Genomic DNA, 139652 nt, shown 5'->3' with positions numbered 1-139652 from the left:
CCGGGGAACGAGCTGTAAATTGCTCTCCGCCGGGCGGTTTGCCGATCCGCAAAGACAGTCGACAACCCAATCGTCATGTCAAATAATCCGGGCTAGTTATGTGTGATTTTCCGCTTCGAAGACTTTGAAACATCACTCGGTTCGGGTTAGCATATCGGCTAGCTGTCACGCCTCTTGGTTAGTTTACATTCTCCGAAGGAAGGGAAATGACATATGTCCGATTTAGGTGTCATAAAATATCGTTCGGGAGGTGCGACAGTAAAGGTGAAGTCGACAGTTTGGAGCTTTATGGAGTAATTTTGCCATGTCGTCCTGAATAAGTGCATTTTTATTATTTCATATTCCATTTAGCACAATACTGTCATATCTGTATGCCTTCTCAGTTGTTTTTTCTTTCCAGCATCTGATTCAGCTGGATGGGCGGGGCCGTGGCCGCACACCTGTGGCGCATTAGGAGCGCTCACTATTTAAGGATTCCTGTCACCGTCTGCGAGTGTCGGACTATTGCATATGCTTGTTCCTGCCTTGCTTACCGCTGTGTGCTCATCGTCATCCTCGGTGCCTTCCGACGTTCTTCGGTCGTGTTCTGGTTTGATCTTATTTACTTTTGTGCTCTTCTGGTTTTTTGTAGTTAGGATTTTGTACTCTGTTATATTCACGCCATCTTGGGTGCTCTTTTAGTTATACTTGTTATATCCGCGTTTTCTAGCGTGCTCCCTAAGTTGTACTTGTTATATCCGCGTTTTCTAGCGTGCGTCCTAAGTTGTACTTGTTATATCCGCGTTTTCTAGCGTGCGTCCTCAGTTGTACTTGTTATATCCGCGTTTTCTAGCGTGCGTCCTCAGTTGTACTTGTTATATCCGCGTTTTCTAGCGTGCGTCCTCAGTTGTACTTGTTATATCCGCGTTTTCTAGCGTGCGCCCTTTGTTATACTAATTAAACACAAACATTTGTTCTATTGATCTCCTGGTCTGTGTTTTTGGATCCACATTAACGGCTTGCCGTCATAACAGAATAGTCCAACCATGGATCCCACAGACTCTGAGGGTATTCGCCACGCGCTTGCCGGTCATGGTCATATGATCAGCAAGCATGAACAATCTTTAAATGAACTAGTGAACGTGATCACCGCGCTAACCACTAGAATTGAAAATATGGCCCCACCTGCACAGTCCGGTGGCGTAGGTAACGCTGCCGCGGCGCCCGGTCACTCCGCCCCGTCTCCGGTTGTTCCACCGGCTGCTTTCCGGGAGCCAGTGTTGCCACACCCCCATCGTTACGAGGGAGAACCCGGCGCATGTCGACAATTTCTGCACCAGTGCTCCCTTGTATTTGACCAGCAGCCATATACGTTCGCGAGTGACAGGTCCCGTGTAGCGTATACCATGAGTCTCCTCGCCGGTAAAGCGGCCACTTGGGCAATGGCGGTAAGCAACGCTAATCCCGCAATCCGTCAGTCATTCGAGACTTTTAAAACAGAGTTTGTGAGAGTGTTTGATCACCCGGTTAGAGGCAAGGAGGCAGGCAGCCGCCTGCTGGATTTTTTTCAAGGCGAGCTTAGCGTGGCGGACTACTCCATCCAATTCCGCATTTTGGCCGCGGAGTGCGGTTACGATGAGGCGGCGCTGTGTGGAATTTTTCGGAGGGGGCTGTCGTCTGCGGTGAAGGACGAGTTGGCGGCCCGGGAGGATTCTTCGGGCCTGGAAGACCTTATCTCCTTGTCCGTGAAGTTGGACAATCGACTGAAGGAGCGCGAGAGGGAACGAGCCTTGGAGCAGCGGGGCCGTCGTGGGTCGTCATCGCGGTACGGTCCGGCAACGTTACGTGCAGACGGCTTCGTCGAATCACCATCCACCTCTACGCCGACGCGGAGTCCGGTCCTGGCGGGGGAGGAGCCAATGCAACTCGGCAGCGGTCGTCTTTCTACGGAGGAGCGGCGGAGACGGATGAGGGCGGGCTTATGTCTTTACTGTGGCTTGCCGGGACACCACGTTGCCGCCTGTGACGCGATCTCTTCACGTCGTCCTGGATCTTCGGCCCCTGGGGTTCCTCTCGCCAGAGGGGGGACCAGGTTCGTACATTATGGCAATCAGTCTAATGATTTGCCTCGCAACGAGTCGATTGAACTAAAACAAACTCGAGGTGAAATGAGACTGCAATTGCCGGGAGAGGTTTCGCATGGGGGGGTTAATTTTAGGTTCACTGCTTTAGTAGATTCAGGGGCAGATGAATGTTTTATAGACCAGAGTGTTGTTGATGCTCTTAAATGCCCATTATTAAGACTCTCTACTCCTAAAAAGGTTCTAGATCTCGATGGGCGACCCCTGGCGGACGTAAGGTTTATAACGCCCCCGCTTAAAACAAAGCTGTCCGGGAACCATTTTGAGGTTCGTAGCTTCTTGGTTATGCCATGTAAATCGGCTTCGGTTGTGCTAGGGCTCCCCTGGCTAAAGATGCATAACCCTAATATTGACTGGACTAAAACACAAGTAGTGACTTGGAGTTCCTTCTGTTACGCGCACTGCTTACGCTCGGCGTGCCTGCTTCCGGATCAAGCCCAAACAGTTGCCGAGCCTGTAAATTTAGTAAATGTTCCTGCCGAGTACCATGATCTCGAACAGGTTTTTAGTATAGACCAGGCTAAGACCCTGCCTCCGCACCGCCCTTACGACTGCGCCATTGACTTGCAGCCCAATGCCCCACTACCTAGCTCGAGGTTATATCAAATTTCTAAACCTGAGCAGGAGGCTATGAGAGATTATATAACCTCTTCCTTGGCAACTGGCCTAATTCGCCCTTCGTCCTCACCGTTGGGAGCGGGGTTTTTTTTCGTTGGCAAAAAAGATGGGGGTCTTCGGCCGTGCATTGACTACCGGGGTCTTAATGAGATTACTGTTAAAAACAAATATCCGCTGCCATTATTAGATTCGGCCTTCGCACCGTTAAAGTCAGCCACCATATATACCAAGTTAGACTTGCGCAGCGCTTACCACTTGGTTAGGATTCGGGATGGAGATGAGTGGAAAACCGCTTTCAAAACCCCGCTCGGACATTTTGAATACCTAGTCATGCCTTTTGGTCTGACTAATGCACCCGCTGTTTTCCAGAGCCTCATAAATGATGTGCTTCGTGACATGCTAAATGTCTTCTGTTTTGTTTATTTAGATGACATCTTAATATTTTCTAGAAACTTGCAGGAACACCGCCAACATGTCCGCATGGTCCTCCAAAGGCTTCTGGAAAATAGGCTGTTTGTCAAGGCCGAGAAGTGCGAGTTCCACCGCGGGTCAATGCAATTTCTTGGTTTCATCGTCGAAAAAGGGCAATTACGGCCTGACCCAGCCAAAATTCAGGCAGTTGCAGATTGGCCAACCCCCACTTCACGTAAGCAGTTACAAAGGTTCCTCGGGTTTGCCAATTTTTATAGGCGTTTTATTCGGAACTATAGTATGAGGGCCGAGCCCCTTACCAGGTTGACCTCTAATAAACGCCCGTTTGTGTGGTCCTCTGTGGCGGAAGCCGCTTTTGTAGGTCTTAAAAGGGCATTCACTAGCTCACCTGTCCTTGTTCACCCTGACTCAGATCTTCCTTTTGTGGTCGAGGTTGATGCGTCGAGTTCCGGAGTGGGGGCCATCCTATCCCAGAGGTCTGCAGTCGACCAGAGACTACACCCCTGCGCATTCTACTCCCGCCGCCTCACCCCCGCGGAGGCAAATTATGACGTCGGCAACAGGGAGCTGCTCGCTATAGTTCAGGCTTTACAGGAATGGAGGCACTGGTTGGAGGGGACGGAGGTGCCGTTCCAAATACTCACCGACCATAAGAATTTGGAGTACCTCCGGGCTGCCAAGCGCCTCAACACACGCCAGGCCCGTTGGGCGCTGTTCCTGACACGTTTCAACTATGTGATTACTTACCGTCCGGGATCACGCAACGGGAAGCCCGATGCCTTGTCAAGAATTCATGAACCGGTGGAGGAAATGTCTTCAGAGGAGCCTGTTGTTCCAGAGAACCTGATCATCGGCGCACTCCGATGGGAGGTTGAGCGGCTAGTGGAAGACTCTCTACGGGGTGTTAGGGTGCCCGGAGGCTGCCCTGCTGGCAAACTTTTTGTTCCGGACGCTCAGCGTGCAGGTGTGCTAAAGTGGGGGCACACCTCGAAGTTTGCCTGCCACCCGGGTGTGTCCCGCACGTTCTTCCTCATTTCCCAGAGGTTTTGGTGGCCGGGTATGCGAAAGGACGTCATGGACTACATTTCTGCGTGTTCCATCTGCGCTCGGGGCAAATCGGCCCATCAAGCTCCAGCAGGACTTCTGCGTCCGTTGCCTGTTCCATCTCGTCCTTGGTCCCATGTTGCACTCGATTTTATTACTGGCCTTCCACGCTCAAGGGGATATTCCGTCATCTTGACAGTGATTGACCGATTCTCCAAGATGGCGCACTTCGTCGCTCTCCCCAAGTTGCCTTCAGCTCTGGAGACCGCTGACCTGCTGGTAACACACGTTTTTCGAACCCATGGCATTCCGTCTGACCTAGTTTCTGACAGGGGACCCCAGTTTGTGTCTCGGGTTTGGAGAGCATTCTGCAAAGCTCTGGGGGCCACGTCAAGTATGTCTTCCGGCTACCACCCACAGTCCAACGGACAGACAGAACGGGTCAACCAGGAGCTGGAGGCTGCCCTCCGTTGCGTTTGCCAACTGCATCCGGCCTCCTGGGCCTCACACCTGCCTTGGGTGGAATATGCCCACAACACCCTCATTAGCTCAGCCACTGGGAGGTCGCCTTTTATGTCGGCATACGGGTTCCAACCACCACTGTTCCCTTCTCAGGAAGCCGAGGTCGTCGTGCCGTCCGTCCAAGTGCACCTGCGGAGGGCCCATAGAGTCTGGAGGGACGCTAGGGCTGCACTAGTCCGCACTGCAGCCCGCAACCGCCTGATTGCTGACCGCCACAGAAGACCCGCTCCGGTCTATCGTCCGGGCCAGATGGTCTGGTTATCAACGCGGGATTTGAACCTTGCTGGGACTTCCAAGAAGTTGGGCCCTAGGTTCGTGGGCCCTTTTGCTGTGGACTCTGTGGTGAACCCCGTCGCGGTCAGGCTACAGCTTCCCGGTTCAATGAAGATCCACCCAGTCTTCCACGTGTCTCTGCTCAAGCCGGTCTCCACTAGCCCCCTGAACCCTCCACCAGTGCCTCCTCCTGCCCCTCGCGTGGTTGACGGTGGGCCGGTATATACGGTGCGTACTATTCTCGATTCTAGGAGGCGGGGAAGGGGGGTGCAGTACCTGGTCGACTGGGAAGGTTATGGCCCTGAGGAGCGCCAATGGGTCCCCCGCTCCTGGATCCTCGATCCATCGCTTTTGCGGGATTTCCACTCCCTTCATCCCTCTAAACCAGGTGGTCCGCCAGGGGGCGTCCGTTGAGGGGGGGGTTCTGTCATATCTGTATGCCTTCTCAGTTGTTTTTTCTTTCCAGCATCTGATTCAGCTGGATGGGCGGGGCCGTGGCCGCACACCTGTGGCGCATTAGGAGCGCTCACTATTTAAGGATTCCTGTCACCGTCTGCGAGTGTCGGACTATTGCATATGCTTGTTCCTGCCTTGCTTACCGCTGTGTGCTCATCGTCATCCTCGGTGCCTTCCGACGTTCTTCGGTCGTGTTCTGGTTTGATCTTATTTACTTTTGTGCTCTTCTGGTTTTTTGTAGTTAGGATTTTGTACTCTGTTATATTCACGCCATCTTGGGTGCTCTTTTAGTTATACTTGTTATATCCGCGTTTTCTAGCGTGCTCCCTAAGTTGTACTTGTTATATCCGCGTTTTCTAGCGTGCGTCCTAAGTTGTACTTGTTATATCCGCGTTTTCTAGCGTGCGTCCTCAGTTGTACTTGTTATATCCGCGTTTTCTAGCGTGCGTCCTCAGTTGTACTTGTTATATCCGCGTTTTCTAGCGTGCGTCCTCAGTTGTACTTGTTATATCCGCGTTTTCTAGCGTGCGCCCTTTGTTATACTAATTAAACACAAACATTTGTTCTATTGATCTCCTGGTCTGTGTTTTTGGATCCACATTAACGGCTTGCCGTCATAACAAATACTGTTATTTGTCATGACCATGCCATTTATTTAGCAAATGGGGGAAATACTTGGATAAAAATAATATCCTGTAAAAATACTGAAGTAAAGAGACAGAAACAATGACATTTTGCGTCTCTCTTCGTCGCGTTTTCCTCGTTGTCAATAGTTCCCCCTCGCCGGCTGACTGGTCCTTCTCAAGCCATTTATTTAGCTATTGGGGAAAAATATTTGGATAAAAAGAATATCCTGTAAAAGTATTGGCGTAGAGAGACTGAAACAATGACATTTTGCGGCTCTCTTCGTATCGTTTTCCTCGTTCTGAATAATTCCCCCTCAAGGTGCTGAATAGTAAAACCGATGAGCCCAGTCTCTCGCTGATGTCATCCACCTGTTGGGGACGTTAGAGCCCTATAATGGTAGGCATGGCTAACCGGCAGATTAAAAGACTAATTTTGGAAAAAAAAATTATGTTCTCCATATGACCAAAGTGGACATTCTGTACCAAGAGAACAAGTAGCATGAACCTCTAGTTCTGTTGCAGTGTATGCTTGTTAACTCATTATGCGCATAGCATAAAGCTTCACTGCGAAAGATTATAAAAACAAAACTATCTTACTATGACAGGTGTTACTTCAAAATAATATTACTCAAATAAAAGTAGTCATCCAAAAAATTTACTTCAGTACAAGTATTCAGTGAAAAGAATACTCACGTAATGAGTAACTGCTTACCATGTCTGTTTTTTTTTTTTTTTTTTAACAATAAACAATGGTTTAAAAAAAAATCTCAGTACTACATCATCTATATGAACTGTTATTATACTATTACCCGGGGGTCAAAAACCCGTGGCTCTTTAGCGCTGCCCCTAGTGGCTCCCTGGAGCTTTTTCAAAAATGTTTGGAAATGGAAAAAGATGGGGAAGGGAATTATATTCAGTATTTTGTTTTAATATGGTTTCTGTAGATGGAAAAACATGACGCAAACATTCTTCTAATTCATTAGTATTGTAAAGAAATTAAACTTGAGGCCGCATCGCAGCAGGATGCACTGCAAGGAAATTAAACATTTAATCATGAAGGCTCATTTGTATTGTATTTGTAGCTAACTTAGTCATTTTGATATTAGGCAAATATAGCTGAAATAGATGTGTTGCCTTCATTATATGGCTTATATAAGGCTTCCAATAATTTCCAGCTTCAGACATATTATTTTTTCGTATTTTTGGTTCGTAACCCCTGCTATAACCTATTACGTGACCATATTAGGACATAAAAATACACAGAAATCATCGAATTCCGATTATAAAAAAAAGAATTAAAGAAATGAAACATCGCCCGGTGGAGAAATCATATTTCTTACCATGAAATTAAAATGATCATATCCACTGTTTTCCTTGGTCTATCGGTGCCAAATAGAAACTGGGAGAGAGGTTTAAATCTGCACTTTCGAGAAATGTTGACGGTAGCACCTTATTTGAAAAACTTTTTTTTACGGCGCATTAAAAATACCACGTGATTTAACAGGCCGACGTGATCATAGGACTTCCGACTGCAAGCATGTGTGTGGTCATGTGACTATATCGTTGAGTGTTATTGGTATAATGGTGTAATGATTATTCTTGAGATGTCTCATTGGTGAAACTAATAGTATGCTACTGTTGGCATGTCTGGCAAAAATAAAGTAAAATCTAATAGGTAGAATAAAGAGGAAAAATGTCACGACTCTAGTGTAGCCCAAAGTAGCGTAGTAAGAGTCCAGTTTCTTATTCACATAAGTAAAACATATGGGATGGGAAAACTACTCTGAGAAGTAAATTTTTCTCAAAAAATTACTCGAGTAAATGTATCGGACTAAATGTAACGCGTTACTGCTCACCTCTGGTTACTACGCCTCCTCAAGGCCTCACTGTGTTTGTCCACTGTATTTGACTGTCTCACTTGCGTCGTGTTTAGCTGCATTGTTGTTGCATGCACTTCTTAACTTCCAGCGGGAATCATCACAGTTGGAAGAGATCTTGCGTAATCAAATCCTGAAACATAATTCCCCAAATTAGGAGAAGTGTCTCCAGACTTCAAGGGCTATTTATGCCAAAAGATTTTAGAAGAAACATATGATGTAATGTTTTGACAATTTAATAGAGTTCCCATGAGTCTTAATAAAAATTTCTCTGGCATCTTTCTGTCAAATTACACAAATTAGGCATTACAGCACACTTGGAAATTGTTTTTTAAGGGGAGCGGTTCTGCCCCGTATAGCATTCGTAACCATGATGAAGAGCTAAGTCATAACACTTTCGCAGACATAAATAGTGTATTGTTGCTTTATTTCTGCAACGGCTTAGCATGCAGCTCTACCACTTCGCATTTCATACACATAATATCGGCAATTATATGCATTTTTACATAGGGTGCCAATTGCTTGCATATTTTTTCATAGCAGTTATTGATTGGGGTTTAGAGATCAATCCCTAAACTGCAATTTTCCTGTGAATTATGGGTCTGTAAAGCCCTTTAAAGTGCATATGATATATGATACAAAAAAATCTTACAATACAAATAACATAATTATTGGAATTAAAATCATATTTTGAGACGATTCAACTATATACAACAATTTGGCAAAGTGCAGATGATGAGAAATGAGTCTTTAAATCCGCCATTTAGCTCCTCCTGTCATTATTGCGCTCTAGCGCTTCCATCTTGGTTGGTGATGTCAGACAATGAGCAATTTCAGTGGATTTAGCATTGAGCCCCATGGAGGAGGAAGCGTTTTTCAGCGATTCTGGTTCAAGTGTGGATTTTTCGAATGGTACTGTCGATCCAGAGGAAGTATGTGACATGCAGCCATACAGTATATCACAAAAGTGAGTACACCCCTCGCATTTCTGAAAATATTTAAGTATATCTTTTCATAGGACAACAATGACAAAATGACACTTTGACACAATGAAAAGTAGTCTGTGTGCAGCTTATATAGTAGAGTTCATTTATTTTCCCCTCAAAATAACTCAAAATATAGCCATTAATATCTAAACCCCAGGCAACAAAAGTGAGTACACCGCATGGGAACTACGTACATCCCTAAATGTCCAAATTGAGTACTGCTTGTCATTTCCTCTCCAAAATGTCATGTGACTCGTTACAGGAGTGCTGTCAGCATTGCTGCAGAGATTGAAGAGGTGGGGGATCAGCCTGTTAGTGCTCAGACCATACGCGGTACTCTACATCAAATTGGTGTGCATGGCTGTCACCCCAGGAGGAAGCCTCTTCTTAAGACGGTAAACTAGAAAGCCCGCGAACAGTTTGCTGAAGACATGTCAACAAAGCACATGGATTACTGGAACCATGTCCTATGGTCTGATGAGATGAAGATTAATTTGTTTGGTTCCGATGGTCTCAAGCATGTGTGGCGGTGACCAGGTGAAGAGTACAAAGATAAGTGTGTCATGCCTGCAGTCAAGCATGGAGGTGGGAATGCGGACTATTGGAGCTAGTCATTCCCCTACTGCGGCCCCAGTGTTCTGACAAATTTTGCACTCTAATCATAATTTGCAATCGAAGCTGTTGTAGCGTAGCCTGGTACTCCAGACTCACCGCTGTTCCAGCTATTGAGTCTGGCCACCATTAAGCGGATAAAATTTCCAGGGCGGAGCAAGCCACAGCAAACAGACAGCGGAGTGGACCAATCAGCGACGGGCGGGACGAGGGACTTGCGCGCGGAAGTAAACATACGAGGAGAGCGGAGTTTATTCAACATGGCTAGCGCAAGACAGAATGTTGTCAACGACTTGTGTTGGTGTGTTTTTGGTAATTTAAAACTGATTTTACCATGGATTGGAACATATTCTCGGCTCAGCTGTTCTGTGTTGTTGTGGAGACGACTTCCGACGCGGAAGAGTGACGTTGCTCGTTAAGAACACATCACACAAATAAACGAATCCGATTTGTCGATTGATTTTGTACTTGCTCGAGAGGCCGTTAATGGGCTGGGTCCCAGACTATACTCTCAGTGTTTGAAAAACACAGGGAGAACAGTCTGGCCGTGCCAGGCAAGTTGTAGCGGTGAATAAGCCCTCTTTTACATTCAGTTGGACTCTCAATGTTATCCCAAGGTGCTAAATAAACAGGTTAGATCATTAAAATATATGTGCTACATGAAAATGGCGTAAATTAATGCTTAATGACACGGCAAAGATGTTAACAGTGAGAGAGCAGCATGCAGTTGTTGTGTGCAGCTAACATGGCATGTTGTGTCCGAGGCGAACTTTTGTACATGTCTGTCCATGATCAAACGTAAGTAAATATTCCTTTCTCTAAAGAATGTTTGTAGTGTTTACTTTGGAGTCGCTGCATGCGCAGAACCGCAAAGTAATTGTATAAGAAAAAGTAGCAATTTCTGACGGGTTGCAAAATTTGGCAGAACACCGCGGGAGTGCTTGTCGCCAAGGACGTAGCAGAGGAATGAACGGAGAAAATGGCTCATTCTCGGCGGACAAACTGGCTGACATCATGCGGCTTGTCACACGCCATGGTCACCAGTCGATGAATGGAAGAGCCCCCTGCTTCACTGGCCGACGGCAAGCATTGTCACCCACAAAATACAAGTCACCTGCTTATTAAAACGTGTGCTATGATCCCAGTATTTGACATAATATAAAACACGTAGCTTACTCACTCACTCACTCACTCACTCACTCACTCACTCACTCACTCACTCACTCACTCACTCACTCACTCACTCACTCACTCACTCACTCACTCACTCACTCACTCACTCACTCACTCACTCACTCAAAAAGGCTCACACCACTCTTCCTGGTGTAACAACAAAAACATGCAACCCATTGGGCTGGCGTGATGCGAAAAATAAACGAATTAATCCGCAAAATCAGCTGAATCTGCAGTCCTTCTCCATACATTAGTATGGCTGTAGTGTGAATATGATCTCATTCGCTGATGTCACATCCGCCTTCTTCCTCAACCCTAGACTCATTTTCATGGCGCTGGATTTAAAAAGTTGAATGAATATATCGATCGCTTCCACACACATCCAAGCGGTCCATTTCATTCAGGAGCATGAAATACCGCGTGTAATATGAAATAAACATGCTTTCTGGTGTCATATGCACTTTAAGAATCTTTTGTGAGTAATGGCTGTATAAATAAATTTGACTTGACTCAAAAGGGTTCACTGGGTACGCAATTAAGGTAATTTTCCCTTTAAAAATCACATGATCAATTCTGAGCAAACATTTAGCTTTTAAAAATAAAGCTTCTGGTTTTCCACCTCATTTGTTAGCTCCGAGTCCACCGAGAAAATGGGTTATCTTTAAGAGCGAGATTTATCTTTGCGACGACGGACAGACCTCAACTCTGATCTCTTCCCAAAGCTCTCTTGACTTGCAAGTGATTTCCAGCGGGAGCCCCTTGCAGTGTTTGTTTATCATTTGGAGCTCATAGCAGCTCTTCTTTGGAGGAGTAACGTTAGATGTCTATTTGTGTAGTTTTCCCTCTGTGGTCATCAAAAGGTGATATTTTGGATGATTTAGGTTTAATTAGACATTAGTGATGTTTAATTGCCTCACTGGAGTTTTTGACACAGGATTGTGGTGATTAAAGTGGAAGGCTGTCCTGATCCTCCAGCCCATGTAGCCACCTCGCTGTCGTCAGGAGCGCCTTTGATTGGGGCTAATGTAAAACACAGGCTGCGAGCACCCGGGGGCTCTTCCAAATGAGATTAGAGACCCTCACATATGGCTCCTAATCCGCTTGATTTCAAGGGGGCCCGGTTAAAGCGTTTCCCATGTTCCCGCTTCCTGTCATCATAAAACCCCGTTACATGTGTCGGAGTCTTGATAAACTGGTTAAGCAATTCCTCTGGCATTTTGTTTTCAGGACCAAAAACACCACATTGATATTTTTTCATGCTGTGTTCAATGAAAAAAATCTAAATAATGTCACAATATATATATTAATGACATTTCGAAAGGGAATCTTTTTTTGACATACAAGTAAATTCAATTACCTGCTTGGTCATGGATTGCATTAAACTTATAAGTTAAGGAACCATTGAAAACTCAATTCAAAACGATTTTAAAAAGGCATCAATTACTTAGGCTTTTATTCCCCTCACTATGTTACTTGTTATAGGGATTTACTGCATGGTTGCGATAAAATCTAAGGAATATCAAATGCTTAGGCTGACTTAGGCAACAGCTCCCTGTACGATGAAATACAGTTGTTAACAAACAACACTGCCAATTACAAACATAATAACACAGGGGCGGCACTAGACCCAATACTAGAGATGTCCCGATCCGATATTTGGATCGGATCGAACGCAAAAAAATGCGCATCGGCTTGGATCGGCCGACACGGAAAAATTCCGATCAAGACTTCCGATCCAGTTTTTTTTAAGGTCGTCCGGTCCGGGCTTTTCAGCGCACCGATTTACATAATCCATTCAGGTTTTTGCTTCGGTTTCCCTAAAATCCGGTCCGCATTTTACGGCACACCTTCAACAAACTATATTACCGTCTCCCAATTTACCGAGAGACTTTATCGGTAGAAATGTCAGCAGTGTGGGATCATTTCACCTTAAAGGACGACAAAGATGAAGAGGCAGAGTGCAACATATGCCACAATAAAGTCAAGCGTGGTGGTAAAGCTGTAAGAAGTTTCAATACAACCAACCTAATCAAGCATTTAGCGAAATACCACCACAAACAATATATGGAGTATGTTAAGAAAACCGAAGACAAAAAGAAAGGTCCTACGCAACTAACACTGGCAGAAACTTTTGCTATGCGTGACAAACTGGCACTCGACAGTCCCAAAGCCCAGGGAATAACAAGAGTCATTGCCGAAGAATTCATTCTGGATGACAAGCAATTATCTCTCGTGAGTAAAGTCACACCATCCAACACTTAGAACCACTGTACAACATGCCCAGCCGTCATTACATCCTTGAGCGATTCGGCCGTTGAAGATTCGAGAACGATTTACAAACATCCAAATTCCGATTATTGAAATATGTCAAGTAAAGCGGAACTAATACACAGTGCGGTCTTCGGGACGCAATGAGAAACGGACCGCATTGCGTCCTGAGAGTAAACATCATGCTTGTCATAGACCCGGGTAATGCCAATGCTCAACTCACGGCTTTAGCTCAACTCATGCCGCTGGATAAAAAACACAAGAATACCTGACTGCTGCTGACAGCCGCTACAAACTACGTCAACGTCGTTTTACTGGAGATAATAGATATCATATGTATATAGAACTAGATGCAATACGACAGACTCGACTGCGTTAGCAACATTGAAGTATTGAAAACTGGATGCGTTAGTAAACAGCCGCCATCTTATAGCAGAAGACTTCCCTAGCAGGCTGTTGTGAATATTTCAAGCGAACCTAATTAACTTGTTATCTAAAATACTCCTAAATCGGCAAAATCATGACTTGAATTTATCTTCAAAACAGTTTTAAAACTTTCACATGTCGAAAGTAGACAGAAGGAAAATTATGGAATAACGGGAGCAATTTTAACTACTTTAACAGTTGATTTGCAAAATTAAATGAATTGAATGTAGTTTAAAGCTGTTGATACAGAATGGGGACTTGAGTATTTTATTTACTGTTTTAAAACGTTAACTTGATACTGAAATAGTCGTTTATTTAAACCTGAGAGGCTTTTTATACAATTATTGTAACTAATGCACGAAACATTAAAAGCATCTAATAGCTTGGGGGGTTTGTGGGCATGCTCAGATTGGCCGGTATCGGATCGGAAGTGCAAAACAATATTGGTATCAGATCGGAAGTGCAAAAACCTGGATTGGGACATCCCTACCCAATACAATACTGGGGCAAAGCAGGACACTGGCAAGCGAGCAAAATTTTGCTAGCACTAATCATAAAAAGTCATAAATACCATTTTAAACTATATTTTCAGTGGTATGAAAAAGTATTCGAACCTTTTGGAATTTCTCACATTTCTGCATAAAATCACCATCAAATATTTTATCTGATATTTGTCAAAATCACACAGACTAAAAAACCGTGTCTGCTTAAACTAAAACCACCCAAACATTTATAGGTTTTCATATTTTAAAGATGATAGTATGCAAACAATGACAGAAGGAGGAAAATTAAGTAAGTGAACCATCAAATTTAATAGTTCGTGCACCCCCTTTGGCAGCAATAACTTTAACCAGACGCTTCCTGAAGCTGCAGATCAGTCTGCCACATCGATCAGGACTAATCTTGGCCCATTCTTCTCTACAAAACTGCTGTAGTTCAGTCAGATTCTATGGATGTCTGGCATGAATCGCTGTCTTTAGGTCATGCCACAGCATCTCAAATGGGTTCAAGTCTGGACTTTGACTTGGCCACTCCAGATCATGTATTTTGTTCTTCTAAAACCATTCTGAAGTTGATTTACTTCTGTGTTTTGGAACATTGACATGTTGCAGCATCCATCCTTTTTTTAGCTTGACCTGTCTAACGGCCTCAGGTTTTCCTGCAAAACATCCTGATTAACTTTTGAATTCATTCTTCTATTAATGATTGTAAGTTGTCCAGGCCCTGAGGTAGCAAAACAGCCCCAAATCATGATGCTCCCCCACCATGCTTCACGGTGAGGATGAGGTGTTGATCTTGGCGAGTTGTTCCATTCTACCTCCACACATGACGGTATGTATCACTCCCAAACGATTCAACTTTGGTTTCATCACTCCACAAAATATTTTGCCAAAACTTCTGTGGAGTGTCCTAGTGCCTTTTTGCGAACATTAATCGAGCAACAATGTTTTTTTTAGCAGTGACTTCCTCCATGGAGTCCTCCCACGAAAACCATTCTTGGCCATAGTTTCATATGTAGTTGATGTGTGCTCAGAGAAATTGGACTGTGATTTCTGTGAGTCTTTAGCACTATAGGTTTATTTTTTTTTTTTTACCATTCTGAGTATTCTGCGCTAAACTCTTGGCGTCATCTTTGGTGGACGGCCACTCCTTGGGAGAGAAGGAACATTGCCAAACTCTCTCGATTTGTAGACAAATTTTCTGACTGTCGATTGATGAACATCAGGCCTTTTAAAGATGGTTTTGTATCCTTTCCCAGCTTTATACAAATCAACAATCCTTGATCGCAGGTCTTCAGACAGCTCTCTTGACCAAGCCATGATGCACATCAGACAATAATGAATGCTTCTCATTAAGACAATTCTTACCAGTTGTGTGTTTAATTGTGGGCAGGGCAGCTTTAAACCACTCAACAGTGATTGGGAACACATCTGACTTAAATTGTTTGGTAAAAATTGGTTTCAATTGCTCTTTAAGTCTCCTTAGGCAGAAAGATATATATATATATATATATATATATATATATATATATATATATATATATATATATATATATATATATATATATATATATATAAATATATATATACTGGGCCCCAGTGAAATATGTCATGTAATCAGATAAGAGCTTAAATAAATTAAACACAGGTCAATGAAAAGGTTCATTTTTTTTTTATTTTATACTGGACATTTACTATAATACTTAGTAAAAGCAAAAACTCCCTGGGTAACATGATATTTTATTATTTCTGTTTCTGACTCTGATCATGCACCTCCTACTTTACCTTTTCCAAACATTCCGTCTCTCAGTTCAGGTTTCCCATCCTGTCGTCATTCCAGCTGTCTCCAGTCTGACAGGCGTGCGTTTATCCAGTTGGGCCTCGTCTCCGCTAGGCGTGCAGTCCCCAGACTCTGACCTCAGCTCTCCTGGCGGGCCTGATTAGACCCTACGCAGGGGGTTTATGACTTTATGGGCAAGGGAGACAGAGGGTGGGCTGTCACATTGAAAAGTTGAAATAACACATCACTGGGAATGAGCCACCAGTGCTGGTGAAATAGCTGTTGGACTTGTGGACGTTACTGCTCAATATTTAAGGTGTGTATTTGTGTGCATGTTGAAAGTAAGGAGGAACAACCAGCTTGACTTTTGCCTTAGGGGAGTGTGGATCGGAAGTGAAAGGGTTGGCTGTGGGAATGTGGGGAATCCCAGACTTTTTTTTTAAGCGGCAGGAAGGGTATCCTAAAGCCTACAGATGGTATAAATGACGCCATTAACATGAGACGTTTGCTAGCTTTAAATCAAACTGGGAATTCTGGCTAAATAAACCTATTGGGGCCACTCTTCTCTCTTATAATCATTGGGAATCCTGTGGCAACGCTACGCTGTCGTTAGATCGTAACAAGCAGACATCAGGTGTTATGGTGCTTCCTGATGGGAATTCCCAGAAATGTCCTGAGGTGATAAGTGAATCATGCGAGTGAAGTTTTATTCCGCTACCCCGTCACGCTTGGAGTTAAACCTTTGATGCTCATTGAACTTGCGTCTGAACTTGTTTTTTGGGTGACTTTAAAGGCATGTTTTCTCTCAGATATGTCTTCAAATCCCAAATTGCATTACTAATTATAATACCTTAAATCCGGGGTCTCCAAACCGGTCCTCAAGGGCCGGTGTGGGTCCTGGTTTTTGTTCCTAATGACAGTTTGACCAATGAAGTCTCTGCTAAAACAAGCAGTGCCTGAATTGATGGGCATGCCTGTTATAAGTAGAAGAAATCACTGGAAGTCTAGACATTTTGTTTAGAAGTAGGCCTTTCTAAGGCTTCTTAGATTTTTCTTTTTTAATTTTAAATTCAGCCCCTAATAGGTAACAACATAAAATTTGGTAGGCTAGCCTAGGTAGTAGAGCTGCAGCTTTTAAGTAAACAATTAATCGAACAATCGAGTAATCAGATTACAAACATTGAATGCATTGCAGAATACATTTTTGGGGATGGAAAGTATTTATGTTTGCAATAACATTTATTCTGACTTGCCAAGGTAGCACTTTCAAAAGAGCATTAAATGCGAATACAAAATAAAATATCATAAAATATATTTAAAAAAAAAAAAAAAAATATATATATATATATATATATATATATATATATATATATATATATATATATATATATATATAAAATATACTGTATATCATAAAATATTTCTAAAATAAGTGTTTCTTTAAACGATGTAGAATTGCACTTTCATTTCACAAGAGCAATAACTTAATTGAATGAATGAATTAAAATAACTAATCTTAGCCTCAAACGGTATGTATGAAAAAATAACTAAATGTGCTTATAATTACAACAAAAGAACAATTGTCTGAATTGCAGAGCAAAAATACGCGAGCAGGTTTTCTATGGGGTTGAGATCTGGAGACTGGCTAGGCCACTCCAGGACCTTGAAATGCTTCTTACGAAGCCACTCCTTTTTAGCCCTGGCTGTGTGTTTGGGATCACTGTCATGCTGAAAGACCCAGCCATGTTTCATCTTCAATGCCCTTGCTGATGGAAGGAGATTTTCAGTCAAAATCTCTCGATACATGGCCCCATTCATTCTTTCCTTTACACAGATCAGTCGTCCTGGTCCCTTTGCAGAAAAACAGCCCCAAAGCATGATGTTTCCACTCCCATGCTTCACAGTGGGAATGGTGTTCTTCGGATGCAATTCAGTATTCTTTCTCCTCCAAACACAAGAACCTTTGTTTCTACCAAAAAGTTCCATTTTCGTTTCATCTGACTATAACACATTCTCCCAGTCCTCTTCTGGATCATCCAAATGCTCTCTAGCGAACCGCAGACGGGCCTGGACGTGTACTTTCTTCAGCAGGGGGACACGTCTGGCAGTGCAGGATTTGAGTCCCTGGCGGCGCATTGTGTTACTGATAGTAACCTTTGTTACTGTGGTCCCAGCTCTCTGTAAGTCATTCACTAGGTCCCCCAGTGTGGTTCTGGGATTTTTGCTCACCGTTCTTGTTATCATTTTGACGCCACAGGGTGAGATCTTGTATGGAGCCCCAGATCGAGGGAGATCATCAGTGGTCTTGAATGTCTTCCATTTTCTAATAATTGTTCCCACAGTTGATTTCTTTACACCAAGCGTTTTACCTATTGCAGATTCAGTCTTCCCAGCCTGGTGCAGTTCTAAAATTTTGTCTCTGGTGTCCTTCGACGGCTCTTTGGTCTTGGCCATAGTGGAGTTTGGAGTGTGACTGACTGAGCTTGTGGACAGGTGTCTTTTATACCGATAATTAGTTAAAACAGGTGCCATTAATACAGGTAATGACTGGAGCCTCGTTAGACCTCGTTAGAAGAAGTTAGACCTCTGTGACAGCCAGAAATCTTGCTTGTTTGTAGGTGACAAAATACTTATTTTCCACTCTAATTTGGAAATAAATTCTTTAAATATCAAACAATGTTATTTTCTGTTTTTTTTCTTCACATTCTGCCTCTTATGGTTTAGGTTTACCCATGTTGACAATCACAGGACTCTCCAATCTTTTCAAGTAGGAGAACTTGCACAACTGGTGGTTGACTAAATACTTATTTGCCCCACTGTAGATATATTTTTCAATACGCAGGTGAGGCTCTGAAACTCTTTTCTCTAGTTGTTTTGATTTTTAAAAAATCACACAAGGTTTTTGGATACGTCATTCAAGAAAAGTTTAGGGCAAGTGACTATTTTTGGTAATAAAAAACAAAAACAAATTATTATCATATTGTGGCATCTACAAGGACAACGCCCACATGGTGGTGATAATGCATACTGAACAGGAAAACAGTCCAATTCAAGTTCAGTTCAATTAATTGTACCCAACTGAACACCACGAACTGTACGTAAAAAAAAAAAAAAAAAAGTTGCCCGAGAGTTTAGGATGACGCTTGCCACGCTAAATTCTAATGCTAATGCTTGAGAGAACACTATGCTAACGTTCCGAGCCACCTAGCATTGCGTTTGCATTGGCATCACAACCCCCTTCCATCCTCCCCACTTCTGTTCCGCTCTCTCCATTTCACGGGATTTAACCATGTAGCAGTTGTATGTGAAAACAATTTCCCGGGTCGCGTCTTTAGGCCGAGTTATGCTTCCACATCAGACCCGCTTCAACAAAGACCCGATTTACGACCCTGCGCCGTAGCCTCTCTGGGTCCTTCTTTTTCTTCTGACTTCGCGTCACGTCAACGCGTGTGACGTGGTGGAAATGGACTATGATTGGTCCGCTCAGACTGTTGTTTCCGGTTCAGCGCGAAAACACCGCCATTCTCAAAAATTTTTCAACACACAAAAATGGACCAAGCTGACGAGAGTATCAACGAAGAGCAAGTACGACAACTTCTACAATGTTTCGTCAAGACATTATGAAGATTGCCAAATGGCAAGCAATTCGTGGGAGGAGATTGCTGAAAATACGGGGCTGGAGGTCAGCCAGCGACTGAATAAAAAAAATAATAAATGGAAGAACCACCGAGACAAGTACAGTATGTGTGTGTTCGGAATCGAATGGCCACTCGAAGCGGCGACCCAGTCGGCCAAAAACTGCCAGCTTTTTTATCACTTTATGTCATATTTTTGGTCGGTGCACTTTATCATTTATTGTGTACATATTTTTGCTGTGAATCTGTGACTTATTTACGTGTCACACTTCAAATATATGAAGAATAAAGCACATGTATGGTGTTAAAAGAGTTGTTTTGATGTTTCATTTTCAACAACAGACAGTTCACACACGATACATCATCACTGATTGAGAATGCCTCGGTGCTTTTATGATAACGTTAACATCAAGGCTTCCAACGCAGTTTGGGAAATTCCATATACGCCAGAAATCCGCTATGGCTTCCCACTGGGTGTTTGCAGGACACGGCAAACAAATCGGGCTGGAGGGCTTTGCAGACCTCAGACAAAACGCTGGACGCAGTGCTCGACGCCAGTTTGAAGCTAGCTGCTACAGCTAACTGGTTTTCACCCGAGGCTAGGACTCTAGGCGGCATCAAAAGTTGGACAGACAGCCTCAAAACCGTCTTCTGCGTCGCCTACGCCTCAACATTTGTATGATCAACATTTATTCAATGTTTATGAGCTGAAGATCCACATTCAAGCATTCCATCTTGCATTGTTTATTTTTTTTCTCCGTTAAACTAGACAAGAGGAAGTCAACAAGCATGCCCCAAAACCGTACAAACATAACGCCACAACCCTCTAGTGGCTTGGCGGTGAATTACAGAGCAACGCGTCACATGGAAAGAGAACCATCGAATCTCAAATGACACCGTAGCCGCTGCGCTGTCACCGCAACGCGGGAGCATAACTCAGGCTTTAGTATAATGTCCCGGTCTTTCCCCGTAAGTGGTGTGTGTGAAAGCAGCCGTTGAATTCCCGGCTCACAGCACAATGCCTGGTGAGTTAAATATCATGGCAGGCCGATTGTCGCTTCCTCTCTATCCACAGCAGCACGAAAAGCGCTAAACAAACATCGCAATTATCATTATAGCTAGCTGGAAATAGCTAAATTAAACTGAAAACATAATGAAATTCAATTGCTACAGGTTCGTAGAGCCGAGGAAGAGAGTCCATCGTCCATCTTTGGAAATGTGTGGTTTATTTTGTTGCTGATGTTAGGGTCCGCTACTGTGCTAACAAGGTTGTACTTCAAGGCAGAAGACAACGGAGGAAAGCGCTCAAGAGTTTATTATATACAAACAAAAATACATGCGATCACGGGAAAGGGGGAATAACACAATGGGTCCATGACAGTAGAGCCGAGTCCATCGTCCATCTTTGGAAATGTGTGGTTTATTTTGTTGCCGATGTTAGGGTCCGCTATTGTGGAAACAAGATTGTACTTCAGTGCCGAAAACAAAGGAGGGATGCGTTCAAGGGTTTATTGAATATAGTCAAAAATACATGCGATCGCAAGAAAAGGGGGAATTACACAATAACAGTAACGGCTTTACAAAGATGGGAAAAGTAATTATATTACTCACTAATGAAAAAAATAATGCCGTTATTAACAACTCCTGCACCCCTTGCAACCCTTGTGAGGATAAACCGTAGAGAAAATAATATAGAGTACTAGTCAAATGACAGAAGAAGATGAAAACTACACTTTGAAGTGATTCATCGAATCATATCCCCCACAAGCTGGCAGAAAATGTCCTAACGCAATAACACGTCGATCTTAAAGCTGCTCGCCACTTTAATTAGAGCTCATGAGCATAATTAATCAATCATGTAGATACAACATTAACAACACTTAACCAGACGTAACTGTCATTTTCTAACGACACCGTTAAGCTGTCAGTCCTCCTAAGTCCTTACGAAAGCTTCAATGTGCCGTTCGTCCTTGCTCTTATGAGGCCACCTAGCTCGCTCATCTCCATCTTGGCGCCAGCGCCGCCCATAACGCACGACGTGCACTTGCCGGCAGTAAATGAGTAATAGAGTAATGAATCGGGGCACACTCGGGTTGTGTGGCTTTCCTCAGATGGACGCACTGACTATTATTATCTGCTACAAGATCCTGAGGCATGAGACGCCAATTACTGAGCACGCAATCCTCCAACCCATTGGCCAGGAAAGAAAACCGATTGTACGGGTGTGTGAAATTGACACAAAACAATCCCAGCCTTCTGTCAAATCAAATAGGAACATGCTTGCCATTTCACACAGTGTAGGCAGTATTATATGGCGCACTTGCTGCAGGCAAAGTTAAAATGTGGCGTCTTACCATTGTGGATCTGAACAAAAACAATCTGGAGAATGCCTCATTTTATGGCCTTTATACACAGCTAGTTACCAATCCTTGTATTTATTATTCTTAGCACCATTTAATCCAATTTAGCTTCTATGATCACATCAGTTTGGAATTATAGATCTGATGCAAGATGTTTGACGTACTTGGTTGATTCGGCCATCACTTGATGTACCGTAACGACTAATGACACTTGAATGAATTGAGATTGGCTGGCGGCCAGTCGAGGGTGTACTTGCCAAAAGTCAGCCAGAATAAGCTTCAACTGACCCGCGGCCGTAATGAGGATAAGTGGTATGGATAATGAATGGATGCATGATTTAACAGTATAGCCGTTTATACGTTCGTATCGATATGTGGCTCCAAAAATGTCTGCGTTCTGCCCCCGCCGTCTGACCCTCTAAATGTGGACAAGCTGTCGCTACGTTCCACCCGTGTGGATTCCATAATTCTCCCTCCACAGATCCCTATCATTCTGACATCCATCCTTTCATTTAAAACACCTCCTTGCCACCTTTTTGTCTTTGAACCCCAACACTCTTTGATTTAGCCCAGCCACCACGAGTGTTTCCACCCCCCTCTACCACCACGAGCGAGTAACTCTAGTCCACTTGTTGCCGTCATCCTTGTCTGCACTTGTCCATCAAAGCCTTGCTGATTTCTCTAGCACATTCCGCTGCACTCCCAGAAGATCCCGGAATGCCGTTTTCATGCAAAAATATGATTTTGAGGAAAAAGGGGAAAATATGCAGCATAGAACAAGAAATGATGATTACCTTATTCGAAAGAATTATTTTTGCACATAATGGTTTTTTTCCCATCCCAGATTGGGTGTTTGGGTAGTTTTTGGTCAATAGCGGGGGTTGAAAATAAATGTAACTTAAAGTGCCTGTGACAGCATAACAAAATCTTAAATACCATTATTATGTGAATTTGAATCAGATTTTGAGACAATTAGACAATACTGTATACAACAATTTGGCAAAGCGCTGATAATGAGAAATTAGTCTTTTAATCTGCTGTTTAGCCACCGCCTGTCATTATAGCGCTCTAGCGTCCCCAGTTGGATAATGACGTCGGCAGAGTAACGATTTCATCTCATTTAGAATTCAGCCCATTGAGGGGGAAGATTCATAATGAGAAAAAGGCCACAGAGAGCTTCAAAATGTCATGATTGCTTCAATCTCTCTATTCCAATATTTTTACAAGATTTTGTTTTTATCTAAGCATTTTTCCATAATTGCTAAATAAATGGTATGGTCATAATAAATAACAGTCATGTGCTAAATGGAATATGAAATATTATAAATCATCGCGACAGGGCAAAATTACTGCGTAATAGTCAAAACTGCCGACTTCTTCCTATCCTGAACGGCATTTTATGCCACCGGAGTTAGTCCGGCTTTTGTTATTTCCCTGCCCCGGCTTCGGAGACGGAGGAAAAAGCGTAAACAAAACAAGTCGCTTGACAGCTAGCCGACAGGCTAACCAGAACCGAGCAGCCTTTCCAAGTCTCATTCTTGCTTTTCGAAAACGGAAAAATCACACCAAACTCCCCCGACTCATGTCACACACGGCGGCGGGGTTGATTGTCTTCACTGCTCTGCCAGCCCCCGGCGGCGAGCAAGTCACATCTCGTGTTCTGTTGCGGCTCCGGCGGGCAGGCAGAGAGGTGACAGAGGGGAATGAATGCCAAAATAGCACATTTTCGGTGGACAAACCGGCCGACGTCAGAGCGGGGGGCTGCCTGAGCCCACCCGAGGATAGTGGTCTAGTAGCGGCCACACGAGGAAGAAGAGGACTGAGGGGGTGAAAGTGTGGAAGTTGTGTGACAAGCCGACGGTCATCGGCCAAGTGGCCTCCTCGGAGAAGAGGGAGCATTGTCACCCACAAAGTGCAAGCCAATTCCTTATTAAAACGTGTGCCATGATCCCAGTTTTTGGCATAATAGTATAAAACAAGTAGCTTACTCACTTCCTCGTCCGTCCAATGGTCCCTCGATTGTCGAACTTGTTTTGTTCGTGAAAAGGATCTTTTGGAAAGCCAAAAAGGCTCACACCACTCTCCCTGGTGCAGCAACAAAAGCCTGCAGCACATTGGGCTGGTGTGATGCGAAAAATAAATGAAATAATACACAAAATCATCTGAATCCGCAGTTGTTCTGCATACTGTAGATGATTAGCCTGCTGACGTCACATTCTTCGTCAATCCAGGAAATAAACATCCATTTTGCTGTCATAGGTCATTTGAACTGACTTAAGAAATGTATACAGCGAGTCCTCGAGTTACCAGCTAGTTGTGTTTCTTCCACATAAGTCGGATTTGACCGTTAAAGTCAAAATACTTCCTATATAAAAGTTTACTAAGCGAAACATGGGCGGCGCCATGTTTGACATTTTCTGCTACGGACTTCCAGTTTGGACAAAACATGAAGTGTGGTTGAAGTAAGCAGTGTGTAGACAAAGTTAAAATTACAAAATCAAACCAGAGGAACCCACGGAATCTCCAAAAATTGATTCAGCACCATGTAGATGAAGCTCCAGGACTTCTAGAGTTGTGCGTTTGTTCTCATCACTTCGTTGATCATTTGTGTACAAAATTCTAACAAGCTGTGCAACCTGTGGTAGCATTAGGTGTAGATTGATACGCCGGCCACTTGAGTGACCAAAATGAGGCAGAATTATAAATAATACTACAGTTGTCGAATGCAGAAAGGCTGACACAGATTTTGTTGTTACAAGGAAATACTACAAGGTATTGTTCATCTGTTTAGATTATTATGAGCTCATCACACATGTACATTTAAACACAAATAGTATGTCATTCTTTTTTATTGCAGATGTTGATCGCAATAAAACTTTTGGACAACATGATTCCATTCCTTGTTTTATTTAAAACGATTGGTGCATGTGCAAAACAGGTCAATAAATCACAAATTATATAAAATTATTAGAAAAATATTACGAAGGTGGAGCATAAATTGAGCCTTCCATCATCAAGGTAGAATGCACAAAGTCTCGATATACTGTATGTCCATCAAAGTACATGTTGTTGTGGGGAACATCAAGTTGTTTTCCCTGTCCTAACAGCGTTTTCCACCTGTTAACAAACGAACAAAAAATGTGTAACGCTTGAATTTATGCATATAGGGTAAAAAGCCCATGTATGACTTGGAGTAGATGACTGTTTTTTTCCATTTCTTTATCGTTGAAGCTAATGCAAAGCTAAGGACGTCTCAGCTGTGACGCAACACACAGTACTGAAGTCAAATTGAGCATAAATTTACCTGTTATTGCTTTGTGGTGACACTGTCTTGGTTCATGATCTGCCTTCATAAACACAAAATTCCCATATTCATGTATTAAGTCACATTCAGCAGGATGCTTCGGAGATTTTCAGGTCACTGATTACGTTTACATCCACTGCCATTAAATCAATAAAATACAAATCTATTTTGGTTGTGGCAACTCTTAGCCATTTCTTCATGTTGTCCTCCCATGTCGTGATGATGGTAGACGGATGCGACATTTCCAAATCGTCTTTTTTGAGGGATTTTGACGAGTAATGCCACTCCAGCTCCAATGTTGTTTATTTGGCGGTAGTGTAAAACAGAAGTCGCAAGCAGAAATGCGGAAGTACCTAGGAAGCTTGTCAATAAAAATAAAAAAAAACACTAAAATACTGGAACAATTCAGGTTGAGAGAGCAAAGGGTGAAAGGCTGTAGTTTTGTTTTCATTTTTGATGCTGTCGGTTAGGCTTACAGTAGTCGTGTCCCGTGCTTTTGGTTGCACTTAAATAATTGAAAACTAATGAAGTTATCGTTCACCTTGTAGATGCTAGAGTACATTAAAATATTTTTTTTTTTAGATGCTGTACTTGAATTTACTGCTGAGGGATGGATGGAGAAGAAGGGGGAGCTATTGTTGAGGAAGTATGACCAGACCACAGACTGTTGGCGACGTAAGGTCTGTGTCAATACAAAACTGCTTTTGGCAAGATGTTTTCGCGCAATGGTTTTTCTTTGATCTGACTGCAGCGTATCTTTACCGATATGTGTCGGTGTCATTCCTTTCTTCGATCTTTTTATGTATTTTCGTTTCCATGGTAATTGCTTTTCTTAAGGCTGAACCAGCTTTGCTAGAAGACTCAGATTACTTCCTTGGGGCAATAACCTTAAAAATGGTGTCGTTAATTTGAAACGTCATAGGTCAAGGACATCGTAACCCGAGGACTCCCTGTATTTTGAGAAATTTAACATACCAGTTTCTCACAATATTACTAAATACTTGAATATTCTTTTCACCAAATACTTTTTTACTTGTATTTGAGTACATTTTTTGAATGACTACCAAGGGCGTAGGTTTGCATACGGACGGGAGGGACATAACACTAGCAACTATTCAGGATGCTCAAATTGTCCCCACCAACTTTTAGGCAATGTTATTTGCATTATATAATGACTTCAGTTATATAGGTCATTTAGATTGTCTCTTTCCATATGTTGTAAGGATAGAATTGACCCAACCATTTTAAGTTTTTCCATTATGTTTAGACTCACGTTTACCAATTTTCACTTGCTGAAGGTGCCAGTCCATTTTTTTCTTCTCAAACGCTTGATTGGCTGATGACTTGCATTTATCTAAAATGTATTTATTAATTTTCTACATTAGTTATTTGAAAAAATATTTTTATTTGCAGCCTACGCAGACATTTTTCAGATAAACATACATTAATCATAGTCGAGGTAAAACGTTAACTTTTTTTTTTTTTTTTTTTTTTTTTTTTTTGAGATTTGCTCCGCATGAGGACAAGGGCCTGTTTTACCTGAAGGAAAACTCAATTTTTATCTATTTTTGCTATGCTCTGACGAAGTTTTTTCAGTTATATTGAATTTATTTATTTAGACAGAGATGTTGAGTGCTCTGAAGACGAATGTTTTTTTTTTTTTTTTGCATTCCCAGATAGTTAAGAGATTCTTAACAAGTTTGTGTATGTTAACAGAATTTATGTTCAAAATTTGCAATGTAAATTTGCTCATAAAATCCAGACATTTATTTTGGAAGTTTTCAAAGTGTTTGTTTAGTAATTTTGGAAAACAAAGGTTTGAATCGAACGGTGTATCACCTGATCAAATACACAAGAAAGTTAGTACAAGTCAATACAGATTTATTTTGTATTCATCATTTAGCATACTGTATCAATCAATTAGGTTCATATTCGTGAAAAATGTAGCCCTGACCCCAGTTCACACAATCACAAGTAAAATGTTACTCTACCCACCTCTTCATATACAGTAAAAAAGCACCATGCTATCACGATAGACAGCAATTTCCTTCCACTGAGCTGTCATACTTAGGCTACGTCTACACTAGAACGGATAATGGCCTTAAACGTGTAATTAGTTGGACTATACGGCATGTCGGCTACACTAGTATGCCTATTATCCAGATTAGTTGTTAAACGGATAATGAAGGCGGGTAATATTACCCACTGCTTAATATGGATTGCTGTCTCCGTACAATATTTGGATACTAAAGAAGTGACGTCATGCTGTCGCAGTTTTTAGTGCAGCATGACGGTATCGTAAACAATGGAGGCTGATGATCACGCGTGGCACTCCTGCTTCTCTTTTTTTTTCCCGTACATTTTTCTTGAACCTTCAAACTACGTCTCAATAATATGCTTCAATCCAGTGCTCATTTCTGGTCCTCCCATTGCAGATGACGTGGAGATGAGCGTGTTTTTACAGAGCACGTAAACCGTGTTGTCTCCGATTAGCCAAATGAGGGGCTGGGCATTCCCAACTCAATGCCGACTGAACATAAGTACATAAAAATGCGTTGAGGAAAATTAAACCCCGAAAAGTGACCTGCGTGGTACCACCAGTCAAAGAGGCGCGCAATCAGTTTTATTCCATGACATTTCTGCCTGTCAAAACTGTCGCCACTTCCAGGATCGCCACTGTTATGCACAAGCACTCCTGGTTGCGGCGTCCAGGAAATATACGCAGCGCCACACCGTATGCTTCTATTTGTTATTTTCCAAGTGGTTAGAGCGCAACTGAGCATCGATTACAACATCCCAAGAAACTATGTCAAGCTTTCATTGTTTTCTAAAGATTTATTTCAATCACAACTCGGCGACTGCTCGTAAAAGCCGAACGTGCTCTGCCATCACTCTCGCTCTTGCGTGATGCGTTCACGAAAAAAAACAGTAATCACAAAATAATGACAGTCTAGAAGGTGTAGTAATTTCAAAATTTGCCACCGGTGAGTAATGAGTTTCCAGCTCGATGACGTAACATATGAGGCTGCTCCTTTCTACACATGCGTAGTTTGCGCAAATGCAGGTGTGCCTTGCAGAAGCGTGGGAGCACCTTAAACGCACCGTTAACGTAAGTGTAGACAGGTAAAAAAAACAGTCAGCAAAATACCCTGAAGAAAATTATCTGTCCTAGTGTAGATTAGCCTAAAAAACAAAGACAAAATGTCACTCAGTAATTCAGCAAATCAGACTCAGCTATGGTGAGCTACTGTCTTTGATTGACGCCATGCTGTTAGTATAAGCAATTCATGCCAGTAGTGACATGCTTTGAGCTGACCATTTTTAAATCTATGTCAAGAAAAGAACTGCCCTTACAAAAAAAAAAAAAAAAAACTACTCAAACTCATCGTTGACATAAATTAATTCCACACTACTACATCAAAGGATCAATAACATCACAACAACTGGGTAATGAGACCGAGCTCTTTACACACAAAATGGCGGACTTTATTGACCAGGTGTATTTGCTTTCACCTGATCCATTTATTCCTCCCTATGTGTGGCAGACGTCGGCGGTGGCGGGATCTCTCTCCCGTCTAAATCATTGATGAGCGTTCAGGCCGCCGGCGTAATCCCGACCGACACTAAAAGTCTGTCTAGATTTAGCATCATCAAATTTTCATCGGTGAAAGAGCAACGCCAGTGCTTACTCTCTCCTCTCCTAAAATGCACTCTGGCTTTTACCAAATTCCACTCTCTTGATGCATGGTATGTGCTAACTAAGGTGAGGTGGCTAAAATATTAGAAGCAGCTGTCATAAGATTATTTTCCTGTAATATTATATGTTTACTATGAAAAAAAGAGGATGTGGGGAAATATTATAACCATGCTCTCATTTGATGACTGACTTGGATTCTGTAATATTACATCTTCCTCAAGAAAAACAAATTTTAAAATAAATCCTAAAGGAGTTCTAAATCATCTAATTGGATTGATTTAAAAAAACATATTTTCAAATTTTTCTGAAGAGAGAATCTGGGTTTAAAAAAAAACAAACAGAAAAAACATACGGTGCTGTCCAAAAGTATTGGCACCCCTGCAATTCCGACAGATAATGCTCAATTTCTCCCAGAAAATGATTGCAATTACAAATGCGTGAGTAGTAATATCTTACATCTTATTTTGCTTGCAATGAAAAAACTCAAAAGAGAATGGAAAAAAAATTAAATCATTATCATTTTACACAAAACTTATTAGCACCCTTTGAAAAAAATCACGTGATGCTTCTCAAATTTGTGTAATTAACAGAAACTGTTACTTACCTGTGGCACATAATAAGTGGTGGCAATAGCTAAATCACTCTTGCAGCCAGTTAAAATGGATTAAAGTTGACTCAACCTGTGCCCTGTGTCCTTATGTGTACCACATTGAGCATGGAGAAAAGAAGACCAAAGAACTGTCTGAGTACTTGAGAATCAAAATTTTGAGGAAGCATGGGCAATCTCAAGACTACAAGTCCATCTCCAAAGACCTGAATGTTCCTGTGTCATCAATAAGTGTAAAGCCCATGGTGCTGTGGCTAAACTCCCTAGATGTGGACGGAAAAGAAAAATTGACGAGATTTCAACGAAAGGTTGTGCGGATGGTGGATACAGAACCTCGACCAACATCCAAACAAGTTCAAGCTGTCCTGCAGTCCGAGAGTACAACAGTGTCAACCCGTACTATCCGTCGGCGCCTGAATGAAAAGGGACTCTTTGGTAGGATACCCAGGAAGACCCGACTTCTGACACAGAGACATAAAAAAAGCTGGAGTTTGCTAAAACTGACCTGAGAAAGCCAAAAATGTTTTGGAAGAATATTCTCTGGTCAGACGAGACAAAAGTAGAGCTTTCTGGGAAAAGGCATCAACGTAGAGTTTACAGGAATAGAAAAATGAGGCCTTCAAAGAAAAGAACATGGTCCCCACAGTCAAACATGGCGGAGGTTCCCTAATGTTTTGGGTTTGCTTTGCTGCCTCTGGCACTGGACTGCTTGACCGTGTGCATGGCATTATGAAGTCTGAAGCCTACCAACAAATTTTGCAGCATGCAGCTTGGTGTCAAAATGATAACAAGAACGGTGAGCAAAAATCCCAGAACCACACAGGGGGACCTAGTTAATGACCTACAGATAGCTGGGACCACAGTAACAAAAGCTACTTTCAGTAACACAATGCTCCGCCAGGGACTCAAATCCTGCACTGCCAGACGTGTCCCCCTGCTGAAGAAAGTACACATCCAGGCTCGTCTGCGGTTCGCTAGAGAGCATTTGGATGATCCCGAAGAGGACTGGGAGAATGTGTTATGGTCAGATGAAACCAAAATAGAATTGTTTTGGTAGAAAGACGGGTTCTCGTGTTTGGAGGAGAAAGAATACTGAATTGCATTCGAAGAATACCATACACATTTTGAAGCATAGGGGTGGAAACATCATGCTTTGGGGCTGTTTTTCTGCAAAGGGACCAGGACGACTGATCTGTGCAAAGGAAAGAATGAATGGGGCCATGTATCGAGAGATTTTGAGTGAAAATCTCCTTCCATCAGCAAGGGCATTGAAGATGAGACTTGGCTGGGTCTTTCAGCATAACAGTTATCCCAAACACACAGCCAGGGCAACAAAGGAGTGGCTTCGTAAGAAGCATTTCAAGTTCCTGGAGTGGCCTAGCCAGTCTCCAGATGTCAACCCCATAGAAAATCTGCAGAGGGAGTTGAAAGTCTGTGTTGCCCCAAAACATCACTGCTCTAGAGGAGATCTGCATGGAGGAATGGGCCAAAATACCAGCAACAGTGTGTGAAAAGCTTGTGAAGAGTTACAGAAACCGTTTGGCCTCCGTTATTGCCAACAAAGGGTACATAGCAAAGTATTTAGATGAACTTTTGGTATTGACCAAATACTTATTTTCCACCATGATTTGCAAATAAATTCTTTAAAAATCAAACAATCTGATTTTTTTCCACATTCTGTCTCTCATGGACGAGGTTTACCCATGTTGACAATTACAGGCCTCTCTAATATTTTCAAGTGGGAGAACTTGCACAATTAGTGGTTGACTTAATACTTATTTGCCCCACTGTATAAATAGTTGGGGGATCATGCTACTTTGTTCTTTAATGGTTATGATTTTTTTCTCACCTTTGAAGAAGCTTGGGTAAAAAATGTTGGTGAATAGTAGCTAACACAAAGAGGCTGACAACATTAGGCCTTTCATCAGACAGGCCATTAAATGGTTAGTGGGGTGCAACTTGTCAGCATCAAAAGAACAGCGTGGTGGGAGCGACGGGCAGATAACCCCCCGACATAGCGCTAATATTTCTAATTACCACCCACTTGTGTCGCTGTCTCTTCCATTCCATTCTCTACAATCCCATCCCCCACGGGCACTCACACTAATGGACAGACTGCGCCCGAGTTGTGCTGCCGATTCCCTCGTCCTCTGCCTAGCACTAAACTCTTCTTTTCGTTCTTTAACCAACCACTTTTATTCACTGCCGAGACGAAGGACAGGTGGCAGCCTCTTCTCGGCCACTTGCACCTTGTAAGAGCGCTATGGTGTAAAATATGCATGATGACACATTTTCATGCATCCCGCTGACTCCTAGCTAACTTTTTTTTTTTTTTTTTTTTTTTTTTTAAGTTTAACTACAAAGCTATGACTTTTAACCTGCAGGAGGAGAATAAGACGGTGCAGCCATTTTAGCATTTGATCAAATCTCATTGGATGACAAATTCAGGGCTCGATGTTAAATCCTGGTCTACCTAAGCCAGGGGTCAGCAACCACCTCTTTGAACTCTCTGAAGCGGCTCAATTTTGTATTAAATATGTGTAATATGAATCTATAAATGAACATTAGATTAAAGTTTATACTGACACTTGCAAGATTTAACAAAGTTTAACTTCCCTTTAGTAGGTAGATCTCAGTCAGGGTCACTGTTTTGTGTGTTGGCTAAATGAACACCTACACAGGTCATAAATTCACCAACTATGTAAAGTTATGGTTATACTTGGGTTGTTAGTTGTACCCACTAGTATTTCTGCCATAGAATGGAGTAGCACCCATGAATTTACATAGTCCACTCACACATGTCATGAATTTACCAAGTATGTAATGTCATGGTAGCCACTTTTAAGGAGTACCCGTTGCAACTTTGACTTTACTTAGATGGTGAATTTACGACCTGCATGAGTGTGATGTCAATAAAAGTGTGTTAAATTGAGCTCTACTAAGGAAAAGAAGGCTTAACTCCTTTCTCAAGTTAAATATGAACCTGGAATACACATATACACACATATATTTATATATCTATATATATATATGTATATATATACAGTATATATACATATATATAATTATTAGGGCTGTCAAATTTATCGCGTTAACGGGCGGTAATTAATTTTTTAAATTAATCACGTTAAAATATTTAACGCAATTAACGCATGCGCGGAACGACCCAACAGCCTACAATGGCGCTGTTCTATTTATATACAGTGTTAACCCTTAGATGCACAAGTTACTGGACCCCACATTCTTCCATGAGTGGGTCAAAAATGACCCATATTAGAACCAATGTGTTTTTATGCCATTTTGGTGAAGAATAATCACTTGTATATTAATTACTACGATATTTAGGGCCACACAAGAATGATTTCATGCTTGAAATATCTTTGATTCAATTAACATTCCTTGAAAAAAAAACCAGAACAGCAACAGACTTAATCCTTCCTTGTATTTTATCATCAATGATGAAGAGCTCCCATGCATCTTTTTGGTGAGACAGCGGTGCTCAGCCCTTGTGGAGGCACTGACCGATTTCTGAGGATATTGTGGCTCTTTGTTCTGCCCTGGGTGGGTGGTAATTCTCTCTAGTAAGAGCCCTACCAACTCATTCTGTTGGACATGATTTGGACACTTTTTTCTTCAGAGGACACGTAAGTGGAATATTATGAGTCAGATTGATCCTGTTCAGTTGGATCTCCAGGTGGACAACTGCCACTGCCACCTGGACAATTGTTTGGGTCCTCATAATCAGAAATTTCCGACACTTGAGTCCAACCCCGTCACTGCCGGTCACATCTGTCGGACCATTTCACCTGTCAATCTAGCACAAATTCAATTTTTTCATGTGGTTCTGACTCGACTGAACGGAAAAAGTTTTTCAAATTCGATCCAGGTCACTTTCGTATGTGGTTAAAATCCCATCCGGGCCACATTTTTCCAGAATGTGGCTGCGGTCCGAACTGTCAAGTCCCCCAAATTGGAATTCATGCTGCAATTAACATCAGCAAAGAGCGAGAGAGACTTGGTGCTACGGTAGCGGTGCAGCTGTGCATTACCGTTAGCGCCTAGCTTGAATGTGGCTTTTGGGGAAGGAGCGGGGTTGACAACAGTCATAAAAAAAGTAATATGGGTTGAGAATAAGCCTGACAATGCTCGGTTTTCTTTCTGCTCCAATGCTCCTGCGCATGCGGGCCAGTTTGCTCAGCGCATCTCGGACTGCGAATTAGAGCGCATGTGTGATACTTGAACAGGCTCAAAGGACAAAGGCAGTCTGAACGGGTACGCCAAAAGAACAGATATGACAAAAAAATTGTAATAGTGCATTAGGACCTGCGGTATGAACCTAGCCTTAGTTAGCTAGCTAATTATGAAGTAGGTTAATTTGTTGATAAATAATAATAAAGAGTCATGAAAGACACACACAAAATACTATATGGACATAACACATACAGTACACGTATCAGCTCTTGCTGTGTAAAATAATCTTCTTATGGGATGCCACTTTTTACATACCTAGTCTGTGTGGTCCACGGTAAATTTATTCCTGACAGCCAAAGTTGATAAGAATGAAAGATTCCCATTGGATTCCATAGAAAATGCATGTGGGTCATTTTTGACCCACTTGTGGAAGCTTAGAGTAGTAATACAAAAATGACAATGTCTTCAAATGTATAAAAAGTTCATCAGAAATGTGAATGGCATTATATCAAAAACATGGTTTTTGAGGAATACCTGGAATATGAATTGATAACAATTTTTCATTCTGAAGATATTTCAAGAAAACAACTTCACCGCATCATTTTTGACCCACTTATGCATCTAAGGGTTAAGAGGCAGCGTTATGTGATGAGTGGAATAGATACAAGTATTCATTGGGGCCGTGCTTTTAATTGGCAAAAGCTTTGACATCTCTCCCAAAACAACTATAAAAATCTTTTTCTTAACACCTTGTATTGTACCCAACGTAGAGAAGATATAACATTTGCAGCCACCACATACAGTCATGGTTGCACCACTTCCCATCATGCATTTGGGCAGAACAGTTAAGTCGCTACAGTATCATTTACTGAAAGCTCAACAAATACACTAGATGGCAATATTTAGTCACAATATACAAACTCACATTTTTCCTTTAAGAATTACAAGTCTTTCTATCCGTGAATCCCTTTCACAGAAAGAATGTTAATAATTGTAATGCCATCTTGTGGATTTATTGTTATAATAAACAAATACATTACTTATGTACAGTATGTTGAATATTTATATCGGTCTTATCTTTCCATTCCAACAATAATTTACAGAATAATATGGCATATTTTAGAGATGGTTTGAATTGCGATTAATTACGGTTAATTAATTTTTAAGCTGTGATTAACTCGATTAAAAATTTTAATCGAGTTAGTCATCAGCCAATCAAATGTGCGTTTTAGGAGTAGAAAAAATGGACCTGCACGTTCAGCAAGTGAAAAGAGGCACATGTTAGTCTGAGAGTAATTATAATAATTCAGTTAATAATAGTGGGGTCAATTGCAAAAATTAAAACATATGAGAAGACAATCAAATTGAACTATATAACGGAAGTCATTATATAATCAAATAAGGTTGCTCAGCGCCCTGAAAAGTTGGTAGTGTTTTGTCCCTATCGTCCCTATGCACACCTATTCCCATGTATATAACACTATTTGAAGTTGCTGTGTTTATCTGATTCAATGTGAACTTCTACATAAGTAAAAATCACTGTTACTAACTGCGTTAGTCTCCAAGCTGATGCTCATGTGGTGTCCTGCTAGCAGGCTAGAGTTTTACTCTTCCTTCTCTTTTTCATCCGAGAGGAAATTGCTGCCATCAGTCTACAGATACGGGAGCCTCCGGCAGACCCGATGATTCCCCCCGATGATGGCCGTGGCCGGATGCTCTCGCCGCGTGCATTATTGATGGTCACACGCCGTCACCATTTTAGTGCCTCAGCAGGGGAGCAGCGGGAGGGTGTTTCAGATAGCGAGTGCCATGAATCAAGGCCATCAAGGAACATTTAAAGTGGCACTTGCATGTAAACAAACAAACACACCCGAGGATTACGTGGGAAGGTTTACTGTCAAACTCTTACGCAAGCATTAGCAATTTTCAAGATGATATTCTATTTTGCAGCATTTCACTCCTTTGTGCAATTCATTTATAAACAGTGGTGGTTTGTAGCAGCTGTAACGCAATAAACATCTGTCTGCCATCTTAAACGTATTCTCTTTCATCCATGGCACACCTGTCGGCGACCTTTGGGCAATGTGCCGGATTTACGAGAGCGAGGGGAGTGTGAAATACACTCGTCACATGTGGTGAATTAGTAGAATTCTTATCTTTTCTAGGAACAAAGACATACCAGTCAATCAATCTTGAATAAATGTTTCAAGCTACAGCTGACACTAAAGTACTACACATGGCTTTGTACTGAGCTCAAACGTAGACGTACCTTTTCCATCTCCGTTGGGGTACTGGTATGTTTTGAGGTGGAGAAACCTAACAGTACTCGCCAAGAAACCACATACATTAGAGTGTGCACCTTTTTCACATCCAAAGAAAAAAGTCAAGGGTGAAAAAGTAGAACCATCTTAGGTACTTCCCTGGTACTCCTATCGAGACTACACATTCAAAAGAAGAATGCAATTTCTATCCTTCAATGTTCAGTTTACACTACAGTATTGTATAAAGGATTATTGGACTCAAAAGTAACTGTTTGTGGGCAGATATGGTATGTTTGAAGTAGTTGAAGCTAAATGAAAAAGGACCGAAGGACCAAGCAAGGACCAAAAAAAAAAAGTACGGCTGAATTGCAGCTGTTCTAACTTCCACCTTATTACAACTGATGATGGGGCTGTGTTTAGAATTCTCAAATCACCTTCAAACTTCTGCTAAATGTGAGTCAGCACATACAGTACCTTCTGCCATTCAGAGTGCCACTAATTTCCCTCAAGTACAGGTAATCTCTGGCTAGGCCGGAGTGGAACTCATCTTCACCTACCGCACCACCGACCTACCGTATTGAAATATTATGTTAGGTATCGTGCTGTCAAGCGATTAAAATGTTTAATCGTGATAATCGCTTGCTGTCAAAAGTAAACTTGTGATTACCGGCATTTTTGTAATGCAAAAATTATTTATGTATTTTAAACCTGTCCTGTTCAGCTGTTTGACACGGAGGATGGAAGTCTAAGGGCCCAAGTACACCAGATGCATGATCGTTGCGGTTCCGGTCCGACTCCGGTAAAAAACAGCGCCGGAGCCAATCCGTTCCCATCATATCTTATTGTTTAACGTATACCGGCCGCGTCAGTGCTCCGGAGTGCCGGAGCTCGCCGGTTGGTATAGGCTATTTTCTATTTTTGCCGGACACGCATCCGACAAAATGGGCAGAGCTGGGCCTGGACGTAACAGCCCAGTTGCTTATTCACGGTTTAAAAACCAGCAAACATGGACGAAGAACGTTTCATCATGTAGGTGGAACATCACAAAGTGATTTACGATGCAGCAGATCGTTATTATAAGGACAGCATTAAAAGCGAAGCTGCAAGGTGTCCTATTATGTGTGTTTTTCTGGCAATGATATCAAACACACGACGTGCAAACAACTTTGAGCGGGAAAAAAAAAAAAAAGCAGCGTATCCGGAAATGGTTCCACCGCAGAAATTCTTGTGCCCGGCGCACACACAATGTCGGTTTGTATACAGAGTCGAGGGGGAAAAGTACGAAAGAGAATAAAGAGACACCCACAAGTTTCGACCTGGTGGTCTATTCAAGACGTTTCTCTTTCTTTCCTACATTTTACTTGACTTTTCATGGAAAAACCAACAGTTTGCGCTGGGCACAGGAATCTGCAGTGTTGAGACACCAATTCCAAGTACGCAGATTTTTAGTTCGTGTAGTATATAATTCGCTATCCATTTTATAAATATTACAGATTATTTAACAGTTGTTTATAACAGATCTATGAGATGTTATGTGCCATAAATTCTAAATGTGCACAAAGATATAAACCCTCCGACACAACCAAGGGCATAATAGGGCCCCGCCCCCCTTCCCCATACACACGGAGCCCTGATCTCAACATGATGCAGTCAATCTGGAATTAAGAGACAGACATAACTAAAATATCAATATGCAAAGAAAAAAATGTGCTCTATCTCTTCTCTGATGAGTACAGACTCCGTGTGTTTTTCGTTGTTTTAAATGGCACATTATAGCGCGCGATCACGCAAGCGCTCACGAGGGAACGGAGTTGGCGGACCGCAGCCGTGCGCAGCCGGTATGATTTGCCTGTTTTTGACGTACTGCGTGGCACGCAGTCAACACTGAACCGGATCATGCATCTGGTGTACTTGGGCCCTAAGTGTCCGGTTGGTCTGAACAGTTTTAATGTTTCACATTGAGAATATGACTTACTCCCATTGTGATCATTCAACATATCTCGTTTATTATGACAAAGCAGCAAACAGGAAGGTGTTATGGGGGAACAAAAGAAAAGAAACACAAACGACAACAAGAAATACATTGAACGCCTACACTGACTATTAATATTCTGGTGTTATTGTCAGATAGATGTATTTCCGGTTGACACCATGTGGGGGGCTTGTTGACCAAGGTAAGAAGGGGAAGGGGGTGGGGAAGTCTATAAGCTAAGTGACTGGGAGGGGTAGAGTTTACAAAACTCAGCTCTCTGATCTAGAACCCAGTAATCGTGTGAATCCCTTGTGAGTGTTAGCCCGTTGGCAACCGACCCTAAGCCGCTCCACCGTCAGTCCCGGCACCGGGACCCCCCACCCAACCGCGCCTAATCACATTCAGCCGCACGCGACCCCACCAAACATCCGACAGCCCCACAGACGAGCGGAGACATCGCGCAGGTGCAAATGCTCAAGCACAGGTTCTGTGTGGAGTTACCATTTTATTTTTGGGGTACAATGTATAATTTTAACTTATATACTGTGTTGGACTGACTTTTTAACGGCTCATGAACCTTTTGCAGGTGTTTTTAATTACACATGTAGGAACTGTGTACAAAACCGAAGCTTTTCATTGTATTCATTTTTTTCCCCATTTTTTAAAGTTATTGGTGTTATAAGCTAAAAAAAATCTTCAGTAACCTCTCAAGGTGAGCCATTACATGCGAACTGACATATACAATTTTGTTGGTTTAATCTTTTATGTTAAATCGCCAAAATGAAACAACTTTTACTTTATATTCAAATTTTCGGGGGAGTACAGTGTATACTTTAAAGTAATATATCATTGGTTATCAGTGGTTTCATAATATTTAGGACATAAAATTACCCCCAAAATTAATTGTAAAGGATAAAATGATTGAACTCACCAAAACAGCTGCCTCCCAAAACACTTATACAGTTCGAAAACAACCATAATGGGTCACACCAACAGCCAGACGGGTTCACGCTCGTCACACTGCTTCAACGTGGCTCATTTCGGCCATTAAAACCCGAAGTTCAAGTCAACAGGATGATACTTTCTCCCAGAGCTGGCAGCATTGGGAGCGCGTCGTTGGGTCTTGAATTACAAACTACGCGATGTTAGAAGGGCCATAATTTATCGCGCAAAGGGGGTTGCATAAATGCCGTTATTAACGAGTTTAACTGACAGCTTCATTAGAACTGTGTATGACGGCCGGCCCAAACGTCAGGCCGACCCACCGGGAAGTGTCCCGGTCCTCCTGATTAGCCACTTCGGGCCTGGTCCCCTGGTTAGGACGACTTCCGTTCCTACACTAGCGACCTAACCCGAATTTCCGCGAAAGTCTGAATTCACCCTTTAAGTACCCCCAATTACCCCCTACTTCTCAAAATAACAAAAGACAAAAAAAAACACGTATTATACGTCATTGTACTGTCCTCACTAAGACATTGGAGCTAAGTCCTAGCTAGACAGCGAGCTAAGCTCCGACATGACGATGTCAGACGTCCGTGTGGTTTGCTGACTTGATTCAGCTGCTCATGACATCAACACTTGCAGAATGAACTTAAATAAAAATGAAATTAAATCAGTTTCATCTTCAATAACAGTAATTCAAAGTTGCATTTTTAACTAGCTGCTGGTACAGCAATAACAATCCGCACAAACAATTAGCATGTATCAGTTACCGTCCGCATCTCATCAAATATAATCACATAAACTCGCCCCAAGTATTTGACCACAATTAATTTGACCACAAGCAACAAATGTGCGCGCAGGCTTGCAGTTGTAATCCTTCCTCTCTCTCTTTCTCATTCGGCTGTGCGACTTCTTTATGGGAGCAAATGCACTCTTCTTCGTGTGTGCAAGAATGTTCTTCTTCATGAGTACATGCGCTCTTTCTCGTGTGAGGAAGTAATACCTGCTCTACGTTTCCTGCCCCAAAACAAAAGCATGCATCACAGTACGGGAGATCGACAGGCAGATCGGTGCAGCATCTCCAGTGATGCGGACTCTGCACCGGTCCGTAATGATGAAGAAGGAGCTGAGGCAAAAAGTGAAGCTCTCGATTTACCAGTCAACCTATGTTCCTACCCTCACCTATGGTCACGAGCTGTGGGTCGTGACCAAAAGGACAACATCCCGGATACCATCGGCAGAAATAAGTTTCCTTCGCAGGGTGTCCGGGCTCTCCCTTAGAGGTAGGGTAAGAAACTCAGTCATCCGTGAGGGCTGCTCCTCTGTGTTGAGAGGAGCCAGTTGAAGTGGCTCAGGCATCCGGTTCTGGCCTCCTGGACAACTCCCTGGAGAAGTGTTCCAGGCATGTGCCACTGGCGGGAGGCCCCAGGGATGACCCAGGACACGCTGGAGAGACTAAGTATCTCGGCCGGCCTTGGAACGCCTTGGGATCCTGGCGAAGGAGCTGGTTGAAGTGGCTAGGGAGAGGGAAGTCTGTGCTTCCCTGCTAAAGCTGCTGCCTCTGCGACCCGACTAAACGGTAGATGATGGATGGATGGATGGATGGATGGATGGATGGATGGATGGATGGATGGATGGATGGATGGATGGATGGATGGATGGATGGATGGATGGATGGATGGATGGATGGATGGATGGATGGATGGATGGATGGATGGATGGCATCACAAAACAAAAGTCAACACTATAAACAAAAAAAAAAACAACGAAACAAACTGGAGACAAAATGGCGGACAAGACTCCGGCGTCGTAGAGTCGAAATCACATAAATTAGGTATGTTGTAACCCAGGGACTACCTGTATTCTAGCTTCAGTTGTTCTAGTTGGCCTATCCTGGCATTTGTTTTTATTTTATAGAAGCCTGAAGTTTTTGTGCTCAATAAATTTACAGTAATTAGTATTTTTTAGGGCTGTCAAAATTAATGCGTTAACGGGCGGTAATTTTTTTTTTTTTTTTTAATTAATCACGTTAAAATATTTGACGCAATTTATGCAAACGCCCTGCTCAAACAGATTAAAATGACAGCACAGTGTCATGTCCACTTCTTACTTGTGTTTTTTAGTGTTTTGTCGCCCTCTGCTGGTGCTTGGGTGCGACTGATTTTATGGGTTTCAGCACCATGAGCATTGTGTAATTATTGACATCAACAATGGCAAGCTACTAGTTTATTTTTTTATTGAAAATTTTACAATTTTTTTTTTTAAACAAAAAAATTAAGACGGGTTTTAATATAACATTTCTATAACTTGTACTAACATTTATCTTTTAAGAACTACAAGTCTTTCTATCCATGGATCGCTTTAACAGAATGTTAATGTTAATGCCATCTTGTTGATTTATTGTTATAATAAACAAATACAGTACTTATGTACAGTATGTTGAATGTATATATCGGTCTTGTGTCTTACCTTTCCATTCCAACAATAATTTACAGAAAAAATATGGCATATTTTATAGATGGTTTGAATTGCGATTAATAACGATTAATTACGATTCATTAATTTTTAAGCTGTGATTAACTCGATTAAAAATTTTGATCGTTTGACAGACCTAGTAGTTTTTTAACATAATATACAGTGCTCGAAAATATATTCAACTGATTGCTTGACTTCAAGTTCATTGTTTTTCCTTTTTTGGGTGCGTCAAGTGAAGGTCGAAGCTCCCCATGTGGAACATAAACATGTCAGGAGTGTATGGGATTAAACAACAACCCAAAGTAACCACTATTGATCTTTCTTGGCTATTTAGTCATCTGAACGGGCTTGCGTGTATATTGCCTCCGCGATTCTAAGACGCAAGTAGGCGGCTAAATTATTAAAGCCCTCCACTACCCGCCCCACCCCCGAAAACAGCCCCCTCACCCTACAGCTCCTCTGCCATGTTTGCCACCATTACAACTAGTGAATGTTGTGCAATTTTGCATGGCAGGAGCTTGAAGCTAATGCGATCAAACGCACCACATAGTGAGCTGCTCCACAGAGACACAAGGGCTGAGGGGGTTGACTTGTGAATTGCTGGGCTTGCGTGCCAAGCGATGCCAGGTGTCTGTTCCTGTTCCTGAAGTGCTTGTATCCATAACAGCCCGGGAGGCATGCCGGATGACAGCGCGTCGTCACCTGCAGACGCCGCACTTTGTCATTGTGTGCTGTCGCCATGTTTTTTGTTTTGCTGGCGAAAATCGTTTCCAGCCATCGCTTGGCGGCATGCCCAGGCCCACTTTGCTGCCCTATCTGTTGAATCAAGTGGTGGGTTGATCGGGTTAACCAGCAGTTAGCACAGGTGCAAGTCGAGTGCTTTTTGTTTGTCTTCCTTGCATCTTTCAGCGCTCCAGCTGAGCAATTATCCTGACTTGTGCACATCCATGATGGTTTCTGATGACAGTTACCCCCCACCACCAAATTGTAACGCGTTGTTTACTTTGTCCTGTTGTGTTTTCTCTATTATCAATGTTCCACATATGCACCTAGCAGTTTGTAAAGTAGCTTCATAGTTGAACAATTTAGGGTTTCATCACTGGGTGAAAGGGTGCTTAGGCTTCATGTAGGGCTTTACGATTGTGCCTAAAAAAAAAAAAAAAAAAATCATGATTATTTTCAGAGGTGGGTAGTAACACGTTACATTTATTCTGTTACATTTACTTGAGTAACCTTATGAGAAAAATGCACTTCTTAGAGCTCTAAGTTAGAGGAGAGAAGAAACGCTACTCCTACGCTACTACTTAGGGCTACACTAGAGTCCTTACACGAGTCCCTAGACAAGTGAGAAAGAGAGGGAAAGATTACAGCTGCAAGCCTGCGCGCACATTTGTTGCTTGTGAAGCATCCACAAAGGTAACAGATGTATATAACCTGTTTTGTACTGCTTACTGTGCATTTTCAATTGTGGTCGAATACATGGGGGGAGTTGATGTGATTGTTTTTGATAATGTGCGGATGTTAACTGATACATGCTAATCATTTGTGCAGCTGAATAAAGTCAGCAAGCCACATGGTCAGGGCCGGCGCTAGCTATAGGTCGCAGAAGGCATCAAAACCCTAACCACTTTTTCCACCCCATGGGATGCGGAAGGCACCAGGTCGTGGAAGGAAGCGAATGGAAGGTGAGAACTGCAGGCCCCAGCTGGACCTACTTGGATTTTTGGGGGTTTAATTTGGCCTAATGTAGTCATATAATAGGTTATAATCATAATTAGATGAAAAATAATACAGTGGTACATCTACCTACGAATAATTAATTGGTTCTGGAGGTAGTTTAGTGACTTAAAAATTCTGTAAGTAGGGACGCGTTTTCCATGTAAATGCTGTGATCCATTCCAAGCCCCACAAAGTTCAGACATAAATCTTTTACAATGCATAAAAATGCATCAAAACGTGCAACAAATACATGTTACTATTAGATTATTGCACGATAAACATAAAATCAGAGTTGTGCATAATGTAGAAAAAAGAAGAAGAATGAATAAAAGCATAGACTTCATAACTTATTGACATGACACGGGAAATGGGGCCGATTCGTAGGGGGCCCAGTTTCAAAAACTTCAAATTCAAATATTTACAAAACCGAACCTGCCACCGACCTAAAACCAAAACAGGCACCTACCTTAGCCATATATGAGTCTCCATGAGCAGCGGCATCAAAAAATTCAAAGATGTTCCCTTATGAAATCCCGATTAATTATTTTTTATATAAGTATAACACAACTTAAAATGGCTATTAAAGTCTCAGATTTTACACTAGATGCACAAAAATCACCAAATGCAGAGATAATCACCTATCTTTACAGCATCAATAGCAATATTTAACATATATGTTTTCGACCAAAATAGCAACTTATTTTTTTATCAGTTTTCAACAGCTAATAAATCACTTAATTTAACAGTAGAAACTCAATACTTGAGGAAAAAATGCAGAATCAATCATAAATAATATGTAAATAGATAATTAATAAATTGTATATACAATCACAATGTATTATACTAGTAGAATAGAATATCCCTGTATTATCATTATACACTACATACTATTAGCAAATGAGGCTAGCGGCTGCTTGGCGTAAACAGAGCTTTTCTGGTGAAAATTCTTGTGAATAAATGCTTAAATCCCCGAATTCTTCATAGATATGGACGTAAAACAGTCTCGATTCTTGGTTAAAAGCAAAGAACCCGTACAGTTAGCGCTTATTTTACGTATATTGAGGAAGTACCATGCTACTATGTTAGCGAATGAGGCTAGCAGCAGCCTAGCGTAAAAGGAGTTTTTCTAGCGAAAATTCTTGTGAACAAATGCTTAAATCCCTGAATTCTTCATAGATATGGACGTAAAACAGTCTTGATTCTTGGTTAAAAGCAAATAAACCGTGCAGGTAGCATTTATTTTGCCTAAATATTGCCAACTATGAGGCTAGTCAGCCACCATGTGTAAACAAAGAAGAAAATTCCTGCGACTAAATGCTTCAATCACGCATGCATGGTACGAAAAATATAATATTTACCTTGAATCCTCGAACAAATCACTCCTGAGACAATCCCTCCTGTTTGTATGCGGTACAGCTTTCGTAGTTAAGTCCAATCGTAAGTAAATCCAAGCTTAAATCCGACATGAGAGTGTGCCGTCTTCGGCTATTACTAAATGAAGCTCGGCTCCCTCTGATAAGGCGTGACGCAAAGAATGACGAAGTGTCAGGTAAATAGATTTTTAGAAGTCTATGATAAAAGTTAGTACACTCAGAACACGAGGGGCAAATGAAGAGGACGCTGGGATATACTAGTACACATACAGTAGAGGTCCCGCCTAACCTCGTCACGTCTCATCCTGTCTTTCCTGCTCATTTTGGGTTTGCTGCTCGTTCCAAATATCTACAGTGCTGTCATGCTCATTTATGTTCCTCTTGGGTTCAAACTGAAATGGTTGAAAAGATGACATGTTTATATCGCTAGAGTCCTACCCGGCAGCTTAACTATGTGACGTCACCGCCCTGCGACATCCATAGTTATAGTATAGTCATCTATAGTTAAACAAATTTTACAAATTGTATAAAATGAGGGGTTCCAATACCAAATTATTTTAACTCGTAATAATTTTTATTTTTTAAAAACTACAAGTCTTTCTATCCATAGATCCCCTTAACCTGAAAATTCTGTATGAAGAGACGTTCGTAAGTAGAGGTACTGCTGTATACCATTCTTAAAAGCAAAACAAAAAAAGAAAAAGAAAAGAAAAACCGATGCCATAAGCAGTAATTCGCTACTTGAGTCCTTGAGTATTACTTACTTGATTACTTGATATATGTATATATACTGTATTTATATATACTACATTTAGTATATACTTGAGTACTTTACTTGTACTTTAACAACTTTTTGGATGAATAGTTTTACTCAAGTAATATTAGTTTGAAGTAACGCTCTTAGATGAGTACAATATTTAGCTACACTACCTACCTCTGATTATATTTGATATTGATATATTTGAAAAATTGGGGTTTGTGTTCAAATTGCTACTGGTTACAATTTCAAATGAGTTTGAACTCAAATCTTTTTAGCCATTTAAAAAACTAAATGGTCCTTCTTGTTCCTGCACAGAGGTGTTTGAGAACCTTGTAAACACAACAGGTGAGCTGCTTCTGCTGCTCTGTCTCATTATGGAAACATTGGTGGCTTTTACAAGAAAAACATTCCTAAACAGCTGCAGGGCACCTAAAGCCACCCGCACTGCTTCCGTTATGGCTTTGCTGCATCAGACCAGAACAGGAAGGAAGTATCAAACCACCCATCCATTTTCTATTCTGCTATTCTAATATCACGAGTAAGCCAAAGTCTATCTCAGTTGACTGGGCGCGAGAGGCGGGGTCAATATGATGTGGTCAATAGTCGCTCGCAGGCACAAACAAACAAGCATTCATATTCACCTCCATACCCAACAGCAATTAAGAGTTTTCCATTATCCTAACAAACATATTTTGAGATGTGTGTACAGGGAAAATGCACACAGGACAACTGGAGCCCGTATTCAACCAAATAGGCTATATGAGGAGCAGACTTTGATTCATTCATTGTCCATTTTGCGTCATTGAAACGATAAAAATTTTTCTGTCTCGAAAAAATATGACATCGTCCTTGTGTTCTCGCCCTTCTGGGCAAACTTTACTGCTCAAAATCTTAATTTTTTTTACATGCTATTTACTGACCTCATTACAAGAGTGGCTACATTTTGTAGTAAGGTAATGGCTGTATGTAAGAGTACATTTTGATAAAAGTTCATTTACAACGTTTTTGCTTGTTTTTAATAGATGTAGCTTTAGTAAATTAAACCATTTCATGAAATAGTAATGTTCATAATGAAACAGTTACAAATACATGTATGAGAACTGTTTTTATCCAATGTATAAGTGTACAATATACAGTATTGTGAAGTCATCCTGGAATTACTGTTCTGCACCCGTTTTGCAGTATGCTGCATTCACGAGTTACCGTAATTTTCGCACTATAAGGCGCACCTGACTATAAGCCGCAGCTGTCCTCACTGTATTATGGGATAGTTACACCAAAAGATATTAACCGGTAACACTTTATTTGACAGCCTTTATACGACTGTCATGAGACCAAATGAACCACCATGAAGCTTTGAACTAATCGACTGCAAAGCTTAACTCCCTCAGAAGCTTAATTCAGCCATCACTTCTCCATTGGGGGAGACAGTCAACATCCGCTGCCACCTGTTGTCAACACTGTTGTCGTCCAACATGCCTCCTAGCATGCATTGCAGCAGTACAGATGTAAATGACAATCAAAATTCATGTTATGTGCTAATTTTTTCTTCAGTTACTGTTCCAGTTGTTTAATTAATTGCTAGTTATGGTATTTGGTAACACTTTATTTGACAGTGATACCACAAGACTGTCATTTGACAATCATAATTATGACATGACACTGCAATGAGCATTAATGAATGCTTATAACAGATGTCATTTGGTGTCATCCTGCAAATTATCTTACTTTTGAATAGATGTAAGATATCCGAGCTGGACATAAATGGAGTTAGTGACATAATTTGCTGGATGACACTTAATGACATCTGTTATAAGCATTTATTAATGCTCATTGCAGTGTCATGTCATAATTATGATTGTCTTTTGACAATCTTATGATGCCGGCTGCCAAATAAAGTGTTATCTATTAAGTCCCACCACAAAATCACCAAATAAGCCGCACTGGACCATAAACCACAGGATTCAAAACGAAGGAAAAAAGTAGCAGCTTATTGTCCAAAAATTACGGAATTTCGATCATTAATATTAAAATAGCATCCTTCATTTGTACATAAAAGTCAAGGAGACAGCACAATATTTTGGTAAAATATATACTTATTTATTTCTTCATACAAAGAAATATTATGAATGTTTAGTAATTGTCTAGAAACAGCCATTGAATTTTGCTCTTTGCATGGTGAGTAAAATTCACACACCAATAAAGATAAGTCTTTAGAGTCACTGTGTCACACATGTCAATGTAGTAAGACAAGATAGGTTGAATAAAACTCAACCATATAAAAACAATTCAGCTTCGAGCGCACGGTCACTTTTTAATCTCATGTTTCGCATGATTGCGGCGGTCCCAGTCGGACCTTCCCCTTCAAGAATCTCCAAAGTCTTTCAACACAGAGCATGACAACTGTAAATGCCTCTTTAAACATTGCATCAAGGAAACAAAATGTGAACTTGAACTTAAAAAAAAAAGAAACAACTAAACGGATAGTAACCAAAGGAAGAGGAATTTTAAGAGGCACAAAATCAGAGCGTTTTTGCTACAATCAGGCCTCACGTTCTTATACGTGATGTCTGCTCATGTACGATCAAACAAAGAGCACAAACAACCTAGCTCAATCTCCCTTCTTGCATATTAACAATTCAAGTAGGAACAAAACAAGCAGAAAATAAGGCGTTAGGATGAGCATTTGTACTGTAAATGTGATTTTTGTTTTGGGGGTTGGATAAAGTTGAATAGAAGTCATGACTGGTGAGATACATAAGTTTTTTTTTTTAAAGGCATATTGCATAGTTGGATGCTAAAGTTTAGCTTAGCCTCCACGATGCTCTATCCAATTTTCACTGACTGCACTCGGCCATCGTTAAAAAAAAAAAAAAAAAAAGGGTGGGACGGATTGAGATAAATTTGCCTTTTAGCGATACACCATTTGCATAACGTCAAAAACATTTGATGGACAACTCTTTTATGAGCGTAGGAGGGTTGGAAAAGTCCTGAAAATGCAAATGTTGGATTCAGTGCACGTTGAGGAGCAAATAGTCCAATTGATCTGAGTGCTGCTATTCAAGAAGTTAGTGTTAGCTGCTAGCTGTCATGAAGGAACATGTGATAGTCACAGTACTAGCAACAACAATAGTGTTATCAGTGATACTATTGTTAGTAGAGTTACAAGTGATACAATCATTAGATGTGATATTAATGGGTATTGCGCAATGCCAGCGAAAATAGAAGCTGTACTAGTGTTAGTTGCAATCAAGGGCGTAGGTTTGCATAGGACAGAACATGACAAACATTTCACAATGCTCAAATTGTCTCCACTAATTTTTAAGCAAGCTTATTTGCATGATATAATGACTTTAGTTATATAGGTAATTTATAATGTCTTGCCAAATGTTTTAAGGATAGAATTGACCCTACCGTAATTCAGTTATTTTCATTATGTTCAGACTTACATTCACATCTTTTGACTTGCTGAATATGCCAGTCCATTTTTTTCCCGAAAACGCACGTTTGATTGGCTGATGACTTGACACCCCCCACACCCCAACACACTGCCCTCACAAAAATACAACATGCCACCTCCTCCGTCCCCTTCGAATTTTTTCGACCAGCAGTACCAGCAGCCACTGTAAGTAATGTAAAAAGACAGCAATGTTGTGGAGGTGGGGAACACACTCCTAATTTTGCTACTAAAAGTCCGACCACAGATTTAGCATAACATTAAACTGTGTGAACTTGCTAACCTGCAATACTCAAGTAGGACGCTGCTTGGAGAGACTTGTCCTCCTGTATGTGTTTCCTACTGTTAATGTAAATTAGACTCACTAATCTTTTATTTTTGTTGATCTCTAGGAAGTTTTTTTCAATTATATTTAATTTCTTTATTTAGACAGACAATGTTGAGTGGTCTTAAGACAAATGTTTATGTTTTGCATTCCTGGATAGTTTAGAGATAATTAACAAGTGTATGTTGATATAATTTATGTTCAAATATTGTAATTTAAATTTGCTAATAAAATCCATACATTTATTCTGGAAGTTTTCAAAATGTTTCTTTAGTAGTTTTTGAAAACTAAGATCTGAACTGATTGGTTTATCACCCGAACCAATAAACATGAAAGTCAAAATAGATTTATTTTGCATTGATAATTTAGCCTATCAATTAATTAGGTTCATATTCATGAGAAATGTAGCCCTGACCCCCAATCTGTTTGGTCTTATTAATGTCCCGTCCCCAGCAAAAAGTGGACATGTAGGTTATGCTGTTATACCATCCCTACCATTGTTGAGACCAAACCAACGCCCTTGGTTGCAATACTAGCAACTGTAACAATAGTAACAGTTAGGGATGTCCCGATCCGATCATATGATCAGAAATCGGGCAAGCGCGCCATTTTTCAGAAGATCTGAATCCCGTGAAAGGGATCGGGTTTTTAATTTAAATAATATATTTGTTTTTCTGCTTCATGCTCATGCCGCCTCACATCCCTCCTGCGAGCTAAGCAGTGCAACCAAACTGTTTTTTTTCCTGGTCATTACAGTTAACGATAATTTGATGATTAACAACTTTGTAGCTTTGATCTAGCGAGAGAAGGCTGGGTAGGTCTACCATCAAAGGCACAAATGCGTCAATCATCGTTCAGTTTGTTACAAACCAGTTTGTCGCAACTCATTCAAGTGAGAGGCTGTCCTCGGCAGCGTGAGCGTCAAAGCGTGAGTGAATTTGAGTGGACTCACTCAATGAAGCATTTAATAAAGACAAGCATTTTGTGTTGGTGCACCTGAAGAAAAAAGTATGTGTGTAGCTTTGGCAATATACCGTGTATCGCTATATTAATTTCTTCTAATATCATTTGGGCCTAATTTATGAATTTATTATACATTTTAAGGGCTAAAAAGCAACAGAATAATCCAGAAACACAATGGCATTGACAAAAGTTACAAAAATATATATGTTTTATACTCTGCAACACTCCGGGAAACAGTGGAAAAGGAAGTACTGTAAAACGTACAGTACTGTGACATGTTTGGAACTTTTGTTCCAAAAACAAAAACAAAAACAATACATATTATTTTTCGGTATCGGATCGGGACTCTCAAAAAAAGAAAATCTCATAATTGGGTGACTCAGATTCAGACAGGTGCAAAATTATGTGATCGGGACATCCTTAGTAACAGTACTAATAAAACTTGTGCCACTGGGAATATCAATGCTAGTAGCGGTACTAACAACAGTAACCATGGTAATGATAACTTTCTTAGTGATTCTAATATTGAAGGAACGTGAGCACAACGAATCCCTAATCTGGTGCTTTTTACTCGGAGCTCTGTGTTAAATCCAACAATATTCCTGGTTAGCTAAACGCTTGCCAAACAGACACAAGGAATGTTCGTTTAATAACAAAAAACAAACAAACATGTGAGCCGGATATTATGAACAAATATGGTTAGGCAGCTTAGTGAATTAATTGCTTAGAAATAAAAATAAATTATTATAAAATAGATTTCTGTACATTTTACATATATATAGCAATATCTCCACATTTTGCCTTTCAATTATCTGTGATTTGACAACAACAACAACAATAATAATAGTAATAATAATAATAAAAAATACAGATGAAGTCTTTTTCACTCCCTCCCATCAATCCCAGCCAAAGTTGTGTGCCGTCATCTGGTAGAACTTCATGTTAAACGGCCGGTAGAAGTCTCTGAGGCGGCGCACCACTTCGGGACGAATGTCAGGGTGGGTGCGCCCTTTGGTTTTGCCCAGACAGTGGGGCTTGCTGCTGCCCTCGGCCTTCTTAAGGCACGGGAACCCCTTGGTCTGGTTGAAGTAGAAGTGTTTATCAGTGATGATTCGCTTGAGGCCCAGGAAGTCCTGCACACGGCCCAGCTCACCGGCCGGGTCGCTGATTAGCCGCTCGCCACTCACGAACAGGATCTGCTCCATGGGGAAGTACTGCAACCAGTTGTCCAGGTGCTTGGCGTAGATGCCAATCTGGATGGCACTCCATGACGTGTCGATGAGACCCGTCGTCATGTTCTTGAAGGTGAGACTCTCAAAGGACGGAATGTCAGGCTTCTTAGATAACGTCTGCGTGTAGTCTGAAATGGCCCGGGTGACAGGGTCCCGCACCACCACGATCAGCTTGGTATCCCGCGACATGGCCGAGATGCGGGCGGGCGCTTCTTTGGTCACGAAGTAGCTGGGGGTCTTCTCCATGGTGATCTGGCCTTCCAAGGTCTTTGGCATCAGATCCCTGCCAGGACAAAAGATAGGATTTAAGCCATATCGTAGCATTTCATTAAGTAGATGGACTGCATTTGCGATCAATGACTTACTTAGCCTATTAGGAGAGTCAAAAAGCAATTAGTTGTTGCGTTAAACCGATTAGCTTCCAGCATTAGCAAGAGCACTCGCATGCAAGACGACTTTGAAAAGACTGATTGGGGAATTCAATAAATTACCCTGAACATAAAGAAATTTTGCTAACGGAGTAGTCTGGGGGGACTTTTACTGTTACCTCTACCTGGCATTATTGTTGCTGCTTAGTGGAAGTCTGTGCTTGAATCGAGTAACATCATTTGAAAGGCAGACATTTCACATACAGAAGGAAAATTAAAAAACTAACAAAACAATAGTAAAAAGAGAAACTGAAGACCTTCAGGGTTGATCCCTCTGAAATGAAAAATCAAGTTAATCTGCATTAAGTCACAGACACTTGCAAAAGTCGATATCTCAGAAATGATTAACTTACAAGGACAATGTCCCAGACTGCCTGCATCTTTTTTTCATTTTATATGAAAACAACTGAACATTACAGGCGGTATAATATTTTTTTGTGTTAATTTGAAATACTTTTTTACTCAATTCATGCTCCACCAATGCCCTGATGGGTACACAGAGCCCTGACATTTTAACTGAGACTGCCCCAAATAGCCCTGTTTTGAGTGAACACGCGCCTGTGCACGTCCATACACGTTCTAAGCGGAAGCAGTACTGTTTCACCAAGCCTCCGCCTGGTCTTCGCTTGGAAAAAACACAATTCATACCCACTTAAGACTTGTAATGTACAGTACACGACAGAGGTGTGCAAAATTTCCAATTCTTAGATTATTCGCAATTCGGCCGTGGAAGATTCGAGAATTATTCACAAACATCCAAATTCCGTTTATTGAAATATGCCAAGAAAAGCGGAAATAAAACATAGTAAACATCATGCTCAACTCATGGCACTAGATAAAATATCAATAATACCTGACTGCAGCCGACAGACACTATAAATTATGCCCACATAATGCCACGGTAGATATCACATGTATATTGAACAAGATGCGAAATGACAGACTCGCCGGCGTAAGTAAACAGCATCTTAAAGCAGTAGACTTCTCTGGAAGACTGTTGTAGCAAACCTTCCAAGTGAACCTAATTAACTTTTTATCTAAAATAATCCTAAATTGGCAAAATCTTGACGTGAATCTATCTTTATATGATGAAATAGTTTTCAAACTTTCACATTTCCAAAGTAGACAGAAGTGAAATTATGGAATAATGGGAGCAATTTTAACAAATTTAATGTTTGATTCATAACATTTAATTAATTGAATGTAGTTTAACGCTTTTGATACAGAATGAGGACTTGAGTATTTTATTTACTGTTTTGAACTGTTAACTTGATACTGAACTAGTAATTTATTTAAGCCTCAGAGGATTTTTGTCCAATTTATGTAACTAATGTACGAAACATTAAAAGCAGCTAATAGCTAGGGTGTGGTGGGGTGCATCAATAATCGATTTATAATCGAATCGTAGCCTCTGAATCGTAATTGTAATCGAATCGTCAGGTGCCCCAAGATTCCCACCTCTAGTAAACAATCACGTTTGCCGTTTTTACTTTTCTGGTTCTGATTTGATAGGCCAAATGGTCTTTGCTTTATGTTCGTGCTCGTACAAGCATGCGCACCATGCACAAGCCTAAATTTAAGCCGTTTCACACTAGCGGGAGCCCGGCATAACAGGGTGCACGGCAACCCATTTATTGTGTAGTTCTCGGGACTTCTTGACAAAAGTGAGCAGCAGCTGCCGTTTTGGACTGAGCAGGAATTGAGTGAATTTTTGCGGCGGGGCGGGACCTAAAATAGAAGCCTGTTCTATTTTTACAGCACTACCGTGCTGACATCAACAACACATCCAATAGCTGAGGGCCCGGCATACTGACATCATTGCTATCAGGCTGTTTTGGTGGACGGATACACGCAAATCACAGCCGATGAAAACTTGATGAATGCACTTTTTTTAAGTTTCGTGAGCTCTGGGACACTCGGTAAATGACTCGCACACATCTCCTTGCTAAGCTAAATGATATTTTATTTGTTTTTGAAAAAAAAGCTATTCACCTTCCCGTCAAAATTAGTATAACTCTTTACACGGCTATGAGAATGCCCCCTACAACTCAATCTTCTCTCTCGAGTTCAGCGAAATTCCACTAACTTAGAATTGATCAATATTTTAGAGATATGCAGTAATAGCACACTTCGGTTTTACCAACAACATATTTTGTTCTTGATTTGGCTGGAATCTGGTGAGTGGGTGCTCAGCTCTCAAGTGTGAAAAAAAATCGAAATTATTTGAAAACTACAATAACAACCAGAAAACTGCTATCTAGAAATATTTTTTTTGGGGGGGGTTGCGTATTATGGGTGTGTTTTGGAAACTCTTGAGTTGAAAATGTAAAATGAAAAGTTTAATCTGACTCAATGGTGCAGAATTTGGGTTAGCGATTATGCTGATCCAAGCGGAGCGAATCCCTCAAAGCCTTTGCGGTCGCAGAAGCGTCAAACAAGAGGACGCTTGAATAGTGAAACAGTAAAAAAAAGTGCCAAATTCCACAAGAAGAGGCCCCCTGCCAATAAAAAAATCTTCACCTCTGACTTTTCTGTGTTGCCAGAAAAGCGGAGAAAAGAGAGCGGGCGGACTTTAGCTCTTAGGGAAAACAATGCCCATTCTCCTCCCTTGTGATTTATGAGCTGATGCTCTTAAAAGATGCTGTCAGCGAGCTCTTGTGTTGCTTTTACCGCCCTTTGAAAGCAGGCCTATTGTTCATTGCGGCGAAAAGGTCTGAGGCACGCACAAGAGGCGCTTATCGAAGGCCCGTAGAAACCTTTCAAGGGGCATGCTTCGAGTGGAACACCCGAAAACATCCCGTTGCTGAGAACGTTACACTGGAGAGAAACCAATAACGCCTTTGGTATTGGGAGTGCTCTTGAAGGAAAAAAAGTAAAATGTTGTAAAAGATAAAAGCATGATCCCTTGTCACATGACGCCATCACCCTGCACTTCCTACGCTGCCACCCACCAAGTCCCGACTGAGATAAACAGACGGGAAGTGGGTTATTTCTGTCTGGTGTGTACATCTTCCTCCTGTCGCGTTTGATTGGACGATAATGGACCACCGCAGGCTGTCTTGTGTTTGATACAAAAGGTTGTCGCTTGGGTTTGGATGCTGAATGCATTTGAATGTCAAATCATGGAGGTTTTGTTGTATTTGAATGCACGCAAATACGCATTGTGTTTGGGTAGCCTTAAAAAGGCAAGATGATACTTTTTTGTTTTTTAATGATGCAGCACTTGAATTCAAATTAACCTGACGACCGCTCATGCCCGGAGGCCACTTTGACACTTGAGTAGGATCAAAAAGCATCGACTATGACAAATGATTACTATTTTACATTCTTGCTTTAAATTACTGCGGTACCTTTACTTAGTGTGCATCTTTACAAACGTTATGTTGAGGTTACTACATGTTATTACAGGAAAATATTGTCTCTTGTTAAAAGAGAAATTTCAAGTTACGGGAGGCAAAAATACTATACAATACTGTAAAAGATACGCATATACTTCCTGCTTTCTGCTTTTAAGTGTTGCGTCATAAGATTCTGCCGCCCGATTGGATTGGTCATAATATTTCCCATTATGCTCTCCTGTTCTCGGACTGGCCTATTGATGATGACGTTTCAATTTGGGTGTCGCAGTATGATGACGTGTACAGGCGCGATGGTGTTATTATTCATTTGGTGGGTTGACGTCTGAGACAAGGGAGCACAAGAATCCTCTCATTTTTGTCTCACAAATAGTTTATGACCACGGACGGTTCATTTCAGTAGTAGCACCTTAGAGCATAGCTCTCCTCGCGTTTTTGTGTCACAAAGAGTGACAGAGTGGCCAGAGATCCCCAACCACTGAGCCAAGGACCGGTACCAGTCTTTGGCGCATTTGTTACCAGGCCGCAGAGAAAACAAATAGTTTGTTAACGACCACAATCTGGCCTCTGCCTCTTGACTAATCAGAGAAGAGATTTGTGTACGTCACCCTCTATTTGTTGGCCGCCATTACTGGGGTGTTTGCACACCTATAGCAGCCAAGCATCAGAAAATGTAAACAGTAACGCTAGCTGCTGTTGGCTGTGTGCTGCAGGCGGTGACGTCTTTGGACAGCTTTTTGACGGGGAAAAGGCCACCCTCCTGAGCTAGAAGAGGAGGCTAACCAAATCCACACAGCATAACCTGCTAATCTGCTATAAAATAGCAAACGAAGCAACAAAAGCGAATGCACTGAGAGCATCATACTTCATGGCGAACCGTATTGCGCCGCTGCTAAAAAATGCACCTAATGTTCATTTTTATCCCCTCGTTTTATTTTATATTTACTGTAATTTTCTTCCACATATTGCCAGTCCATGAAAAAAAGGCCTACATCACACCGGTCCGTGGTGCATAAAACGTTGGGGACCACTGACGTAAGAGATAGGCACCATCAATCTTGTGAAAGAGGACGTTGCCTCTCTCGAAGGATATTTTTTCTTTTTCTTTAAAATTAGTTCTAATATCAACTTCATTACAGGTATTAACGGTTAGGGACCGTAATTTTCACATTATGAGGCACACCTGACTATAAGCCGCCTCCCACCAAATTTGGCACGAAAACGGCATTTGTTCATAGACAAGCCGCACTGGACTATAAGCCGCAGCTGTCCTCACTGTATTATGGGATATTTACACCAAAAGATATTAACCGGTAACACCTTAAAGACCAGATGAACCAGCATGAAGCTTTTAACAGATTGGCTGCATTACTTCAAGAAGCTTCATTTGGCCATCACTGCTCCCTTGGGGGAGACAATCAACCTTCGCTGCCACCAGCTATCAACACTATTGTTGTCCAACATGCCTTCTAGCATGCATTGCAGCGCTACAGACGTAAATGACAATCAAAATTTGTGTTCTTTCTTCAGTTACTGTTCCAGTTGTTTTATTAATTGCTATTTATAGTATTTGGCAACACTTTATTTGACAGTGGCGCCATAAGACTGTCATTAGACAACCATAATTATGACATGACACCGTCATGAGCATTAATGAATGCTTATAACAGATGTCATTTGGTGTTGTCGGGCAAATTATTAAAGTAAAAGATCCAAGCTGGACATAAATGAAGTTAGTGACATAATTTGCCGGATGACACCTAATGACATCTGTCATAAGCATTCAGTAATGCCCATGATAGTGTCATCTCATAATTATTACGGTCATATGACAGTATTATCATGCCGCTGTCAAATAAAGTGTTACCTATTAACCCAAATAAATCAACAAATAAACCGCTACTTTTTCCCTTCATTCTGAATCTTGCGGCTTATAGTCCGAAAATTACGGTATATGTTATGATTCAAATGTGTTTTGCCATCATTCTATTCCGGTGTTACCCCAAATATAAAATTTAATGTTGCGTGTGGTTAGTCCTTGGAGTGGATGATGACATTTACATGTAAAAGATAGTTTCTATTTACGAAATTTTCGGGGTTACGAAACTACTTCCAGAACCAATTCATTATGTAAGGAAAGGTACCACTGTACTAGTTTTTTGATCTTGCAGGCATTCCCCATAGAGTATTTCAAACAGGTAAAAGTTTGTTTTATGAAAGAGAACTATCCGTTGAACAACTGGTGTGCAATTATGTAAGCTCAAATCCGAATCATTTCATTGTGAGTTTAATTTTATAGCTGATGTTAATTGGCAGGCTACTTTTTATATAATTACTGTATAGAATCTGAAGATCCTGCACCTGAATTCATCAAATTTAAAAAGACGACCACTCAAGGGGAAACAGCCTTGCGCCCACAACCACCATTAACACTCGAGTGGGATCCAAAAGCCACTGGAGCACCACTCCACATTCATTCCCGCCTCCATTGATCCTTGAGATTTCCCGGCAGGCTCCATAGGTCCGACGGCAAAGTGACATCTCTCAAGAGGGGAAGGAGGAAACGAGCGCTGAAAGGCTCCCTTTCTTCTCAAGAGCCTCTCATCCTCATCCAGATAATTCACATTAACATCAAGTGGGAGAGACAAAGATCTTTTTTTTTTTGTTAAAGGATCCAATAAGTATGTTAAATGGCACGCGATTGTTCACACATCAGACATGTTGCACATGTACTCAAGTTTAAAAGGAGACGCTTGCTGTGCTTTTCCAGTAGATGCAGGCGTTCATTTGACGAAGCTGTATTGTGTGCATTCATCATCAGAACGCTGCCGCTGAGATCTTCTGCTGTATATTTTATAAAGTGGCACTTAAGCACAAACAGAAGCTAGACGTCGTGAAATAAAAGTCTGCGCCGACATGGAGTTTAACCACGGAGTGCGGCATCGCTCGTAAATCCAATGCGCAAGAGACATCGCAGGGATTCGTGCCTGTTGCATAGCTTCAAATGTCAACTCCCTTGTGAATTGCATTTGAATCAAAATGCTATAGAAGAGGGACGTATAATGATTGAATTGACAGCATTCAAATGTTGGAGATATAAGGATGACTAACCTGACTGAATGCTTACGCTTTGATGGCCTTACCGTGTCAAAGCTTTTCTCAGCTGTTGGAAAATGTCACATATCTCGCACAGTTAAAGTCGTGTATGACTGAAGCGATATCACACACCTCCAGACAAGCGCAACATAACTTAAGTGTGTTGTCTTTTAGGTCTCTTCAATTAAGAGCGATAAAAGCCAACTGAAAAATAAAAAGTCCATAAACAAATTTTACTAGAGTCTGGCAAAAGCCCATGACAAGCTTTTCAAAATACGAGCTGTCGCTTGGTCGATTTTATTGAATTGAGATAAAACCAACCCGTGCACTTAACCCCAACCGCAAGATGGCTACAGCAAACTGGACAACATTTGACAGCAATGAATTGCTTTCCGTGCAGTGTTTCTGGTTGATAAATGTAGCTTCAAAATGGTTGCACTGTGTCAGAGCAGCCTGGGAACACGCTGACCCTCCGCTCCAACCCGAACCCGAGCCGACCCCGTCCGCTGCAACCCGTGCCATCCATCATTAGGCTGCTGTACGAGCAACTAACTACCGAAAGAAAGAGGCGTTTGGAATCCACACCGTGTTTTGGAGGTGACATCAAAAAGTAGTGAAGTCGTAAATAGAGAGCACACATGATTGTGGTTGGGGTTGCGGTCTCCTTTTGACAAGCTCAAATGATTCAATTCCATAAGTAGTCATCATGTGTCCTCCTTAAAGCAGAAGGCGGGAAGGATCTGTAGTTTGTAATTGCGGAGACACAGAATTATCAAGCGCTAAGACTGTGGCAAGTGAGCGACACAGCACTACTTGAAATATAGGAGCAGTCACTTGCTCTTGAACAATGCGCATTAGACACCCAAACTGGAGTGGTCGCAAGTAAGACAGGAAGGGTAAGAGACAACCATTCAGACTCACATTGATGCCGGAACTGAACCTACGCTGCCTACCCCACAGAAAATAAAGTACAGTGGTACCTCGACATATGAACGGCTCGACATACGATCCTTTCGACATCCGACGTAAAATTAGACTTGTCATTTATCTCGACGTATGACGACATACTCGAAATACGACAATTTACGACAGCGTCACATTTTCATATTTTCCCGCAAGATGGCAGCACGGCAGGTTTTCTTGTCAGAGAAATCAACATGGGTCCCAAGAAGGTTAGTGCAGGTAGCAAAAAAAGGAAAAAGGTGACACATGCCATTGAAATTAAGATGGAAATGACTGAAAAATATGAGCGTGTGCGCGTCCGCGTCAGTTAACTGGCTCGACAATACAGCTGGAAGAGGTCTACGATCTTGACAGTCCTCCTCCAACCTAAGTTCGCCAGTTTTTATAAGTTAAGGTGACAATTATTATTATGGTAATATTGGCAAGGAAGTCGGAAGCTTCTTCAGGTTTTGAATTATTTATTTCAGAACTCGTGCAACATAACACGCCAAAAACAACAGAACATGAAAGAGAAAGTAAAAAGTTCCCACTCTTCTGCAACTCTCGTCAGTCACACTGTGTGTTCAGGAACAGCATGCAAGACACAACCGCCACATTAGAACCCGGCTCGTTACATTATTATTTTTATATTATTATTATCCCGATTTGTATTGATGATTTTTTTCTTTTGCTATGTGTAATTGCTATTTGTGATTATATCTGCAGGATTTATGTAGGTTTTTGGGCTGTGGAACGAATTAATCAAACTATAATGTATTCTTATGGGGAAATCCCGCTCGACATACGACCATTTAGACTTACCGGTATAAATAGACATGTGCCGATTACCGGTTTCAAGGTATATTGTGGTATTAAAAAGGTTTCAAAAAATTTTCCGTCATACCGTCCCTAAGGTATTAGCTATTTTTTCTGTCCCAAAAATGCATGGAGAAATCCCTCGCTTGTAGCTGTAAGGCTCAAGCCTCCCCCACCAACTGCTGCTGAGTATCAGTGAGTCAGCTGTGCTACACGATGGCTCGAGGAGATGAAACTACTGAACTTTTGCCCCCATCGAAGAAAACCATATCGCCGGTACGCAGGGGCGGACTGGGACTAAAAAGCAGCCCTGGACTTTGACTCAGCCCAGCCCACAAGAATCGCTTTACGAAAGGAAACACAGAACCCCTAGGGGGGTCCGGGAGCATGTCCCCCCGGGAGAATTTTTTTTTTTTTTTTTTTTTTTTTACATTTTATTGTAAAATGCATCAATTTCGTGCACTTTCAGAGAAAAATTAAGAAAATGTGTCTAGACTGTGACTGTCTGACTTGGGGCGCTCAAAATACTGCAAGTCTGAACTGGAGTTGGATTCATTTTCTGTACTAGCTCTATGATCAACCTGAATAAACAAATTAAAGAATTTATTTTTCAAAGCAAGTTTTAGGTATCCAATTGATTATAATATATCTCTATATATCTCTGTCTATAAAATGACTTCATTGTTTATGCCATAATTCAGTGGTCTCCAAACTATTCCACATAGGGCTGCAGCGGGCACAGGATTTCATTGTATTTCATTCTAACAAAACAAGACAACACCTCTGCACCGATCTGGTGTCTTACAAGTGTAATCAGTTGATTGCAGTCAGGTGCTGCTTGTTTTAGCAGAAACGTCATTGGTTAAACTGTCGGTACTCGATCGGTTGAAACAAAAACCAGGCCCCACAGCGGCCATTGAGGACCGGTTTGGAGACCCCTGCCATACAAATAATCAATTTCAATGAAAATACAATAAACATTTCAAGACAAATCCTGTATACATAACCTTCATTGGAAAGTATTAACCAGACAACAAAACGATATATAAATGATTAAAAATATATTGTATATCATATCAGTTTAACTACCTAAACTTTAAAGTAAAACTATTCATTTTATTAATATTTTGTTATATTTCTTCTGAATTAATATTGCTATGCTGCGTGTGCATACATTGTTTTACGGCTAAAATATTTTTTCTTAAGAGTGGGATAGTAGGACTAGCATACTGTAACTTGACACGATTGCAAATGGGTACATCGATTAGCTGGCACTAACCCTTTAATTGTCATTTATTTCATTTAAAATGTAGCTACCTGGTGGATAACAATTGCCAGTATACCGAGCAAGTAACCCTCTTCATCCCAATTTACTTGCCCTGCGCTTGTCTGGGGAACTTCCACCAGCTTACTTCCCTCTTCTTTTCTCTCTCCCTGCACCGGCTGCACGTCAGAGCGGCTGCCGCTCCTTCTCACCATTGCCGGGAGCTGGGCTGTTGTTATCCGACGTGGCCGTTGCAGCCAGACTACTGCTGCTCGCGAAAATATTTGTCGACTTATGACATTTTAATGCTTCACTCTCCAGTTTAATTTTTTTCTCCCAAACCTTCTCCGCGCCATCCTGCTCTTTTCTGTTTTTTGCCACCACCATCCATATTGTGCATTAACGCTCGTCGCTATTTTGCTTCCACAAGGAAGGAACCAATGAAGGCTACTCTGTGCTTTCTTCGTTCCTAGTCTATCAGATTGGCAGTCAACAGCCAGGCGCATTGCTGCCACCTGTCGGATTGGATGTGAACTGTAGATAATCAGAGGATAGAGGGGATAAAAACAGTGATGTATAATGAATGACGGCCGCCGGCCGTCCAGGGCACCGGCCGTTCTGTGATCCTCCAGAACCCACAGATTACCAGTCCGCCCCTGCCGGTACGGGAATACTTCTGCTACAGAAAAGTTACAGACGGCCGTGGCTTAGAGGAGGAGGGCCAACCGACATGTAAAACATGTTTGTGGAGGGTGGCTGCCGAGGAGGACATACCTCCAATATGATTTCGTATTTATACAAAATTAAAGGTTAGTAAACACTGTCATAAACGTTTCCCACCAGCTACGAGAGTCAACTTCAGCGTGTTTAGTGTCTAGCGGTGGTGTTTTTTTCCTCTCTGGCAACTTCTCAACTCTGTGTTGAGAAAGACTGTGTGTATAATGTAAACATAATACAAGTCATACTCAGGTGCTATTTATGGAAAATAATTCAATTAATTTTGTTCTGATGGTAAAAATATTGAACTGTGGCTTTAGGCTTAACAAATTCCATTTCTTTCGACTGAATTTTTAAAAAAAGAAAATATTTAGAATATTTCAGTAATTGTTTTGATATTTTTTAAATTTAACTTAACATTATACTTATTTTCCAATTTAATGATATGTTTTGAAAAATAAAAATTCTGTTTAATAGAAAAAGTTTTTTTTACTCAAAGTAACACATTTTAGAGCTATAATTACAATGCTGTGAACAAATTCATTCGTATGTGGCGGTACCACTGTACTGACAACCTAAAGGCTTGAGTGTAGCACCTATGTGTAAAAGAGGTGTTAAGTCCGCCTGTTGCTGTCAAGACTAGGGGTGTGACAATATATTGAAAAGACAATATATGATGCTGCTTTGTGACCCAAAAGGTTATCGATATGTGCCCACCAAGAATTGATATATCGTTTTAAAAAGGTGTCACTAATTAAAAAAAAAAAAAGAAGAAGAAGAACCAACAGGTTGCTTCCATGATCTTCTATGAGAATAGTGTCTTCATTAGCTCACTGGCTGCCATTGACGGCGCTAGACATCCAGTTCATTTTGATTGGATTGGACGTCGAGCGCCGTCAATGGCGCTGAAATCAGAGCATTCACAACCAGTCTTGTGGGTATTAACAGGTCACTTATAGTTCATTTTAGGGCATTTAAAGGTTACTTACGGTTGATATTGAGTCACTTCCTATTCATTTGGGGACATTCTTGAGTCACCTCCTTCGCAGTAACCCAAAATCAAAAGGTTGTAACCTATAAATACCGCAAAATCAACAGGAAGTGCCCCGTAAATACCTCAACAGAAAAGGAAGTCACTGAAAATCAAAACGAGATGATGTGAAATGCCCCAAAATGAACTCATTGCCTAGAATTGTCTGTTTGAAGTCGGAGGGATGGCAGCAAATGAACGAACGTTCATCCGTTGCCATCCTTCCCACTTCAAATGGATTGGACGTCTACTAGTGATATACTCATTCACAGCAGAAGGATGAACATAGGTTGTTTTTCTGTTGATTAGTTTTGTGAAATATCCCAGAATGATTTCCTGAATTGTTGTATCGCCATACCGTGGGATCATCATTATCGTGAGCCTTGTATCACAAATCCTATCGTGATGTACCCAGAGGTTACCACCCCTATGTCAGACAAATATTTTATACTTCAAGCCAAATTGTGGCAAAATCGCCATCTTATTATTTGACTTCTGGATGCAGTGTCAACGTATAAATTTTGCAGTGTCACTGCATGAAAAAAAATCCTGACTGTCAGCTAGGGAAGGTTTAGCGAGGCGATAGCTATCGGTGGATGCGACAAAACCGGTGAGTCGTGCAGAGGGGCTGCAGGTGAAGAGTCAGTGTGTTGCGTGTGCGCGTTTCCTGACAGTTGACATGCACCATGAGACACGCGACGCCTTGATCTCGCTGCAGTGAAGATGAATAAAAGATGAAAAAGCACATGGCACCTACCCCTTATACCACACACAAGCACACACAAGCACAGGAAGTGTGTCGGGGGTGGGGGTGGGGGGGGGGGGGGTAGAAGCTTCTTTGTTTTGCACCAACTGTAACTGTCAGTAAAGACAGGTGACCAAAAATTGTTTTTTCAGTCGACTTTTAGGTGCTTTTTTTCCATCATAGTTTTTATCCTGTGCAATGTGATAACTACTGTGCATGTTTTCAAACGTGTGAAATGATTTAGCATAAAAAAAACATCAAGCAGACAGTGTTGTTTTCGTCAACAATGACAACAACGAAAATATTTCGTCGACGAGCAACTTTTTCATGACGATGACGAGCTAAAAATGTGGCTCGGAAGACTACAACGTAACGAGACGGTGACGAGATGAAAATGCGGGACATTTTCATATTGTACGTGGAGTAAGCTAGCTTGCATCGTGAGATATGCTGCGCCTTTCCCTCCCCACCGGAGTTTAGAATGTGTCTCAAGTTAGGCTGCACTCCATCTTGCTTGTTTGTAAATACACTGAGATTTGTTTTCTTATCTTTGCAAGAAAGAATATGCAATGCTGCTAGCTTGAGCCTTTAAAGGTCGGTGCTGAGTGATCATCTGACGCGAAATGTAATCCTAGGGTTAGCATAGCATTCGCGTTAGCATTAGCTTCAGAATTGCAAGCCGTCCTGTTGAAACACTGGCCAGCCTAAAGCAATGCCACTTGGCTTTTCTGGTCAGTAAGTCTAACGGATGGCAAACAGACATTTTTTTTCTTTTTCAATACCGTTTTTGACTTCTAGATAAGTTTTAATTGAAAATAAAGTACTGCTTTCCTTGCTGAGTGTGTATTATCATCATAAACTTGGCATTGTCGTTGTAGACACAACAATATTTTTGTTGGAAACTTTTATTTTTGGACTAAAACTTTGAATTTTACAGACGAAAACATTTTGAGTAACACTAAAATTAGACAAAACTTGTATGAGATTTTGTCGCCTAAAACTACACTAAGACAAAGAAATTTGAAATGACTAAAATATGCCTAAGACTGAAGGCCAAATTATACCGGACCAGTGTGCGGTACGGATCTGCCAAGATATTGTGGCAGAGCCAATTCGTTTCCATTCTATCACATTGTTATAATTACATCGGGTGCATATGCGCTACGGATTGACTGCTGACCATCTCAGACGTGCCGGAGCATGCCAGATGGTTTGAGCTATTTTCTATTTTTGCTGGAGATGCATCAGTCAAAATGGGTGAAGCAGTCAACAGGCCAGGTGCTTATTCACAGTTTAAACACCAGCGAACATGGACAATGAACGATACATTATGAAAGTGGAAAGTAACATGTCCCAGAAATAAACACAAAAATACCTCCTGTTTTTCCCATCCTATTTATTACTTATAAATCCAATCTAGCAGGCGGTCGCCTGACCCATGCAGTATAACGACGTTCAACAGTCACTTCAGATTTTCCACTTGTGGAAACAGTTTCCGATACCGTTTCAGGTTCCGTTTGTGCATTGGTTGAATTAGACACAATTACAGCAGGATTGTTTGGGTTTGACACATCCAGTAAGCTAGAGATTTCTGGTATTTTTGGCATATCCGGTAAGCTAGACATTTCTGGTATAATTACACTGCTAGCATCATCACAATCAAAAAACAGTTCTGGAGTAGTGTTTGGTGTTCCCAGGAATTGATCTACATGGTGATGCCAAACACCATCAGCTGTCTGAACTGTGTAGGAAACAGGCCCAGTTTCAGAAATGATGGTGGCAGGGGCCGACTTTTCCTTACTCTGATAACTCCGGGCCATAACAGAGTCACCAGGTGCAAAAACTCGGTTCTTGGAATGCAGGTCTCTGTACTTGACCACTTTTTGTTATGTACTTCCTTAATCTAAGTACATGTCAGGCTGAGACTTGAATGGAACAACACTTCTTTATTCAGCGTGCTTCTCAGCATATGTGCCACCGACACATCACAGAGATTCCTTTTATACAGTAATACCACACCCACAGGAAGTCCACACTATGGCAACAGCAGTGTGACATATATATGGCGGAAAACACTCAGGTGACTTAGAGACCCCAGATTTTGCCAACTTTCAAAATTGTCCGATATGCATGTGTGCTACATCAAAAGAAAAATTTTGAACAGGACGGCATTTAAAAAAAAAAAAAAAAATTGTTTTTTTAAACAGCAAAACCCTATCTGGAGGTGAGAGCACGCGAGAACAGAATTACAGACGCCATGACTTTAACGAGATATTATCACGTACTTACTTTGTTTCGATCCAAAAACTCCATGTAGCATGTATCACTGAGTGTCAAGACACATATGTGAATGGCTAGAGCTGGATTTTTTGGGGATTGTATGGGTGAAACATGGTAATATAACAAGGGTCGCGATGCAGAAATCGCAGACATCAAGGAGGGGTCGAGATGTTCTTTTTCATAAATTTACCCTTTTAAACGTTTTTTCAACTTTTTTTGTTTGAATCAATTATTTATCAGCTAACATATTGGAGAAAATGCGACAGTAACAAAGCAAATACAATTAAGCGATAGTAATGAGGTAGATATCCGCGACTTTTTTTTTACAGACGCCATTTTTTTCATTGTGACATAATTTGTTTAAAAGTTTAAAATATGTGAGTGAATATTTTTTTTAAGTCTTTTTTTTTTTTTTTTTAAACGAAATATGAGACATCAGTTAATGATTCTAAGCTAAAAACGACAGACATTTTGAATGATAAATATAATTAATTACCTTCGTTTTATGGCTGGGTTGAAACAAAAGCGGTTGTGCGATGTCTGTAAGCGGGGTTTTCAGACAAAACAGACAAATTAAAAATAGTCGGGGGCTTAATGCGCCATGAATCTGCTATGGCAGCATATAGACATATTGTTCAATCAAACACAACAGTTGTTTTAGCTTAAATTACAGCAGTTTCTTTTAAAGAGAAGTGCAAGAGCAGAAACTGCTTTTTCAGTCTTGTATGTGTTTTCCGCCATATGTTACAGAAAGTCACAAAGTTTGAAAAGGAATCTGCATGGAACGACATAGTAGAAGCTATTAGGATGGACAATGAGTTATACAAGTTATGTAATTTAAAACAGTACCGGTAATTAAATAGTAGAGAACTGTTGCAGATGTGGTCGGGGTGTCACAAACCCATATAACGCAAAAAAAAAAATTGGGAAAAAAATTGTTCGGTCAAATAAAGTCCACCTCTCTCTCTGCTTCTTAGTTGAGTACAGCTTCTGTGTGTTTGTCGTTTTTAATACCACATTATTGTGCGCGATCACGCTAGAGCTCACGACAGGGATAGAGCTGCTGGACAGCAGTTGTGCGCAGCCGGAATGTTTTGTCCTATTTTTGACGTACTGCGGAGCACGCAGTCAACACGGAGCTTGGTGGATCCGTACCGCAGACGTGTCTGGTATAATTTGGCCTTAAGTACTTTCGTTCATAAGACTAAGACAAAAATTAAAAGTGCTTCCAAATACAACACTGCAAGCAGAAACAGTTTTGTAGTTTTTGGGATGCAAATCTTAAACTAAAAACAAATCTCAGTCTATGATTATGTGACCACGCCAATCCAGAAGGTCGGTGTCCCATCAGTTAATGCTACCTGGTTAGCGTGATGCCAAGTGGTCTATTTAGACCCTAAAAAGGCGACCAGTCGGTTCAAATACAGGTGAGGAGCTGCCGCTAGTGCTCACCTAGGTGTTTTGACATAAAGTGTGTGGACAGTGGTGAGCAACTCAGGGCTTCTAATGAGCTCTGTGCTTTTACTGCCAGGCTAATGGAAACCTCAGGAGACCCATCATATGTGTCTCCCGGAGGCGGTCGCCCTTCTCCTGCAGCCTAATGGCCACCTCTGGGACTTAATACCTGGGACGACAAGTGTGACTTTACAGGTTGGCTGTCATCACTTTCACTTTCTTCACCTTATCTTCTTTGAAGAAGGAGACCAATCATTGTTGATGCTCGGTAATAATGATTCATTTGCATGTTATTAACATTGGTGCTACGTCTGGAAAAAGCAACAATATAATGCGTGTGTTTATTTGGTAAGTGACTGTTTAGTAGGGAGCTCTGTTTAGTGGGGAGCTCTGTTTGGAGGAAGGGGGTGCACGCTGGCATTTAAATTGTCGTCTCGTTAAAAATGAGACTAATTTGCTAGGAACACACTGGGAGGGATTGTATTTTTATTGTGGATTTGTGTTAACACAAACACTAGTGTGTGCGTGGAGCGGCCACATTGTCCCGATCAGTGTGGGCTACGGGGCTTGAGGGGGGTCCCCCGTTTTCACAATTAACCACTTGTAATGGCAGCTTAGGCAGCAGGAAGGGAGGGAGGCCCATCAAGCTGACCAAAGAGAGGTTTAGGGGGCACACTTCTGGTCAGCGAGGCCCGCAGGGAGCGTCACTCCACATTGGATGGGTCAAGCGTGACGCACACACTGGAGGACTGTGAATGAGTGGGTCCACATACAGAAGGAAAAGGTGTGTGTGTGTGTGTGTGTGTGTGTATGTGCGGGGTTTCTGTGGGGAGAAGGGTAACCTGTGGAACAATTCAACATCATTTGGGGACTAAAATTGGCTGAATCGTTCGGCTGAGTCGAGGTCCTACTGTGAGCGACTCCGAACATTGTGGAATTGGGAAAGTTGTCATGATGAGATTGATCAGGCGGTTAAAGAACTTCCAAAAAGGAAATGCCAATTACTTAAGTGTGTGTGTGTGTGTGTGTGTGTAGCAGAAGTGGGTCGTAACGCGTTACATTTACACGAGTAACTTTTTAAGAAAGATGTACTTCTAAGAGTTCCATTTCATACTTTTTACTTTTACTTCAGTGGGTTAGGGAAGAAACATTACGCTTACTCCGCTACTTTGGGCTGCAGTAGCTCTTTATTCTAAATATTAGATTTTACTTTAGTTTGCAGACAGTGGCGCTACTTGTAATGACACGACTCCATTTATCAATCAGACGTAACAATACAGACACATTACTAGTGCTGCAACTATTAATCAATTAACTCGAGTAATTCGATTAAAAAAAGATTCAAATCATTTTGTTGCTTCGAGTATTCGTTTTAATTAAAGTGGCATTGTAATGGTTTGTTTTGAAAGTGTTTGCATTTAGTTTTATTGATTTGGGTGGATACACTGCCTTCTAGTGACAACAGTGAATGTGACATAACTCATTTAACATGGCTGAATCCAGCTACTCCCTGTTAAGACTGACATGTTTTTTTTAATGCAAGCGTAATTTAGTTCATAGGTATTATAGCCATTTTTTGTGGGAATATTTGTTTGAACCATTTGTTAAGAGCATTGTTTAAAAAAAAAAAAAAAAAAAAAAACCATTTTATAGCATTTATGCGGACTTTTGCTAAGTAAGTTAGTCAATATTTCGTTTGCTGCACTTTGATGCTTATTCATTTATTTTTTTTATACAGATTTAGGCTCGATTCATTCGATTGATTAATTGACTACTAAAATAATCGATAGCTGCAGCCCAACACATGACCACACACAAGCTTGCAGTCAAAAGTCCTACGAGCACGCCGGCCTGTTCAATCACGTGGTTGTTTTAAAGCGTCGTAAAAAAATATTTGACATGGAGCGCTGGTGTCAACATTACTTGAAAGCGTCAATTTCTCTCTCCCAAGTCTCTCTCCCAGTTTTTATTTGGTACCGATAGACCAAGGAAAACCGGAGACATGATTGCTTTAATTTCATGGTAGGGGATAGGCTCCGCCTCCGCGACCCTCGTGAGGAATAAGCGGCATGGAAGATGAATGAATGAATGAATGAAATATGTTTTTGCCACTAGAGGTCACTCATGATCTTAAGACAAGTTGTTTCATTTCTGTAGATTTTTCTGTTTGGAATTCAATGATTTGTGTCTTTTTTTTGGGGGGGGGGGGGTCATGTTATAATACAGCATAATAATAACAGTTCATATAGATGACATGCTGAGAAAAAAAATACTATTGTTGCTAAACAAATCTGACATTGTAAGCAGTTATTCATTACTGGAATATTCTTTTCACCGAATACTTTTTTACTTATACTTGAGTACATTTTTTGGATGACTACTTTTACCTTTACTTGAGTTATATCATTTTGATGAAGTCGCGCTACTGTTTCTTGAGTAAGGTTTTTTGGCTGCAATAACCACCTCTAGTGGATAGGCAGTGTGGAATTATGACTGTATTCTATGAAAATTAAAATGTTTTTTTTTTATCTAGTATTATTTCAACCTTAAGAATACAACATCCGTTGCATTTTAGGGTAAGATTTCGGTCCATTACAACTAGACATGTGTGAATTACCAGTTTCAAGGTATACCGTGGTATTAAAATATTTCCGTGGCTTAGAGGAGGACGGCCAACCGGCATTTAAAATATGTTTGCGGAGGGTGGCTGCTAAGGAGGCAAAACCTCCAATATGATTTCGCATTTATACAAGATTAAAGGTTAGTAAACATTGTAATGAACGTTTCCTACCAGCTACATGAGTTAACTCCAGTGTGTTTAGTGTGTCTAGCAATGGTAAAACGTGTATTTTTTTTCACTCTGGCAACAGTGTGTGTTGAGAAAGAGTGTGTGTATAATGTAAACATGATACGAGTCATACACACATGCTTTTTATGGAAAATAATTCAATTATTTTTGTTCTGATGGTATTAATGTCTAGCTGTGGCTGTGGCTGTGGGTTTATGCCCAGCTAAAGGACAGCATTTATTTTAATGTTATTTAGAATATTTTATTTTTAAATTTATGTTAACATTATACTTATGTTCAATTTGCTAATATGTTTTGAAAAATAAAAATCCTGTTCAATGGAAAAAAAGTTTTTTTTTTTTTTTTTTTTGGGGGGGGGGGGAACCTGTTACCTAAAAGTAACGCATTTTAGAGCTGTAATTGCAATTTTAGAGTGATATTTGATATAAAATACATTTGGATCCACTGCATGATGGTGGCTTTGATAGGTAAAACCAGAAATTGTGTGTGTAGGTGTAATTTATGGCACAGTATAGCTATCTATGATGGCTCTGTTGCAGTATCAAACACTACGTACTGTGGTCAGATAGTCAACAGATGTCACTGTGACCCTGCACGCTCTCCAATCCGCTTGAGAAGTCCATAGCCACAGTGTTCTGAGAAGGTTCCGGACTAACGACGATGTACACCTCCATGTTGGCAAAACGGCACCACAGGAGGAAGCATGACGTTTTGATGCTTTTGAAAAACGCTGCACATGTCAACAAAAGAAGCAGGCGGCCTCCTTTTTGGGAGGGTACGGGAAAGGAAGGAAGGTCACGGGCAACAGACAGTGGATGGGGGTCACCTGCCAGGAAACTAAAGTGCACCCTGCCGAGGATGAATAAAAGAGCGAGCAGCCATCCAGGACTGTCCCGGATGCATCACGGGGTGACGGCAAAAAAAGGGGGGTGTGCTTTGTGTTTTTGAGACAAAAACTTCCCAGCAAGTTTGAAACCACAAGAGTATCAACATTTCTTTAACCCTTTAAATTACTTCATTTCTTATTGGTTTTCTCTCAATATTCTTTAAATGGAATAAATCTATTCATATGTTGATAACAATGTGGTCAAAGTATTAGGAAGTACCTCTGTATGAGTTGAATATTATTCAACTACTCAGAGTACATGTTCATCTGTAAGAAGATGAAAATATTGAATATCCTACAAATGAAGAACCCTTAGACTTTTACTGAACTCCCTCCAATTTTGGTTATTACTTATAATTATCCTTGACGGCACAGAGCTAAGTTTCCCAGCTAAAACTCTTACAAATAATATTACTACAACTACCTATTATAATGTTTAGCTTATATTTATTTCTTGCTTATCAAGAGACTAAACTTAATCAAGGGTTGTGTTCATGGGGTGGGGCAGTATGGTCTTCGCTAATGTGCTAATGCTAGTGGGCACACAGTCCATGCCCGCCAACAGGTGCAAAGAGAAAAGGGAAACTGGTAGAACAAATGCAGCCTGGTTTGCATTCAGTTGATCAAGCTTTCTTTTGTATGCAAGGGAAGGCCTTTGCGCATGACCTCCTTGACTAGGGAGTGGCGGATATTTACAGGAAAACACGTATGACTGTTTTCTCTTGTTCGTGCACAAATAAAACGGACTAAGTGAAAAGGAAATTCTAGCGCCACCTATGGCGATTGAGATGACAGAATTCAAAGATTACTATGCATTGTTTTTTTGTTTGTTTGCTTATATTGACAAAAGACAATATATTTTCATGGGTTTGCTATAGCTATTTCAGCTCACTTTGACAAGAAGTTGGGTACACCAACAACCAGCCAATAACGACTCATACAGAAAACTATTCAATGAAACTATCATGTATATTTTAGAAGTTTAACAAATACATTTGCACTGGATGAAAGTGTTAACTAGAAAGAAAGGCCGCAGCTGGGACTCAAACCTTGAATTTCAGAGTTGTGAGGCAGACATTTTAACAACTAAGGCTTTGTGTGATAAAGTATCAGTTATAATAAATTTGTTATACATTGTATTGAGCTACTTCACAACACACAGCAGCAACAGCCCATTCACTGAATTAATATATCAATATTAGTTAACGGCAATTAAAAGACTAATTGAATGTGGATTATTTTTCCTTTTTTTGTTAATGTGGTGGAAACTAAATTTAAAAACGACAAAAAATGGAAATGCAAGTGATGCTTAACATATTAATACAATTTATAATGGGAAGTGTTCGAGTCAGATTTAGATGTTTTTTAAAACCTACATCTGATCAATTCACTTGATCAAAGAGTTAGTTTAAAAAAAATTTCCTCAACATTGACCAAAAGGAAATCTGTCAAGTTAAACAATAAAGGATTAATAGAAAAAAAGGAGCATTCATAAAGTCCCCCCAAAATTGGGACATTAACCAGGTAAGGGTGTAAATAATTAGTTATGAAAACTAGAATAATGTCAATTTAGGATTCCCATTCCATCTCCACCCAAAATTGAAAAAATATGTGGCCTAAAATCAACCCATTATTTTTGTGTTAAACGGAATAAACGTGCCAATTTTTGCTTAAATGTGTTCTTCTCAAAGAAACCTGTGCCAAACCGACGCTTTCTCGTTTAATCCAAAACAACACTTAAAAGAAACAGAAATTCATGCAAGTGTTGAGTGAAAAAGAAAGCCACAGGAGCTGCAGTGTTGCACCGCGTCCAACAGAGATCAGTGCACACTGCACAAAAATGCATTACGTGTGCATGTATTACTGTACAAAGTCATTTTTCCCTCTGAATTAAAAGGGCAATAACTTTGAGTTAAACAGTAAAATAATTATACTACTAATAATGAAATAACTAACGCGTTGTCAGCAAAGTGTAGCTTATGATAAGTAATATGAAACTTGCATTTTTTTTGCAGCAAAATTGAAGAAGTGTAATCCAAGTGGTGTCAAAGTGTTTCTATTTTTATTAAGCAAAAACGAAGTTGACGTTAAAATAGCATTAAGAGAAAGTAAATAGCATATAAACAAATACTTTAAAATAATTTGTGTTAATTCACTTAAGTTGAATGGTAAAGCAACATCCAGAAACATTATAAAGTATACATTTTTTTTTGCAAATAAACAGTGGGGAAAAAAATGTGCAATAGTGTAAAATGAGTCATTTATATGATGTGGGTTTCTCACCTGTACCACTCCAAGCCGTTGTCGTAGTTGCGGTCGAAGAAGTGCGGCTCTGCCCCAACGGCTCTGATGTCGGGGTGCACCCGTAAGAACTCAAGCAGCGCCCGGGTGCCTCCCTTTTTCACTCCGATGATGATAGCCTGCGGCAGCTTCTTGCTCCCGGCGCCGTTGGAGAAACTCGACAAGGCGCTGGGCTCCGATGCCCGGAGCTCCGGTGCCCGGGACTCAGACTCGTCGCTGAGCAGCAAGTCCCGGGACGCGGCTCCGTGGGCGGCCGCCGGCTCCTCGTAGTAGTCCATGTCCTCCCATCGCAGCCTGGAGAGCAGGTCGGAGCGCTCGGTTCTCTCGACCAGCGCCGACGGAGCCCTGTCCCGTTCTCGGTATCGGTCCCGGGGTGAGTCGAGCACCACTCCCGTGGAGCAGGGACCCACACAGGAGTAGACCAGAAAGATCCAGATAAAGAGCATGATGCTGAGAAGGAGCGTCTTCTTTTTGACGGCGCCGGGGAAGCGGCAAGACGGGCTAGGACGCGACGCACTATATTCCATAAGCCTCCCCGGTCACAGGCATGTCCCAACGGGGCATGTCGCCTCCGTCACTCCCGTAATCCTCCCCGAAGAACCGCGCTCATGGCTCACCTGAAAACGACTCAAACCCAGCGAATACAGTGTCAAACAAATGATTTACATCGATAAATCCGACAGCGGGGGCTCATTGGGAGAGTTGACAGGCATCTCTTAAACTCTTAAGTATTTTTTTATAATGAAAAGTTGGAGGCTGGGGTCTTCCCTGTTCCACACGCAGGTTCACCTCTCCTATCACAGTGCTTGGACTTAGTGCACAGAGCTTTATAAGGGAGCGGGGGAATGATTGGCAGTCAAGGTGGCCAATCGCGACCCTCGTGCGAACTGAACTTGTTGATAAAAGCGAGCCAATGAGTGGAGAAGAGGCGTGGCCGCAATCGTGGTATCCTCAAGTACGGGGGGAGAAAAACTTTGAAAACTATTTGTAGACGGATTTCTTTAAAAAAGCAATTAAAATTGTTGGTTAAGACCTTTCAGATACATGTGAACATATTAGAAAACTTAATATTATTGCACTGTACCTGGTATAGGGGAGGGGGAAAAAAACTTTAATTTCTCAGAACGTGACTATTCTTTTCCAGGGTACATAAAAGTTACTTTTGTTCAATGGAACGTTTACAACAGAATTGTATTCAGTCATAACTATTAAATTGAAGTCGAACCAACACAACTTTAAACAAGTTTAAAAAAAAAAAAAAACAACAACATCTCTCATCATCTCTTTGTGTGGATTTTTTAACTATGCCTGGAAAACTATATATTATATTTGTACATATTTGTTTACTTGATCAGTGCCTTTTTCCACTTTAAAGCGGAACGATGATAATAATATATGGTTTTGAAGATACGTGCCGTGGGTATTGGGGGGGTAAGGGTTTTTTGTTTTTATTTGTTTTATGTATTTATTTTAATTTCGGTTTGGTTGTTTGGTTTGATACGTAAAAAGGAGAAAGGGCTCGAATTGTGTTACCTCATCTGCTTGTACCGAATGGGATCAATGGACAAAGTTAAAATAATAATAATAATAATAATAGTTTGAAAACCCAAATTGTCATTGAATCAATTTCTTAAATTCACAATGGTTCATAATCATAATCTGTATAGGCTCCATACTACGAGACCCCATAGTAATGCCTGAATACAATCTAAAAAACTTACAAAAATATTATACAAAGAACTTTTAATCTTGAAAACTGTAAATGTTATGGTGTAACAGTTTGCATAAAATGGGTAAAAACCCACTAAACTAAAAAGCCCAATGCACGCACTAGCTTAATATTTCTTTAATTTTTCCATTTTTTCAAATTAACCAATTTTAATCATGAAAATTATAGCTATGTATTATTCATTTTGTAATAGCTTACAATTAAAAATTGCAACAGGTCTAAAATCACATAACCCTTAAAAAAAAAAAAAAAAAAAAAAAAAAAAAAAAAAGCCCAACGTAAGTAAATGCACATCTACTTCAAATTAAGTTAAAAAAAAAAAAAAAGAACAAAAAACTTTCCTGATGAAATGTACAAATCAAGTATGCATGTTTATAACAACAAATATATGTTAAAAAAATAAATTCAATATCTCCACAGAAAACTTTTTATGTGCCTAGTGATCTGAGAAAATTATAACTGGAGTTCATTTAAAATGGGAACTATGTCGTACAATTTGGAAAATACAAAAAAACTGTCAAATGAAAAGAAAACTTGCATATTTTGATGAAAGGGGCTTTAACTATGTAATGACCATGCTGGCTTAGAAGTACTTTGCATCCAGTCAAAAAGTGTTTGTGCGGAATCGCAGGTAGCGATCTAAACAATGTTTGAAGGACACACACTTACACACACACAAAAATGCTATCAGTACATACAGTAAATGGTATATCATTTCCCTCATTGCTAAAGCAAGAGCTGGCACCGAAACTCCTAAATGGCATTTTCTACCCAAAATGACCGTTAAATCCATTAAAAATAATAATAAAGGTTTTCTTGAAATTTGCCAAAAAATAATCAAATGACATGATCAAAACAAAACTTTAGTTTCTTTCCCCTTGGGATATGAGTTTCCCAAAAAATAATTAAGTAAACGTATACTTCAGAGTTAACTTGCATCAACTTACTCCAAAACAATTGCACAAGAGTGTAATTTAAGAACATGTTAAAAATAATATTTAAAAAAAAAAAGGTATTTACTATTTATTCTTCGAAGAGTTTGCATTTGAAAACTTTAGTCAAACTACATTGCTCGGCTCGTCCCTGTTTGATGCTACCTCTTCATCTTTACGAATACTGATAGTAAAATATCAATTTGAAATAAAAAATAAATAAAAAATAAAAACAAAAACACACATTCAATAAATTAAAAGGTTCACAAAAAGGCAAACTAAATAAAGTTGTATATCCCTTAATTATATTTTGGGAATGTCTTGCGTATCTAAATATATTAAGAAAAATAAGCTATATATAAATACCATATGTACTGCTGGCACTTGAAAAAGCAGTCCTGTGGCTAATGTACATTAAAAATTGTAATACAATGAGTAAAAAAATACAGAGCATCTTTCCCTCATTTCTGTATTGAGAATATTTGCTTGAACTATAATGTTACATTTGTATGTAACATATGCGTATTATTTAATGATTCCTAGTTTCTCCACAGGATGCCAACATTCTCCTATTTACCTTCCAATTAGCATGTGGCCAATAAAAGCTGAGCCTTAGTATCCAGTTCCACACAGATGAAAATAAGAAAATACCGTTTAGTGTTTAGGCGACCTGATTGACATCGGATCCCAGTTCAGGTCGAGTGTTTTTCAGTCTTCTTGTTCTTCGGATGAAACAGCTGGTGCATTCAATCCCTTTTCACCCTCTTGGATAAAATTTTGGATCTGCCGGGGCACTTTACGAGGACGCTGCAGCTCCGGCGGCCTTGGACAAAATCCCTCGGACAACCCCTAGCATGCCCCCACACTTCCCGTAATCGCGTCGCAACCTTTTATGGCGGCGGGATGGACAGCGATAGCGATGTAACCCAAAACCAAAAAGTGGGCCTGAAGGGGCCGGAAAGGGGCGCTCGTGGTGAGCAACAGGTGTGGCGTTAGCGTTGTTAAATTCAAAACAGTGTTTCATGTTTAACATTGCATTTTGGTTTATTTTTTTGAACAAGATCAGAAGACTGATTGAGGTCTTGTGACAGTTAATCATGATAAAATGTCATCCATTTGCTGTACAGTTTAAGTTGTCAACATAGCATACCTTTGATGTAGGCCGCCATGAGGTGTGACCACCCCGCCTTACAAGAGATGTAATGCTGGACCTTTTTAAAAATAAATACATTACACAGTTACAGTCAGGCCATTAAAATGGTTTTGTGTAAAAACGATGTGTCCGTCACACACGATTGCGTTAGCTTGCACTAGCCTCACTGCTGTCGCGAGGCTTCTTGCAGGTGAGCGCGAGTAGCAGCAGCATAGGCAGATGCCATAGGCTGCAGAAAAACAACTTGCGGGCGCTGGTGCGGTCGCCCCGTCGATAGAATCTGAAGGCCAGTAGTGTGATGTATGCGTTGATGGGCAGCGACACCAGAGGGAAAGTCCACGTGGTGACACCCAATGCAGGTGCCGCCGCAGTGAGGCCGGCCAGAGCCGCGCTGTGCCGCAGAGCAACGCGACGACACATGGCCGGATGCGTGACTGACATCATGCGGTACCCGCCACGTGAGTAGTCCTCCCTCAGGTTCCAGCTGAGAGCGTTGAAGTGCGGGAACTGCCAGCTATACAGGAAGCCGCCTAAAAGCAGCGCACCTGCGAGGAGGAAGAGGTGGGGCTTATTGTGTGTAGGGATGGGAATTGATACAATTTTTACGATTCCGATTCCATTATCGATATTGCTTAACGATTCGATTCTTTATCGATTCTCTTATCAATTCTAATTTGGACTAATGGACTGTATGAGGTTCTGGGTTCAATATGTTTTATGATTCATTCGCCTCGGGGTGTCGGTTAGAACACAAGGAGCGGAGAGTGGAGTTGGTCTTAGGCACTTTTTAATCCAACTTGGCAACAGGCACAATTATATACAGGCAATGGCACTTGATATGAGAATCACTCAATGAGCAGATGAGAGCATGTGTGGAAAGATGTTGATGTATTTGTATGTGTGTGGAAGAAGACTGGAATGTGAGGGTATATATGTGGTTCTGAAAGGAAAGAAAATTGCATCATATTAGTGCGGATGCAATAAACAATGCAAATTGACTGTAAAGCAGTCAATAACACACATACTTGACTCGCACAGTATAATGAAAACAAAGGTGGTGGTGGTTGGGGGGTGGGGGGGTGTGAGTGTGCGCGCACAACCCGGAAGCATGCTGCGTGCATGTGCGGTCATCCTGGCCATAAAAGTGGTGAAAACTAAGCACTTTACACCCATATGGATGCACAACTTCATCTTAAGATGTTAGAATAACACGTTCCCTCTTAACACAAATGTGCAACGCGAATATAATGTAAACACTGCTCTCCTCGACATAGCGAGGACGAACAGGAGACACAGCGATGATGAGCGGGAGCAACCAGCCGATGTAACAGTAAAAACACCAAACGGTCGCGCTGATAACGGCTCTAACGTATCATAAGAACTTTATGACATGAAGAGGAAATACTTACATTCATTCATGGACGCACACAGATTACCACTTCCTTGCACACATCTTAACAGGTGGCCGCATTCTTCTTGAAATGCGCACCTAACGCCTATTCTCGGTCCCAGAACACGCAGTGCGTGTGATGTAAGACAATAACAGGAAGTAACTGACTGGTTGCAATGGGAACGAACGAACACATACCCAAAGAACCTTTCTAACAGGAGTATTAAAATTGCTAATAAAATTGTTAAGGATTATTTTAGATGCATATATGTTATATTTTTCTTATAGAGTATTTGACGAGGAATACGATAGACCCATTAATAGACTTTTTTGGCAAAAAAAAAAATCACCATTTCTTTAAATAGTCTGCTGAATAATGACATGCCTGTGAAAATCAATGCAAACTCACTCGGTGACGACTCTTCAGATTATACTTGGTGAGTGGTTCCGCTTTCAGTAATCATGTAGTCTTACTTGCTGAATTGAATGTGTGTAACATGAGTAAGTTACGTGACGTAATTCGTGCTGGTTGGAATCGATAAGAGAATCGTTAGATAAACTGTCAAACGGTTGCATGGAATTGAAACACATGGAACTGGTTCTTCTCCGGTTCTTGATTCCCATCCCTAATTGTGTGACCGAACGTTGTTGACTATCACTGTAGTCATGCTGCACAGTTTTTTTCAATAGCAAGAATTTGATTATACATGATGGTGGGATACCTGGATCCAGGCAGCCAGTGGCAGCCGTCCAACCCATGACAGGCGGTATGGCACCCACCACAGCACCTGCCCACGTGTTGGCGATGGTGAGCCTCTTGAGCGGTGTATAGCAACACGTGTACAGCACGATGTTAAGGGCGCCCAGAAACCCTGTCAGAGGGTTGACGGCGCACGTCAAAAGCGCCACGCCCGGCACGCCACAAGCCAGCGCGAAGGTGACAGCATGTAGGGGACTGTAGAAGATGATAATGGAAAAAAAGAACAGTGTCAAGTGTTTTTGAGTACACACAAAAGAGTCAGCAAAGCTACTCCAAACGGGAGATTTAAAAGAAGCACATCTGATAAGAGTTTTAGGCCGGAAACATCAACGACACATCGAAAATCAAAACCAGAAGGAAAAAACTCAATTTCTTCCTCCTTTTCATCCACTTATCTCATATTGAAAGCAGCTTAAAAGGCTGTTGCTAAACGCTACATAAATTAGAGGGAACTGATTAAAATCTTAACCAAAACATGGCGCTTTCTTCTTCAAAATAAAAAGCAAAAAAGAAGCTGTTTTTTGAAATTGTGGTAGTGGATGCATTAATGTAATTAGTGTTGTTTTATGTGGCCTGACTGGAGTAGGCGGGCTAGGAGGATGTGGATCAATGGGCTTCAGGAAAGGAACAGGGGGAACGTATTACATGGCTTGAGGTGGCTTTGATGAAGATGTCAGGTGTTTAATGTCAAAAAACAAAACAAAAAACACTTGAATGAGCTTTTGTTAGCAGGCCGGGCGCCACTGAGCACCCTGATATGAGGACTCGGTTGACCTTTGTCACACGGAGTCAGTGTCAGTATTAGTTCTGAGCTGAATCTACCGTATTTTTCGGACAATAAGTCGCACCTGAGTATAAGTTGCACCAACCATAAAATGCCCAACGAAGAGGAAAAAAACATATGTAAGTCGCACCGGAGTATAAGTCGCATTTTGGGGGGAAATTTACTTGATAAAATCCAACACATAGAACAGATATGTCATCTTGAAAGGCAATTTAATATAAAAATACAATAGAGAACAACATGCTGAATAAGTGTACAGTATGATAATGTTACATGACGCATGAACAACGAAATGCGAACGTGGCAGCTATGTTAAAGTAACATAGCTATTAAGAGTTATTCAGATAACTATACATAAAGAACATGCTAACAAGTTTACCAAACCATCAGTGTCACTCCAAAATAGGGCTGGGCGATATGGCCTTAAGTACGTATCACGATAAATTGAGCAGATTTACCTCGATAACGATAAATGACGATAAATTCGCCCAAGCAAACTGTTATATAATTTGAAAATTTGAATCAATGCATGGAATACAAATTAACAGTTTCTCGTTAAATTTATTTACCAGCTTTCAATTTAACAATTGCACATGCAGTCTAAACATTAAGTATTAAAAAAAATCTTGTAAACAATAAGAATTCTTGTGTGAACATTTATAACAGCTTGTATGACTTGAAAAATATCATCACTTGAATTTCATTAAATTCATTCCGCATTGTTATACACTAGATAGTGGCATACGTTTAGATATTTAGAATAGATACAAATACGACACATCCACCCGCCCCCCAGAAATTATACTTAATTTAAAAATAAAATGTTTCACAAACCTTTCCTTTCTTTTATTCAGCTCAATTATTTACATCTTATGATTTTGGAAATCCTTACAGTATGCAATAAATAATATTCCTGTTCCCAAGCACTGTGCTTACTGTACTGTAATTTTTACAAAAAATAAACAATACATAGTTACTCCCTGTCATCTAAGACGAGCCACTTACAAGACTAGCACTGTCGTGTATTACAAATACTGCTTAGAACACATCTTCACAGACAAAAGCAATGACACAGGCTTAAAGAGGTCAACTTTAATTGTGTAAATCACACTTAATGACGACACGATCTCCTGGATGAAATAGACGACATCCACTTAATTCTATTTTAGATATGTAATGCTGAGGCAATTTGTCAACTTTACTTAAAAGAAACGTGCACTGTTTATCCAGTAGATGGGGCTCTTGCAGTGTGTCAAACAGTGATTCAATTTAGGGCAATTGTCTTAAAAGTGGTTCATTGTTTCAGAAAGCCTCGGTTTTTCCATCCCTATCTGGAACCTGTCAAGAGTTTACTTAATGTCGGGTGAAAGTTTGGCGACGCTAACTTAAGCCCGACTTCATCCCGTTTACTTGTAGCGTTAGCAGCTAGCGTTAGCAGCTAGCGTTAGCCTACCGGGCTTCTGTTTGATTGGCTTCCTGAAAACCATGTGACTCCCAACGTAAGCACACTGTGCTTTCTTAAAGGGGAATGAACATAGCCGAACAACACAGAGTCAAAGCGGGATGAAAAGACTATATTTTCTTCTTTTATTAAATTACCGAATTTACCGACATGGTCAAAATTACGTCGGTCATCGTGAAGAATTTCGGTAACGGTAAATTTTCGGTTTACCGCCCTGCTCTACTCCAAAACACCAAAATAACGTCTGAAATGATATCATAATGTGTTAATAATTTCACACATAAGACACTCTTGAGTATAAGTCGCACCCCCAGCCAAACTATGAAAAAAAACTGCGACTTATAGTCCGAAAAATACAGTAGTTCTCAAAAAATAGTCGCACCCCCAGCCAAACTCGACTTAAAGTCCGAAAAATATGGTACAATCAGCATAGGTTTCTTGGATCTTTTTAACTAGAAACATTACTTGTTGATTCCCTTTCACATGAGCTAAGAGGGCGCTTCTGCTGCACACAGACCAAAAAGTCTTTGCTAATTTTGTCTTTAGCCAAAACCAAAAGTGGTACAAGGTCAGTTTGAAGTGGGTGCTAAGAAACTTTAATGCGAAAAATTTCCAGTGACAAAGTATAAGTTCAGCTGGTTGAGTGTCAAACAAGTTTTACAGTGCTAAAAAGATTTGTGGCTACACACAAAATTATTGCTGCCTATTTGGGTTCTTCCTAATATTGTAAAAGGACCCAATATCCCTTCATTCACACTGCGTTCCTGAAATATGCACCAGTTCTCTGATCTTCATACTAGGGCTGCAACATCTAATCGATTAAACTCAAATAATAAACTATCTGCCAATGAATTTCATAATCAATTTTTGCCAGCAGACATGAGTAGGCCTGTTTGCGTCCTTGTTTGTGTGTAAGGTGAGGCAGCGCACGCATGCCATTGATTAGACAGAGTTACACTCATGTTGGGTTGCTGAATCAGTATAGTAACATTATGAAATGTTGAGAGTTAGATTGTCTTTTGTGTCGTTAGATCCAGTGTGAGGTGAGTAAATGAAGCCAGTTGTATTGTTTGTATTCTTCGTTGATGAGTCATTACTACTTAACACGGAGCACTAAGCTAGTTAGCGATTATGCTAATTAGTGTCTTACACTGCTGGCCAAAAGTATTGGCACCCCTGCAATTCTGTCAGATAGTGCTCAATTTCTCCCAGAAAATGATTGCAATTACAAATGCTTGTGTAGTGATATCTTCATGTATTTTGCTTGCAATGAAAATACATAAAAGAGAATGGGAAAAAAAATAAATCATTATCATTTTACGCAAAACTCCAAAAATGGGCCTGACAAAAATATTGGCACCCTTTGAAAAATCATGTGATGCTTCTCTAATTTGTGTAATTAACAGCACCTGTTACTTACCTGTGGCACATAACAGGTGGTGGCAATAACTAAATCACACTTTGGCCAGTTAAAATGGATTTAAGTTGACTCAACCTCTGTCCCGTGTCCTTGTGTATACCACATTGAGCATGGAGAAAAGAAAGAAGACCAAAGAACTGTCTGAGGACTTCAGAAGCAAAATTGCAAGGAAGCATGGACAATCCCAAGGGTACTAGTCGATCTCCAAATACATGAATGTTCCTGTGTCTACCGTGCGCAGTGACATCAATAAGTGTAAGGCCCATGGCACTGTGGCTTACCTCCCTCGATGTGGACGGAAAACAAAAATTGAAGAGATGTCAACGAAAGATTTCGCGGATGGTGGATAAAGAACCTCGACTAACATTCAAACAAGTTCAAGCTGCCTTGCAGTCCGAGGGTAAAACAGTGTCAACCCGTACTATCCGTCGGCGTCTGAATGAAAAGGGACTGTATGGTAGGATACCCAGGAAGACCCCACCTTATGACCCAGAGACATAAAAAAGCCAGGCTGGAGTTTGCCAAAACTTACCTGAGAAAGCCAAAAACAGTTTGGAAGAATGTTCTCTCTTCAGATGAGACAATAGTAGAGCTTTTTGGGAAAAGACATCGACATATAGTTTACAGGGGAAAAAAAAAACGAGGCCTTCAAAGAAAAGAACATGGTCCCCACAGTCAAACATGGTGGAGGTTCCCTCATTTTTTGGGGTTGCTTTGCTGCTTCGGGCACTGGACTGTTTGACCGTGTGCATTATGAAGTCTGAAGACTACCAACAAATTTTGCACCATAATGTAGGGCCCAGTATGAGAAAGCTGGATCTCCCTCAGAGGTCATGGGTCTTCCAGCAGGGCAATGACCCAAAACATACTTCAAAAAGCACTAGAAAATGGTTTGAGAGAAAGCACTGGATACTTCTAAAGTGGCCAGCAATGAGTCCAGACCTGAATGCCATAGAACACCTCTGGAGAGATGTGAAAATGGCAGTTTGGTGAAGGCACCCTTCAAATCTCAGAGACTTGGAGAAGTTGGCCAAAGAAGAATGGTCTAAAATTCCAGTAGAGCATTGTAAGAAACTCATTGATGGATACCAGAAGCGGATGTTTGCAGTTTTTTTGTCTAAAGGTTGTGCTACCAAGTATTAGGCTGAGGGTGCCAATACTTTTGTCCGGCCCATTTTTGGAGTTTTGTGTAAAATGTTTTTTTTTTTTTCAATTCTCTTTTGTATTTTTTCATTGCAAGCAAAATAAATGAAGATATTACTATCTAAGCATTTGTAATTGCAATCTTTTCTGGGATAAATTGAGCATTATCCGACAGAATTGCAGGGGTTTGCCAACACTTTTGACCAGCAGTGTAAGTGTCCGTTTGTATTGTGTTCTGGAGAAACATATTCGCACTTGAGTTATTTTTAGATAGTAAAGTTGTATCATTTCTTTTTATAAAGAAACCATACACATAAACCCTTTTATATAACAACTTAGATAATAATTATAATAATATAATAACAACTACAACAGCTTAGTCTCCTCCCAACACAAACTCTCATTTAAACTGAAAAATGTCATACAAGTGAGTGTGCTTTGAAATTTGGATTGTATTTTTGAACAACTATTTGATTAAGAAAACTGATTCATTACAATCTGCCTCCTCCTTATTTGATTTTGTTGTTCAGTTTGTTTAAATAAATGAGTCATTGACATAATTTATATCAGTGCTTTGCCCTCATGTTTTTTTAATGTGAATGAAAAGGACATTTGTATGATTTGTGTACTGAGAAATTCTTATGTTTTATACTAAGAACCTTTATTAAAAACGTTAACAAGTTATATGGACTTAAAACAGTACAGTTGTAGACTACAGTTAAGTCAGGAATCTGTACTAAAATATTATTTTTGATGGAAATGGTAATCCCTTTTGTCTTCATTGTTAACTTACCTAAAACAACTTCAAGATAAATTGTAAAGGTAGTTGAAAAAAATGAATCGTCTGATTAATCAATGATATAAATAATCGTTTGTTGCAGCCCTACTTCATATTATAAACGCACCTACAGTTCAACCCTTTTTCATTCAGCTGATGCCATTGCAACTCGTGTCACTTTTAGAACAAGTTTGCAACTAAAGCCAAAATTAGCACAGTTTTTCCCATCTTTTACTGCAATGCAAACACTTTCACACTGAAAAGAATTCCCATTTGGCATACATCAGTAGCTTTATGAGGGTATTCTGAGGTGAAAAAAAACCTCAGCAGTAAAGCAAAGGAGAGGAGTGTACCTTATCTGCCCTCGGACAAGTGGACGGTTCTTGGTTCGGTTCATGTTGGAGTCAAATGGCACCTCAAAGTACTGCGGAGACACAAAGACAAAGACCATCATTACGTGAAGCACACAAACACAAAGCTGTGTAAATAGGATATAAGTTTTTATTGCTTGACAAAATGACATTTAGTCAGATCTGATATGTGTTGCATAAGGGTAAAGAAATCAGAATTGAACTGCAGTGTCAACATAGCCTTAGGCTTTGAAGCTGCAAACTGAACTACTGAAATGGGTGCTTTGATCTAAAATTGTAGTAAACTCCCTGTGTCATCTTGGGTTCTTAAGACTTTTTTGTGGATCTACTCATGGTTGGCAGTAATCATGCCTCCCAAATTTCAACCTGCTAAGCTAAACTGGCTTCTGGGGCGAATCTTCAAAAACATTAAGGGGCGTAAGACTGCTTACCGCTCACCCTGCACTCAAGTCTAAATGACTCAAGGTGGTTGGTGGAGGCTGTTGGGTGGGAGGTGATGCTGCTGATGTGTGTGAGCGTTGTGGGATACAACTCTGTGGAAAAATTACTTATACTCCCGTTTTATGGTCGGCTCTGGAGAACTCTTCAAAGTGCTCCCATGAGATTGGCAATGTGTGACTAAAACACAAACACATGGGAAGCTTAAATACAGGAACTAGCTATTGCAAGTGCGTCTCCATGTGCGTGTATTTGCTTTTCTCATACTGGCCTTGAACTAATGAAAAAAACAGATCAAGTGTGAATATCTTCGTAAAAAAAAAAAGCTAATGGCACCTTCTCAGTGAAAAACTCGAAGACTAGTGACAAAGCAGAAATTTTAATTACAGTGATTTGAATCAGGGTTTGCACTATGATGATATTTGATGGCCATTCGACGATGCTCGGAATGTAGGAGAAGCACCGCAGCTATCCCGGAAATGGCGGGTGCACTGAAATACATCATACACCCACAATGGTGGTGCTTTTAATGTTCCGGTCCGTTTGGATTGCACAGCTGCATGCGCGGCCGTGGGACCTGGAGGTTGGGGCGGAGGTGTTAATTCTATTTCCTGGGTCAGGAAATGCGTCGGGAGAGATTCATCTAAGCAAAGAGGCAATGAAGCAGACCTTATGCAGGACAGATGCCAAATTGTCAACTCGTGGACAAAAGCATCGACCTGCCTGACAATTGTATCATTACCATTTAAAAAAATGTCACACCAATTGGGGACTACGAAATGCAATCAAATTGTGCGTAGTCGGTCCCAAAGTGAAAACTGTTCGTATACATCATCCAACAAAGGTATTACGTTTGGTAGGAAATTGCCTTTTAACGTCCCCTGGTGCAAAAAATGACACCAAAAACAAACAAAAAAATGATGTGTCTTTCTGAGGTAACCTTCGTGGTATTTTTTTTTTTTTTTGTGGATTTAACAAATTTCAACTCAACATACGTAACTGTTCCATTTATCCCTCTAAAATGATTACTCCAACTTTATTGTTGGTTGAGTGAGTCAACAAAAAGCTAAATCTTGAGTGTGTCAATGCAATTAAAGTGCTGTGGTGAATCATAAACGCAGTGACTAAATAAAGCTAAACGTTTGATTAGTGAGGATTTCAAAGTAAGTATTTCTGGTGCCTGTATTAAACATGAAATACAGAAGAGAACTTTCCAGCCCGTCCACCATCATTTTGATCCTCTCCAACATTTGTCTACTATTGTTCGTAATTTATTTAGTCTTTAAAGCCAACCCAGCTCATCTGGTTCATATCAGCCGGCAGCCCAGCCCATTTTCATTGTTTCCGCCTGACACCCCTTGTGTGTTAGTGTTACTGTGACAGCACTGAAATATATTCTCCATTTGCCTGTTGGCAATTTCAATTTCAATAACTTACTCTTATATTTATTACTTACAAATGACTTAACAGGTTAATTTTCCAGCAACTGCAAAATAAGAACTATACTTGATTGCTGCAATGCAGTCTATGATGCATACTTTAAATACCGGTACTATCAATAAGTTAGTATTACATAACCTATTAAAACTGGCATAAGCAAACAAGCTGAAGTGGAATCTTTTTTTTTTTTAACACACACTCTTTCACGTGCAACACAAGTGTAAGGACAATCACGTCACGGACGAAGACAGAAAACAGGCGACTGGGGAAGTTAAAAGAAGATCAGAAGATCCTTTGAGCTATTACAGCTGAATGTGATCCAAGCCGAAGCAGAAGAGGTCCACTGATAACAGGCTGCATGACAGCCTTTTCCTACACACACTTGACACGGAAGCTTTGAAGATAATAAGGATGTTTTTAAAATGACCACAATCTAGGATTGCAAAATGTAATGTTCGATGGTGAATATGATTACATACAGTGTTTCAGAAATTGTATGTGATATTTGATAAATTCAATTTTAAATTTTTGAAGAGCAGCACCTAAAATATATAGAAGGTAGCTCAGTTTTGTTTTCGTCAACGATGACGACAACGAAAATATTTTGTCAACGAACAATTTTTTCATGCAATGGCGAGATGATAACGAGCTAAACAAACTAAAAAACTATTTTGGGAGACTAAAACATAACGAGCCAAATGTCAGTTTTCATCTGACCGGAACGAGATGAAAATGTGCAATAGTTTCCATCACATGTTCACAATGTGTAACGTTTTATGTGTAATTAGCCTGCATCGTACGTAGCCAGGGGTGAAAGTGGGCTGGAAAGGTCCGGTACGCTGTTACGGAAAGATTCGGGGTTGGAACACGGCGGAACAGTGCTTTGATACCTAAAATATGATGCCAACTATCAAAACCACATAAAAATAAACTTAAAATAAAAAAAACTGCCAGGCTGCCACACACGCATTTCCAAGAAGAAAACAATCTCCTAGCGTCAGATTTACAAGTTTATTTCAAGTGCTAACAATAAGACTAATAAAGTGCTTGTGTAGTGTAATCCGTTTCAAGGAGGTCTTCCCAGCATCCAATGTATTGAGTCTGGTGAGTCCTCTGGAGGTGCATATTATGCATGCAAGCAAACCACCCTTGACTCAGTTGTCCGTTCAATTGGCTGACAGACCGACATGTGATCAGCATGGATAGTTAGCTCTGATTGGTTCAAATTAGAGCTGAAACAAATACTCGAGTAACTCGAGTTTAAAAACCGATCCGAGTAATTTTATTCGCCTCGAGGAATCATTTCATTTTGCCAGCTCTAAGCATCACGGTTTGCCCTGACTACTTTTAATGCGGGACAACACACTGATGTCACGTGCTTAGAGGAAGAAGCATTAATACCCTACTGCAGCCAACAGCCACTAAAAATCATGCTGACGTTGCTATAAACTACGCCCGCATGATGCTACGGTGGTAGCAGGTAGCGTCTGATGCATCTCATAGATATCACATATATATAGAACAAGATGCGAAATGACTGACTCAGCAGCGTTAGTAAGAAGCCGCCATCTTAAAGCAGTAGACTTCTCAGCGCTAATAAATAAGATTGACGTTACTGTCCCTTGCTGACGTAACGTTAGCCCTGCGGAGGATTAGGTTTCTATTAATTATGATTACTGTCGTAGCGTGGCTAACGTGTCTTACGTACAGGCTTTATTTAATCTGTAAAAACATTGCGCTGTAGAGTGATGAGCGTGTAAAATAAAAACATAAAGCTAACTGTCAATTTTAGCTCAGAAGTCATTGCTGATAAAACACCAAGTAGCACTGGTCCCTAATGTGCTCCATCACAGCAGGTATCATACATTTATTTTGAACACTGCAAAAACTCAAAATCCTATAAGGACCTACAGTTTAGACTAACTTAAAACTTAAAATAACTTTTACGTGATCTGTGTTATTAAGCGTAATGACATTTTTAGGTAAGAATTTTTTTTTTTTTTTAAGTTTTTTGAGTGAAAGCAGTGAATTAGTCTTTTTTTTCTAGTCACATCTCAGATGCAATTGTTGGCTGTTTTCAACAATGTACATTGAAAATAAAGACATTAATTGACTGACAATGGCTCAATATTAGATTAAATATCTTGTTTTCTCGTGTATATTTATAATTGCTCTATACCTTAAAAAAAAAAAAAAAAAAAAAAGTTTTATCCGATTACTCGATTAAGCAATAGAATTTTCAGCGGAATACTCGATTACTAAAATATTCGATAGCTGCAGCCCTTGTTTATATGCACTTTTTTTTGGGAAGAAGAAATAGAGGGGAGGAAAAACAACAAGCTTGTTGAATTAATGCCATAAAAAAGGGCAATGCAACGGAATATTGATCAGATTTTTAAGAAAAAGGAAAGAGTTACAGAGAATTATTTTATTTTATTTGCTCTGATAGGAGGTTCAGAACATTTTCCTGTTAATGTGCACTTTGGCAATATTTTTGTTCATTTATGTTAGGCTACTTAGTTAAAATTATAATTTTAAAAACGTCAATGTTTGCGTTATCTTTAAAATGTATTCCATTTCACTGTGCATAACATAAGTCATTTGTACTTATTTTTGTTATTGTGACATATACATTATTAAAAAAAAAAATCAATGTTTACATTATCTTCAATTTTAATGTGCATCCTTTGTTGGTAGATAGTTAAAGGCAAAGTTAGAGGTATTTTACTTAGATATGAGGAAATGAGGGAAAATAAAAATTTGATGGAATTGCAAATCAGTGAAAAAAATAAAACTTTGAATGAAAACCAGTTTCTCATTTATGTCTTGTTTCAGTGTTATGCAGTAGCCTAATGCATGTGTAAACCCTGTTGTCTTTCATTGTGTGTTATATGTGTAACTGTCCCAAAGGCAGTTTTTATATTTCGGTGGTTTTAGGTACCCCCGCTACCCACCCCCAAAAAATAAAATAAATCGGGCTCCGTGCCGACCTTTATGTCAGCTAGCTTCAACAAGAAATTCTAGCCACTTTCACCCCTGATCGCAGCAATGTGTAGTTGTGTCACTCGTGAAGTGCTAATAATTAATTGAAAATAATGCACTGTTTTCCTGCTGAGTGTGTTGGCATTGTCCTTGTTGGAATTCTTTGTTTACATATTTTAGAATAATGTTTTTTTGAAGTTACAGATGAAAACATACTAAAAATAGAGGAAATTGGTCTTGAGTTTACGTCATTAAAAAGTAGACGAAGACCCACATTTTGAGATGACAACTATGACTAAAACTAAGAAGTACTGTCATCTAAAAGACTAAGATGAAAATGAAAAGGGTTGCCCAAAACACTGATATAGCTATATTCAACTGCTGTTTAGTAGAGAATAGAAAAAGATAAAATGCAGCTTTTTTCCTGGTGATAGAAGGACTAATTAAGAGTTTATGAGTTGGTGCCCTTGCAAAAGCAGAGACTTTTTGACATGTTGGAAATTAATGAGCCTAGCAAGGAATGTGCTTCTAAACTGCAGAGATTTTGTTGAGATCACCTTGTGTTGCTTATAGGACTATATTAGCAATAGCTGTACGGTTCAACAATAGAATTTTAAATTTGCATATCAATGCAGTTTGATGACTCATTTTATGATGCTAAATTGTTTTAACATTTATAAAGTTAAATTGTTAAGATTAATACCCGCCTACAAGAGTTTTGACCAGAGGGTTGTTTTAGCGATAGCAAGCATTATTTCTGCAGGAGCTGATACAAAGGAATGATGGGGGGAAAAAAACTTTCTGTTAAAGAAACGTTTTAAAGCTTATTTGGTATCAGGAGCCATAAGTTATAAAAGTTATAAAAGATACAAGTCATAAAGTAAACCCTAACAGAAAAACAAGCTTAACTTTTTTGCATGATGTCATTATCCTATTCTTTTATTATACGTAAAGAGTAAAACATTCAAATTGCTAGCGTGTCAATTCTAGAAGGACTTGCATCTGGGACCCTTAAAATCAAGACATTTCCATCAATCAGGACAAAAGGTGCAGTATAAAGCCCTCAAAAACCTTTACCTAACATCTATTCCAAAGCATTTTAACAATTAAACTGCCTAAATTTATGTTAAGCATGTGTGCACAAGAAAACAGACCCACGGTGGAGCAGCTGGAAGGCTTTGACTCGTCCAAACACTGCGTTCCTCTTGACTCGTTTGAAGCAAGCACAGGTGTTCGGTCCTACACTAAACAAAACAATGGGCCAACATCCATGCTTGTCAGGACATCGTCTGTTTGATGATCCAAATCTACTGGTGAAAAGCCACAACACCCTCAAAGGGCCCTTCTCGTTCAAGGCTTCGGCTGAAAACCTGCCCTCTGATCGGCCGCTCCACAAACAAGAACCAGAGAGATTTACTCAGATTAAGCTCTCGTCACAAGTCGCTTCAATGCTTCTGACGGGCGAGAACACGATGAAACTAAACAGACACTCAGCGCATACAGCTGAGAACAAGGTTGTATAAAGGTGATTTTGAAAGGGCACTGCTGTTCGAATGAAGATCAAAAGGTTTGTGCATATACTGCAGAAGAGGTCTGATTAAATGTGCACCGCCAATTTCATAAACTTTGTGGGATCTGTATCACTAAAAATAACTGATAGTGTCTGCAGATCGCATCTCGATTTAGTTAGCCACATTAGCCCGCTAGCATTTGGTCGCGGACCTTTGTGGTCATTATTATAAGCATATGAGTGCACTTGCTGGGTTTTTTCATACTTTCCCGACTCCAACGTAAGCAGCTGTTGTGCTTCTGCCTCGGGAGACTGCGTACCCTCCTTCGACTCTACGCCGTAGCCTGACGTGCACGTCTTCTTGACGAAATCTTGACGACACCTTCACGGTTACGTGTTGCTAAGTGAACAGCAAGGACTGTGATTGTGCCACACAAAATGTCATTTCTGTGATTGCTTTGCTGTGTGTTTGCTGGTGTGAAGTTGAAGGTTTAATTCGGCCAAGAAGATCATAAAATCTGCCTGCTGGCATCCAGAAAAATCGCATTTCTTCATCCATGCCCTTCAGTGGGTGAACAAGTATGGCAAATTCATCCATTTTCTCCTTCGACTGGTTCAGTAGTCGGACAGACCACTGCCTCTCCTGCGTTTCAAAATTTGGAGTAAAAGTATTTCTTTTTCGATTTCGATGAACTCCAGCTCAGGAAGCAGCTGTTCCGTATCTGACATTAAAGAAACCAAGGAGTGCTATGTGAAGCCCCGTGAAAGCCCGCGAAATCACACAAAGGATACACCCCACCGTAGACTGGGTGGCGCACTACAGCGCAATGCCTCACTTCTTTCTTTCAAATTTCTTTTTATTGGTTTTACAAAAATACAGAACACCCCCCTCCCCAAACTTAAAAAAAAAAAAAAAAATGTTTCACTCTAAGTTATCCAACACAACCAACCATGAAGTCTAAGTCTAATCGTAAATGTCCAGAGAGTCATAGAAAGTTCTTCCGTGCCATCACTTCCAATACATAATTGTTACAGAATAAAAATACAGTGCAATACATTCAAATGTTCCACCAAATAGGAGCAGCATGGACAGCGACCGTACCGTTGCCCATCCCCCATGGCTAAATGAGCAATATAACAATGCATATGTCATTCCTGCACTTGTGTAGCGGTGTTGTCAAAGAATGAAAGAAAAGGTCCCCATGTACTATAAAATTTCTTTTCAGAACCGCGAAGAATATATCTGATTTTCTCGAGCCTAAGGTTCATCAGCACATCCCTTATCCAATGTGACGTTGTGGGAGGGGCAATGCCTCACTTCTAAGCAGAGCTTCAAATGCTCATCGACGGCGTAGGTTCAACACCGTGGCTACGCTGTCGGCCCAAGGCAGAAGCATAAACCATGCACTAATCTTGAGGACTGTAACGTCGGCTGCTCTTACCACGTTAATGTTGGAAAGAGTGAGATTAGTATTAGCATTCTGCCACGTTGTACATGCATTGGAATTATGTGACTAAAATGTTGCATTTGTCCTACACCAACCATCAGTCTATATATAAAATAAACAATAATGAGAGATCACCACATTCTGCTTCACCAAGATATTATTGTGGTTTCCACAATGCTGCTGTGAGCGTGCCACCCTGGACACTTGAAGCCGTCCCAAAAGAGCGGAAAAGAATCCTTTTTGACGGACGCTTGGCAGCTCATTTTGAGACGCCGAAGGGAAACTACAAGCCCACCATCCCCCCTGGCAAAAACACTGACAGGATGCAGTTTTTGCACGTCACCTTTCATCGGCTCCATTAAACATAAACCTCATGGATAAATCCTTGGGTGTCTGGACAGACTTGTATAAAAATAAATCTATGGGTGGAATTTCCTGTAAAGCCACAAATTTTGTAGCCAGAAGACTGCTTGTGATAATATTTAGTACTTCAAACTCCACCTTCCAATTAACAGTATAACGTACCATTCTGATTCTACAAATTGTATCTATGTTCCTTGTTGCTCAATATCTACATCCATTAGTGGTTGCACTCCTTTATGAAGTACGTACAGCGAAATACAGCTGCATACTGACCATTTTACATTCGCACCTTGAGACAGTGGATAGCAGTATACACTGCACATCAAATACATTTGCATAGCTATCAGTGAGGTTTATTTTTATCAAACACATACAATATTCATCAACCAAGTGATCTAACACATTGGTGATAGTGTGCCTGTCCAAAACATTACTCGCACTATTTGTGCACGGCATCAAAACGCCCTTGTTAGCCAGGCTGCAATCGGAGAACTCTGAGAGGTGAATTAATTTGCTCCTCTGGCAAAGCCCAGATGTTTGGGCTGGAGTGTAAAAGTAAGCGCATCAGCAGCATCAACTGTCGAGTTTGCGCTTCAAAAAGATGCCAAACCACATTCCGCTAATCCAGCCCAATAGTCCAAATTGCAAGACATTCCAGCAATACTTTTTAAGAGTACTGTTTGTATTTTGACTGAATATCACAAGTTATGATTTAAAATCTGTCATGGTCATAATCCCCAGGGTATTAAATAAAACCTGTTAGTTTCCAACAGTTTACTCTTGCATTTTAGAGGCTAAGCACAGGGTGAAAAATGCCTCAGCTCAAGTATCCTTAAAAATAAAAATATTTAGTAATTTAATTCTACTTCTCAAATGTCACTAAATATACTACAGGCAAAATCTCGAGTAAAACATTTGACAAATTTGTAGGTATAATTAGGGAAACAGATCAGCATGAGTGGAACCACAAACAAACAATTAAGATGGATATCAAAATATTTTCGCATTTGGTGATAGCTGTCATCTAAAAATTGATAATTTGTCTTGTAATCCCCGATTATGGAATTCAAATATCTTAAAGGACATGATGGTTTCTAACTTGTGTTAGGGGTTTTAGCTAGGGGTGCACGATATCCATTTTTTGAAACCAATACCGATATTGATAACTTCCTGCTCCTCAAGGCCGATACAAGGAGGAGATAAAACATTTGTTGTAACAGACGAGGAGGCTTTTGCGGTCTTGGTCCATGAAACAACTTTCGTAACCTGGCAATTATACTGTAGAACAGCAAGCCCATCAATAACCAAAAGGCCTCTCAAGAACTTGTGAACATGACACTGTAGAATGCAAACATGTTCTAATTGCCATAGTAAGGTTTATCACTCATTGGTGAAAAAATATGGCCTCTAGAACTGTAGCAAATCTTTGCATACTGGTAAAACAGGAGTAGAAACAAACACACACATCCCAATCCACCGACACGTCCCAAAAATATTATCGGGCCGATAAATAATGTTATTAGATTTATTGGGATGATGTCATAATTCCCATTATCGGACCGATAATTATCGTGCACCTCTAGTTTTAGCATAGAACAATCAACAAGGGATAAAAGAAACGTTTTGATGAAATCATTCAAAAGGTCTAAAATTTGATGAACTTGGCCTTAAAACATCTCAGTATGTCATAAATGTGAAGATAAATAATTTTGTTATATATGAAATAATACAAAGCACTGAGTCAACTTCCTCGCCTGGTTAACGGTAGACTTTTGTTTTTTCACTGTCCTATTATCTGTCGCCTCCAAATGATTGTTCCACGAAGATGACCGCCAGCCCTGACGCACCATGTGAGTGCGTTGGCATCAAATGATTGAATATTTTATTTTGAGAGTGCAATTTTAAAACAAAGCTTGCAGCAGCTGCCACTGGCATGTTCTAACAGTGAAAAAAAATCGCCACAGCCACACAACTACACCCAATTAGAGCAAAGATTGAAATCTAAGTACTGCATATGGAAACTGGATACAGTCAGCCACATACGAATGAAAATCGAGGTTTTGTACAAACTGGGGCTGCAGCTATCGAATATTTTCGTAATTGAGTATTCTACTGAAATCGATTGAGTAATTTTTTTTTTAGAGCAATTATAAACATGCATGAGAAAACAAGACATTTCACCTAATTCTGAACCATTTTTGACCATGACTTTATTTCACATCTACATTGTTGACAGCCAACAATTGCATCCCAGATGTGACTAGAAGAAAAACTACAAATTCACTGCTTTCACTCAAAAAACTTAAGATCTTATAAAAAGAAAATTCTTATTTCTTAGCTAAAAATGTCATTAAACTTGATAACACACATCACTCAAAAGTTAGGTGTTTTTAATAAGTGTTTCAATTGAATTTTAATTTGTGTCAAGCTATTTTTAAATTCTAGTTAAGTTTAAGTCTAAATTGTAAGTCCTGATAGGATTTTGCGTTTTTGCAGTGTTCAAAATAAATGTATGATACCTGCTGTATTGAAGCACATTAAGCACCTGAGCTACTTGGGGTTTTATCCAGCAATGACTACCGAGCTAAAATTGCCGGTAACTTTATTATGTTTTTATTTTCCACCCTCATCACTCTACAGTGCTGTCTTTTTACAGATTAAATAAAGCCTGTATGAAAGACACGTCAGCCACGCATCGACAGTAGTCATAATTATTAAACCTAGACCTCTGCAGGGCTATCGTTACGTTAGCAAGGTACAGTAACATTAATCGTATTTATAAGCGCTACGCTAACTAATTTTACCTTGTCCCGAGTATCGCTAGGGTGGGTTGCGTGGTGGCGCCCGGCGCTGGTAGCCGGGCGGGGTTAGTGTTATGCAAGCGCTGTCTTATAGTGAATACATGAATACAGCTCTAGTAGAAAGTAGAAAACCAATCAAAGTAGAAAGTAGAAGACCATTCATAAAGGACCAACTTAAATTGCTTAAAAATGACATTCAGGGCATTTTCAACACAAATTATCATGCAAATCCGATAAAATGGTTTCATGTTGTGAAAAATAATGTAAGCAAATCTGCTTTAGCGCAACTTTAACACAAAATATTTTACTCAGAGAATTGTGTACGCCATACAGTGGCTACAAAATGATACAACAACAATCACAAAAGGCATTTGATTTCGTTCTGCTGACGCTCCCTTTAAATACCAAGTCATATTTCTTGGATTTTTGTTCATATTTTCTGAGTTTCCACCCAGAAACTCAACATTATGCCAGCAGTACATGGTTTCTACAGGTATCAGCAAATTTCTTAATGCTTTTTTAATACATTTTATTTTGATAAATGAATTATGTAAAAAAAAAAAAAAAAAAAGTTTTAACTGTCCAGTTTACAAATTTTGTAATGCCTTGAACATTTAGTTTCTTCTTAGTGCCTGAATTTTGACAAAAATGTTTAATGAATTTTAATGCTTTTTAATGACCCGCACAAACCCTGCAGTAATACCCCAAACAATCATCTGAACATTAATAATCTGGGTAGGCATTTTTTCCCCAAAAGAAACTAAAAAATGGATGTCACGTTGAAATTCAAGTTTGTATGCCATGCGCGAACAACTGAACTATTCTTAGTGCAACAGAAGTGACATAAGTAATAAAAAGACATGCTCTGTATGCGTAACAAACTGCGACATAATTTATTCCCCATGGTCGTCACCATAACACAAAAATAGACACTATTATTTTAAGCCTCACTCTGAAAACTTTCCTTTATGTGATTGACTAGATGTAAAACAAAGCTCTCCTTGATCAAATGGACAAAAAAAAGAATAATGTTCCAAATTTAGCCATTTTCCCCCTACAAAATCTCCATTCTACTGGCTACATTTTCACCCGTCAAGCAGCCGACCGATCCTTAGAGAGGTTCGCAATAATGGTCTGAATAACATGAGGAGATTCAAGTAATTCGCTGTGTCTGTACTTCCAACTGCTAATCGAGCGCATGCCAGCTGAACCGCTGCCAATGTCTCTCTGCCAATCAGAGCGTCGCCGTCACTAACAACGGTGGTCAAGAGGCCAGAAAAGATTCCTTTGCCCATTTCAACTGAGTTTTATTTCGTGGCATTTTATCTAATGAATGTGTGAAGAAAAATCATTACTGTCCTAATACTAAATAGAGATTGGTCAAATATCCATATCCAACTCAACCCATTGCTTTTAGACAAAACCAGATCACAGTGGGCGGCTAAAGAGACACTATTACACTTGAAAGGGTTTCTCCGACCCACTCATGCAATAATTAGGCAGCCACATTTAAGAGATAAAGTGCATACTGTACGAGCAGGAAGCAGGAGCAGCATACGTGTGAAAGACCACAACATAAGATCTCGTCCAAGAACACACAGAGTGGAACCGTTTCATCCCCGGAATCTGGGTAAGCTACACAACTAAAATATTCCACATCCTCCTGTGTAGACATACACACAAGAACACAGGTCTTGCAGAGTGATTAATGTTGAGTGGTAGTTTAATAAATTACAGCTTGAACTAGAATAAAATGTGTTAAAAGCACTAATGTGCTTAGTAATAGAGGCATGTAAGTAGGCAGGTAATGACCACTGAATTGCATCCAAATGCGTGAAAAAAGGGAGGAAAAGACCACCAAATATGTCAGTTTTTTTTTTTTTCATACATGAGTAGAGGTGAACGTAATACATATGTAAACAAAGAGCAAGGGCTAATTCTATAAATGGAGAATACTGAACAGACGTGGTGATTATCAAGATGACCTAAGTTCATTCTTTAGTGTGAAATCAAAAGTGAGCCTGACTCCCAAACTCTAAAGCAGATACTTGTGTTTACCTTCGAGTGTTTTGTTCCTGTATAATTGGCACAAACCAAGAAAAACATGCTTATACTGTAGAAAAAAAAAAAAAAATGGATTTGCTCAGTGTGGGACTATAAACCAATTTTGATATAGAGATATAGAGTTTGCGAAGACAAGCTACCAGAGTTTTGTTTGTGAAAACCCGTCGGACCGAAGAGTTCACTGAGGTCGAACACTATAAAAGTACAAAAATCTCAGAAAAACGGCATCATTACAATGAATCACAAAGATATTTGTATGCTCATATTGTGGGTCCCTATTGATTTGGTGCGTGACATCCTGTTATGACATATTTGTTTCAGACTGACAAATTTGTGTGTATTAGTCTTGTACAGTGAAGAAAATACAGTGGGGAGAACAAGTATTTGATACACTGCCAATGGGTTTTCCCATTGATTGTGTATCAAATATTTGTTCTCCCCACTGTAAGTATTTGAACACCCTGGTATTTTGCAAGTTGTTCTACGTAGAAATCATGAAAGGGTCTGACATTTTCATCGGAGGTGCATTTTTACTGTGAGAGAGAGAATCTAAAAAGAAAAATCAGTAAATCTGAATGTATGATTTTTTTTTAACAATTTATTTGTGAGATACAGCTGCAAATACGTATTTGAACGCCTGTATATCAGATAGAAATCTGACCCTGAAAGACCTGTTAGTCCGCCTATTAAAAGTCCACCTCCACTATTACCCTGAATCAGATGCTCCTGTTTGAGGTCATTAGCTGCATAAAGACACCAGTCAACCCCATATGATCAGTAAGACTCAAACTTGTAACATGGCCAAGACAAAAGAGCTGTCCAAAGACACCAGAGACAAAATTGTACACCTCATACGGAGGGCTACAGAGCAATTGCCAAGCAGCTTGCTAAAAAAGGTCCACTGTTGAAGCAATCATTAGAAAATTGAAGAAACTAAACATGACATTCAATCTCAATCGGAGTGGAGTCCCATGTAAGATATCACCTCATGGGGTCTCAATATCGACAGGTGTTGGTCAATTATCTGAAAAGAGGTGGGACCACCGTTTCCAAGGTGACTGTTGGTAATACACGAAGACGTCATGGTTTGAAATCATGCATGGCATGAAAGGTTCCCCTGCTTAAACCAGCACACAAGTTGTTCCAGCTATAGAGTCTGGCGACTGTTCAGCGGATCAATTTCCCAGGGCGGAGCTGGCCACAGCAAACAGACAGCGGAGTGGACCAATAAGCGACGGGCGGACGGGACATTGGTAAATCGACAAGAAACTAGTGCGAGGAAACGAGGAGAGTGGAGAACGGAGAAGTTTATTCAACATGGCTAGCGCGAGACAGACTGTTAGTTTTAGCGACTCAATGTGTTTTTGGTCATTTAAAACTGAATTTACCGCAGATAGGAACATATTCTCAGCTTTCCCGTTCGCCATCTGTGTTGTTGTGGAGACTACTTCCATCGCGCAAGAGTAACGTTGCTCGTTAATAACACGTCACGCAAATAAACTAATCTGATTGCACGGACGATTTCGTTCGGGCTCGAGAGGCCAATAAGGAGCTGGGTCTCAGACTATTCTCACAGTGTTTGAAAAATACAGGGAGAACAGTCTGGCCGTGCCAGGCAAGCACACAGGGCCCACCTTACGTTTACCTATGACCATTTGGATTATACAGAAGAGTCATGAGAGCAAATTTTGTTGTAAGATCAGACCAAAATAGAACTTTTTGGTCATATTTCCACTAACCGTGTTTGGGGGAAGAAGAACATGAGTACTATCCCAAGAACACCATCCCTACTGGGAAGCATGGGGGTGGTAGCATCATGCTTTGGGGTGTTTTTCTTTTATGTGCCAGGACGCGTGCACTTAATTAAAGGGAGGATTCTGGGGCCATGTATTGTGAGATTTTGAGGAACAACCTCCTTCCCTCAGTCAGAGCATTGAAGATGGGTTGTGCTGGGTCTTCCAACAAGACAATGCCCCGAAGCACAGAGCCAGGAAAACCAAGGAGTGGCTCCATAAGAAGGTTTGAGCATGGCCTAGCCTGTCTCCAGACCTAAATCCAAAAGAAAAACTTTGGAGGGAGCTCAAACTCCGTGTTTCTCAGCGACAGCCCAGAAACCTGACGATCTAGAGAAGAAAGCCAAGATCCCTCCTGCAGTGTATGCAAACCTGGTGAAAAACTACAGGAAAGGTTTGGCCTCTGTAATTGCAAATAAAGGCTACTGTATCAAATATTAACATTCATTTTCTCTGGTGTTCAAATACTTCTTTGAAGCTGTATCACACAAATAAATCATAAAAAAAAACATTCACTGTGATTTATGGATTTTTCTTTATAGATTATCCCTCTCACAGTGGACATGCACCTACGATGAAAATTTCAGACCCCTCCATGATTTCTAAGTTGAAAATTTCAGACCCCTCCATGATTTCTAAGTGGGAGAACTTGCAAAACAGCAGGGTGTTCAAATACTTATTTTCTTCATTGTATACATCGTCAAGCTGGGGTGTACCACCATAGTACTTCTTCTTCTGCTTCTTCTAGGAGTGGTGCGGAGTATAAAACATATATTTTTGTTTCTTTTGGCAATACCATTGTATTTCTGGATTATTTTGTTACTTTTTAGCCCTTAAAAAACAATCCTTTCCACCCGATTCCGATCCTATAAAAAATGGCCCGATCGGCCCAATTTCCGATCCCGGGATCGGATAGGGGACATCCCTAGTGTTCACCTTCAAACATGTTATTATACATTACTACTAATGTAAGACATCAAACAACAATCAAGGACTATACAACACCTGTTAATAATGCTGACAAAAGCAGTAAAAATGCAACACTTTTTCAAAAGTCGCCTTCATCGTTTCGCGACCTGCTGAAAACACAGCAGAGACAAACATATCACTGCGAGTTCCGCTTTGTTTCTGGGCATTTATTCAGCTGTTGTCATCAACAGAAGCTGAGGTGCAGAAAGGTTCACTGATGTCAGGTGCCATTCAGCAGGGTGGTTCCCCTTCTGACTCAAGTTTGGCTTGTGTCGGCATTTCTGACATGAGGCACGTAATCACAGTGTTTTCCCTCAACTAAAAGGGCAACCACGGAGGCAGGGAGCAGAGCCTCCACCTGTCTGTAAAGCCCTTCAGTGGCAGTGACGTGTTTGCCCTGACAAGCTTGTAGTGAATCATCTTGACAGGCAATAATGACAGGCTGAGGTCATCTTCAGTGACATAACCTTTGTCTTTGAAGCGATGACTGGGTTCTTTAGGTAAAAATTCAGGCCTTAGTGGCCAGGCCTTTACACTTTTACATGTATTGACATCTCCATTTATTAGATGAGATATATCATGATATTATGTCATGCAATTCTCGTATCGATTCAAAATCAGTCTGTATCAATCCTTACTCGTGTCGTTGGGGGAAACAAACAATTCAGTGGCTGCACTTCTACTCCCATCCAGTAGTTGGCAGCATGCACGCGAAGTAACAGCAACATTTGACTAATCCGAGTAGAGATTTGTGTACGTCGCCCTCTAGTGGTTTCTCAGATAACTCCTTTTTTAAGTGTGAAATGTGGGCTCATTTTGGCCTTGACTGCAAAAACGGAGGCATCGGGTATTTAGAATCCTGCATTTAGGCAGGATTGCACTCAAATAGAGAAAATTTTACAATAAAAGATATATGTTGTTCAAACATAAAATATTTTTTGAGTGCTGGATGATGTTTCAGGAATACAGTGGTATGAAAAAGTATATGAACCCTTTGGAATTTCTCTTTTGGAATTTCTCACATTTCTGCATAAAATCCCCATCAAATGTGATCTGATCTTTGTCAAAATTACACAGATTAAAAAAAAAAAAAAAAAACTGTCTGCTTTAACTAAAACCACCCAAACATTGATAGGTTTTCATATTTTAATGAGGATAGTATAAAAACAGTGACAGAAGGGGTAAAATAAGTAAGTGAACCATTACATTTAATATTTTGTGCCCCCCCCCCCCCCCCCTTTGGTAGCAATAACTTTAACCAGACAATTTCCTGTAGCTGCAGATCAGTCTGGCACATCGATCATGACTAATCTTGGCCCATTCTTCTCTACAGTACTGCTGTAGTTCAGTCAGATTCCCGGGATGTCTTGCATGAATCGCTGTCTTTAGTTCATGCCACAGCATTTCAATGGGGTTCAAGTCTGGATTTTGACTTGGCCACTCCAAAACATGTACTTTGTTCTTCTGAAACCATTCTGATGATTTACCTCTGTGTTTTGTATCATTGTCTTGTTGCAGCATCCATCCTCTTTTTAGCTTTAACTATCTGACGGACGGCCTCAGATTTTCCTGCAAAATATCCTTATAAACTTCTGAATCCATTCTTCCGTTAATGATTGCAAGTTGTCCAGGCCCTTAGGCAGAAAAACAGCCCCTAAATCATGATGCTCCCTACACCATGCTTCACAGTGGAGATGAAGTGTTGATGTCAGTGAGCTGTTACCTAACCATTTATATCCTAAATCCTAATGTTTGTTCAATGAAATTGTAGTAATTTATTCTCTTCGGTCTATTCTCTTCAATTTGAAGCATTTTTCACTGAATTATATGATTATATACAGGGGTTGGACAAAATAATGGAAACACCTTAAAAAAATGAACAAAACCTAATTTAATGTGGTGTAGGTCCATCTTTTGCGGCAATTACAGCCTCAGTTCTCCGAGGGATTGATTAATACAACTTGTGAATTGTTTCCAAAGGAATTTTAAGCAATTCTTCAGTTAGAAAACCCTCTTAACTCTTAGAGACGATGGCGGTGGAAATCGACGTCTTAATTGAATCTCTAAAACTGACCATAAATGCTCAATAATGTTGAGGTCTGGGGATTGTGCCAGCCATACGAGATACTCAACTTCATTAGAATATTCCTCATGCTATTCCTTAACAATTATGTTCAATACCAAAATGTTAGGCGTTTCCATTATTTTGTCCAACCCCTGTAATTATATATACGTTTATGTTTAAGAATGGAGCCCATGACCATAAATTGAGTCAATAGAGCTCAACATTGCCATTTATGCCCATCAAACACAATGATTTGTTGCAAATTTTGGAGCCAAGGTACACTATGCACTTCCGAGAATTTTGCAGAGTTTCTCTACAGCTTTACATGTAAACAGAGCGCAAAAAAGCAGCAGTCGTTGCAGTGATACTATTCAACAAGACACATAATACATAGCCTAATATAGCCTAAGAAAACGTAGTTAAAGAATTTGTAGCAAATTTGTACAAACAACCAGATAAACAGGTACTACTTTAAATGGCGTAACCATTAACACATTGCCAATGTTGCCCAATTAAATGCGGACTTACTCATATGCTAATGCCGTTAACCTTTTCTCTCGCTGTAAGCGATTATTTGGCGGACGTGGTTTGTCTTTATCAGACTAAAGCATCTGTCTTCCATCTGAGGCTGCGGGAGATTTGTAGTTCAAATGGACACAAGACAAAAAGGCTTTAAATAAATTAAGCCTAAAACAAGGCAGCCTCGTTAAAGATTCATCTGAGATGGGAGTGGGTCATCGGGGAGTCTTCTTTGCGTGGCAATTAAAACAAATTTAAAGGCCTCTCCATGTGTCCTCGGAGCTGCGAGCATCAAGGGTGCTTGAGTCAAAGATCAACAAGCGCTTTTGTTTCAGCTAAGCCCGGGGATAATGGCATCTTGAGCACAGCATCTGCGTTGAGGAAGTGGACGCTTCGGATCTGCCAAAATGGTCACATGCTTGACCTTTATTGCACAACCCCCACAAACCCTTCCCACGGCTGAAAACTAACCTGAAGCCCTAAGACAAGATGGGTAGCGCTACAAGCAATGCAACACAACGGTTTGGTTATTACCTTATGAAGGCCATTTTGAGGCTTCAGTTTGAGAAATCAGTGATTCGTTGCGCAACACTTTGGTTAGTACCCACCAGGCATAAAAATGGTCAGGGGTTAAAAAGGTGAGAAGGGTGTGGAGGAAATATGGTCCGGTACACTGTACAACCCAACAAAATATTGTTGTCGCGCCGTTGACGTTTCTTACTGTCCTACCGTGTTGGTCCTCATTATAATAGAGAAGACGGAGTAAATATAATTTAGACATAGAAACTGTACCACGATCGACTCACAGCCTCGAAAAATAAGGGTTACATTACGTCAGAAACTCGTTCGGTACGCCTCCGTTCCGAACCGAGCACCCCATACAAAAACAGTTCAATACAAATACATGTACCGTTACACCCTTACTCAACAATATAATTTCACATTTTCTGGGAACAAACAAAGTGTCTTTAGAAATAAGACTTCTTTTAACCAAAATACTTTGTTTTCACAAATGTCTGTACTATTTCGCATGTTTGTAGTGTTACCGCTGTACTTAATCCTGGTTTTACACGTTCTGCATCTGGAATAATTTGTACACCACCAAACAACGCACAACTTGGAAATACATGTCAGCGAAGTCGCTTATTAGCATAACGTATGGCACTAACTAGTAACATAAAAAAAAAAAAAAAACAATAAAGGCTAAACAGTACGAAAGGGTTCGTGTACTCACCTCTTGTAGACGCACACGGAACTTAGCAACACACCAGGGACATTTTCCAATTAACACGACTTGAACCTACTGCTGGACAACTGAAAGGCAAGAAGCAATGAACTCTCTTCCATTCTCGCTCTAAAAAATAATTTGTGCACAGAAGCGCGACCTCCGGGTTTCTGGCTGTCTCACACACAAATTTATTTTCAAATCTTTTGAAAAGGCGTAAATCTCTTGCACAGTAACCAGCTGCATCTATCATTCTGTGTCCGTGCGTACATGCGTTAAAGGTGTCCAGGCAGCAGACATGTCTTGAATTTCGTTCCGCTACTAGCGGCGGTCATAAAGTTTTTAAGGAAAATCATCGTTTTTGAACATTTATGAATAGTAAACGAATCGTCACATGTCGAATCGCGATGCATCTAATGATAATAATTTAAAAAATCTCCCGACCCCCCCTAAAAATTCTCCTCGGAGTTACACAATTCACATAGGAAGCTTTCAGCTTCCACAGTAACATACAGGGATAATTAACGGACCTTTTAAATAGAAATAGTGTTGATATGTGACAATGAAGATCGAAACCAACGATAAACGGTGTTATTGTTGCACATATTTTAATATACTTCAATGATGGTATACCTGTATATTTCTCTGAAATTCCTTCCAAAAATTTTTGTAAACTAGAGGAGCACTCAGACAGCAGACTTCCGCCTAATAAGCCAAATTCAAAGCATTGCCATATTTCTGACCTCTGCGACCTTTGACCGTTTCTCTTCTCATAATAACCCCTACCCTGCAAATTTGAGTTAAAGCTGAGCCGTTATCGAGTTATCATGAAATTCTTTTTCTGACCTCTGTAAACTTTGACCTCATGACCCCAAAATTTAATCATCTCTTCTATTTTATATTGCAAACATATCCTGCAAGTTTGATAATATTCCCATTATTTGTTCTTACAGACAAACAACAGCCATACGAAACCGAATACAAGAGGAGGAAAGTATGATAACCCATGTAACTCCCGAAAAAAGAAAACCCTATGTGGGGTAGCCCAATTAGGTCATTTTAAACAAAGTAAATGGTTTTGTTTGCATTTTTTTTTGTGTATAGTGTATAGAAGAATCTTCACCATGAAGGATAATCAGGACTCTGTTGGACAAAAGATAAAACAACGGGTAAGGGCAACTGCTCTATTGAAATGACTCCCTAGGAAGAGCCCTGCCCAAAATGCAGACAAGCAAGAGGGTAAATAATGAATGCCTGAACAGGACGCAGTTTTGAGTGGCAACGCGAGGAGAGTGGGGGTTATGGGGGCTCGCTCGTGGCGGGATGGCGAGTGCTCGCTCGTGCATGCCAGCCTCTCGGCAGGAGACATCGCACAGACACAAAAGAAAACAGAAATGACACTAGACGGGCTCGCGCCGACGCGAAGCAAAACAAACACGGACTCGTTTGGGATTGCATGGCGGGGGTGCCTTCACACGTCCCCCCGGAGGTCTATTATCCACCGGCGTGAAACTCTGGTACAACTCAATTATCCAATTAGCTTACATAGTCGTCAGACTGCAAGGTGACGACAGCCGGAACACCTGCAGCGGCCAAACCGTGTGTGGAAACTCCACACTAGACCTTGTGATTCTTTCCACCCAGGAACAGAGACGCTCTGTGGCCACAGTATTACAGATAGATTTTTGATATGGTATTTACAAAAATAAATATGTAAAAAGAAATCTTTTGACCGCCTTTCTAATGCTTGCCCCCCAAAAATTATTATAAAAAAATGTTACTACATATAATTGGATGAAATGTATACAATAAAACTATTACAGCACATTACGGATTGGAGAAATGCCTTGGAATGTCCCTTATTTGCTATGTTATTTTCTCCCTATTTTACGAATGAGTTCCATTCCTGCGCTGGCGACGTAACCCGAATTTCCCAGCAAGTAGGAATTAACCCTTTAAGTACCCCTAAATATCCCTAAAAAACATTATACGTCATTGTACTGTCCTCAGCAAGATGTTCGAGCCAAGTCCTAGCTAGACTGCGATCTTAAGCTCCGAAATGACGATGTCAGACGTCCCTGTGGTTTGCTGACTTTATTCAGCTGCTCGTGACATCAAAATTTGCATAATATAACTCAGATAAAAATTTAATTAAATCAGTTTCACCCTTCAATAATAGCAATTAAAATTTGCATGTATATCTAGCTGTTGATTAGTGCTGCAACGATTAATCGACTCGAGTATTCGATTACAAAAAAAGATTCAAATTAAATTTTGCTGCTTCGAGTATTCGTTTCATTAAAGTGGTGCTGTAATGGCTTATTCAGAAAGTGTTTGCATTTAGTTATATTGATTTAGGTGGATACCCTGCCCTCTGGTCTGCCTCATTTCACATGGGTGAATCCAGCTGCTCCCTGTTAAGACCAACATAAGCATAGGTTTTTGTTTGACCTAATGTTTTTTTTAATGCATTCGTAATTTAGTTTGTAAGTATATTTAGCCGTTGTTTGCGGGAATATGTGTCTGAACCATTTGTTAAGAGCATTGTTAAATAAATAAATAAGTAAAAAGTTAGCATTTTATGGCATTTAAGCTAGCAGACTTTTGCTATCAAAGCCAATTGTCCTTTTGTTGCACATAGATCTTCATTTTTTTTTTTTATACCATTTGAGGCTCAACTCAGGTATTTTAATTTTTCATGTTCCTTATCCGATTACTCGATTATTCGAACTAACTAGTTCATCGATTAATCGACTACTAAAATAATCGATAGGTGCAGCCCTACTGTTGATACAGCAATAACAATCTTCACAAACGATTAGCATCTATCAGTTAGTGTCCGCACATCATCAAAAACAATCACATAAACTCGCCCCAAGTATTCGACCACAATCGAAAAAGCACTATAAACAGTACAAAAGGGGTTATGTACGGGTGTTGTCTCCATGGATGCTTTACAAGCAACAAATGTGCGAGCAGGCTTGCAGGCTTTCCCTTCTGTCTCTTTCACACAGCTGCTCGACTGCTTTGGAACCAATGCGCACTTCCTCATGTGTGCGCATGCCCGTGCGCTCTTCTTCGTGTGCGCAAAAACTTCAAACAAGTTTTCAAACGCTAATAACTCCAAAACCTTGAATGGAAACACGCAAGTGATGTTCAGGGTGAAGTGGCAGATTTCTGTCATCTTTTGGTGCAAAGTAGTAACTACATCCGGCACCACATTTGCAGCTCTGGCTTGTTAAAGTCAGCAGCGTTGCTTGTTGAGATTTTGTGACTTTGGTGCTTAAAAAGTTGACATAATTTCATATGTAAAATAATATAATAATTTCATATGTACATGGTGGAAAACACAGACGACTGAAAAAGCAGTTTCTGCTCTTGCACCCCTCTTCGAAATAAACTGCTGTATATTAAGCCAAAAGAACTGTTGTGTTTGATAGAACAATGTCTATATGCTGCCATAGCAGATTCATGGCGCATCAAGCCCCTGAACTATTATTAATTTGTCCGTCTTACCCTGAAAACCCCCGTTTACAGACGTCACGCAACCGCTTTTGTTTCAACCCAGCCATAAAACAGGGGAAGTAATTACATTTATTATTCAAAATGGCTGTCATTTTTAGCTTAGAAACATTAATCAATGTCTAATATTTTGCTTAAAAAAAAAAAAAAAAAAGACATTGAAAAATTATTCACTCGCATATTTTAAACTTTTAGACAAATTATGTCACAATAAAAAAAATGGCGTCTGTAAAAAAGTCACGGATATCGACCTCATAACTATCGATAAATTGTATTTTTTTGTTACTGTCGCATTTTCCCCAATATGTTAGATGATAAATAATCGATCCAAACAAAGAAAAATTGGAAAAGAAATGTTTAAAAGGGTAACACTCGAACACTCCTCGATGTCTGCGATTTCTGCATCGCGACCCTTGTTTTATGACCATGTCTCACCCATAAAATCCCCCAAAAATCCGGCTGTGGCCATTCACATCTGTTTCTTGACACTCGATGATACATGCTACATGGAGTTTTTGGATCGAAATAAGGTAAGTATGCAATAATATCTCGTTAAAATCATGACGTCTTTAATTCTGCTCTCGCGTGCTCTAGCTTAATTTTTTTTTTTTTTTTTTCAAAAATGCCCTGCTGTTCAAATTTTTTCTTACCCCAGAAAATAAAGATTTTAAGCTTTCCAATGATGTATCACACATGCACACAGGACAATTTTGAAATTTGGTCAAATTGGGGGTCTCAAAGCCAAACTTCAAATCACCTGAGTGTTTTCCGCCATATATGAAAACTTGAAAGCCAACAAAAGCTGCCAATTCAAATTCAGCAGCATGGAGGGGAGAGTGGGGGTGTCAGGTCCAGAAAGACCATGGTAAAGAACAAAACAAAAGCTGGACAAAGTTGTTGAACTGTTGCGCCAGTAATTAGAAGCCAAGACCCACAACTCTGCAGTAAGTGGCTGAGGTCACACATTACACAAACCCTGAAAATCACATAGCACATCCCGAAGTACAGCGTCAACATAGCATTAGCGAGAGATGTCATCCTTGACTTCTTTCATTGTTGGAGACGCAGATTACTGTACATTGGAAAACTTTAGAGCAGCAGTGCCAGTCCCCCATCTTTTTTTTGTACCTGTGGGCTGTTCTCATGTACCAAAAGAAATGCCATAGCTGTGTGTCATTGTATGAATGGGAGGGGTCACATTTTTCTTGTAGGTAGGTTGGGCTGAGAACAGACTTTACTATGAGGCCTCATCATCCAGCCATGTCAATGTGATGTTTAAAACTTAGCTCATTCCATTTGCAAGCTCACCTGATTAATAGAATTGGCAGCACTGGAAGCAAGTCCCGTCCCCAGACACGCCACAAAGAAGATGGTTGGATCAAAGGGCACCGGTGCCATTGCATAACCGGCCGCTGCCGTCGTGACTACGAGTGCTGAAACACAGAGGACATTTATGTCACGTGGTGAACATTTCCAAACTTCTGGACATTTGTGCACTCTTGTGTACCTGTGAGTTTGATTTTTGCAAGTCGGGCATAGATGTCGGGCAGGTCAGCAGCTTCCACTTTTAGTTGCTTCCACTGTCGGTCCAGACGCGCCTCTCTGGCTTCATCCGTCTCAACCTGAACATGTGGCGTCTCATCCGATGTCGTCTCAGTCACTGGTGCTTCTGGAGCCACTTCCGAGGTGGATACGTCCTCGACTGCGGGCTTGATAGTTGAGATTCTTTGGACCCGCCTCTCATCAATATTGCTCTCGTCAACATCAGCAAGCACCGCCACCTGCTTGGGGGCGGCCCGTTGGTGGAGCTCACCCAGGTTCTTTGACACATACTAATAATGAAGCAGAATAAAAATAATTAGGTGTAAAAGTTGGTACAGTAATCCGTCGTTTTTCGGGGTAATGGGGACCAGAACCCACCGCGATAAGTGAAAAACTGCGAAGTAGCGCCCTCCTCCCCCAAAAAAAGTGTCTTCAATGTATTTATTCAGATTTATCATTTGAAAGAGATACATATAAGATATGTTTTTTCACTTTTTCCCACAAAGTATCATTAATATATATATATATATATATATATATATTAGGGCTGTCAAACGATTACAATTTTTAATCGAGTTAATTACAGCTTAAAAATTAATTAATCGTAATTAATCGCAATTAATCGCAATTCAAACCATCTATAAAATATGCCGTATTTTTCTGTAAATTATATATATATTCTGTAAAATAAATTGTGGGAATGGAAAGATAAGACACAAGATGGATATATACATTCAACATACGGTACATAAGGACTGTAGTGGGCATTTCACTCTACTGTCATTTAAATCTGTCTATGCTGTCCTCCCTCCGAAGCGTCTACTTTTTCCAAAGCTAGACAGCTAGTGAACGATGCCTTAAATCGGACTTATTCCTTTTTCATCTGATTTATTAATAAAATGGCCTCAAACCATTGTCCTCTTTAGACCGTCGTAAAACTACAAAAAAAAGTACACAAGCATTGCACTAGCAACAACGTTAGCTTAGCACGCTATACAGGTTCACTAAACATAAAAAGCGTCTCATACAAAAAATATAACATTTCGCTTACTAACATAATATGTACATTCTTTACAACAACCATACTTACGGACAAATCTTGTCCAATGATCATATAAGCACAACATTACAACGTAGGCGTCAGCCCGAGACGTCGTGCAGCCATATCGAACTGGCAAGAAAACAATAAACCATGTCGCAAAGCGACCACAAGAGTTCGCTGTTAGACAGCACAAAAAGCCTTGCTGTAAAACTTACCAAAAGGCAGAATACTGTCTGAGCGGGAAATGTGCATTAATTGCGTCAAATATTTTAACGTGATTAATTAATATAATTAATTACTGCCCGTTAACGCGATAATTTTGACAGCCCTAATAAATATACATTTTTTTCCTTTGATGTTTTTAAGCACTTCAAATAATTATGATAAGTTTTAAAATGTTATTGTCCCACCGAATAATTCTTAAACAAGAATTGAGTAGAAAAATGCTTGCCCTGCCTTTACTAAATGCTTCATTGAGTGAGTCCACTCAAATCCATTCGAGCTGCTAACTTACAATTAGTTGCCAAAGCAACTGTTTAACAAGTTAACCAATGTTGATGCATGTGGTGGCGCTTTGAAGTCTCTGCTTACAAGTAGTGACACACGATAATACATTTTTCAACCGATAACAATAATCAATAATTTCCTCCTTGTTCCAACCGATAACCAATAATATCAAGCCGATAATTCTATTAAAAGATTAATGTAAATTTTTTAAGTATACACAAGAGAAAATATTACTGTGCAAAAATATAATTTATAGCTTTTTTCTCAACATCAAATGTGAACAAGACAATGACAGATTTTCTGACATTGTGTAATGGTAAACGTTTGGCAACAATTACTTAAAGTAAATACCGAAGTTGCACAAAATGCCTTTAAAAGTAAGCCACTCCTAGCATAGATAACATTACTACACTGCTAAAACACACCTCCTTAAAACTAGTCAGTTTTAAATGTAAATCTATTGGAAATATGTGAAATTATTTGCCAGTGCTTCAAGTGTATTTCACTTAGATTTCTTCAAGAAAAATAGCTATCTGAAAATAGGCTTAACAGCCTTATTTTAAGCAATACATTATTATACTTAATCCTAAAAAAAAATGTTTGTCAGAAATGTTCTTTATTCATGAATAGGTATGGTTCAAAACATTATTTGAAAGCAACTTTTTCTTGATCTAGGTGAAAAACGACCATTTTTTTTTTTTTTTTTTTTTAAGATGTATCGGCTTAATAAGAACTAATGGCAATATCTACGTACTTCAATTAAGTGGAATAATCTGTCGCATTCATCTGTTAACTTGTCATTACCACTCAAAACAAGATAGGGAAAATTATTTGGCGAGATTTAAGAAGAATGATCTGATTAAGACGTCATAAATTTACAGCGCACTGAATGCATTATTGGCTGGCTGACTTCTTGTGTGGTTTTGGCCATGTTTAAGTTATCATCTAACCACTGTGCGGTCATGCTAAGCATGCTTACTTAACATCACTTGTCCAAATGTCTGTGGTAAAACTGATGTGATCGGCATGTTTTTCACGAAGAATGGTGGTCGTATAAACTGCATTATTTTTTTATCCGGGGGTAAGGCTCTCGGGTCATTTCGCTAAAAAAAAAAAACCTCTCTTGTCCGGCATGTCCTCCCGCCTGTGCCCTTCAGTCCGTCCGGCCGCCAAATTAGCACCCGTGCCAGGCCTCTGTCTGGCCGTTGTGCTCAATGAGTTGAACCGGAGTGGCGGCGGCAGCTACGTTTGTACCGGATATCCGCCCGCAACGACCGGCTCGCCGTGGCATATTCGGGGCCTGGCTCTGCTCCGGACGGAGGGTCACGCCTCGTATCTCGCATGCCATGGGGGAACGCTTGAGAAACAGAGGTGTTCACCAGAGGTCCTGCCGCCGGGGAACTGGGCTTGGCCCGCCTGCCCGCCCAGCTTAGGGCGAGGCGGCGGCCTGCAAGGACCGGCCAGAGCAGCGGGCTGCATCAGAAGATGACTTGTCGACTATTGGTCTCGTGCTGGTGTTTAGCCTTACATGGAGTTCACCACCCGCTTTGGGTTGAATGAGGAAGCTTTTTTCCCACCTCGTGGAACTTGTGCATGCAGTGCATGTTTTGCAAATGGCGAGACCGTCGGGTTTTTTTTACACACGGATAAATCTAGCCACACTGGGAACAGAGACGCCATGATCTCCTAGGCTCCAACTGCTTCTGTTGTGTAACTCCGCCTCCTCAACCCCTCCCTCCCGCAGGGGCTTCAGAGAGGGGAGGGGTTGAGAACGCGGCGGTGCTGAATTGGACAAAACTGCTTCAGTTGTACACATTTGGAGGCTAAATCAAATATATAATTATCAGATTGCACTATCGGTTGATTTTTTTTTTATCTGGCTTATCTGTGTGACGTCATAATTGCCATTATCGGCTGATAATTAATGGTAACCAATATTATCGTGCATCTTCACAAACAAGTGTCTTTGGCGAGATCAAACCTTACTGTCTGTCAATGGTGTTATGGTGTTACACTTATATAGCGCTTTTCCACCTTTCAAGGCGCTCAGAGCACTTTACACTATCTCATCATCATTAACTTTAATAAGCAACTTCAGTGTTCTGCCTGAACAAGGAAAGCGGCAGGAGAGAGAGTGAGAAACTACGTGATCGGATCGGGACAGCTATATAAAACACAGCATTTATTTATGGACTGAGGGCGCAAAGTAGCGAGGGATCACTGTATAAGCAAAGATAAAGATCTTTTAAGAATACGTAAAAAGAAATAAAATAAAAATAAACAACTAATAGAAACTAAAAATTAGATGACAAAATAACAGGATGAACCTGAAGAACCTATAAAGTGAAAAACACTTAACCATATAATGGCGGCGCACACGCATGCAGCAGAATCGAGCACTTCGTATATGTGCACATTTTTCATTATAAGTGTGTGTTTTTTGTTGTTGTTTTTTTACACTGTAACCTGTGATTTTAATATTAGCCTTATTGTACTTTTGATTATGTTTTATGTGGTGCACGTTATGGCGAAGCTTTAAATCTCGCTGTACTATGTACGATGACAATAAAGGCTTTCTATTGTATTCTAAAAACAATATTTTTAAAATGCATATAATGTTAATAAATAAAATATAAAGTAGGTGAGAGTTATACAAACATAGGGAGTCTCATAAAAGAGTTACCTGGCGTTTGAGGAAGTTGAGATGCTGATAAGTTATCCAGTGTGGCGGAGCTCTCCTGCGCATCAGAATGAGACCACGGGCTGTCTGTTTGCATCGGGGACCATATTCCACCAGTTTCTGTTTTATGCTTATTCCAAACAAACCTACAAAACAAAAACGACAGTGCTGAGTTCTTACACTAAAGGTAGGTTAAAAAAAATTGTTTTTGCTTTCCCTCTTCCATCTCACCTTCCTTGCTTCATGCAATCAAGTTTCCCTCAAGTATTTTCAAAATTAGCTTATTTAGCGCTACATATCAATTACAAACAGCATAAACTGCAGCCAGTGTTACAGACCAGCGTGTATTTAACGTACATCAATAGCCGTGGAAAAGAACGACCTTTAATAAAGAAAGGTCAAGTCACATAACAGATATTAGATGGCTCATTGGGTAACCATAGACTGCCAACTTAGCTACCTAGCTGTCGTCCTCGCGCTCGTTGTTTTTAAACGTGCGGGTGTCTAACAAAGAAAAAGAAGACACCGTGCAGTCCGCGTTCAAGTGCAATTACCTCTTAGCCGACTACATTGCGTTTTATACATGATCTTGAGTCAAAAACAGCCGGTTTCCAACTCTGTCTCCTTCACATGCAGTAAGTCGCCATTTTGACCACAGGATGTTTCAGTGACAAGTACTTCCGGGGCAGATGATGACGTCACAACGCGGAACGCTTAAAATATATTAAATGTATCGTCAAAACCGTGAAACGCACTGCAATTTTGTTGCCCAATCATTTACAAAACACAAATAATATTAAATAAAATTGAAAAGTTAAAATTGTGGCTCTCATTTTTTTCTGCATTACTAATAACTAGGGGCGTAACCGTACACAAAAATCTCGGTTCGGTACGTACCTCGGTTTTGAGGTCACGGTTCGGTTCATTTTCGGTACAGTAAGAAAACAAAATGCAAAATATAAATGTGCTAGTTGTTTATTACACACTTTCGTGCTTTCAACAATAGGAACAGTAGCCTATACAAAGCTAGAATTCTGCTCAAAAAGTAGCGGGTATTTAAAGATAATAATCCAACAACAATTTGCCTTTCAGACCCCGCGTATCGGTCAGCTTTCTTTCTGAAAGAAAGAAGAAAAAAGAAGTCCTGTGCTAAAGAGAAAAGCAATCCCAATGACAAAGATTTTAACATGTATTTTACACATGAAATGCCTCAATATTTTTTTTTTTTTGTTATGAACAGTTTTCAAAAGTTTTATTGGTGGATTTTTTTCAAATTAAATCGCCACACAGAAATTGATAAATGTAATTGTGTAAGCAGGATCTGTGTATTATTCTTATTATTTAATTACAGGTGTTTTAGCTCATTTCAATTTATTTTATTTAAATGGGCTACTATTTATTTTATTATGTGTATTAGGGTGTCCCAAAAAAGTAAATCCCGGAAACTAATCTCGCACACCCTCTCATTGCATTCCACTTGTTGCCATAGTACTGTGAGAAAAAATTCACAATGATCGCTTAATATTTAGGGTTCCCTCAGAGCACATGTAATGTCTGCTATGCCGTATACAGGGGCCAGCCGGGTAGGGGGGTCATCCTGATCTGTTTTCGACTGTCCATTTGCACTCACATGCATAGAACGTATGCGGTGTTGCCTTGACCTGGTGTTGACAGTGGCCGATCCAGAAAAGCTATCTGAAACTCGAAGGGGGGGGGGGGGGGGGATTTCCCCCCAGAATATCACTGATTTTGAAAAACTCATCGGATTTGGGATGCTTACCACGTGGGAGGTGGTTTAAGCAAGTCTTTTTCTGATAGAATGTGACTTTACTTCGAGAAAATCGCACTTTCAAGCGATTTTTTTGATTGACCGATTGGCCGTCGTTGTGAGTGGCGTTGGGACAGAGAAGCTCCTCGCCATCCCCAAGATTCCGGAGAGCTGCGAGCAGTCCATGGCAACGGCGATACTCAAACTGCTGGAGGACTAGCCTCAGGTCTTGCCATGCGTCACGGGCCTCTGTTTCGATACCACAGCGGCAAATGCCGGCATCCACAGTGGAGCGTGCACGTTACTCCAGGCACAGTTGGACCGCCACATCCTTTTCCTCGCCTGCCGCCATCATAGCACGGAACTGGTCATCGCGGCTGTCTTCGACCTCTTCTTTCGATCCTCTGGCCCTGATATTTCCCTGTTCGTCTGCTTCAAACCAGAATGGAATTTTCTGGACCACTTGAAGGCATCTCCCTTTGACGACGATCCGAACGACAACCTCTCCGAGTAGGTGCATCTCAAGAAGGACAAAGTCATCGGGATCTGCGGGAAGTTCCAGTTGTGGTGTCCAAGCTGAAGTCAAAGTCGGTGAATGATGTTGCCGAGCGAGCGGTGAAGCTGGCGACCGACTTCAACCAGTGCCTGACGAAGGACGAAGACGAGCGGCAGCTCATCTTTCAGGTCGTCGAACATCACCGCCGCCAATTCCCCACGGCTGACAAGGCCAGCTTCTAGTAGTGCAGCTGTCACTTCCCTGCCTTCACTTGTATTGCTACTATCCAGTTGTATTGCACTTCAGTTGTATTGCACCAGTGCATGTAACGCCTTGTCCTATGTGAATTGTGCAAGGTAGACAATCGGTCTGGGAGAGAGGCAATCATTAGTCAGAAGAGTGCGAGACTGACACGTTAACCACTACCAGTCCAGCAGGAATGTCAATGAGGGAAGCCTTAGCAACCAGCTGTGGGAGTGAAATTTCGTGTGCTCGGTCCTTTAAGCAAGTGGAATACAATGAAGGGGTGTGCGAGTCCGAATCTGTATATAATATGTGATATTATATAGGGGGCCTGGGACACCCTAATGTGTATGTATTTTACAAATGTGATGTAGTATTCATTTATATTGTATATTTTATGTTGTATAACTTTAGTTCCTATGTGAATATTAGTTCCTACTTATTTTGTTGTGGTAGGAGGGTTTTGTATTGAACACGGGGCCATGTTGGTTATTATTATAGCAGAGAAGACAACTGTAAATCAACAAAGACAAGTCAACTATGCCCCGATCTACCACTCAAGAGATCCGATGGACGCAAAAAGTGGGTTACAATTGCATAGTAGTTTGAAAATCGACCGGATCCACCGTATTTTTACGAGTGACTGCTGGTCTGCCCGGTCTGCTAGCTAGTAGTATTGACGTAGGAGGGCAGCCTCTCACGTCAAATAATAAACTCTGCCGTTCTTTTCGCGTGCATCACGTTGAGCCGCTTCTGGGACGCGTCTAACACGCGGCCGCACTGCGAATGGTGTGCATTGGCTGATTTGACTTTAACGCCCGCGGTTCATTGCGTTCTCGCGGTGGCCACCTTGTCGCGACGTTGACGTTTTCTTACTGTCCTACCATGTTGGTCCTCATTATAGTAGAGAAGACGGAGTAAATATAATCTACACAAAGAAACTGTAACCCGATCGACTCAGAGCCTCGAAAAGTAAGGGTTACATTACGTCAGAAACTTGTTCGGTACGCCTCCGTTCCGAACCGAGCACCAAGTACCGAAACGGTTCAATACGAATACATGTACCGTTACACCCTTACTAATAACATTCATCAAATACCATGGACTATTACTCAGTGAAGACTGGAGCCTAGGTTACTATTCCCTTATGTATATGAGATGGACGTCAACAAGAAATGGACGACATGGAATTAAAAAGCTTTAACATCGGAAAGTTAGCAAAGTCCCGCTTTATCAGAATATGTCTTTCACATTTATCTATTTTCTGTGATTGGAAGTCAACCAAATCAGGGTTTACCATGCCGAGTGCACAAAGTTAACTGGAATACGCTCCATCACCCTCTTGCGGATAGGCTGCATGAAAAATAAATGAATTAATTATCAATCCTCCTGGAGGTGGTCTCGTCCGTTGCTTCTGGAGAAACGAAGAAAAGTCCATAAGCAGCCGCACAAAAGAACCACAGAATGAATCATGAAAAGACATGTTTTTTCGACACAATGCAGGTTCAGTTCTCATCATATTTTACTCTTGGCAGAAAAGTGACATATCATAAAGCAAATTATTAATTCAGTGCATAAACTCTTCTGGCAAGTACAGAAGCCAGTGTCATACCTGTACACAACACTGAACACAAATACAGTGCACCACCACTCTTCGCTGACTCAGCAATCACGGTCTCAATACATTGCAGAGGTTTCAAAAATATTAATCGAATAAAAATATATTCGTAAAAAATTCAAATGAAGCGCGCGAGGCTGAAATGAAGGACATCACATCAAGAACGGGTCTCAGGAAGCAACTAGAGCTGCCCCATGAACGAAAATCGAGGCCTGTGATTGGCTGCTACGACGTCGGTGGTCTGTACGCTGATTGGCTAACATGCTTCCCTGCATCACCCATCTCGTGCACTTCTAAGACACAGCCAGTTTTACCAGTTTTAGCGAATACAGTACACTATCGCTTGATTATTTCAGTGATTTCGTGCCATTCTAACGTTAAAATGGGCCCCAAACCACGCCGGCCCTGGCCAAGTGCCTCCAGAGAACCGAAACAGCATCGCAGAATGATGACAGTTGCCGAAAAAGTGAAACTTCTTGATACTTCGAAATCAGGGCAATCCTACGCTGCGGTCGCACGCCATTATGGCATCAATACTGTTCCCTACATAAAGAAGGAAGAAGCGAACATTTGTAGAACACATGCCATGTCCTTCAATAGGGAAGTAAAGAGGGTTGTGAATGAGCAAAACAGGCCCTTGGTGAGAATGGAGCGAGCCTTGACCCTTCATAGTCCAGAATAGAGATAGTCAAAGTGAGTGTATATTTTGTTGATTTTGTATATGTGTGTGTATGTACACACATACACGGAAATTAAAGTGGTACTCCACATTGAGTGTTTCACCATTCGCGGGGGGTGGGGGGGTTCACGGCCCCCAATAAATGCCATGTGGGAGGGTTCACTGTGTACAATTGTTGATGACGGTGCTCTTTTTCACCAACATACCAATAACTTTATGTATACAGAACCTTATGACTTCAAAGGAAAGACATCGCCTAGTATAAATGTCATTCATATAAAAGATGGCTGCTTGAAGTATTTAAGCAATGCTACGTTCACACCAGCCGCGTCATTAAGAATTCTGATAATGGAGAAAATAATCTTTAAACACAACAAACAATGACAATGCTTTTGGGCACAACAATTTTGCGATATCAGTTATACATCTGCATACTAATCGACCTGTGCACAAGTGCATGTGATAATGGGTATAAATGACATAATGAGGAAGGGCGGGTAGTTTTGGATACTCACTTTTGATAGGGTAAATTATTACCAGCATTGAGTTTCTTTCCCCATGTAAAGCGGCCCCTTCTTGGAAATAGTGTTCTTCCTCCGCTGTTCCACCTCAGCAAAATGCAATTCTGTACTCCCCAAATTCATAAAACAAGACGGTTTCCGCTTTGATGGACATGATAAAAGTGTTGTCTTTCCTTGTCGCATTTTTTTTAAAGTTTCATAATCAGACCTAACTTTGGGGTTCAACCACGCATTCATTCATTTGTTCTTCTATATCACTTATCCTGACTAGGATTGCGGTGTGTTGGACCGATCCCAGCTAACAAGGGGCAGGAGCCGGCGTAACGCAGTTCCAACGACCCGGGCCAGCGGAACACCAACAACCCGGCCAAAAGTCCAAACTCCACGCGTTCACCTTAGTCTTAACGCCTTGTACAGACTCCATTTTAAAAGCTGGAAAAAGGCTTTGAAACACAAGTTGACAATTTATTCCAAGTCGGCAGCAATGGCACAGCACAGAGAGACCCAGGGAAGGAGGCAAACTGGATCCAGGGTCACCATATAACAAGTCAAAAAAAGATTCCTGAGAAAAATGACAACGATTAGTTGAACATTTAGTCTTTTAAAGGCTCTGGTGAGCCAGGCTGTGGTCCAGAAAAAGTTGTGTGTTTGGGCATTGTTTAGGATTATTCTCTGTTGTGGGTTGGGCGGGAGAGTTTCGGCGTAACTGTTGAGGATTTTGCCATCCTCAGCGCCACGTGAGTGCTGAGTGTTCACTTCTCGGTCGCGGGTTCCTCCATATCAGATGTTCTTTGTGGCAAGACAAGATGTCCTGCCATTTGTTCTGGACTGTCCAGAAGAGCTGATTGTGGGATTTGATGGTGCAGACGTGGGCTTGTAGAGGTCTTGCCGATCACGTGGTTGTCAGTGTCAATCTTTCCTGTGTCCTGTATCTTTCTGTCCTTATCTGCCTGTTGTCTTGGCACTGTCATTTCTAATCATTCCGAGTCCAACTGTTCATAATATCAGCTATAATCTGCTTGTTTTTCTTAAACTATTATATAAACGCAATTTATTTTGTATTGGGTGGGTTAGAGTAATACAAACAGTCAAACAGTAAATACGAGGGAATATACTGTACCTATTCCCTTCAACCATGAACTCGTTGCCAACCAATCGCTGGGGCCCAAACCAACATCGCTAAATTTAAGCATCTCACGCACTAACAACTAAACTAGCTGAGTTGTGGGCTATATCCAGACCTTGCTTGGAAAACTCAAACTTGAAATCTGAAACACAGTTTTGAATCACAAATTATTTGGAACCTTTATTCATCGGTCCACATTCAAATTCTTCCCCTTCACACTCGACTTGATCTTAGCAGCATGTCCACTGTTCGAAACACTAAGTACCTGTAACGAGACCCCCCCCCCCCCCCCAAGCACTCCAATAAAACAGCTACATAGAATAACATAGACTCCCCCCTGCCTGTGTCTGTCACTGCCCCATTTCACCCGTCCTGATTTACGAGCCCTGTCCCACAGGCTTGCAGTGGCATCTCTAATCCCAGAGGAACGAGCGTCGGAATGGCGGCGGAATAGGAAGCAGACAGCGTCGCATAACTCCCGAACAGAAACAGATGCGCCGGCGCTGTCCTGTTTGTAATTGATTTTCAAGGGCGCCGCTGTTGTTGTCTAACGAGTCTCCGCCTGGCGCCCTGTTGCTAGTCAAGCATGGGGCGTGTGAGGAGCTGCAAACGCATGTATTGGTCCATACTCAAAAAGAATAGGAAGCTTTAATTACAAGTATCTTCTTTAGGACACGTGTCCACCACATGTCGTCTTCCAACTGATGACCTCTACTTTCTGGACTCCTTCTGTTATTTCTACAGCATTCTTAAAAGTCCTTCATAACACTGACTTGAAATCCTAAAAATCTTGCCTGCTTTAAAACCATAGGCCGTAAACTAGGGATGTACCAAAAGCAAAATTCTTGACTAAAACTGAATCTTAGAAGCACTTGGCGGAAAAACCGAAAGGCCGAATAATACACATGAATACAACTCAGATTTTATTTCAATTTTATTTCATTCCAATTAACCCTCCTTGCCTTGGCCTTTATTTCCTCTTTTTTTTTTTTTTTTTAAATGATCAGGTCCATTCTCACAAGTACGCAAACATCTTCCAAAATGTTCTATGACCCCCGAAGCTCGAGAAGTTTTGTTTGAAAGGTTTAGATTCTGAAATCCCTTGGGAGGGTGCCGTTCCTAGTAGCAATTAGCATTTTGTGGCAATCTCTGAACGCGTCCTATAGTAGAGGTGCCCCCGTCGTCCTAGCATTCTGTTCGGTGGACTTCACAGCCGATGAAACCTTGATAAATGTGCATTCTTGGAAGTTTGGGACACTCGACAAAATGGGTCTCACACCTCCAATTGATAAACTAAATGAGATCTCGATGTAAGTTTGTGTGGAACTGTAGTCCGCAACAATAAAAAACTATTTCGTTCTTTCCGAAACTAGTAAAGCTCTTTTCAGGCCTATTATAATCTCTCCTACCCCTTAAAATAAGATTCGGTGTGTTCTTATTCAACAAGTGGAATCTATTGAGAGCCAGGCTAGCGGGCTGAGTCCTTGCGACAACAAAGCTAACTGAACTCGCTCCCAGCCGGATGAAACGGCGACTGGCAAAGGGGGTGTGGAAGTCACGGAAATAATGTGATGTGTGCTATAAACGTATTGTACGGAACCACAAAAAATGCACATGTGTGCATTTAAATACTACTTTATTTGTATACTGCTCGGTTGATTGAAGTTAATCGTTAAACTCCAAACGATTCACACACGGGCTCCAATGCACTGTACTCAATGTGATGCGGGACATCTATGGAAATCAACTTCGGACCTAGCGTGTAGCAGCGATGAAGCCCAATGTATATTCCTTCATTTCAGCCGCACGAAAATGGCAACAGCCAAACGGAAATGGTGCTCCGCTGCTTACTGCTTCCGTGCGCCAACCGGGAGGGCGGAAATTCCGCGCGTTCACCTCTTATGTTAACCCTTTGTACTGACTCTATGTTCCAAAAGTTTGAAGAAGACTCACCGAAAGCAGGTTGACAATTTATTCGTCGACAATGGTCAAAAACAAGGTAAAAACAGACGACAGAGGAACAATGCTAAATCCAAAACAAGGCTACATAGAAAAGTCTCCGAGCAGCAAAATCTGTGTTATCTCAGTGTCCAGTGTTTTTTAAGACCGTGGTTGAGTAGGCCGGGCCGAAGGTGTGGCTGAGTGTTGTTTCGGGACCATCCCTATGTGGCCGGTTTTGGGCGGTTTGGTTCGTCCGTGTGTGGGACGTGGTTGCCACAGCAACCGACGCTGGTCTTGACGTCCCAAGCGCCCGCTATCAACTTTGTTATCTGGGCTGGCACTACTTGTTTTAGGACAAAGCGCGCTGCTCTTTGTCCTTGTTGGTGGTCGGGAGAAATGTTGGAAACCGTGGAAATGTTGGCTGTGAGCCAGTAGTAGCCAGCTTGTTGCTTCTTGCCATTTTTTTGATTACGTCATCACAGGAGGACAACAGTTCTTCATACTTTTCGGTTGTAAAATTTTACCTTTCATTCATACATTCATTTTCCATGCCGCTTTTCCTCATGAGGGTCGCGGAGGTGCTGGAGCCTATCCCAGCTAACCACGGGCAGTAGGCAGGGGACACCCCGAACTGGTTGCCAGCCAATCGCAGGGCACAAGGAGACATACAACCATTCACGCACACACTCATACCTACGGACAATTTAGAGTACAGTGTTTAATCAGCCTACCATGCATGTTATTGGGATGTGGGAGGAAACCGGCGTCCCCGGAGGAAACCCACGCAGGCACGGGGAGAACATGCAAACTCCACACAGGAAGGCCGAAGCCCGGGATTGAATCCTTGATCTCAGAACTGTGAGGCAGATGTGCTAACCACTCAGCCACCGTTTCAGCTACTTTTGGCCGAAAGTTTGCGGCACCAAATTTTCAGTCACATCTCCACTTTTAATTCTAGACAAACTTTAAATCCCTAACTTGACATTCTTACACACTTGAAAGAAACTTGGCTGAATCACCAGTAAAGCCAAGAAAAGACTCAACCCAAGATGGGACTCAAACCCACAACCTCTGTCTTAGATGGCCAGTGCTTTACCTTTTAGGCCAACTGGGCAAAAAAGCAAGCTAATGCGGTGCCTGTGAACACATACCACAAGTGTATTTTGGAGCTGCCAGGCTGACGCCAAGCCCCTTTCAATGGACAGCAGGTATTCCCAGCTAGTCCCCTGACGTTTACCAGTGTTTATGTGTTATCTCTGAGGCTAAGCTTCTAATTGGTCATGGCTCATCCATCACACGAGGAAGCCCCTTTCCACCAGAGACCTCATCCAAGCACATAGGAGGAGAGAGACTTGTAGAATGAACTGAAAGTACTCTTTGGGACTGAAGTGGAGTTTTTCTTTGGCCTTTGATGTGTGGATCCACACACAGTGGTTCAGTTGCTGCGTCATAAACAAAAGTGCATACACTCAAAAAGACCACATTCAATCCCCAGCAGCCACTGGGAATAATAAGCTGTGTCACCCCCATCGTAAATCGCCTGAGCGCTGTGGTAGCTCTCCGCCTAGGTGAGAGTAAATACGCCTCGCTCAGTCGCACTTGCCTCATAAATCCTGTCCTATCTTTGTGGGATTTTTTTCCTCCCAGTGGAGGGGTGCGCTACTTTGAAACCCTAACCCAGGCTTGAAACCCTCATTTCAAACCTAACACTGGCTAGAAACCCTCATTTGCAAGCCTCCCTTGCAACCAGAACATAGGCTTGTATTCCTAATCTCCAACCCTTACTTGGTTTCAAAATCTAATTTACAAATGTAACCCATGGGGTTGAAAAACTAACTTAAAACCCCAAATTTGGTTTGAAACCATAATTTTTAAACCATACCTGGTATTCTTAACCCAGGCAAAGTGCAAGATGATGGCAAAAGGAAGGAGAACAAGGTGAAGGAAGTGAAGAGCTGTGACCCTGGCAAACCTACTTAGTGTTGATATACGGTAAACCACGGCTTTTTATATATGGTTTTTATGCTATACGTTTTTATCATAACAGGACATTAAAAATGCTTGATTAGTTTCAGCGAAAGGTGGATCATTTAATATTGTAAGTGAGCTACATTTAAATACAAAAGGCCTTAACACCTGCTTGAAAACCTTACGTGAAACCTAAATTTGCAACGCTAAAACTTGCTTGAAAACCTAAAGCAAAACTACTTGGGACCCTACATTGCAAATGCAAACCAGTCTTCAAACTAGCCCTGCACAATATATCGTTTGAACTGTGCCCATGCGCAGTAGTCCCATCGCAGGACGTACGATTGTTTTTTGTTTAGTTTTTTTAATATAAACTTTTGTTTTGTTTTTTCATCCTGGATCCAATGGGTAGACACCAATCTTCATCATTCACAGATAAACCCCCTTAGCCTGGATTAAACGGTATTAAATGAATACTAGGGATGTCTAAATCGCATATTTTTGCACTCGAGTCCTTGAGTCTCGATCCAATATCGAGAAAAAAAGTGTATTTTTTTAATGTAAGGCTCATGCTGCTGAGAACAGCCTCTCACTTAAGCCTGAGTTAAGGCTGAGTTATGCTTCCAAGGTAGACCCGATTTACGACCCTTTGCCTTAGCCTGACGTGCATCTCTAAAATTTCGTCCACGTCAAAACGTAGAGACGTGACGTAAAGGGCTGTGATTGGTCAGCTCAGACTGTTGTTTCCGGTTCAGCGCGAAATCACCGCCATTTTCAAACATTGTTGTGCTACACCCAAAAATGGACCAAGCCGACGTGAGTATCATCGAAGAGGTATGCAAGTAAGACAACATCTACAATGTCTTGTCAAGACATTATAAAGATTGCCAAATGGCAAACAAAAAAACTTGCCGCAGAACTATCGAACGCCGTCAATGAGCATCCGATAGTTCTGCGGTAAGGGAACTCTTGCTCTGTAATTCACCGCCAAGCCACTAGAGCGGTGTGTTTGTTAGGGGTTTGGGGAACTCTTCTCGACTTCCTCTAGTTGTATTCGGGTTACACAATAATGCCAAAGGAGATGGAACGATTGAATGTGGATATTCAGCTCATCAACATTGAACAAATGTTGATCATACTGTAATGTCCGTAACTAAGCGCGGGTCCTTTAAGAGGCGATCAGACTGGGGAATGGTGACGTGGGGGGAAGCGAGTGGAAAAAAACAGGAGATAGCGAAAGTTAGCGGTCGTATGTTATTTTGTTATTTGTTTATTTTATTGTAGCCACAATAAAGTGGGGAAAGCTATTACAATACAAATGTTGAGGCACAGGCAACGCAGAAAACGGTTGCGTTGGTGGTCTGTCCGATTTCTTTGCCGTGTCCTACAACCAATCAGTGGGAAGTTATAGCAGATTTCTGGCGGCTATGGAACTCCCCGAACTGCGTTGGAGGCTTTCATTGTAAAGACGTTATCATAAAAGCAGCGAGGCACTCTCAATCAGTGAAGATGTATCAAGTGTGTGAACTGTCTTGTTGAAAATTAAACATCAAAACAACTCTTTTGACAACAAACCTGGGCTTTATTCTTCATATATTTGAAGTGTGACATGTAAATAAGTCACAGACTCACAGCACACATACAGTTGTGGTCAAAAGTTTACATACACTTGTGAAGAACATAATGTCATGGCTCTCTTGAGTTTCCAGTTATTTCTACAACTCAGATTTTTCTCTGATAGAGTGATTGGAACAGATACTTCTTTGTCACAAAAAACATTCATGAAGTTTGGTTCTTTTATGACTTAATTATGGGTGAACAGAAAAAAGTGATCAAATCTGCTGGGTCAAAAATATACATACAGCAGCGCTAATATTTGGTAACATGTCCCTTGGCCATTTTCACTTCAATTAGGCGCTTTTGGTAGCCATGCACAAGCTTCTGGCAAGCTTCTGGTTGAATCTTTGACCACTCCTCTTTACAGAATTGGTGCAGTTCAGTTAAATTTGATGGCTTTCTGACATGGACTTATTTCTTCAGCATTGTCCTTGTGGACAATTAAGTCAGGACTTTGGGAAGGCCATTCGAAAACCTTAATTCTAGCCTGATTTAGCCATTCCATTACCACTTTTGATGTGTGTTTGGGGTCATTGTCCTGTTGGAACACCCAACTGCGCCCAAGACCCAATCTTCGGGCTGATGATGTTAGGTTATCTTGACGAATTTGAAGGTAATCCTCCCTCTTCATTATTCCATTTACTCTCTGTAAAGCATCAGTTCCATTGGCAGCAAAACAGCCCCACAGCATAATACTACCACCACCGTGCTTGACGGTAGGCATGGTGTACTTGGGGTTAAAGGCCTCACCTTTTCTCCTCCAAACATATTGCTGGGCATTGTGGCCAAACAGCTCGATTTTTGTTTCGTCTGACCACAGAACTTTCCTCCAGAAGGTCTTATCTTTGTCCATGTGAGCAGCAGCAAACTTCAGTCGAGCCTTAAGGTGCCGCTTTTGGAGCAAGGGCTTCCTTCTTGCACGGCAGCCTCTCAGTCCATGGAGATGCAAAAGACGCTTGACTGTGGACACTGACACCTGTGTTCCAGCAGCTTCTAATTCTTGGCAGATCTGCTTTTTGGTGATTCTCGGTTGAATCTTCACCCTCCCAACCAATTTTCTCTCAGCAGCAGGTGATAGCTTGCGTTTTCTTCCTGATCGTGGCAGTGACAAAACACTGCCATGCACTTTATACTTACAAACAATTGTTTGCACTGTTGCTCTTGGGACCTGCAGCTGCTTTGAAATGGCTCCAAGTGACTTTCCTGACTTGTTCAAGTCAATGATTGTTCAAGTCAATAATCACTCACAAGAAATTGCTAATTCGTGTTGCTGTATGTATATTTTTGACCCAGCAGATTTGATCACTTTTTCTGTTAACCCATAATAAAGTCATAAAAGAACAAAACTTCATGAATGTTTTTCTGTGACAAAGAAGTATCTGTTCCAATCACTCTATCGGAGAAAAATCAGAGTTGTAGAAATAACTTTAAACTCAAGAGAGCCATGACATTATGTTCTTCACAAGTGTTATGTTTGTAAACTTTTGACCACAACTGTATGTACACAATAATTGAAATTGAATCGAAGTTGTTGTACGTGCTCTTCGTTCGATACTCTCGTCGGCTTGGTCCATTTTTGCGTGTAGCAAAACAATGTTTGAAAATGGCGGTGATTTCGCGCCAAACCGGAAACAACAGTCTGAGTGGGCCAATCACAGTCCATTTGCACAACGTCACCATGCGTTGACGCCGCACAAGTCAAGATTTTCTTGAAGTGCACGACGGAGGGTCGTAAATCAGGTCTGCCTTGACGGCGCAGGTCTGCCGCAGAAGCATGACTTGGCTTTTACACAATGAATGAGTTGCCACAGCACACTTACGACTTTGTACCAAGCTTAACGATGATTAACACATTTGTACCTTCGGTCGTAGCGCTAATGAGTCGTCCCTGGCCAGATCAAAGTTACAAACCTGTCAATCATCGTTAACTTTAAGTACCAAACGCCAGCTGCATTGGTGACCAAGGAAAACAATTTGGTCGCAGTGCTTAACAGGAGGGAGGGTGAGAGGCTGTACGAGCATGAAGAAGAAAAACACAAATATATATTTTTAATTAAAAATCAGATCCTTTTCACCCAACACGAAGAGAACAAGATATGGCGTGCTTTATAATTTAAAAGGGGTTTCGTTTTGTTCAGTAGTCCAACACTTTTTGCCAGTTTGCCAAATAAAGTCTTCCCAAACAGAGATATTCAAGTCATCTGGTGAAAATTCTTCTAGTTTTAATATCGCAATATACTGTATTTCACAATATATTGCAAACCCCCCAAAAGTCGCAATGTCAAATATTTCCAATAACGTTCAGCCCTATTTCAAACCCTAACTGACAACACAACCCATTGTATGAAACTTTACTTTGAAACATTAACTTTAAACACCAACAGTGGTTTGGAACTAACTTGAAACCCAACTTGAGGGTCTACAAAACAGACTATCATTCCCAACTGACCTGCTAAAATAATGTCAGCGATGAAAGCAGTTCATTTTTTTCTCCCATCGTTGTAACCCAATAGATCAATTGTTTGGCCTGGTGAAATATTTATTCAGAGGATAGCAGTTCCGGGGGGAAAAGTGCAAAGGCTCAAGTTCTTCAAGTTGTGTCCGTCAAAAGGGCAAAAGAAATCCCTGTCCAGCCCCACTGAATCAATGATTGCAAAAGCAGACATTAAGAGACAATTCCTGGTGAAGAGTTTCCTCTGCTCTGTTGGACATTTATGGCTTCATGGGAGGAATAATGTCCCATTGACCTAATCATAACCCATAACCTAATCCGGCTGTGTACTTCTCAACCTGCTATAAATCCATTTAACATTGCCGGGAATCTCCATCTCCATTCAAACTGAACCCAATTGACTTTTAAACTTTAGGAATGACAAGAAAACCACATCATAAAATGTCTTGAAATATTCTTACTTGCTGATGTTTTAACTGAAGCTGCATGTTTCATTTTTTGCAATTCCTTTTGTTCCTTTCTAGAATCTTTGTGCTGTGATCATTCTGCCATACAAACCATCAGGAATCTCAACTTTACTTGGATTTTTATATACCTTTCTGTGGTCAGATGTTGGAACATGTTCTCCTCATCTAAACACTTCACTTCTTTGCTTTGTTCACATACAAGGACTAAAGTTCAGATTCCTTGTTAGCTCACTCACTATGCCAAACCACCTAAAGGCACATAAATATAGGAAATCTTGAATTTATTTTAGCTTGTCCCAACATGCAGTAATGAAACTATATATAAAAAAATGATTTATTTGCATTCTCTTTCTTTCTTATATTACTCATTATTTGAGTATTCTTTTCACCAAATATTTTCTTACTCCTAATTGAGTCAATTTTTGGGATTACTACGTTTACTTGAGTAATATTACTTTCAAGTAACGCTAGTCTTACTTGAGTACAATTTTTGGCTACTCTAACCACCTCTGGTTATGATCTTGATCAGAGGATGAATTAAAACTTTTAAGCCAAAATACCACTAAATGTGCAGTAGCGGTGGGAAACTCTGGGTACCTCAAGATACAATACAATTAGTAAAACAAGGCTCAAGATAACGATGATCACACAGTATGGCGATACAACAATTATTGATACATTTGTCAGGAAATCATTGTAGGACATTCTACAAAACCGCTAATACAGAGGAAAAAAAACATTTTCATCGTTCTGCTGTGAATTAGATTAAGTTCATCAATAGTAGACATCCAATCTGTTTGAAGTGGGAGTGACAGCGAATGAACGAATTTCATCAGTGGCAGCCAATGCCGGACAACATATTAGTTAAGGGCATTTCCCGTCATTTCCTGTTGATTTTTTTTGTCAATTCTTTTTCCTTTTGAGACATTTACCAGTCACTCCCTGTTGATTTTGGGGCATTTATGGCTCACTTCCATTTGTTTTTGGGTTACTGAAAAGGAAGTGACTCAAGGATGTCCTCAAATGAAGTCACTCCAAATCAACAGGAAGTAACCCATAAATCCCCACAAGACTGGCTGGGAATGCTCTGGTTTCAGTGCCATTGATGGCGCTAGACATCCAGTTCAGTCATAATAAATTGGATGTCTAGCGGCGTCAATGAGCTAACATATACACTGTTTTAATGGAAGATTTTGGTAGTAACCGGCTGGATCCTTAAAAAAAAAAAAAAACAGTGACACCTTTTTAAAACGATATATCGATTACCTTTTGGGCTACAAAGTATCGCAATCAAGGGCGTAGGTTTGCATAGGGACGGTAGGGACGTAACACTAGCAATTTTACAGGTTGCTCAAAATTGTCCCCACCAACTTTTAAGTAACCTTATTTGCATTATATAATGAGTTCAGTTCTATAAGTCATTTAGATTGCCTTCCCATATTTTGTAAGGATAGAAATGACCCTATCATTTTTAAGTGAATTATTTTCACGATGTTCAGACGTTACATTTACCCTTTTTCAATTGCTGAATGTGCCGGTCCATCTTTTTCCCCTCAAACGCATGTTTGATTGGCTGATGACTTGCATTTATTTAAAATGTCTTGATGTATTTTCTAAATTATTCATTTAAAAATATTTTTATTTCTAGCCTATGCAGACATTTTTTCCAGATGATCACACATGAATCCTATCCGAGGTAAAACGTTTTCAATTTTTGTTGCGTTTAGCTGTGCTTGTGGACAAAAGCAGTCGTGTTTTACTTGAAGGAAGGCTCTATTTTTATTTATTTTTGTTATATAACTGAAAAATACTTCTTAGTTGGGGTATTTATTTACTTAGACAATGTTGAGTGGTCTTAAGATAAATGCTTTTTTTCCCTTGATATATTAACAAGTGTACATTTTTTGTGTATGATAATATAATATGTTCAAATATTGCAATTTGGGAATAAAATCCAGAACATTTATTCTGGAAGTTTTCAAAATATTTGATTTTTGAAAATAAAGGTTTGAATCAAACGTTGTATCACCTGAACCAATACACATGAAAGTTAGTACAAGTCAATATTTATTTTGCATTGATCATTTAGCCTATCAATTAATTAGATTCATATTTTTGAGAAATGCAGCCCTGACACCCGTTCGCCAAATCTGCTTGGTTTTATTAATGTCCTGGCCCTAGCAAAAAGTGTACATGCAGGTTATTACGTTATATCGTCCCTACCAATATTGAGACCAAACCTAAGCCCTTGATCGCAGTATATCACATTTTTGATATATAGTCAAACCTCTAATATGCTGTTCTTTTGATTTAACCAGATAAAATTATCAAGTAGATACAGTGGGGCAAATAAGTATTTAGTCAACCACCAATTGTGCAAGTTCTCCTACTTGAAAAGATTAGAGAGGCCTGTAATGGTCAACATGGGTAAACCTCAACCATGAGAGACAGAATGTGGAAAAAAAACAGAAAATCACATTGTTTGATTTTTAAAGAATTTATTTCCAAATTAGAGTGGAAAAAAAGCATTTGGTCACCTACAAACAAGCAAGATTTCTGGCTGTCAAAGAGGTCTAACTTCTTCTAACGAGGTCTAACAAGGCTCCACTCGTTACCTGTATTAATGGCACCTGTTTTAACTCATTATCGGTATAAAAGACACCTGTCCACAATCTCAATCAGTCACACTCCACTATGGCCAAGACCAAAGAGCTGTAGAAGGACACCAGAGACAAATTTGTAGACCTGCACCAGGCTGGGAAGACTGAATCTGCAATAGGTAAAACGCTTGGTGTAAAGAAATCAACTGTGGGAGCAATTATTAGAAAATGGAAGACATACATGACCACTGATAATCTCCCTCGATCTGGGGCTCCATGCAAGATCTCACCCCGTGGCGTCAAAATGATAACAAAGAATGGTGAGCAAAAATCCCAGAACCACACGGGGGGACCTAGTGAATGACATACAGAGAGCTGGTACCACAGTAACAAAGGCTACTATCCAGAAGAGGACTGGGAGAATGTGTTATAGTCAGATGAAACCAAAATAGAACTTTTTGGTAGAAACACAGGTTCTCGTGTTTGGAGGAGAAAGAATACTGAATTGCATCCGAAGAACATCATACCCACTGTGAAGCATTGGGGTGGAAACATTATGCTTTGGGGCTGTTTTTCTGCAAAGGGACCAGGACAATTGATCTGTGTAAAGGAAAGAATGAATGGGACCATGTATCAACAGATTTTGAGTGAAAATCTCCTTCCATCAGCAAGGGCATTGAAGATGAGACGTGGCTGGATCTTTCAGCATGACAATGATGCCAAATACACAGCCAGGGCAACAAAGGAGTGGCTTCGTAAGAAGCATTTCAAGGTCCTGGAGTGGCCTAGCCAGTCTCCAGATCTCAACCCCATAGAAAATCTGTCGAGGGAGTTGAAAGTCCGTGTTGCCCAACGACAGCCCCAAAACATCCCTGCTCTAGAGGAGATCTGCATGTAGAAATGGGCCAAAATACCAGCAACAGTGTGTGAATAGCTTGTGAAGAGTTACAGAAAATGTTTGGCCTCCGTTATTGCCAACAAAGGGTACATAACAAAGTATTGAGATTAGAGATGTCCCGATCCCGATCGGCATCACGATCGATCGGGTCCGATCACGTCATTTTCAAAGTATCGGAATCGGCAAAAAAATATCGGCCATGCCTTTTTTTAATTAAATCGTTTTCTAATTGTATTTAACGTTACAGACATAATGTTTCACTCATTCAGAGTCTATAGTTTAGGCATAAAGTAGGGTTATCAAATTTATCCCAATAACGGCGGCAATTAATTTATTAAAAAATGTGTCACGTTATATATTAATGTATGCGCTGGATGACCCTCTCACTCATTGTCACGCTCAATCTGTAATGACGCGGTTTTACCTATGTAGAGAGATATAAGGCAGCACAAAATGAGTAGAGTGAATTTTGGCAGTCAGATGGACTTCAGTTTTTTCCGTCACCGTGTTAAAAAATCGGTCAACGACGGAAAATATTCGGTTAACGCGACCCCTGCTTTGGAGCCATATTTTAATTGGCTAAAGCCTTGCAATCCCTCTCCCTATGATTAGAAATATCATTGGAAGCAATGTGGGAAAGCAAGGTGGCAATTGATCTTTGTCTGAACACCTTAAATTATTTCCCAACGCAGAGAAGATATATCAATTGGTAGCACGACGCACAGTCATGGGTGCACTTCCCATCATGCATTTGGGATGGCCGCAGTATCATTTACTGAAAGCTCAACAAATACACTAGATGGCAATATTTAGTCACAATACACAAAGTCACAAGTCTTTCTATCCGTGGAACCCTCTCACAGAAAGAATGTTAATAATGTAAACGCCATCTTGAGGATATATTGTCATAATAAACAAATACAGTACTTATGTACTGAATGTTGAATGTATATATTCGTCCGAGTTTTATTCATTTTTTTCTTAATGCATTGCCAAAATGTATATGATTGGGAAAATTATCGGGAATGATTGGAATTGAATCGGGAGCAAAAAAAAAAAAGCAATCGGATCGGGAAATATCGGGATCGGCAGATACTCAAACTAAAACGATCAGGATCAGATCGGGAGCAAAAAAACATGATCGGAACAACCCTAATTGAGATAAACTTTTGTTATTGACTAAATACTTATTTTCCACCATGATCTGCAAATAAATTCTTTAAAAATCAAACTATGTGATTTTCAGTTTTTTTTTTTCACCGCATTCTGTCTCTCATGGTTGAGGTTTACCCATTTTGACAATGACAGGCCTCTCTAATATTTTCAAGTGGGAGAACTTGCACAATTAGTGGTTGACTAAATACTTATTAGCCCCACTGTATGTGCAAGAAAGACCCTTGGAAATCATAAAATATCACTAAAATCTTCAAAACAAAATAAGATTTCCAGTTTGATTTCTGGTATGGGTCTTTGAGCCTTTTTATGTGGGGAATAAACTAGTCTATTCAGTGTCATGGTACGGAAGGAAACTGGCCTCAGAGACTGAATTTTCATGGCTATCAAGAGACCCTCGACTCCAACTTCTTGTACTCGAGGGAGATGGATATGTTAAATCATTATAACCTTGCAGCTACAATGATGTAGTGTTTTTACAATTACACAGGAACGCAAGCATTTTTCAGGCTTTGAGATTCAAAAGACTTTGGGGTTCTTTACTGAGCATGCTAGTTTTCATTGGGCAGAATTTCATCCGTGTTTACAACAAAGCACCAATCCTGACACGACCTCTTTATGGACATCCTGCTCACACATTTTCTGTGTTGTGGGTTTCTGTATTGTGTGTTTGTGTATGTAGGGTGACCGGTCGGAAACTTGAGCCAGTTAGATTCATGAAGGACTTCTTTCATGTCCCCCTTCTCGTCCACTGCCTGGCTGGAATTGTGCTTCTTTATGCCAAATATTTTCTCCGCTGGTTGGAAATGTTCGATGGCCCTTTCGACGGGGTGTTTTTGTTGTGCCACATAAGTCCATGCAAACCAATGTATGCTTGAAATACCTCAAAATACCGCCTTGTTTTTTTTCCCTTCTGTCACAACTTTTTAGACATTGGTACCACATGGAAAAGTCATCATCTGGCACTTGCGGCATAAGTCACAGAGGCAGAAAACGAAGGGGCGGGAAAAGATGGACATTTTGTACGCTCAGGAATGTTGGGATACTTTACAGGGCTGTTGTAATGGTCACCGCACATTTGGTGAGTTATAAACTCTGGCGTTCCCGTCAAAACAAGATAAGGGTGCTGTCTGTGTCAAGGGCAGAATCTGGAGCGTTCTAGAAGAGATACAGCACTTGTGTACTTGTGTGCGTGGGGGGATGTTTGTAATGAATACTCCGGACGCGTTCTTTATGTCAACAAATAACAGGAAGGAAAGGTTATTCACCATGTTAACAGGTATCAATGAGTGCCTTGTGTAAGTCATGCAAATACAAGAAATGTGAGTATTTGTTTTCTTGTTAACATATTCGGAGTACCTCCTGGTGACATGACATTAAAATGAAACCAAAACTTTACTTTTGATTCTTAGTAGTCATTTTTTACCATTGTTTAAAATATTGTTTGTTACTTTTTACCCATCAATTTAGATTTTTTTTTTTTTTTTTTTTTTTAAAGTTTATTTTCTGGGATTCTATTTGGAAAAAAAAAATCACCCTCCTACCACACACTCACAAAATATCATGAAGAACGTCAGCTTTGCCGCAAAAATGGTGAGCAATAAGGGGCTTTGGAGAAGAAGAATGAAGTCCAATGTGTGCGCTAATGGATGCAGGAAATGGATAGTTAAAGTTGAAATTAGGGCATAGCTCACCTGTATTTGTAGAGATTAGCCTTCTGAACTACTGACATGCTTTTTCACGGTTTTGAGGCGTTGAGGAAATGATGTAATCAGGAGTCAGTCGAGGACATACGCACTGAAAGAGACGTTGTATGCAAGGGTGTAGGTTTGGTCTCAGCATTGGTAGGGACGATATAACAGCATGACCTGCATGTACACTTTTTGCCGGGGACGGGACATTAATAAGACCAAACAGATTGGGTGAACAGGGGTCAGGGCTACATTTCTCACGAATACCTAATCAATTGATAGGCTAAATGATCAATGCAAAATAAATCTGTATTGACTTATACAGTGGTATCGCTACCTACGATCACTTCGACACACGAGCTTTTCGACATCTGACATAAAGCTTGACTCGCCATTTGTTTCTACATCTGACGACATGCTCGAAATACGACGATTTATAACAGTGCCGCAGTTTTTTTGTTTTCCCGCAAGACGGACTCTTTCTTCCACTTTCTTGTGGAAGAAATCATCACGGGTTCCAAGAAGGTTAGTGCAGGTAGTGAAAAAACCATTACCATTGAAATGAAGATGTAAATGACAGATAAATATGAGCGCGGTGTACGCACATGTAAACTGGCTTGACAATACAGCCGTAAAATGTCTACGATTTCGACCGTTCTCCTCCGACCTTCTTTCGCCCGTCTTCCTAAGTTAAGTTGACAATTTTTATTATTGTAACATTGCCATAGAAATTGCCAGCTTTGTAAAGGTTTTTATCATTTTTTTCAGAACTTGGACAACACAACACGCCTACTGTCCGCCGCAGCTGATGCCAACAACAGAACACTAAAAGAGTAAAAGTATAATCTCTACCGCACCTACAGTATCTCACTCTGTTACATCAGCCATGCGCTACATCCAGGTACAGCACGCAAAACCCATCCGCCACATTAGAACCCGATTCGTTACATTATGACAGGAATTTTTATTATTATGATTTTTATTTTAAATTGATTTGTTTTGCTATCTGTAATTGCCATTTATAATAGTACCAACAGTATTTATTAAGGATTTAGTGTAGGTTTTTGGGCTGTGGAACAAATTAATGGAATTATAATATGGGAAAATGCTGCACGACCATTTCGACTTACAAACAAGGTCCTGGAACGAATTAACTTCTGGAAGAGTGGTAGATGTTAGCCTGGAACTCCAGACTCACCGCTGTTCCAGCTATATAGTCTGGGACCCAGCATCTTATTGGCCTCTCGAGCCCGAACGAAATCGTCCGTGCAAACAGATTTGTTTATTTGCGTGACGTGTTCTTAACGAGCAACGTCACTCTTGCACGTTGGAAGTCGTCTCCACAACAACACAGATGGCGAACGGGAGAGCTGAGAATATGTTTCTATTGGCGGTAAATTCATTTTTAAATGACCAAAAGCACATTGAATCGTTAAAACCAACAGTCTGTCTCGCGCTAGCCATGTTGAATAAACTTCTCTGTTCTCCGCTCTCCTCGTATGTTTACATCTTCACACTACAGTTTCTTGACGCTTTACCAAAGTCACATGTGCCCATCGCTGATTGGTCCACTCCGCTCTCTGTTTGCTGTGGCTTGCTCCGCCCTGGGAATTTTATCTGCTGAACAGTCGCCAGACTCTATAGCTGGAACAGAGGTGAGTCTGGAGTTCCAGGATAGGGAGATGTACCACTCTACTATCTTTATATTGTATCGGTTCAGGTGATACATCGTTGAATTTAAACCTTTGTTTTCAAAAACTACTAAAAAACTTTAAACTTCCAGATTATATATCTGGATTTTATCAGCAAATTTAAATTGCTAAATTTGAACATAAATTATATTAACTTACACAACAAATACAAACTTGTTAATAATCTCTTAACTATCCAGGAATGCAAAAAAATACATTGTCTGTCTAAATATGAACAAATACAAAAAGGTAAGGTAAAACACTACTGGTTTTGTCCACAAGCACAGCCAAACTCAACAACAACAACAACAAAAAAGCTCCTTTGGGCTGCTTTAAGACAACATAAATAAAATAAAAAATGAAAATTGGGAGAAGGGGGTAAACCTCAGTTCACTACATTTTTCACAGTATAATTAATGTTAACAGTAGAAAACATACTGGAGGAGGACACGTCTTTCTAAACAGCTTCATACTCGAATTTTGTAGGTTAGCAAATTCACACAGTTTAATGTTATGCTAACTCTGATGTAGGTCGGACTTTCAGTAGCAAAAATAGTGGTGTGTTCCCCACCTTCACAACATTGACATCTTACATTTCTTACAAGGGCTGCTACTGCTGGCTGAAAAACAACTTCTCATATCAAAAGAGGACTAGCACATTCAGCAAGTGCAAAGGGGTAAATATAAGTCTGAACATAATTGAAATAATTCATTTAACAAAGGTAGGGTCAATTCTATCCTTACAACATATGGGAAGACAATCTAAATTATCTAAATAGCTGAAATCATTATAGAATGCAAATAAGGTTGCCTTAAAGTTGGTGGGGACAATTTGAGCATCCTGAAAAGTTGGTAGTGTTATGTCCCTACCGTCAGAAACAAACCGAAGCCCTTGGTTGTATGCAACCCAACTCCCAAATATACAAAAAAACTACAAAAGATATCTGACAATTAGCGATTTTATTCTTATGCGAAGGTACAGTTAATACATACATGACAAAAGTTCACTTTGAGTAATGTCACTGGCGGTTCCTGGTTCTGGTTTTTCTAAATGAGAAGAGAGAAAATTAAGGGGAAAAATTGTGGGGAAAAAATGTAGACTTTAATAACAACGCCATATCACCCATTTGTACTTGCAAGGCCCCTTCGCTGCTGAGTCATCACTTTTATTATTGTAATCATCAAATTGAGAGCTGATCAATTTTTTTATGGACACTTAGCAAAAGAGAACATTTGACCGATTAAAAGGAAAAGACATTGTCCAGCAAATGAACGTATTAAACATCATGAGATGTAGGCCTATGTGTACTTTCATGCATTCTGCAAATACTCAAATTAGCAGCAACTCCAATAACTGAGATGCAGTTATGGAGCATGAGCTATACACAGCTCCACATGCTATTCTCCTGCTGCGGATATTGATCACGCTGACCACCGACCATTGCGTGTCAAGCGCTCTCTAGCACGCTTCATGAAAAACCCGGCCGCTTTTTCTCATGTTTAATTCATCTGTGGAGAAACCGTCCACGTGAGCGCTAACTGCTCACCGCCCGTCGCTTTTATTGGACTTTTATCGCTGCTCAGTGATAAAAGCGCAGCAGCGCGTGTTCCCGCCGCGGTCATTAAAAAGAAAAAAGTGCGTCAGCACCGGCTAGCCTGCAATTTATCCATCAAGTTCATCTTCGATTAAACTTAACTGCATCATAGCAAATAATATAGATTATACAGACAACAATGTTGACCAGCTAAAGAAAATCCTTACCAAAAATATGGTACCACACTCATTTGCTATTACAAAAAATGCAAAGAGTGTGCACTCGTTTTGAATATTTATCCACCTGGCACATAGACTTAAATATGTTGACATAACACTTCCGCAAGACCCTGCGCCATGCCTACGGTAGGGGGCTTGCCCACTCCCAGCTTCAGTTAAGGTTAAGAAATGCTTCGCAGTCGGTCGCAGTAATTTTTAAAACCAAGGTAACGCTGGATTTAGGTTGAAAAAGTACGAAACCTGTACAGCATACAAACAGGAAGGATTGTCTCAGGAGTGATTTGTTCGAGGATTCAAGGTTATGATTATATTTTTCGTACCATGCATGCATTTTAAAACGTTGTGAAAAAAATCAATGGGAGAAATTAACTGCTACGGCATTGGAGGCTACCATGCTGTGACGCCGTTACTCTCGCGAGACTCCGTAGACGCATGACGCAATCAACTGGCTAGGCTAGCAAGTAACTTTGCTCAAGTAGACTTCCAACTAATTTTTACCTCAGATTTTTCACAATCGTGATTCACCTTTTTTCTCCGACTCCGCCACACATCAAGAAAACACCATGGCAACATCTAGCCAACGCAGTGATCTCCCGGCGAAGCGTAAAAAGGCAGATTCTATTGATTCGGCTACATCGACCGATGATTTATTGTTAGCAAGCCCGCCCGAATACACAAAGTCAATTAGCGAGGGAATTGGATCAATCGATAAGAAAATATCGATTGCATTAGAAATCCTTCAAGCCGAGATTAAAGATTTAAAAGAAAGCCTCGTGTTTACACAGCACGAGGTAACGTATCTCAAATCGCAAAACGCTATACTGAGAGACGCCTTCGAGTCGACGACCGGAGCATTAGAATCTATTAAAAAAGAGAACAAAATAATGAAGGAGTCAATGTTAGACATCCAATCAAGGAGCATGAGGGACAATTTAATTTTCTCTGGCATCGAAGAAAACACAGTAGACAAACCAGAAGCCCTCGTC

General features: G+C 40.6%; 2 protein-coding genes across 2 annotated transcripts; both read right to left on the bottom strand.

Annotated features, from left to right (window-relative positions):
* Positions 1-47098: 47098 nt before the first annotated feature.
* Positions 47099-73925, bottom strand: hs3st3b1b (heparan sulfate (glucosamine) 3-O-sulfotransferase 3B1b). Its single transcript, XM_057826816.1, has 2 exons — positions 73094-73925; positions 47099-51269 (listed from the first exon to the last, which is right to left on the bottom strand). The coding sequence occupies exons 1-2, from the start codon at positions 73636-73638 to the stop codon at positions 50651-50653; spliced, it is 1164 nt and encodes a 387-aa protein (XP_057682799.1). The 5' UTR covers positions 73639-73925; the 3' UTR covers positions 47099-50650.
* Positions 73926-76790: 2865 nt separating this feature from the next.
* LOC130909099 (protoheme IX farnesyltransferase, mitochondrial) lies at positions 76791-114621 on the bottom strand. Its single transcript, XM_057825176.1, has 7 exons — positions 114498-114621; positions 113947-114089; positions 109680-110004; positions 109481-109605; positions 85016-85086; positions 79038-79270; positions 76791-77470 (listed from the first exon to the last, which is right to left on the bottom strand). The coding sequence occupies exons 1-7, from the start codon at positions 114526-114528 to the stop codon at positions 77073-77075; spliced, it is 1326 nt and encodes a 441-aa protein (XP_057681159.1). The 5' UTR covers positions 114529-114621; the 3' UTR covers positions 76791-77072.
* Between the last annotated feature and the right edge of the window lie 25031 nt (positions 114622-139652).

Source organism: Corythoichthys intestinalis, chromosome 21 (genome assembly GCF_030265065.1).
Source record: "Corythoichthys intestinalis isolate RoL2023-P3 chromosome 21, ASM3026506v1, whole genome shotgun sequence".
In the NCBI taxonomy this organism is placed as follows: Eukaryota; Metazoa; Chordata; class Actinopteri; order Syngnathiformes; family Syngnathidae; genus Corythoichthys; species Corythoichthys intestinalis.
The sequence above is the reverse complement of the archived record's forward strand: the minus strand, read 5'-3'. Positions and strand labels throughout refer to the sequence as shown.

Bases quoted from the DNA above. Each gene is read 5' to 3' on its own strand.
- hs3st3b1b (XM_057826816.1), bottom strand. From the start codon at position 73,638: ATGGAATATAGTGCGTCGCGTCCTAGCCCGTCTTGCCGCTTCCCCGGC. The intron at 51,270-73,093 runs GTGAGAAACCCA...TTGTCCTGGCAG, and splicing joins AACGGCTTGGAGTGGTACAG to GGATCTGATGCCAAAGACCT.
- LOC130909099 (XM_057825176.1), bottom strand. From the start codon at position 114,528: ATGTATAAAACGCAATGTAGTCGGCTAAGAG. The intron at 110,005-113,946 runs GTAACTCTTTTA...CTTCATTATTAG, and splicing joins TCAACTTCCTCAAACGCCAG to TATGTGTCAAAGAACCTGGG. The intron at 85,087-109,480 runs GTGAGCTTGCAA...GTGTCTCCGCAG, and splicing joins CTGCCAATTCTATTAATCAG to TACTTTGAGGTGCCATTTGA.